General features: G+C 49.1%; 9 protein-coding genes and 1 long non-coding RNA gene across 30 annotated transcripts; 6 read left to right on the top strand and 4 right to left on the bottom strand.

Annotated features, from left to right (window-relative positions):
• The first annotated feature begins 21,624 nt into the window (after window positions 1-21,624).
• TM4SF5 (transmembrane 4 L six family member 5) lies at window positions 21,625-26,406 on the top strand. Its single transcript, XM_064270350.1, has 5 exons — window positions 21,625-21,795; window positions 25,311-25,391; window positions 25,773-25,909; window positions 26,132-26,315; window positions 26,392-26,406. The coding sequence occupies exons 1-5, from the start codon at window positions 21,625-21,627 to the stop codon at window positions 26,404-26,406; spliced, it is 588 nt and encodes a 195-aa protein (XP_064126420.1).
• Window positions 26,407-27,002: 596 nt separating this feature from the next.
• VMO1 (vitelline membrane outer layer 1 homolog) lies at window positions 27,003-30,019 on the bottom strand. 2 transcript variants are annotated; one of them, XM_003416874.4, is made up of 3 exons: window positions 28,198-30,019; window positions 27,983-28,098; window positions 27,003-27,693 (listed from the first exon to the last, which is right to left on the bottom strand). In XM_003416874.4, exons 1-3 carry the CDS (start codon window positions 28,414-28,416, stop codon window positions 27,396-27,398), a joined length of 633 nt encoding a protein of 210 aa, XP_003416922.2. In that variant the 5' UTR covers window positions 28,417-30,019; the 3' UTR covers window positions 27,003-27,395. The 2 variants fall into 2 exon arrangements, with proteins under 2 accessions (XP_003416922.2, XP_010594847.1); XM_010596545.3 differs by having other exon boundaries at window positions 27,004-27,693; window positions 27,983-30,019.
• A 16-nt stretch (window positions 30,020-30,035) lies between these two features.
• On the top strand, window positions 30,036-31,383 carry GLTPD2 (glycolipid transfer protein domain containing 2). Its single transcript, XM_064271668.1, has 3 exons — window positions 30,036-30,311; window positions 30,580-30,746; window positions 30,846-31,383. Exons 1-3 carry the CDS (start codon window positions 30,036-30,038, stop codon window positions 31,381-31,383), a joined length of 981 nt encoding a protein of 326 aa, XP_064127738.1.
• A 5,692-nt stretch (window positions 31,384-37,075) lies between these two features.
• Window positions 37,076-39,097, top strand: PSMB6 (proteasome 20S subunit beta 6). 2 transcript variants are annotated; one of them, XM_064271665.1, is made up of 6 exons: window positions 37,076-37,210; window positions 37,629-37,696; window positions 38,030-38,161; window positions 38,281-38,410; window positions 38,612-38,756; window positions 38,864-39,097. In XM_064271665.1, exons 1-6 carry the CDS (start codon window positions 37,109-37,111, stop codon window positions 38,926-38,928), a joined length of 642 nt encoding a protein of 213 aa, XP_064127735.1. In that variant the 5' UTR covers window positions 37,076-37,108; the 3' UTR covers window positions 38,929-39,097. The 2 variants fall into 2 exon arrangements, with proteins under 2 accessions (XP_064127735.1, XP_064127734.1); XM_064271664.1 differs by having other exon boundaries at window positions 37,077-37,210; window positions 38,884-39,097.
• On the bottom strand, window positions 39,089-45,426 carry C18H17orf114 (chromosome 18 C17orf114 homolog). Its single transcript, XM_064271669.1, has 2 exons — window positions 42,181-45,426; window positions 39,089-41,719 (listed from the first exon to the last, which is right to left on the bottom strand). The coding sequence occupies exons 1-2, from the start codon at window positions 42,611-42,613 to the stop codon at window positions 41,550-41,552; spliced, it is 603 nt and encodes a 200-aa protein (XP_064127739.1). The 5' UTR covers window positions 42,614-45,426; the 3' UTR covers window positions 39,089-41,549.
• Window positions 45,427-45,815: 389 nt separating this feature from the next.
• Window positions 45,816-57,378, top strand: PLD2 (phospholipase D2). 7 transcript variants are annotated; one of them, XM_064271659.1, is made up of 26 exons: window positions 45,816-45,872; window positions 46,220-46,278; window positions 46,389-46,498; window positions 46,585-46,715; window positions 46,797-46,939; window positions 47,345-47,450; window positions 47,546-47,611; window positions 47,755-47,813; window positions 47,954-48,046; window positions 48,138-48,290; window positions 48,695-48,844; window positions 51,455-51,538; window positions 51,685-51,763; window positions 52,579-52,689; window positions 52,872-53,042; window positions 53,430-53,556; window positions 53,755-53,873; window positions 53,964-54,077; window positions 54,222-54,326; window positions 54,545-54,633; window positions 54,740-54,853; window positions 55,013-55,062; window positions 55,338-55,472; window positions 55,711-55,864; window positions 56,205-56,319; window positions 56,582-57,378. In XM_064271659.1, the coding sequence occupies exons 3-26, from the start codon at window positions 46,390-46,392 to the stop codon at window positions 56,804-56,806; spliced, it is 2,802 nt and encodes a 933-aa protein (XP_064127729.1). In that variant the 5' UTR covers window positions 45,816-45,872; window positions 46,220-46,278; window position 46,389; the 3' UTR covers window positions 56,807-57,378. The 7 variants fall into 7 exon arrangements, with proteins under 7 accessions (XP_064127729.1, XP_064127730.1, XP_064127728.1 ...); XM_064271660.1 differs by having other exon boundaries at window positions 45,844-45,872; window positions 46,231-46,278; XM_064271658.1 differs by lacking the exon at window positions 45,816-45,872 and having other exon boundaries at window positions 45,883-46,278.
• On the bottom strand, window positions 53,793-63,353 carry LOC135228119 (uncharacterized). Its single transcript, XR_010318442.1, has 3 exons — window positions 62,998-63,353; window positions 54,285-54,371; window positions 53,793-53,903 (listed from the first exon to the last, which is right to left on the bottom strand). It is a non-coding gene; the product is annotated as an uncharacterized LOC135228119 (long non-coding RNA).
• On the top strand, window positions 62,134-121,314 carry MINK1 (misshapen like kinase 1). 12 transcript variants are annotated; one of them, XM_064271654.1, is made up of 34 exons: window positions 62,134-62,419; window positions 103,001-103,066; window positions 104,753-104,809; window positions 104,901-105,026; window positions 106,906-107,016; window positions 107,464-107,554; window positions 108,028-108,158; window positions 108,487-108,541; window positions 108,668-108,746; window positions 108,931-109,106; window positions 109,572-109,641; window positions 109,999-110,221; window positions 113,078-113,194; window positions 113,639-113,725; window positions 113,931-114,137; window positions 114,348-114,521; window positions 114,888-115,088; window positions 115,536-115,621; window positions 115,772-115,882; window positions 116,023-116,135; window positions 116,358-116,446; window positions 116,649-116,672; window positions 116,781-116,944; window positions 117,344-117,449; window positions 117,531-117,668; window positions 117,858-117,966; window positions 118,366-118,533; window positions 118,642-118,785; window positions 118,993-119,127; window positions 119,271-119,371; window positions 119,447-119,596; window positions 119,677-119,836; window positions 119,948-120,087; window positions 120,482-121,314. In XM_064271654.1, exons 1-34 carry the CDS (start codon window positions 62,363-62,365, stop codon window positions 120,563-120,565), a joined length of 4,050 nt encoding a protein of 1,349 aa, XP_064127724.1. In that variant the 5' UTR covers window positions 62,134-62,362; the 3' UTR covers window positions 120,566-121,314. The 12 variants fall into 12 exon arrangements, with proteins under 12 accessions (XP_064127724.1, XP_064127722.1, XP_064127721.1 ...); XM_064271652.1 differs by having other exon boundaries at window positions 114,828-115,088; window positions 117,347-117,449; XM_064271651.1 differs by having other exon boundaries at window positions 114,828-115,088.
• A 496-nt stretch (window positions 121,315-121,810) lies between these two features.
• Window positions 121,811-126,463, bottom strand: CHRNE (cholinergic receptor nicotinic epsilon subunit). Its single transcript, XM_023556355.2, has 12 exons — window positions 126,221-126,463; window positions 125,816-125,951; window positions 125,638-125,682; window positions 125,410-125,519; window positions 125,116-125,271; window positions 124,794-124,894; window positions 124,218-124,418; window positions 124,026-124,140; window positions 122,597-122,711; window positions 122,338-122,524; window positions 122,149-122,255; window positions 121,811-122,063 (listed from the first exon to the last, which is right to left on the bottom strand). The coding sequence occupies exons 1-12, from the start codon at window positions 126,277-126,279 to the stop codon at window positions 121,908-121,910; spliced, it is 1,488 nt and encodes a 495-aa protein (XP_023412123.1). The 5' UTR covers window positions 126,280-126,463; the 3' UTR covers window positions 121,811-121,907.
• Window positions 122,638-124,036, top strand: C18H17orf107 (chromosome 18 C17orf107 homolog). 2 transcript variants are annotated; one of them, XM_064271667.1, is made up of 3 exons: window positions 122,638-122,991; window positions 123,113-123,700; window positions 123,779-124,036. In XM_064271667.1, the coding sequence occupies exons 1-3, from the start codon at window positions 122,926-122,928 to the stop codon at window positions 123,854-123,856; spliced, it is 732 nt and encodes a 243-aa protein (XP_064127737.1). In that variant the 5' UTR covers window positions 122,638-122,925; the 3' UTR covers window positions 123,857-124,036. The 2 variants fall into 2 exon arrangements, with proteins under 2 accessions (XP_064127737.1, XP_064127736.1); XM_064271666.1 differs by having other exon boundaries at window positions 122,698-122,991; window positions 123,113-124,036.
• Window positions 126,464-137,974: the final 11,511 nt, after the last annotated feature.

The raw sequence follows: 137,974 nt of genomic DNA, 5'->3' as shown, positions 1-137,974 counted from the left end.
TTAAACATAAATTCTGACTTGCCACTGGAAAAAAAATGGGCAAAGAATATGAACAGACACTTCACCAAAGAAGACATTCAGGTGGCTCACAGACACATGAGTAAATGCTCACAATCACTAGCCATTAGAGAAATGCAAATAAAAACTACAATGAGATGCCATCTCACCTCAACATCACTGATATGAATCAAAATGACAGAAGACAAATGCTGGAGAAGCTGCAGAGAGATTGGAACTGTGATGCACTGCTGGTGGGAATGCAAAATGGTGAAACCATTTTGGAAAATGATATAGTGCATCCTTAAAAAGCTAGAAATAGAAATACCATATGATCCAGCAATCCCACTCCTAGGAATATATCCTAGAGAAATAAGAGCCATGACATGAATAGACACATGCACACCCATGTTCATTACAGCTTTATTCACAATAGCAAAAAGATGGAAATAACCTAAATGCCCATCAACAGATGAATAGATAAACTATAGTACCTATACACAATGGAATAATACACAACAATAAAGAACAATGATGAATCTGCAAAACATCTCACAACATGGATGAATCTGGAGGGCATTATGCTGAGTGAAATAAGTCAATCACAAAAGGACAAATACTGTATGAGACCACTATTATAAAAAATCATGAAAAAGTTTACACACAGAAAGAAACAATCTTTGATGGTTACAAGGGAGGAGGGAGTAGGGAGGAAAAAAACGCTAACTAGAAAATAAATACGTAATAACTTTGGTAAGACAGTACACAATACTGGGGATGTCAGCACAACTTGACGAAGGCAAAGTCACAGAAGCTTCATAGACACATCTAAACTCTCTGACGGACAGAGTTCCTGGGCTAGGACCATGGTCTCGAGGGACATCTAACTCAACTGGCATAACATAGTTCTTAAAGAGAATGTTCTACATCCTACTTTGGTGAGTAGTGTCTGGGGTCCTAAAAACTGTCTAAGATACATCTACTGGTCCCACCCCATAAAGGAGAATGAAGAAAATCAAAGACACGAGGGAAAGATTAGTCCAAAGGACTAAAGGACTACAACTACAAGACTGAGTCCAGAACAACTAGATGGTGCCTGGCTGCCACCACTGGCTGCTCTGACAGGGATCACAACAAAGGGTCCCAGATAAAGCAGGAGAAAAATGTAGAACAAAGTTCAAACTCACGCACACACACAAAAAAGACCAGGCTTATTGGTCTGACAGAGACTAGAGAAGCCCCAAGAGTATGGCCCCCAGACACCCTTTTAGCTCAGTATTGAAGTAACCCCTGAAGTTCACCCTTCAGCCAAAGATTAGACAGGGCTATAAAACAAACAATAACAGATGTAGTTCAATCATTTATACGAAACTAAATGGGCCCACCAGTCCAAAAACAAAGATGAGAAGTCACGAAGAGACAGGAAAACTGGATGAATGGAAATGTGGAACTCGATACCGAGAAGGGGAGAGTGCTGACACATCGCAGGGCTGGCAACCAGCATTACAGAACAATTTGTATATTAATTTTTTAATGAGAAACTAATTTGCTCTGTAAACTTTCACCTAAAGCACAATTTTAAAAAAAAAAAAGAAGCCCCACCCAAGATGGCTTCATTGGGGAATTTTACCAAACATCCAGAGAAGAACTGACGCCAGTTCTATGCAAACTCTTTGAAAACATAGAAAAGAAGGGAATACTCCCCAACTCATTCCGTTAAGCTAGCATCACCCTAATCCCAAAGGCAGGTAAAGACACAGCAAAAAAAAAGAAAATTACAGACCAATATCCTTCATAAATATAGATGCAAAAATTCTTAACAAAATTCTAGCCAACATGATTCAACAGCATATCAAAAAAAAAAAATCATACATCATGATTAGGTGGGATTCATACCAGGAATGCCAGGGTGCTTCAACATTACGAAATCAATTAATGTAATCCGCCACATAAATATAACACAGGAAAAGAATCACATGATCGTCTCAATTGATGCTGCAATTGACGCAGAAAGGCATTTGATAAAATCCAACACTCCTTCCTGATAAAAACTGTCAGGAAAATAAGAACAGAAGGGAAATTCCTCAACATAATTAACGGCATATTTGCAAAACCAACAGCCAACATTATTCTCAATGGAGAAAGACTGAAGACTTCCCCTTGAGAATGGGAATGAGACAAGAATGCCCACTATCACCACTCTTACTCAATTTTGTACTGGAAGTCCTAGCCAGAGCAGTAAGGCAAGAAAGAAAATAAAGCGTATCCAAATTGGAAAGCCAGAAGCAAGACTATCTCTATTCACAGATGACATGATCCTATACGTAGAAAATTCCAGAGATCTCACAAGAAAACTCTGGATCTAATAGAAGAATTCAGCAAAACAGCAGGATACAAGATCAACACAAAAAAATCAGTTGGGTTCCTTTATACTAACAAGGAGAACTCCAAAAATGAAATCAAGAAAATAACACCATTTACAAATCCAAACCAAACCCTTGCCATCAAGTCAATTCCAACTCATAGCAACCCCATAGGACAGAGTAAAACTGCCCAGTAGGGCTTCCAAGGCTGTAAGCTTTATAGAAGCAGATTGCCACATATTTCTCCTGCAGAGCATCTGGTGGGTTCGATCCACTGACTTTTCAGTTAGCACCTAAGCGCATAACCACTGCACCACCAAGGCTCCTTTAAAAGCCTCCAAAAGGATAAAATACCTAGGAATAAACCTAATCAGGGATGTAAAAGACCTTTACAATAAAAACCAAAACACCACTGCAAGAAACTAAAAGAGGCTTTCATAAATGGAAAACTATTCCTTGTACATGGATTGGAAGACTTAACATTGTGAAAATGTCAAAACTACTCAAAGTGATCTATCGATATAAAGCAATCCCAATTCAAGTTCTAACAACATTCTTTACTGAAATGGAAAAACCTATCACTAACTTTATACGGAAAGGAAAGAGATCACGAATAGCCAAAGCAATACTGAAGAAGAAGAACAAAGTAGGAAGCCTCACACTGCCCAATCTCACAACATACTATACAGCTACAGTAATCAAAATCGCCTGAGTTTAATGACAGACACATAGACCAAAGGAACAGAATTGAGAACACAGAAGTAGATCCATCCATCTATGGGCAGCCGATTTTCGAAAAGGGGACAAAGTCCATTCAATGGGGAAGGAAACAGTCTCTTTAACAAATGGTGCTGGCAAAACTGGATATGCATTTACAGAAAAATGAAACAGGATACATACCTAACAACATATACAAACCTGACTCAAATGGAATCAAAGACCTAAAAGTTAAAGCTAAAATTATAAAGTTCCTGGAAGATAATATGGGGGCAAAACTATGGGACCTAATTTTTTTTCAGTAATAGAATACCAAACACAACTATACATGCATGAGCAAAAGAAGACAAATTAGATAACTTGGAACTCCTAAAAATTAAACACTTAGGCTCATCAGAAGACTTTATCAGAAGAGTAAAAGGAGAACCTACCAATTGAGAAAAAATCTTTGGGAACGATATATCGGATAAGGGTCTAATATCTAAAACACACAGAGAAAACTCCAACAACAACAACAATTAAAAAATGGGCAAAGGACGTGAACAGACACGTCACCAAAGAGGACATTTAAGCAACCAACAAAGACATGAAAAGATGACCACAATTATTAGCCATTGGAGAGATACAAATCAATACTACAATGAGATACCATCTCACTCCTGTAAAATGGCACTGATAAAATTAAAAAAAAAAAAAAAAGAGAACAAATTTTGACGAGGATGTGGGGAAACCGGAACCCTTATCCACTGCTGGGAGGATTGTAAAATGATACAACAACTAAGGAAAACGGTACGGTGCTTCCTCGAAAAGCTAGAAATACAAATACCTTACGGTCCAGCAAGCCCACTCCTAGAACATACACTAGAGATCTAATAGCAGTGTCACAAATAGACATATACATCCCTATGTTCATTCAGTCTGTTTGCTGGCAAATAATCCAAGAAGCTGAACTATATGAAGAAGAACACAGCATCAGGATTGGCAGAAGACTCATTAACCTGCAATAAGCAAAGAAGACTTGAAGCACTTACTGATGAAGATGAAAGACTACAGCCTTCAGTATGGATTACACCCCAACACAAAACAAAAACCCTCACAACTGCACCAATAAGCAACATTATGATAAATGGAGAAAATATTAAAGTTGTCAATGACTTCTTTTTACTTGGATCCACAATCAATGCCCATGGAAGCTGCAGTCAAGAAATCAAACAACATATTGGATGGGGTTAATCTGCTGCAAAAGACCTCTTTAAAGTGTTCAAAAGTGAAGACGGCACTTTAAGGACTAAGGTGCCGTATTATCAACGACCTCATATGCATGTTAAAGCTGGACAGTGAATAAGGAAGACCAAAAAGGAATTGATGCCTTTGAATTATGGTGTTGGCTAAAAATTCTGAATATACCAGAGATTGCCAGAAGAACAGACAAGTCTGTTTTGGAAAAGTGCAGTCAGAATGTTCCGTAGAAACAAGGATTGTGAGACTTCATCTCATGTACTTTGGACATGTTATCAGGAGAGATCAATCGCTGGAGAAGGAAATCATGCTTGGTAAGGGAGGGGGTCAGCAAAAAAGAGAAAGACTCTAGACCATATGGTTCGACACAGTGGCTGCAACAATGGGCTCAAGCATAGCAATGATTGTGAGGATGGCGCAGGAACGGCCAGTGTTTCCTTCTGCTGTACATAGGGTCACTGTGAGTAGGAATCAATTCGACAGCACCTAACCACAACGACAACATGTTCACTGCAGCATTATTCACAATAGTAAAGAGATGGAAACAACCTAAGTGCCAACCAACAGATGAATAGATAAACTAAATGTAGTATATACATACAACGGAATACTACACAGCTATTGTCGTTAGGTGCCATTGAGACAGTTCTGACTCATAGCTACCCTATGTCAACAGAATAAAACACTGCCTGGTCCTGCACCATCTTCACAATCATTGTTACGCTTCAGCCCATTGTTGCAGCCACTGTGTCAATCCATCTCTTTGAAGGTTTTCCTCTTTTTTGCTTACCCTCCGCTTTGTCAAGCATGATGTTCTTCTCCAGGGACTGGTCCCTCCTGCTAACATGTCCAGAGTATGTGAGATGAAGTTTTGTATCCTCACTTTTAAGGAGCATTCTGGCTGTACTTCTTCCAAGACAGATTTGTTCATTCTTTTGGCAGTCCATGGTATATTCAATATTCTTCACCAACACAACTCAAAGGCATCAATTCTTCGTAAGTCTCCTTTATTCATCGTCCAGCTCTAGCAGGCATAGGATGTGACTGAAAACACCATGGCTTTGGTCAGGTGCACCTTAGTCCTTAAAGTGACATCTTTGCTTTTTAACACCTTAAAGAGATCTTTTGTAGTAGATTTGCCCAATGCAATGTGTCATTTGATTTCTTGACTGCTGCTTCCACGGGTGTTGATTGTGGATCCAAGTAAGATGAAACCCTTGATGACTTCAATCTTCTCTCCGTTTATCATGATATTGCTTATTTTATATATACTCTTAACCCCTACATTGCCAGGGTTTTATATTACATAAACACATATAAAACAAACCTGTTGCCGTCAAGTCAATTCCGACTCATAGCGACCCTACAGGACAGAGTAGGACTGCCCCATAGAGTTTTCAGGGAGCACCTGGTGGTTTTGAACTGCCGACCTTTTGGTTAGCAGCTGTAGCACTTAACCACTATACCACCAGGGTTTCCATATATATACACACACATACATACACACACACACACACACACACATATATATAAAAAGAGAGAGGGAAGCAGGGAGTGAGAGATTTGTCTCAAGAAAATACCCCACACAGTTGTAGAGACTGGCAAGTCCCAAGTCTGTGTGTGGACAGCTGTCAGGTGTCAGGCTGGAGGCTTCTCCTAACTCACATAGCTGCAGGGGCTGATGAGCCCTAGATCCACAGGTCAGATGGAAGGCTGTTGGCTCACAGCTGTGAAGGCTGAAGAATTCAAGATCAGCAGGTAAGAAGGCTGCTGGCCCAAGTCCCAAGAACTGGAAGTCAGCTGCTGATGAGCCAAATGCAGGACCCAGAGCATAGCAAAAGCCTGCAACCCTTGCCAGAAAGTCAACCAATATTGGATGCAGGCCACGCTCCCAAGGAAAATTCCTTTCAATTGACTGGCTACTCACATCAGGTCCCATCGTGGAGGTGATCACATTATATAAGATCTCATCTTGGAAGGGATTACATTATTATACAACTGCCAAACTACACCATAACTGCCAAACCACTGAGAATCACGGTGCAGCCAAGTTGACATGCAACATTAATAATCACACTGCCCAAGGATCTCAGTATTATAAGCTGAAATCTCTGTGGGCTATAGCCAAATCAAGGCACAGCCCAAACTCTGCAACAAACACCAAACTTTGACTCTGGAAAACTGAAAGCTTTGATCTCTGTTTTGTTATACTGTTCCCTTTTTTTCTTTTGGTGAAAAATTGGGAATGTCAAATCTAAGAGCAGTTTGGAATAACCTTCTAGAATCCTCACTCATTACATGAACAATTGGTCCTTATATGTGTTTGTTTCAGTTCGTTTGGCATGACCTAACTAAAGGTAGTTCAGAAAACTCGTGGCTACTTTGAGGAACTTTTGATATTTCTAAGTTAGTTTTTCTGCACAGCAAATTAGAAGATAAAGGCTCCTGAATTAAACAGCATCAAGGGGATGCCATTGTAACTGGTGCATAGAAGCACCTAAAAGGCATCAAGATAGCAAATTTGCTTCCCTAAAAGATACTAATTCTAAATTGACCAAACTAAGGAAGTATGATGTCTCCTTTTTAGTTGTGGAAGGGGCAGATGCAATAATTTATCCTTCATGCCCCACACCAATGAACCCCTAGAAATTTCAGAGAGGTGAAAGGGGACTGAATTTTTGTGGGATTAATTTCCCACCCACCATCACAAAAATGTTTTACCAATATGTCCAGAGTTATTGACACTTCTTCCTTACTAGGTCCAATCAGCATAATGTGATCAATGTAATAGGCCAATGTGATGTCTTGTGGAAGAGAAAGGCAAACAAGGTACCTGAGGACTAAATTATGACATAAGGATGGAGAGCTGATATAGCCCTGAAGTAGGACATTGAAGGTGTATTGCTGGCCTTGCCAGCTAAAGGCAAACTGCTTCTGGTGGCCCTTCAAAACAGATATGGAGAAAAAGTCAGATCAATAGCTATATACCAGGTACCAGGAGATGTATTAATTTGCTTAAGCAATGAATCCACATCCGGAACAGCAGCCTCAATTGAAGTCACCACCTGGTTAAGTTTTCTATAATCCACTATCATTCTCCAAGATTCATCTGTTTTTTGCATAGGCCATATAGGTGAGTTGAACAGGGATGTGGTAGGAATCACCACCCCACATCCTTCAAGTCCTTGATGGTGGCAGTAATCTCTACGATCCCTCCAGGAATGTGGTATTGTTTTTAGTTTGCTGTTTTTGTAGGTAGTTCTAGTTCTAATGGTTTCTGCTTGGCCTTTCCTACTGTAATAACCCTTATTCCACATGTCAGGCATCCAATGTGGTGGTTCTGCCAGTTCCTATTCCAATTATGCATTCTGGAACTGGGGAAATCACTACAGGATGAGTTCAGAGACCCAGTGGACCTACTGTGAGATGGACATGAGCTAAGACTCCATTAATAACCTGACCTCCATATGCCCCTACTTTGACTGGAGGGCCAATGTGACATTTGGGTCTCCTGGATACTGTCAGTTCAGGCCTAGTGTCATGGATTGAATTGTGTCCCCCCTCCCCACAAAATGTGTGTCAGCTTGGCTAGTCCATGATTCCCAGTATTGTGTAATTGTCTACCATTTTGTCATCTGATGGTATTTTCTTATGTGTTGTGAATCCTGCATCTATGATGCTAATAAGGTGGGATTAGTGACAGTTATATTAATGAAGCTGGACTCAATCTACAATATCAGGTTGTGTCTTAAGCCAATCTCTTTTAAGATATAAAAAACAGAAGCGAGCAGAGAGACATGGGGACGTTATACCACCAAGAAACAAGACCCGGTAGTGAGCATGTCTTTTGTACCTCAGGTTCCTGCGCTGAGGAGCTCAAGACTGAAGACAAGGACCTTCCTCCAGAGCCGAGAGAGAGAGAAAGCCTTCCCCTGGAGCTGGTGCCCTGAATTCGGACTTCTAGCCTAAGAGACTGTGAGAGAATAAACTACTGTTTGTTGAAGCCATCCATATGTGGTATTTCTGTTATAGAAAGCACTAGGTGACTAAGACAGCCAGTATCCAGTAATCCCTGAAAAGTCTGATTATTTCCTTTTCCCCAGCTAACAGTCACCCTTATAAAAGACCACAGATCCCTTTGGGAAAGGCTGGGAGAAAGATTAACAGTATAAGTTTTTGACAGTGTATTGGAGTCTTTCTTCAAGAGGACCCGGACTTCCCTTCATTCAAGGGATTGTGGGTCTATAGATTTGCTCAAGTCTGGGAGTTGATCAAGGGGCCATGACTGTCTATTCTGGCAATTCAAGTTTGACTGCTGGTCACTCACCCGAGAATTCTTCTGCTTGTACAAATCAAGTAAATAGTAGGTTTCCCATCTGTTTCACTTCTAGGGACACCACGACTAAATACCCAATGTCATAAGTCACCCCATATGAGTCAGACTATTCTGATTACTGCTTTGACTCCATTGGCCATTACAGTAACCATGCCCACCCTGTCTTTGTTGATTTAGTGCCAACACTTGGCCCTTACCACCATGGGATCCAATCAGCCCCTTGTAGTTTAAAAAATAAAGAAAACCAGTGCTGTCAATTCGATCCCAATTCATAGTGACCCTATAGGACACAGCAGAACTGCCCTGTAGGCCTTCCAAGGACTGGCTGGTGGATTCAAACTGCCAACTTTTTGGTTAGCAGCTGAGCTCTTAACCACTGTGCCACCGGGGCTCCCCATTGTAGTTAGGTGTCTTAATTCCATTAGGGCAGGTCCCACAGTCAAATCTTACACAAAATAGTAATCACAGCAGTTTTCAAGGATGCTGGGCTCCCTTCACAAATTTCTTCCTCACTGTTGCAGTAAAAGGTATGTCCTCTGGGCATTCCACGTCTGGTCTGTGGGTCTAACTTGATAAATCCACTCTAACATTCCAATTTCCCTAAGCTTTTGGATGCCCTTTTCTACATTACACCAAGGCAGGCCTGGTACTTCAACTGGATTTAGTGTATGCCGCCAAGTAATCCATGCTTCAGCAACCCAAATAAACTATTTGGGTAAATAAACTATTAGATCCTTTCCTAACCTCTTGAGTTAAAATACTGAATGAAAAATCTGTACTTAGTGGTCCCATATGAATAAACTCAGATTGATACATCCTTATGTTCCTTTAACAATTATCCCACACCCCTGATAGCCATTCCCACAGATAGTTCCCAGGTTTTCATTTGTACATATTAGAAAAGCCAAGCAGTTCTTTTGGAGTGAAGTGTACCTCCGCCTGGGTCACACGTCATACTTTGCCTTTTGAGGCTCACAGGGGCTTAAGTCTAGTTATAGGTCCAGAAGCCAAAAATCAGTGCTGGGGAGTGTTTTGAGAACATTCAGCATTGTTCTGTAAGGCATTTGCCTCAGGCAATGCCCCAGGCAATGCCCCAGACAAAAGTTCTTTAGACACAGCTGGGTTAATCTCATTAGATGGAAGTGGAGCAGCTAATGGTTTTACTGGGGAGGGTGGTTTAGCAGACAAACATGGAGTAATTTCTTCAGATGGGAGCGAGAGGGCTGGTTCTGCTGGCAGGAGTGATTGAACAAAATTTAATGGCTCAGCGTCCCCAGCTTCCTGATTATCTGCCCATGTGTCCCCAACCCAAGTTTCAGGATTCTACTTCTTCCCAATCAATGCCTTCACTTTAACTTTAGACACCAGTCAAGGTTGGAAATTGAGTTGGCATTGCAATTCAGCCACTCATACAATAATACTCTGGGTTTGGTTTTCAGCAACATTAGCCTACAAGAAGTAAGGCTTTCTTTCAAGGCACAAGTGGAAATTTTGAGGTCATTTATGCAACACTTCAGCTTTGACCCTGAAGCCCTGAGCTCATCTCTTTCTCTCACCACTTTGTTTAGTGAAAGTAGGACCAACAAACTTCCTTATACTTCTCATTATGACATAACTGTAGAAAGGTATAAAACATAAAAATCATCCAGAGCCTCGTCTTTCACCAATACTTGATCATTGGTGTTGATATTTTGTGTATTTTTTTTTTTTTGCCACCTCACACCATGGATTAGCAGTGCTCTCTTGACTATTAGAAGAAGAGTTATCAGCATCTTTAAGACTAACCAGACCTGAGAACCAATTTAGAGAACTCATCCTTACAATTTTCTTCCTCTAGAACCACTCTCAGTACCAAATGTCTTCGGCTGAGTTCTCTAGAGAAGCAAAACCAGTGAAGTGTATTAATAAATATATGTAATTATATAGAAAGAGATTTATATCAAGGAAACGGCTCAAAAGGTTGTAGAGGCTGGAATGTCCCCAGTCCATGGGTCACGCTGGAGGCTTCTCCTGATTCACATAGCTACAGGGGCTAGCGAACCCAAAATCGTCAGGTCAGACAGCAGAGCTCTTGCTCACAGGCTGCGGAGACCAACAAATTCTAAGACTGGCAGGCAGGACAGCAAGGCAGCAGGCTAAACTGCTAGCTCAAGTCCCAAGAACTAGAAGTCAGACAAACAAGAGCCAGCTGCAGGATCCAGAGTGAGAAAAAGCCAACAAGCCTTGCCAGAAAGTCCACTTATATGTGTTGTGGATAGGACTGGATGTGGCTGATCTTTCCTTCAGGCATTTATTCCTGCTTATGGTATATTCCAGTTAGAAAAATCTATTTGCAATCTGTCTGTTATCATGGCTCAAACTGCTGATAATGTTGCTGGCAGAATGGCAGCTCAGCAGAAATCTTTAGAATCCCTTGTTAAAGTTGTCTTAGATTATAGAATAGTTCTTGATTTTTTTCTCCTAGATCAGCAAGGAGAAATTTGTCCTACTGCCAATACCTCTTGCTGTTCATGGATTAACACTGCTGGAGAAGATCAAGACATCACTAAAGTACATCAAAACTCCTGGTTACATACCATTCCTCCCATGACCATACCTTCCTTAATATTTTTAGCTGGTTACCCCAAAGTGTTGGATTTAGTTTATGTTCCTTTTTATTGGCTTGCTTATTCCTTCTAATAATTATAATTGTTACTATACGGCTTGTTAAATGTATTATGCACTGCATCTCTCATTGCCACAACCAACCCTCAAAACATTTGGCAATGCAATGAGTTATGTATTTAAAAATAAACTAATTTTACCAAGGAGAATGAATTTTAGTTCTGTGTTGAGACTCTTTTTAGGACTACCAAGTTGTTCTACTAATATGCCCTTGTTTGCAACACTTTCCCAGACCAAAAATCATCCCACCCTGAAGACAAGACCTAAAGCTGTAGCAAGATGAAGAAAAAAAATTAATCCAACCATCCTAAGTCTAACACTTTCAGCATTTTGGGCTTACGATATACCTAAGAAGTCCTTGCAGAATAAAGGTAACCCCATTGGGGGTGATATCCTGAGTGATCTGTGTTCCCTAGTGGTGACTTGATCAAAAGTGGGAAATGTGTTAGCATACCCTAAACCTGAGGCACGTGGCACAACTGAAATGGCTAACCCAGACTTAAATCATATTCCATTTGATTCACTCACTAAGACCTTAGCTCTACTTCAGCTTTTTGCATGACTCTTTGTAAATCTATAACATAGGATAGAAGCACAGCTTGTTATTTTAAGAGGAAGGGACCAGATACATGGTTATCATGAAAAGTCTGACACACATGTTCTCAGAAGAATGCTTTGTTCAGAATGTTCCAGGATGTTAACAAAAGATTGTTGATGTGAAGAAAGATTGTTAAGACAGGTTGTGGTGTAATGACCCCTTTGTGACTTTCTGCCTTGCGCCCCCCCACCCCACTCCCATGCCTTTAAGCACAGACCCCTCGTTTACTCTACCCTCTAAAAACCTCACTCCCAGACTTCCGGCCAACATGGCGCCATAGACAGAAGCACCACGTTGTCCCTCCACAGCAAAGACCTGAAAAACTAAGTAAAACAGAGACACACATCATTCCTGGGACCTGAAGTGTCAATGAAGAGATAAAGAACTCAGCCAAGTACCGAATGGAATAAGAAACTGACAGAGGACAGAGAGCGAGGAGAGATACGTGCTGAAGGCTCCATCACCTAATGCAGCACAGATCCACCATCTTGGAATTCTGTTGTGGATCGGCAGACAGGGAGCATGGGAGAGCAGCTTCACAGAACTCCCAGCAGGACACAGAGCACCCGGTAACCAGCGATACATGCTTTCCCGCCCCCCATTCTCTCCCTGCTGCTCTACCTCCAAGTTTCCTGGCTGGCTGCAGTGGCTCAGCTGGCCAGGAAGTGCAGTGTCCATGCCTCTTGGGTTCACCCCACCCACGCTGGAGATCAGCGGACAGGGAGTACAAGAAAGCAGCTTCACGAAGTTCCCACGAAAGACAGAGCACCTGCACCACACATCACAACCTCCTCCCTCTTTCTTGCCTGCCTGCACCATCCACTGAGCATCACACCTCTGAGTAGCACAGGCACAGCCTACTGGAACCTGCCCAACACTGATTCCTGGCCCGACCTGTTGGCCCTAGTAAGTACCACAAATGACATGTCCCAGCCCCTCCCCTTCAGCTGGGTCTGCCCTACTGCACCATAGCTGAATGACTGGCCTTGCCCATTGGAAAGGAGGTGAGAAGTACTGTGACTACAGACGAGCAAACAAAGAATGCACAACCTGTCTGCTCAGACATAACCAAATAAAACAAAAAAGCAGGATGAAACAAATCTACAATCAACAAATGAAGAAAAAAACTACTGAATGTCCCAAAGACAGAAGATAATATCAAAACATATTAAAAAAACAGGACAGGATGGCTCCAGTAGGCATCCAAAATAAAACACCAGATGACTTTCCAGTAGAAGAAAAGGCACTAGAATTACCTGATAGAGAATTCAAATCTCTAATATTCAGAGCAATCCAAGAGTTGAAGCAAAAAGCAGACAAAAATGAGGGAAAAAAAAGACAAATTTATTGAAAAGGCAGACAAATTCATGGAAAATAAAGACCAAAAAATGGAAAAATTCAGGAAAATAGTACAGAAGCAAAACGCCAAAAGAAATTCACAACTAGAAGTCATTCAAAAACAACAGTTAGAAGTCCAAAAGATAAACAAGATTTCAGAAATGGACAGTATCACAGAAGGGCTGAGGAGTAGGTTTGAAACAACAGAAGACAAAAATCAGTGAAACTGAAGACAATTTGGATACAACTCCAAAGAAAAATCAGAAAAAAGAATGAAAAAAAATGAAGAAACCCTGAGCATTATGTGGGATACAACCAAAAGCAAAAATTTGCAAGGGACTGGAGTTCCAGTACAAGGAGAGAAAACAGAAAACACAGAGGTTGTTGAAGAATTGCTGACAGAAAACTTCCCTAATATTATGAATGATGAAAAGCTGACCATCCAAGAAGTTCAATGAACTCCATATAGGATAGACTTCAAAAGAAAAACACCAAGGCATATCATAATCACACTCGCAAAAAACAAAGACAAAAAAAAAAAAAAAAAATCCTGCAAGCAGCTCAAGGAAAACAAAAAGTCACATACAGAGGAGAAACAATAAGACTAAGCTGTGATTATTCGGCTGAAACCATGCAGGGAAGAAGGCAATGGGAAGATATATGTAAAACCTTGAAAGGAAAAAACAGCCAACCAAGAATCATATATCCTGCAAAATTTTTGTTCAAATATGATGGTGAAATTAGGTACATTTCCAGATGAACAGAAATTAAGGGAATATGTAAAAAACAAAACCAGACTTACAAGAATTATTAAAGGGAGTCCTTCGGTCTGAGAACAAACAACATCAGACCACAGCCTGAATCTACAATGCAAGACTGTACCAGCCAGATACCAACCTTGGAAATGAACTCTCAAGGACTACCCAAAACCAAAACAGCTGCAACAGTGAGCCAGAGAGGTTAATCTCTAAATGAAAACATTTTCAGAACAATAAAAGAGGGAATAAACAGTGTAGGTATAGGAAGGCAAGGCAATGCCAAGACTGGTTCAAGCCTAAGAAGGTAAGGGTAAATTTCACGGTAACCACAAAGAAAGTTAACAAACCTACTCATCAAAATGTAGAAGAAAAACATAGTCTCAATAAAAACAAAATCTACAAAAACAAAAGAAATGAAAAAGAAATCCACAAACAAAAGGGGCTGAGCACAGGAGAGTAAGAGGAACAAAGAAAATGTTAGCGCCACAAAAAAAAGCACTATAAAATGACAGCAATAAACTCATACCTATCAATAATTACACTGAATGTAAATGGCTTAAATGCACCCATAAAGAGACATGGAGTGACAGAATGGATAAAAACAGGATCCATCAATATGCTGTCTACAAGAGACATACCTTAGAAACAAAGATGTAACTTTATTAAAAATCAAAGGATGGAAAAAATGTATCAAGCTAATAACTACCAAAAAAGAGCAGGAGTGGCAATACTGATCTCAGATAAGACAGACTTTAAAACAAAATCCACCATAAAAGACAAAGAAGGGCACTATATAATGATTAAAGGGATGATCCATCAGGAAGACTTAACCATAATAAACATCTAGGCACCCAATAACAGGGCCCCAAAATACATAAAACAAACTCTAACACCGCTGAAAACTGAAATTGACAGTTCCACAATAATAGTAGGAGACTTCAATACACCACTCTCAGTAAAGGACAGAACATCTAGAAAGAAACTCAACAAAGATACAGAAGAGCTAAAGAGCACAATCAGCCAACTTGATCTCATAGACATATATAGAACACTCCACCCAACAGCTGCGAAGTACACATTCTTTTCCAACACACATGGGATGTTCTCCAGAATAGACCACATCGTAGGCCACAGGGCAAACCTCAACAAAATCTAAAACAGTGAGATAATACAAAATATCTTCTCTGACCACAGTGCCATCAAAGTAGAAATTAACAACAGAAAGAGTAAGGAAAAAAATCAATTACATGGAAACTGAAAAACACCCTGCTTAAAAACCAGTGGGTAATAAAAGAAATCAAAGATGGAATCAACAATTTCCTAGAATCGAAGGAGAATGAAAACACATCATACCAAAAACTTTGGGACACAGCAAAGGCTGTCCTCAGAGGTCAATTTATAACACTAGATGCACACAGTTGGATTCCTATACACCAATAAAGAGAACAATGAAAAGGAAATCAGGAAAACAATACCATTTATAATAGCCCCTGAAAAAATAAAATACTTGGGAATAAATCTAACCAGGGATATAAAAGACCTACACAAAGAAAAGTACAAAACACTACTGCAAGAAACCAAAAAAGACCTACATAAATGGAAAAACATACCATGCTCCTGGATAGGTAGACTCAACCTTGTGAAAATGACAATTCTACCCAAAGCGATTTATAAATACAATGCAATACCAATCCAAATACCAACAACATTCTTTAAAGAGATGCAAAAACTTATCATTAACTTTGTTTGGAAAGGGAAGAAGCCCCAGGTAAGTGAAGCACTATCGAAGAAGACGAAGAAAGTAGGAGGACTAAGCTACCTGACCTCAGAACCTACCATACAGCTACGGTAGTCAAAACAGCCTGGTACTGGTACAACAACAAATACATTGACCAATAGACCAGAATTGAGGACCCAGATGTAAATCCATCCACCTATGGTCACCTGATCTTTGACAAATGCCCAAAGTCCATCAAATGGGGAAAAGACAGTCTTTGTAACAAATGGTGCTGGCAAAACTGGATGTCCATCTGCAAAAAAATGAAGCAGGACCCACACCTCACACCATACACAAAAACCAACTCAAAGTGGATCAAAGACTTAAATATAAAGCCAAAAACCATGAAGTTCATGGAAGAAAAAATAGGATCAACACTAGAAGCCCTGATACACAGCATTAACAGGACAAAAATCACAACCAACAACACACAAGCTCCAGAGGATAAGCTAAATACTTACACTCATCAAAAGACTTCACCAAAAGAGTAAAAAGAGAATTTAGAGACTGGGAAAAAAAAATTGGCTATTACAAATCAGACAAAGGCCTAATCTCTAAAGTCTACAAGAAAATCCAACACCTCTACAACAAAATGACAAATAATCCAATTTAAAAAATGGGCAAAGGAAATGAACAGATACTTCACCAAGGAAGACATTCGAGCAGCCAACAGACACATGAAAAAATGTTCACAATCTCTAGCCATCAGAGAAATGCAAATCAAAACCACAATGAGATACCATCTCACCCCAGCATTACTAGCATAAATCAATAAAAAGGAAAATAACAAGTATTGGAAAGGATACGGGGAGATCGGAACTCTTATGCACTGCTGGTGGAAATGCAAAACGATACAACCTTTTTGGAAAACGATTTGGTGCTTCCTTAGAAAGCTAGAAATAGAAATACCGTTTGATCCAGCAATCCCACTCCTAGGAATATATCCTAGAGAAATAAGAGTCGCCACACAAATAGATATATGTACACCCATGTTCATTGCAGCATTGCTCACAATAGCAAAAGGATGGAAACAACCTAGATGCCCATCAACAGATGAATGGATAAACAAACTGTGGTACACACACACAACGGAGTATTACGCAAAACTAAAAAACAAGGATGAATGTGTGAAGCATCTCATAACATGGATGCACCTGGAGGACATTATGCTGAGTGAAATAAGTCAGTCACAAAAGGACAAATATTGTATGAGACCACTAATGTAAAAACCCATGAAAAGGTTTACATACAAAAAGAAACAATATTTGATGGTTATGAGGGAGGGTAGGGGTGGGGATGGAAAAACACTTAATAGACAATAGATAAGTGATAACTTTGGTGAAGGGTAAGACAGTACACGATACTTGGGAAGCCAGCACAATCTGTACAAGGCCAGCCCATGGTAGCTCCATAGAAACATGGACCTGAGGGACCGAACTGCTGGGCTGAGGGCTGTGGGGACCTTGGTCTCAGGGAACCTCTAGCTCAACTGGCATACAGAGTTTATAAAGAATACGCTCTACATTATACTTTGGTGAGTAGTGTCCGGGGTCTTAAAAGCCTGTGAGTGGCCATCTAGGATACTCCACTGGTCTCACCCTTTCAGGAGCAAGGAAGACTGAAGAAAAGTAAAGACATAAGGGAAAGATTAGTCCAAGGACTAATGGACCACATCCACCACGGCCTCCACCAGACTGTGCCCAGTACAACGAGATGGTGCCTGGCTACCACCACCGACTGCTCTGACAGGGATCACAACAGAGGGTCCCAGACAAAGCTGGAGAAAAATGCAGAACAAAATTCCAACTCAAAAAGAAAGACCAGACTTGCTGGCCTGACAGAGACTGGAGAAACTCTGATAGTATGGCCCCTGGACACCCTTTCAGCTCAGTAATGAGGCTGCTCCTGAGGTTCACCCTTCACCCAAAGATTGAACAGTCCCATAGAACAAAACAAGACTAAAGGAGCACACCAGCCCCAGGGCAGGGACTGGAAGGTAGGAGGGAACAGGACAGCTGGTAATAGGGACCCCAGGGTTGAGAAGGCAGAGTGTTGATATGTTGTGGGGTTGTTAACCAATGTCATACAACAATGTGTGTACTGTTTGATGAGGAACTAGTTCTGTAAACCTTCATCTCAAGTTCAACAAAAAAGAAAAAATAATAAAATAAAATAAAAACTTCACTCCCCTCCTACACTTCAGAACTCTATGTACTCTGCCTGAGAACTATGGTGTCTTCTGATTTGCAAATCTATTCCTCAATAAAACTCTTTGCTTTCAACAGAGTGTAAGATTGGTGCTTCTCCACTATGACAATATATATAATAAAGCACATAGGGGCACAGTCATGGATACCTCCCAGATATAACCAAACATCTCTCAGGACTGGTTTACTGGGTTTGACGGCTTAGGACAACTTGATCAATTGGCACAACATAGTCTATAAAATTTATGTTCTATATCCTAGTACGGTAAGTAGCATCTGGGGTTTTAAGAGCTTATGAGAGTGGCCATCTAAGATACAACTATTGGTCTCTACCTGTCTCGAGCAAAAGAGAAAGAAGGAAATAAAAGACTAAAAGAAGAAACTAGTCTACAGGATTAACTGCCCACATGAACCATGGCCTCATCTATCTAGAGACCAGAAGAACTAGATGGTGCCCAGCTACCACTACTGACTGTTCAGACCATGGACACAATATATGGTCCTAGGTAGAATGGGAGAAAACTGTAGAACAAAACTCTAATTCCTAAAAAAAAAAAGCCCAGGCTTACTGGACTGGTAGAAACTAGAACCCCCCAAGACTATAGTCCTGAGATATCCTTTAAACTCTGAACTAAAACTACTCCCAGCAGTCACTTTTCAGCTAAATAACAGATTGGCTCATAAAATAAACTATCAACTGTGAGTACTGTGCTCCTTTGAAAAAAAAAAGTCATCTATATGATCAACATTTTAAACCAAAGATGAGAAGGTCAGGAGAGGGCAGAAAAGCTGAATTAATGGAAGTGGAGCAACTAGAATGGAAATAATGAGAATGTTGACACAATGTGGAAAATGTGACCAATATCACTGAGTGATATGTATAGATATTGTTAAACGAGAACCTAATTTGCTGTGTAGACTTTCACCAAAAACTCAATAAAATATTGTTTTTGAAAATCACACAGAAAAGGGCACAGATAGAGAGAAGACTGAAGAATGGAGCAAACAGTTCAATTTTTACCATAAGGTCACATGGTCATAGGACTCTAAGTATGCATGGTGAATCATCCATACCAGCTGTCATCAAGTCAATCCCGAGTCATAATGACCCCATGTGTGTCAAAGCAGAACTGTGATCCATAGAGTTTTCGATGGCTAATTTTTCAGAAACAAATCACCAAGCCTTTCTTCTGAGGTGCCTCTGGATGGGCTCTAACCTCCAACCTTTTGGTTAGCAGCTGGTCATGTCAACCATTTACACCACCCAAACACTCCTAGCCATTCATGCAGAATCCCTCATAGGTGGCTACAGATATTACAGGCATTCTGAGACTTCTCAGAAAGGCATGGTAACAAGTTAAGGGATGTTTTTGCAACACTTAAAAGTAACCACTACTAAGATTTAAAACATGTCTTCTAAAACACAAGAGAACATGAAAACCTTTCATGAAAAGAAACGGAAAACATCAGAAACAACATGGAAATATAAGAAACAAAAAGCATTAAACAAGACAACAGAAGCAAGGCCAAAGAGCGGTTATCACAATAACTATGAGTGAGAGGCAGAGAACGAGAGGGGGCCAAAGTATTTTCCTTAGTTCACGTGTCCTCTGATTGAAGAAGTAAACCCTCCATAGATCCTTCTCATCCAACTCCTTCTATCGTATAAATAGCAGGGATTCCTCCCAGGCTCTGGCTTTCATTTTGAGTGGTAAGTTTTCTCCATTTTCCATGTCTCCACAGTGGTTTGAGTGGGACACTGGGAGAAGCTACATCAGAGACCACGGCCGGATGGCACTTTCCGCCTGCATGACATCCTCACCACAGCCCCTCTGAGCTCCTGCAGCACTTCCTGCTACTCCCACCTCTCCCATGGCCCTACCACATCCTACCTAGGCCGGGGGTAATTCTGCAGAGGCCTTCACTCTCTTGTTGGTTCCCACAGTCCATATCCAGGTCTCATGCAACTCGGAATCCCCGTAGTCTCCAGCATAAAGCCCAGTTCATACCACCAGTTGCCACTGAATCAATTCCGACTCACAGTGATCCTATGGGTGTTAGAGAAAAACTGTGTTCCACAGGTTTTTCAATGGCTGATTTTTTGGAAGAGTATCACCAGGCCTTTCTTCCAAGGCACCTCTGGGTGGACTCGAACTTCCAACCTTTTGGTTAGCAGCAGAGTGTATTAACCATTTGTACCACCCAGGCATTGGTGGTTCAATGATAGAATTATTGCCTTCCATGTGGGAGACCCAGGTCCGATTCCCACCCAATGCACCTCGTGCATTACTACCACCCATCTTTTGGTGGAGGCTTATGTGTGCTATGATGCTGAACAGGTTTTAGCAGAGCTTCCAGGCTAAGACAGACTAGAAAGAAAGGACTGACAATCTGCTTCCAAAAATCAGCCAATGAAAACCCCATGGATCACAATGGTCCAATCCCCAACCAATCATGGGGATGGAGCAGGACTGGGAAGTATTTTGTTCCATTGCGCACGAAGTCACCATGAGTTGGGGGCCACCTTGATGGTAGCTAACAACAACAACAAAGGCTGCGGGCAGCTCAGAGAGCCCTGTCCATAGCGTGGGCTTTAATAAAAAGACTGTTTATGTTGCAACAAACAGAAACACAACTCAAACAAGCTCACATAAGCAAAACTGTCTAAGGAACGATTAGACTTCAGGCATGGCTGGATCTTCAAGTTCACGTGATGTCACCAGGACTAGTCTTTATCCATCTCTCAGTGGTCCTTTCCTCTGTATTGACTTCACTCTGGAAAACAGCGTCGCCCTAATGGTGACAATACACCACCAGCAACATCAGCACCCCAACAAAAACAGAGCTTTTTTTTTTTTTAACCTCAGAATGCCAACAAAAAAACAAAAATTGATTCTCACAGGACTGGCTTGGGCCATATGACCATTGCTGAATCAAACACTGAGGCCAGGGGGTAGAATGCTCCCATCCATTAGGCCTCAGTCATGAGCCTGCCCTGAGAAACCGGTGGTGGGTTTGATATAGAAATATTGAGATGCTTCCTACGAGAAGAAAAAGTGAACGTTGTAAAGGACAATGGTTGCCCACTACCATCTTCTTAGTTTCTTCCCAGGATGAACCCTCTCTGAGCAACTACTACATACACAACATACATCTACTTAGTGCTTCCTAGCTCACAAAATACTTTTCACATCCTCCCAGCTTAATCTGCACCACCACCCATGAGGCAAGTGGCACCACTATACCCATTTTACAGATGAGGCAGCTGAGACCTGGAAACATTAAGGGACTTGACTAAGCCACAAAGCAGGTAAGGAACCACCAGAGGGGCTGTGGAGAGTTATATTCAGAAAAAGAGGAAGAAAGCAGTGATTCCAGGCAGCTTCCTTTGTGTGACAAGCTTCCCAACCTTCTCCACCGCATCCTCCCCTCCCCTCTCGGGTTGCAGCTCCTCCACCTCTATCTCTCTAACATGTGTGCCTTCTGCCACTCGCCCTATCATTCTGATCCTGCCAGCTTTTGCCACACCTCTTCCCCGACCTTTGCTCCTTGCTCCAGCCTTGTTTTCCCCTGGCCGGGGAACCTCAGGCTCACTTTCACTCGCTGCCTGCCCTTCCTGACTGCCTGGCCATGTGCACCGGAAAGTGTTCCCGCTTCGTGGGGCTCTCCCTCATCCCACTCTCCCTGGTCTGCATCGTGGCCAACACCCTCCTGCTGGTGCCTAATGCGGAGACTGGCTGGACCGACCACCTCAGCTTGCATGTCTGGCTCATGGCAGGCTTCATCGGTGGGGGACTGATGGTGAGAAGGCTGGCGAGGGAGATGGGCCTGGGGGTTGCTGCCATTCTAAGGGGTTTTGAACTGGGAAGAGGGAGACAGAGGAAAAGTCAGATACCTGGGAAAAGATGGGTTGGCTTGGTGGGGACTCCCTTCCCACCTCCCTCTACACACACACACACACCTTCCACCCACTATTGAACACTGTAGAATGTCCTGGAGCAGAGTCTCAGGGTCTTGAGCTGAGCCTAAGGAGAAGGAAGGGAGGGAGTCTCACTGCTCTAAACAGCTTCCCTTCTCCACAGGGGAGCGTGTCTTTACCTGTTCCCCCCCCACCTCCACTACAGCTAGACAGATGCTGGGTACACCTCACTACAACAGCTGAGGCAGAAAGAGCAGCTGGCTGTGTGGGAGGTTATCAGGGTAAGACAATTATGGGCATAAGGGTGGGGTACAGAAAAAATGTCTGGTGCCAGGGAGCGACATCACTGACCAGTCAACTTTACCTATCAGCTCAGTATCACACTTCCCCTCTTCCGTGTCTATTCACTCTCAGCCCACATTTCTGGTTGTGTGGTGGCACAGTGGTTAAGAGCTATGGCTGCTAACCAAGAGGTCAGCAGTTTGAATCTACCAGCTGCTCCTTAGAAACCCTACGGGACAGTTCTACTTTGTCCTCTAGGGTTGCTATGAGTCGGAACTGACTCGGTGGTAATGGGTTTGGTTTGGGTTTCACTCTGTGCTCTGGAGCCCTGGGGTGGTACAAAGGTTAACGCGTTCAGCTACTAACTGGAAGGTTGGTGGTTTGAATCCACCCACAGAAGCCTCAGAAAAAAGACCTGGCAATCTATTTCTAAAAAACCAGCCACCGAAAGCCCCGTGGAACACAGTTCTACTCTGACACACATGGGGTCGCCATGACTGGAATCGACTCTACGTCAACTGTTAACTCTGTGCTAAGAATAAACTCAGAACCTAAGTATGTATGACCAAGACAGTGCCCTCAAGTCTTCCCTGAGGCTAGAACCTGTCAGGAGAAGTGTTGGAAGGGGAAATACAGATTTCTTGGACTTCCTAATCCCCATCCTCAATCCCCTCCCTATTTGTTGTTGTCAGGTGCCATCAAGTTGGTTCAGACTCCTAGTGACCCTACATACAATAGAACAAAACACTGCCCAGTCCTGCACCATTCTCACAATCGTCACCATTTAGGGGAACTTTTTGAAGATAAAGCTAGTCTAACATCTTCATGGGGCAAAGATAAAAGTTCTACCTAGCCCAGTTCCCCATTTCTCGGAACAGCTGAATGAGGAAAGTTCTCCAAGAGGAGCCTCACCTTCCTCCCTTTTGCTGGTCACACCTCTACTAGATAAAGTGGAATACCTCTCCTTAACCAACAATACTTTCTTATTCTGGGAGATTGTTTTTCGTCCTCCCCTCTCCTGTGTGGAGTCATGGCTTTCTGACTCTACTCCATCCCTCTGACCTCAATTCTATCTGAGGGGGCACACTCCTTCCGAGTCTACACACTTACCCACTTTCACATCACGCCCCTTCGCCAACCTCAACTGTCCCTATCCTCTCACACACTGCACTGGACAGCCTACCCAGTCTGCTTCAGGGGAGGATGCCCTTCCAACATCATACCTGCCTCCCCCACCACCACGCCTAGAGTCACTCTTGAGAAGATGTTCTCAAAATTCACTCCCATAGCACTATGCTATGCCACAGGGACACAGACAAGGTCCTTGCTCTCCCTAAAGCTTGTGTCCCCATTGGTGAGACAAACAGTATGAAGGAAGCTGTGTGCCCAGTGCCTGGGCCAGCGCCTTGCACTTAACAGGCACTCGATTAACAGTCATTGAGTTAATAAAGTCACTAAAGAGATAGCAGATTTCAGACAAACAGTAGATACCATCAAGAAAATAAAGCTGAGTGCTGTCATGAAGAGCTATGGCTGGTAACCAAAAGGTTGGCAGTTCAGATTCACCAGGCACTCCTTGGAAACCCTATGGGGCAGTTCTACTCTGTTCTATAGGGTTGCTATGAGTTGGAATTGACTCAACGGCAGTGGGTGGGTAGTGCAAGGTGGGAAGCCACCTTTTACAGCATTTTCAAGAATGGCCTCTATGAGGTAATGTCTGAAATGATACTAGGTCAAGGAAGGGCAAAGAGATTTAAGACATTTAAAAAATGTTTAGAAGATTTGGGTGCTGGCTGGTTGTAGGAGTACTAAAGTTTTCTAGCCTGGGTGCCCTGGAGGATATTTCCCACAGTGGAGACAAGAAAGTACAAGGAAAATGAATTTGGGGAATATCATGAGGTCAGTATGAGCCTGGCTGAATTTGAGGTAAAACCAGGACATTCAAGTGAATATATTCTTCAGGTAGTTAGATTTGGATCAGGAGGCAGAGCCAATGGGAGGGAACGGACTTTGTGACGGAGGCCATAAAAATAAAAAGAGGAAGAAAGACCAGAGGACCAGGGGCTGAACCTCAGGGAATCCTACACTCTACATCAGAGGCTTCACTAGCATACTCCTTCACCCTCTACCATAATCCCACCTCACCAGACACTCCAATGCCATTATTCCTTCCTTGCTTCTTGCTGCTGAGGAGACAGAAGGGAATTTACAGTTATGGAGCATTTACTCTGAGCCAGTCTTGACATCAAATCAACCTGTTATCTCATTAAATCCTGACAACAGCCCTGTGAGGTCGAACTTGCAGACCCATTTTACATACGGCAAAACTGAGACCCAGAGAGATGAATGAATTCATAGAGTATGAAGTGAGCACAGAGTTCACATTAGATCACAGGCGTCCTGACTCCCATTCAGTTGGGCACCTACTAGGTGCCAAGGTTTATGAGGATAATGGTATTGGACCCTACAATTGGAGGTCACAATATGGACAGAGATAAGGTAGGTACATAAATAACTATAAATTAGAGCCAAACAGCACTCCAGGAGAAATAGAACTAAGGTATTCCTAAAGTCCAAAGAAGGAGCCCTGGTGGCACAATGGTTAAGCACTTGGCTGCTAGCCAGAAGGTTGACATTTCAAACCCACCAGCCACTCCTCAGGAGAAAAATGTAGCAGTCTGCTTCCCTAAGATTACAGCCTTGGAAGCCCCATAGGGCAGTTCTACCCTGTTCTATAGGGTGCTATGAGTCAGAATCGACTCAACGGCAACAGATAGGGAGGTATAGTTCAAAGACCAATCCTTAGATTTACTTTGGTAAAGTAAAGGGTCAGCGAAAATGAGGGCAACCCTCCATAAAATGGATTGATCTGGTAGCTGCAACAGGCTCAAACATACCAAAGGCTGTGAGGATGGCACAGGACTGGGCAACGTTTCATTCTGCTACACCAAAGGTTGCCATGAGTTGGAGCCAACTGGACGGCGACTAACAGTCACAGCATAGTTCAAAGAGCTGAGGCAATCACAAGCGGCTTCCCAGAGAAGGGAAGTACTGATGCAAATAAGACCTTGAGGATTTGGATGACCAGGCTATCACACTGACTCTCCTCCCACAGGTACTGTGCCCAGGAATTACAGCTGTTCGGGCAGGGGGAAAGGGCTGCTGTGGCACAGGCTGCTGTGGAAACCGCTGCAGGGTAAGATCCAAACGGAGGCAGGATTCAGGACTAAGTATTTGAACCGGCCTCACAGAGCCACACCTAAAGCCACTGCCCCGGCTCCGCAGAGGAGCTAGGCGACACAAGCTCCTCTGCAGAACCCCAGACTCCACCTCAGCGTTACCGCGAACTTGCAAATCCTAGGCCTCGGGTGGGCCTGACTGGAGGGGGGCTACAACCTCCACAAACCTCCACAGCTGCTGACTCTTAGGGTTAGCCTAACTCCAAGGCCCAGCGTTTGACGGGAAATTATTTTTAACATGACTCAGAGAGACTGTCATGGGGGGCAGGGGTAGGGCTAGGTTTAATCGGCCTACCAGCGGGGAGGCGACACAATTTATGCCACCATTCTGCATCCAGATGCTTCACTCGGTCTTCTGCTCGGCGTTTGGGGCGCTTGGTGCCATCTACTGCCTTGCAGTATCAGGAGCCGCGCTCCGAATTGGACCCAAATGCCTCAGTAACGACGAGTGGAAATACCCGTTCGAAAACTCCAAGTAAGGCTTAGCCTGTGTTCGCGCCCCGCATCCTCTGCCTCTCCCCACCTGTCCTTTTTCACGTGGACCAGGCGACCTGGGCGGGACGCAGCTTCGAGGGCGCTCCCTCCACGTGGTGCAAGCGAGGCCTTCAGAAATCCCTGTGCCCATGCGCAGGGTGCGGGCGGGGAGAAGTCACTCCACGTGACCGCCTTCCTTCACCTGACCTTGTCCCGCCCACAGAGGAGAGTACTTGCGTGACAATAGTCTGTGGAGCCTGTGCAAGAGTCCGCCTCGTGTGGTCCCCTGGAACCTGACGCTCTTCTCGCTGCTGGTGGCTGCCTCCTGCCTGGAGGTGGTGCTGTGCGGGGTGCAGCTGGTGAACGCGACCATTGGCGTTTTCTGTGGCGATTGCAGGAAGAAGGAGGTGGGGCGGTGTGGGGGAGGGTAATAGAGGGAACCTGCCTGCTACTGGTTGTGTCCTCACTTTCTCTCTTCTTCAGGGCACTCCTAGCTGAGGCTCCACTGACCGACCACCCCATGACACCTGCTCGCTCCTGGACGCTCGCCTGGTCCGCCCCCTCCCTGGCTGGCTGGAATAAACTGCTACGAGCTCGCTTGCTAGTCTCCGAGTGTATCTTATGCGTCGAGTGTCCAAGATACACCCGGGCTTGGGACTATTGTGTTTGGGGCTCTTGCACCCCGCTTTTTATTTTCAAAAAAAAAAAAAAAAGTTATTGAGCCATTAGTGTGTGCTGGAAGTACAGTGGTAAACAAGACAGACAAGTCCTATGCTCTCAAAGCATTTAGCATTCCAGGGGTGGGAGACTGGCAATTTTTGAAAGAGGCAATGGTTTGTTTCAGTTGGTGATAAGCTCTTTTAAAAAAAAATGCATTGCTAACAGGATAATCATTGACTGATAGACGGACTTTTTATAAGATAAGGAGAATCTCACTGAAGAAGTGAAATTTGAGATGCAGTCTGAGTACTTGGGGGATTCCAAGCAGAGAGAACAGCAAGGGCAAAAGTCCTAAAGGGAGAATCGCTATTAAGAGACTTGGACTTTGTAGGAAAAAAAAAAAAAAAACTTGAAACTATGGAAAAAGACGCTTTAACTTCTTAAACTCTAGAAAATGAAGGCTTAAGGCCATTATAGCTTTGTTTCCTCCTAATTTGGGGTCACTGGTGGTTCAGATAAGGGGACAACCTGGGCTCTCGAGGTGAGGGGCGGGTGTGTGCAGAGGCCCTCCTTAACCTGTATGCAAAATGGTGTGTTTAAGTGCGTTATTCTGGGTTATCTGGATCTTTAACTTTCAGCAGCCTGCCACAGAAGCCCGAGACCAAACCCGAATGAGGGCCTGGCCCAATGCTAGGTCAGGAGGGAGATAAGGGGGCGGAGTATCCCACCTCTAAAACAAGCGAGACCAAAGCCAAGATGGACAAGCTTTAATAAAGTGAGGTGAGACAAGCCTCGGAGCCGGAGCCGGGAAGAGGGCGGCGACAGTGTCAGCTGCTGCAGCAGAATAAGCGCAGGTCGTTCAGCGCCGTGTCATCGCCAAGGCCTCTAGGCAGTTGGATCTTGGTCTGCAAGCCGCACACGCCTTTGGGGCACGGGTCGCTCCAGTCTCCAAACTCTCCCCAGGTCAGGCCAGGCCCCTGCAACTCCGCGCCGTCGGAGCAGCGGAAGAACACGTTGTTCGCAGCCGTGTTGTCGGCGGGGGTCACAGATGCCTCCACGCGAAGCGAGAAAGCCACGAGGAAGCCGCCGCCGGGGCACCACTGCGGCTCACTCCAAGTGCCCCACCTGAGGGGGAAGCAGAGATGCGCTGGCTCTGCGGGCGCCCTCTACCGACCTCCAGGCTGCCCCAGCCCTTGGGACTTCCCAGCCAGGAACGCCACGACTTCGGTGGGTTAGGTCTAACTACCTGACCTCCGCAGAGGTGCGGAGGGGAGCCCTTCCAGTCATCCCCCCAACTGCCCCGCAGGTCAGGGGGTGCCTGCCAGCCGGGAGAGGGAGTGTAGCAGGTGGTAAAGGCATACCCCCACCCTAGCGGATGCTTGGCTCCTGCCCTCCCGCCCCTCCCCCCGTTCACCTTCCAGACTGGGACTCCACCACGTGCGTGTTGCACTCCGTGTTCCCCCCAGCGCAGTGTAGTCGGATCCCATTCAGAGCCGTGTCGTCGCCAGCAATGCCTTGGGGAGGCTCCACCTGGGAGAAGACGGGCATGGACGAATCAGAGAACTGCCATCCTAGGTTCTGGGGTCCCGCACGTCTCCGCCCCTCCGGGACCCAGGCCTGAGTCCCCACCTTGAGCGAGAATCCGTTGGCGAAGAATCCGTCAGGACACATCTCCGGCCAGGCCCAGTCGCCCCAGGGCCCCCCGTTAGTTACCTCGATGACCGACTTGAAGCCACTCGGCCCACCTGCTCCTGTTGGTCCGCAGCGCGTTGCCCACAACAGCAGCAGCAGCAGCTTGGCCCCCCCGCCCCGCTTCATCCTGCAGCCTCTGTGAGCCTGGCTCCTCATGCGAGTTTCTACCACCCCCTGCCCCCACAACGGCTCCGATTCCGGAAGGGCCGCCTGGATTAAGTGACATCCAAAACTAATCCGCTCCCGGAATCCTGCAGACTTGATTCTCTGCTCCAAGAAGTCGAGGCTTCCGGCGCCAAAGGAGGAGGGACAGGGCAAGCTGGCGGGTTAAAAGTACCACCACCTACTAAACGTTTACCGTAGGCCACCAATCGTGTTCAGCACTTTGCAGGCTTATTTTGTTTAATCTCCACAGCAATTTTAGGAGGTGGGAATTACCCTTCTTATTTTGCAGAAGAGAGAACTGGAGCTCCAAAATGACAAGCAACTTGCCTAAGGTCACAGCCAGCAAGCGGGGCAACATTCCAACACTGGGAGAGTGGAGACCAGGGCTAGGCATGGTAGTGACGGTACAGGAATCTGGCCAGGGACAGGATGGGTGAGGGACATCAAAGTGAGAGGCAAGAATCCACCAATTGTCCAACTGGAAGGGTGTTCTTAGATACTGGAATCCTGGCTCTTTCAGAATCTGGGACAGCCCCTCCTCCCGACAGAGAGACAGGAATAATCCTAAAAAATTATGGACACGGGACGGGTCCTGCTCCTGTTCTGTTATCCTCTCCAGGAATGCCTTTCCCGCCTTGACCACCAGGTGGACTCCTAATTTGCCTTTAAAAAAAAAAAAAATCTGGCTCAAATTTGTAAGGGGGCACCACCGCCTACTTGTCTGCCTCTCATATACCTTCGATCATTTATTCAATAAATATTTATTCAGTAATAATGTACTTTGGTCCAGGCAATATTCTAAGAGCTAAAAATAAAGCAGCAATCAAGAAAAACAAGGCTCTTGTCTTTGTCAGGGCTCACATTCCAGAGGGGAAGACAAATAAGTAAATTCTCCCCCAACGGACCTTGAGCTCTGTGAAGGCGCTTTTGTGCTCCTGAAGCCTAGGACAGAACTTGACATGTGGAAGTAGTTAATAAATTTTGGTTCAATGAACGAATCTGGAGTTAAAAAAAAAAAATAAGCACAAAGGTGTAAAAGGATAAAACCTAAAGTAAATATTTGAAAGGTCATGTATTCAGACGAAGACAAGGTCCTCCAGGCATAGGACAGGGCATTTACAAGTGGGTGTTTCTGGATCCCAGGTGCCCAGCGCTTGAACTTAATAGAAAAGATTTGTGGTAAGCTTTTTCCATTTACAGTGTTTTCACATACATTATCATTTAATCCTCACATGAGGCCTTTGAGGTACCAACTATTATCCTCAATTTACAGTGGAGGGAACTGGGCTCAGAGTTAATTTAGAGCCTATGCACTGCTTAGTGGAGGAGCTGGCTCTGACCCCAGCCTTTCTTCCCAAGACCCAGCTGGTCCTAGAGGGAAGAGAAATGCAGAGACTTGTCACTGTCACCCAATCCCCCAAATCCCCTTTATCCAGTCCCTCACCCATGGATAGCTGCCCCTTGGGGCAAAGGACACAGGTGAGGGGGCTTTAGGGTTAATTATTAACCCTTTGAGCCTCACGGCACCGCGGTCTTCTCTCCCCTCCTGAATGCAGAGGGTCAAGGACTGGCTAGGGGCTGGTGAGGGGGCGGTGGTCCCAGCAGCGGCCATGGGGTTCACGCTGCGGCCACTGGCCCGGCAGCGCCGGCTCCACCACGCAATTCCTCTCGCTATCTTCGCTTTGCTGCTGCTTTATTTCAGTGCTCAGAGCCTTCGTGAGTGGCCCCTTCCCTCATCTGGTCAGAGAGGAACCCTCCCTAGGCCCTCAGAACCCATGGCCCCTCCTTCAATTCTCACTGCTCCACCTCATCTCTCCCCAGGAGCGCTCTCAGGCTGCGGATCCGGGGCACAATCCTGCACGCCCGAGGGACTGCTGCCCTTCCAGGTACGACCCCGGGCAGGGCTGTGCTGGGAGCTCCAGATGGGACTCTGATTAGGAGGAAGTGGAGCTACTGAGGACCTGGTGAAGAGTGGGTCTTCCGCCTCATTTCCCCCTCCCTCTCCGGTTAGAAATTAAGGGTACAGTAGGAGGGACGACGCCAGCTAGACCTTAGGAACAATTTCTTCACAGTCCGACTGGGCTGCTTGGCTATGAGGGTCCAGCAGGATGGGGGTTCTGCTCCCATCCCCCCCCCCCCGCTTTTACCCCTCAGGTCCAGCAAAAGTCGGGACCCCTGGAGGTCCTGGAGAGGGAAGAGCCTCCGTGTCTGGGCCCCCAGGGGATGCTAGGCCGAATGATGAGGGCGTTCCGCGCCAGTCTGAACCCCGAAGGGGATGTGGAGTTGTCGCAGTACCTGGCCGGATGGAGGGAGCTGGTCAGGTGAGTGGTCCCCCTACCCCACTCCAGTCCCCGCTTCTTGTGGTTCCATTGCCCTCTCTCAAACCATCTCTCTCATTCCCACCACCACCAAACACACAGGTTCCTAACTCCCCTCGGCTCCGTCTTTGCTTTCGCCACAAGCGAGGCTTCCACCAAGGTCACAGCCCTGGAGACCAGGGTGCGCGGCCTAGATGCTGCACACTACAAGTCGCTGGCGGCCATGACGGCGTGGGAGCGGCAGACAGGGCTGCTGGAGAGGCCCGGGACTGCCCCCCGGGACTCGGCCCGCTCCTCCGGCTCACGAACGATGCTCTTGCTGCACCGCGCGCTGCGCTGGTCCCAGCTCTGTCTGCACCGGGTGGCGACCGGGAAGCTTGGAGGCCCTGACGCCGGTGTGCAGTGCAGCGACGCCTACGGAACGGCCCTGGCCCCGCACCACCCCTGGCTCATCCGTCAGGCCGCCCGCCTCGCATTCCTCGCCTTCCCTGGTCGTGACCGCTTGCTCGAGCTGGCGTGTCCCAGAACCAGGGAGACCGAGGCGCGAGCCGCGCTGCTCCGGACCGCCAGCACCCTGGAGGAGGTCTATAACCGCACCCAGGGCCTGCTGGCCGAGCGCGGCCTGCTCCACCTGGCCTGAAGGCGCCACAGTCGGGGACCCGCAATGAAACCAGGGCCCTTTGCGTTGGGGCGGGGTTAGTGCAGCCTGGGGTTCTGTCGCCGCTACCAAGGGGGCGAGACAGACCGCTTAGGCCCCGCCTCTTTCGGACGTCACCGCCACGAAGGCCAGCCTCTGGTTTGGGGTTCCTCTCTCTATCCGCAGCTCTCAGGAAGTTGGGAAGAGCTGTGGGAAATAAAAAGGAGTTTTTGGCAGCTGTCGATGTGGGCGTTCTGTGTGATGATGGCAGGCCCTGAAGGGAAATAGAAAAAAATGAATGTGGAAAGATGTGTCATCCGTGTTCCCGGCAGCCGAGGGATTCACGCTCCCCTCCGGCCTATCTCAGCCACTCCCATGGCTTCAATTGCCAACTACATGCCCTGTCTCCAGCTGAGACAGGCAACCTCAGTTCAGCCCCACATAAGCAGCTCTTTCTTGGGTACCTCCACAGGCACCGCAAACACAACACGTCCAACACGGATCCCACCACCTTCCCCCCAGAACCTGTGCCTTCTCCTGTGTTCCCTGCCTCTGTGAATAAATGGCACCATCGTCCCCTCCATACCCCATCCCTAAAACCTGGGCGTCTACTCCTTTTATCCACACGCGCTGAGGTTTCTGTCATACGGTCTGCTTGTGTGGGGCAGAAAACACTTTAATCAGAACTCAATTTATGGTAGAGAATAATAAATGCTTTAAAAAAACACAGACAAAGATAGGTTTACAAATAAGCTAGGCTTTTCATAAATTGCTACCTGCAGAAAGCACACAATGAGGGCCCTGTCACGAAATCATAAGGAGGTAATAACAGTTTCATTTAATAAAATTTGGTAGCCAATTGAACACATGTAGTAAAAATTACACAATAAGATAGCCTTTTTGTGTATTTCCTGCCAGCCACCATGTCAGAAATCGAGATGGTACTCCCAGCGAGCCAGACTGGAGAACTCACAGTCAACAGCAGGCCCTCTTGATGTCTGTATTAAGAAGTTCAATTTGGCTGTTGGGTCATTCTCAGTGTGTGGCTCACGCAGGGAAAACACCTGAAGATTTCACAGTTGGATTTATGATTAACATTACTGTCACAAAAGCAAAGAAAAAAGTGCTTTTTATGAATTATTTTAAAATTGGAAGCCTTATGTGAGATCTAATATAAGAAACAACCCCTGAAACTATTGTCCTGAGATCTTTAAACATTAAACCAAAAACAAACCCTCAAGTCTTCTTAAAACCCAGCAATAGTTTGGCTTAACTAGTAAAGAATGCCTGCATTGAGCTGTATGCTCTTTCAGGATCCATTTATATTGGATCAGACTGACAACAGCAACCTGAAAGATTAGATAAGAACCTTAGGAGGCAGTGAGTTTACCTTAAGGAAGGAGGAACAACTCCGAAAAGGTGAGAATGCTTGCACAACTTGAACAATGTAATCAGTGTCACTGAATTGTACATTTAGAAACTGTTAAATTAGCGTATGTTTTTAAGGAAAAAAATGTTTTACTGTGTATAAACTCAACAACAACAAAATAAATAAAATTTTCAAAAACCTGGGCTTCTTGCTTCACACCAAGCAGGCACTCAGCTCGATAAACCCATGTTTACTAAAGGGCTCCTTGGCCATTCCCACAAGAACAGTGAATAGGAAAGAGCTTCACCATTTTATACACTAACTCCCAAATTATAACTCTAACCCACTTTTTCCTGGACTTCAGAATCCTATACATACAACTGCCTATTTGACATCTCCACTTGATATCAACTAGGCATAGCAAACTTAAATGTCCAAAATCAAGCTTTTAATGCTCTCTTCGCACCCCCCCCAACACACATTGTGATGCAATGACTTATTTAATATGGCCATTCTAGCCGTGGTCTTTGTGAGTTACATAAAATGATTGGGTAGGACTATAGAAATGAGGTAATTGTGGCCCACCAAGGGGGTGATTGGAGGAAACCCTGGTGGTGTAGTGGTTAAGAGCTGTGACTGCTAACCACAAAAGGTTGGCAGTTCAAATCCACGAGGTGCTCCTTGGAAACTCTCTGGGGCAGTTCTATCCTGTCCTATAGGGTCACTATGACTTGGAATTGACTCTATGGCAATGGGTTTGGGTTTTTTTTTTTTTAAGGGGGATTGGATAGCTTGCTAATAAGGCAATGTTCATGGCACCATGTGGGGGTGGAACCATGCAGATACAGTCTACGGAACCCTAATGGAGGGATTGGTCAGTTTTGCCATCTCACTAGGCTTAAAATGAGCCATTCCAGAGGTGGGAAGGAGAGGATCTCACCACCAAGGAAAAAGAGCCAGGAGCAGAGCGTGCCATGTGATTCCTGCACTAAGACTCTCCTAGACCCAGGAGACAGAAAGAGAGATCTAACACCAAAGATGGCAAGATACAGAGAAGCAGTGGCAGAGAAGTAGCAGCAGCAGAAGAAGCAGAACCAGGAGACTGACAGGAGACCAGCAGGAGAGGGCATTTTGGGCTTCCTGGCCCACTGAGCAAGAAAGCTGAGTGCCTTCTGGCAGGGGGCTTGCTGGCTGGCGCAGTTGGCAGCTTTGGGGCACTTGGTGGAGCTAGAGCTGAGCATTTGCAGCAGAGGTCTACTGGCAGAGTGGGTACTTCAGGGCACTTATCAGCAGAGCTAAAATCGTTTTGTTAACGCTTGCCCAAGCAGGGCAGAGACGCTCTCCTGATGAAAGAACTGTATCCTGTGTGTTCCTAAACCTGAATTGTAACCTGTAACTTCCCTAATAAACCCCATACTCTTAAGTATTGTCTGTGAGTTCTGTGTGGCCATTGCGTTGAATTATGGTACTCAGCCAAGAAGTAGAGTACCATGGGAGGGACAGTTGGTGTCAGAATTGGGAAAGATGGTGGAGAGAGGAGGCATGTCTAATTGCCACCTTGTAGGAATCAGCCTTAGACTGTTGATCTTGATTCTCCTTCCAGCTTGCGAAGTTAGAGGAAGTCAGACGCTGCCCCCATGCCATTTTTACACACATATTCCCCTCACATCTTTGCTAGTTCAGTAAATAACAGCTCCATTTTTCTGGGTTCTTAAGGCCAAAAACCTTGCAGTCATCCTTGACTCTTCTCTCTTTCATCCCACCCACATCCAATCTGTTAAAATTTTTCAATAGAACAGTCAAAGTGATCCTTTCAAATGTAAATCAAATCATGTCACTTCCCTGCTCAAAACCTTCCAATGGCTTCTCATCTCGGACAAAATTTTTTTTTAATTTGAACTGGGGAGTTTCTGGACCATATTTTCAGTTGAGAATGATAAAAGGCTCCCTAAAGGTCCTACACGATCTGAATCTGCACTAGGCAAATTGATCTCCTCGATGTTCACTGAAAACATCAGTCATGCTCCTGCCTTAGGACTTTTGTTTGCCCTTGCTGTTTCCTCTTTCCAGAATTCCTTTTCCCCAGATAGATGGCATCCCCTCTTACTTATTCTGGTATTTGTTTAAATGTTGTGTCTTCAGTGAGGCCTCTCCTGATTATTCTTTTTCAAATCGCAACACCCCCCCCCCCACACACACACTTCCTATCTCCCCCACTTGCTTTATTTTTCTTCTTAGCATGACTCACTATCTAACATACCGCACTTATTTATTTAGGTTTTTTCCTTCCCTAATAGAATGTAAGCTCTCTGGGGGTAGAAATTTCTGCCTATCCTGCCTACACGTTCCTTGATGTATCTTCAGTGTCTAGAACAGTGCCTGATGCCAAGTAGGCATTCAATAATTTTTATTGAATGTATGAATGGGCACTACAAATAATTCAGATGACTGGAGCCAAAAGCATCAAAAAGAAAAGGAGAGATGTGATCTGGACAGCTGTGCAGAAGCAAGATCATGAAGGGCCTGACAAACCATGTTATGGTGTTTGAACTTTATTTCAAGAGCTAATTCCAAGGGGATTGCCTGAATCAGATTTTCAACTAAAAAAAAAAAAAAACTGGCTCTGACTGCAGTATGTAGAATGGTTTGATGGAGGAGAAAGACTATGACAAGTTCCTCATTTAATAATATTGAACACTCCACCAGCAACCACACAATACATATATCCTCCACTGCACATGAAACATTCTCCAGTATAGACCATATGTTAGACTACAAAACAAATATCAATAAATTTAAAAGGACTAAAATCACATAGTATATTCTCCAATCAAAACGGAACAAAAATAAAAATCGATAATAGAAGAAAAATTGGGAAACTCACAAATACATGGAAATTAAACAACACATTACTAAATAATTAATGGGTGAAAGAAGAAATCATAAGGGAAATTGGAAAACACGTTGAAATAAAGGAAAACAAACACAGCATGCCAAAGTTTATGGGATGCAGCATAAGCAATGCTCAGAGGGAAATTTATAGCTATACATACTTACATTAAAAATGAAGAAAGATCTCAAAATATAACCTAATCTTCCACCTTAAGAAACTAGAAATGCAAATGAAACCCAAATCAAGAAGGAAGAAAATAATAAAGATTAGAGTGGACGTGAACAAAAAAGAGAATAGAAAAACAATAGGGAATCAACAAAACCATGCCACTGTGGAACAGAGTTTGGCAGTTCTTCAAAATGTTAACCATAAAATTACCACATGACCCAGCAATTCCACACCGGGTATGTAAAACCAAAAACCAAACCTGTTGCCATCTAGTCCATTCTGGCTCATGGCGACCTCATGTGTTGCAGAGTAGAACTGCTCCATAGGGTTCCCTTGTCTGTAATCTTTACAACTCTATAGGTTAGCAGCCCAGCCGAAAGGTTGGCAATTCAAACCCACCAGCCACTCGGCCTGAGAAGGATGTGGCAGTCTGTTTCCATAAAGATTACAGTCTTGGAAACCCTGCAGGGCAGTTCTACTCTGTCCTATAGGGTCTCTATGAGTTGGAATCAACTGGATGCCAATGGGTTCCTAGTACCTAAACCCAAACCCAGTGTAGCATAGGATTTCCAAGGCTGTAATCTTTATGAAGCCGACTGCCACATCGTTCTCCTGCGCAGCTGGTGGGTTCAATCACTGACCTTCCAGTTAGCAGCCAAGCGCTTTTAACCACTGCGCCACCAGGACTTCTTTATAAAACCAAAAACCCGTTGCTGTCCAGTCGATTGCAACTTATCGCGACCCTATAGACAGAGTAGAACTGTCCCATAGGGTTTCTAGGCTGAAATCTTTACATGAGCAGATCGCCAGGTGTTTCACGGAGCGACTTCTGGGTTCCAACCGCAGACCCCTTGGTTAGCAGCCCAAATGTTTAACCATGGTACACCAAGGCTCCTCCTAGGACGTTGTTGTTGTTAGGTGCCGTGCAGTCGGTTGCGAGTCATAGCGACGCCACCTACAGCAGAACGAAACATTGCCCACGAGAAATGGTAACATAACTTGGTTATTCCGACTCAGAGACTCTCAAGTCCCTCTCGAGGGCCCTTTGAACTACAACTCTGGTCAGATAGATCGGAACCGCAAAGGCACACAGGAAACGTAATCTCTTGACGATGTTTTTTTTTTCTGCCACACTGCCATCAAGTGCTCACTGTCGCAAATCAACCGCCAGTACATTTATTTTCCCTTCTGCCGTCAACCAAGGCGTAGCTTCGCCCCTAGAAAGCCTCAGAGCGCGACCCGAGGGAGTGACAGAGCGCTTTACGACAGTTGCTTTATGGCAGCAGCGGAGGAGAAAGATGGCGGCAACCTTAGTAGCTGCTCGGGGGGCAGGGTCGGCTCCGGCCTGGGGGTCGGAGGCGCTCACCCCCGACTGGGAAAACCGGGAAGTCTCCACAGGGGTGAGGAAGGAGCCGCAGTTCAGGAGATGTGCTCAAGCCTCAATGCGACAAAAGAATAAGGCCTGAGTGGATTGGGAGAGCTTGGGAGGTGGGGTAGGGTGGGCTGTGGTGTGCTCGAGGCAGGGGGAGAGTATGCTGGGGTTGTTTCCGACGTTCATGGTGGGAGGTGGAGGGTGGGTTGAAGTGTGAGGTTCTGGAATTTTCCGGCGAGTGAAGCCCTTGAATTTAAGGCCTGAATGAGCGTTTGGGGATTTGAGGGATGGAATTCTGGTATTGTGTTTCTCCTTGATACTTCAGAATGGGTCGGCAGCGTACGAGTTTCGTTCTTTGGGAGCTGGTTAGAGGGATCATTAAGCCTTGTGTATGCTGGAAAATGCGAAAAAAGGCCCCGTCTCACCCCCCTTCTCCCTCTTCCCAGACCACTATCATGGCTGTGCAATTTGACGGGGGCGTGGTTCTGGGGGCCGACTCCAGAACGACCACTGGGTGAGCTCTGGACAGATAATGTGAAAGGTCCCATTTTTCCCTTCCTGCCCTGTCTGCCATTCCATCCTTGCCCAGCACAGACCGCTGTGGGAAGGGAGGTACCTCCCCTCCCTGGAGATAAGGATTTGTCCCAGCATCTGCTACTTCCCAGTTCCCCTTGCCCTTTGGTGAAATCCTTGCAAAAGTCTGTTTTCGATCCACCTCTCAACAGTTTGGATGCGAGCTAACAGACAATGCTAGAATGCTCATCCCCAAGCCCTGAGGGCGTGGAGAGCCTTGGGATGGAGGTGGGAAACAGGTGAGTCCTTGCCCAACTATTTTACCATCCTGCAGGTCCTACATCGCCAATCGAGTGACTGACAAGCTGACCCCTATTCACGACCGAATATTCTGCTGCCGCTCGGGCTCAGCAGCTGATACCCAGGCAGTAGCTGATGCTGTCACTTATCAGCTTGGCTTCCACAGGTGCTTGTGGGCAAGGGAGGAGCAAAATATCTGGAAAGACTTGGGGCCTGAGAATCTTTTAAATGGCCTGACTCCCAGGTCCTGACACTGCCTTCCTTGTGGCCCCTCTCACCCTTTAGCATTGAACTGAATGAGCCTCCGCTGGTGCACACGGCAGCCAGCCTGTTTAAGGAGATGTGTTACCGATACCGGGAAGACTTGATGGCAGGAATCATCATTGCGGGCTGGGACCCCCAAGAAGGAGGGCAGGTCGGAATCCCCCAGGAGGACAGAGCACTGGAGCCATGCTTTTGACCCTGTCCCCAGCCCAGCCACATTCCCTTTCTCCTTCCAGTCTCTGTCTCACTCCTACTATTAACTCTCCCCAGATCAATCCCACGATGGACTGGTGAGGGTATGTGTGTTGGGGACGATACAACTGGTGACTCTTGTCCTCCCTTCACCTGGCAGGTGTACTCAGTACCCATGGGGGGTATGATGGTAAGGCAGTCCTTTGCCATTGGAGGCTCAGGGAGCTCCTATATCTATGGCTATGTCGATGCTACCTACCGGGAGGGCATGACCAAGGAAGAGTGTCTGCATTTCACTGCCAATGGTGAGAACTTGGGCTTCTGGGCCTGTGAGCTTCAATCCTCTACCCAAGCCAAGCCAACATGCCTCATTCCTTGCAGTGATCCCAGCATCAGAGTCAGACCCTAACCCCAACTTTCTCTTATCCACAGCTCTCGCTTTGGCCATGGAACGGGATGGCTCCAGTGGAGGGGTGATCCGCCTAGCAGCCATTGCAGAATCAGGGGTAGAGCGGCAGGTACTTTTGGGAGACCAGATCCCCAAATTCGCCATTGCCACTTTACCGCCCCCCTGAATCCTGGGATTCTAGGGTATAATAAAAGATATCCCATACTGACCAAAAATTCAATAAACAGTTTGTCAGAATCTGTGTGACTTGGGATTCTTTTCTTGACCTTAAGCCTGAACTTGGTCTGGCCCACTCCTGTTTGTGCAGACTACTACATTGAGCTTGGAGAGAGTCAGAAAGAATACAAAAGTTTATGAAGGCCCATTCTCCACTAAGCCTCTGGACGGGTAGTTTTCAAGCCTTTCTCCAGACCACCTTTTCCCATACTTCCTTTGCCCTGCCATATCCACGTCCTTGTGCCACCAGAGTATGGTTGCTACCAATGAATGATCCACCCCCTTCTGTTCAAGCCTGAGGTGGATCTCAGAATCCTGAGACGGGGGTCACCTGCCCTCAGCCTGCTTCCTGCCAGTCATCATGGGTGGCTACTGGCCTTAAGGCCAGAAAGACTCCAGGTCGCCTCTGACCTAGCCTCATGGTCCACTCTCTCCACACTCACCTCTGTCACCTCATCTTACAGTCAAGAGCAGCAGAACAGCTTCCTTGACTTGGGAGAAAGGGGGACCCTTTCTGCCGATGGAGTTGAAGATGAACTTTGGGTAGAAGAGGGCAGCCACCATTCCTGTGGCGGGTGTGATGGTAAGGTAATCTTCAGCCCCTTGAAAGGGAGGCTGAGGGTGGACTCTGGCCCCTCCAAACCTGTCCCCATTCAAGCCAGGGACCTAAAGGAGCTCAGTAGTGCTCCATGACAGTGACTAACATTCTCAATTTCCCTCAGTCGCTTCTCCAGCCTATGAATCAGGGAACTGTGGGAAGCTTGTTCTAGAGTGAAATCACCGTGGAGGCTTTTGGAAGGTAGACAGGAGGCTTCTAAGGTCCTAAGGAGGTGGAGAGGGCCTGGATTAAGTAAAAAACAGAGACATGTATCTTAAACTTAAAATAACCAATGCAATACTTTTGATTTTCCTTCCAAAACCTGTTCTCCCGGTTCTCCCTCTCCCAAGGCATCATCTTGGATTCCTCTTTTACACTCCATATTCAATCTCACAGTAAGTCCTGGAAACTCTAATAAAAGTATATCTAAAACCTAGCTGCTGTGGAGTTGACTCTAATTCATAGTAATCCCATGTGTGTCTGTAGAATTGTGCTCTACAGGATTTTCAGTGGCTAATTTTTTGCAAGTATATTGCCAGGACTTTTCTTCCAAGGTGCCTCTGGGTGGACTCAAACCTCCAACCTTTTGAGTAGAAGCCGAGTGCATTAATTGTTGGCACTACCCAGAATCTAACTCTCACTGTCTCCACGCTGCTTCCTGACCATCTTTCACCTGGATGAAGACAACCTCCTAAATGGCCTGCTTCCACATTTGCCCTTCTCCAGTCCTTTCCCCACACAGCAACCAGTGATCTCTCTTAAACCTAAGTGAGATCATGTTGTTTTCCTGTTTAACATTCTTCAGTGGCTTACCAATCCACCTAGAAAATAATGTTTTAGCTTCTTACCATGGCCTGGAAGTTCCCCTCAATCTTGACAGGACTCACTGGCTTTTCTGTTCCTAAAACCTCAGGGTCTTTGCACTTAAACTTGCTCTTTTTTCTTAGTGGGACTGTTGTTCCCCGATTCCCCCAATTTCCACATGGCTGACTCATCGCTCAGGACTCAGCTCAAATGTCACCTCATCAGGAAGGCCCTTCCTGACCACTGGAAATGAAGCTCCACCCTTCGCCCCCACACACTCTCACACTGCTGCGTACCATCCAGTTGTTTCGGACTCATCACAACCTCACAGAACAGAGCAGAACCGCCCCATAGGGTTTCCTAGGTTGTTAATCTTTACCGGAGCAGATCACCAGGCCTTTTCTCCATCGGACCTGCTGATGGGTTGAAGCAGCCGAGCACTTTAAGCATTGCACCACCAGGGCTCCTACCCTCATCTTACCCTATTTAATTTTCTTTACCGCAGCACACATCGCTGTCTAGTATTATGCTTATTTATTTACTTGTTTATTGTCTACCTCTCCCTGCCGGGAAGTAAGCTCAGCAAGGAGAGAACTCTTTCTCCCTAGTTCACTAGTATATCCTCATTGCCTAGCAAGGAGTAGACACTGATATTTATGGAATGAATATATATGCTCCCTAGTACCATCTGCTGAAATGCCCAGCCCCCAACCTCCCCAAACCGCTGCACCACACCCAACTCTGAAGCTTGATTTTAGTAAACTCTTACCTCCTGCTAACCACATCTGGGCTCTGCATTAGATCTGCTGCCTCATATTCACCAGCTCCTCTGTGCCCACCCCACCCTATGGTGCACTTGCCACTTCAGCCCCATAACCCAGCCCCTGTCTTGTGCCTTGGCCCCCGTGGACTCCCTGCTTCCCCACACAGGCACATACACACACACTTGGCAACTCCAAATGTATTTCATGAGACAGTCATGAAGGGGGGGAGCTAGACACTGGGATGGCTGAGGAGTAGGGGAAGGAGGGTTGCCAAGGTCTCCTGGAGGTTCAGCCCTGGTTGTCCCCTTCAAATGGTGGAGTCATTGGCTGATGCTATGTCGTGCAGCTGGTGGCGGAAGGAGAGTCTGGCTTTCCTGCTGAAGTAGGCACCAGGAGCCTCTGGGGAGGGTATCCCGCCCTCAGCCACCATGGGGGCCGTGGGTGGGCTGGGATCTGCAGGGGCAGCTGGATCGAGGCCTAAAAGGGAGATTGGAGGAGTAAGAAGAGAGTTGTGGTCAGGGTTCATCTGCAACCTCTTCCCCACTACACCCCCAGAACTGAGGAGAGAGGCTAGGGAAGATGCCTGGGGGCCTAGGGGTGAGGGGGTCTGCTGCAGAAGCAGGGATTGGGAGAGGGGATGTCGAGGGAGCAGGGCCTTCTTTGTGGGCACACAAGGGCCCCATGCTTGGTGCAATGCTTTCTGTTGGTGTCTTGAAATTCTTAATAATTTTTATAAAAAGGGCTCTGCCTTTTCCTTTTGTACTGGGCTCTGCAAATTAGCCAGTCCTGTGGGGGAGTGACGGACCCACCCCACTCAAAGACACAGATTATCCTCTTTCCCTTTACTGGTTTGGACATTTATCTTTCTACCCCATGTCTGTCTGGCTGTTGTTGCATGCCTATCTGCCCGGCAGTCCCCTGTTAGTCTCCCCCCATACCTGCTCCTCTTTCAGTCCTCCGCTGTCTCCGGCACCCACACCATGGGAAGCACCATGCCCCCTTCAGACCCATCTCAGCAATGGAGGAGACCGCGATGGTGGGAATGGCCAGGAGGGCTCCTGGGTGAGGGGTGTGGTTTCCAGGCCCCCCCATCAAGGGCAAACTACCACTTAGCCTCAGACCGGCCTGGTGATTATAGGCGCCAGGGGACAGAAGGGAGAGAGGAGGGAGGAGGAATGGGGTGGAAGATACCCCCATTCTACTGCTATCTTTTTGCACTCTTCTAATTGTGGGGTTCTCTCTGATCCCCTTGGAGAAGCAGGAGGATGTTGGCAGGGGTAGCACTGTAGAGACAGACACAAAAGTGCTGTGACAGATGCAATGAAAATTCAGTACAGCAATTCCAGACACTTCTGGTGCCAGACTGGACATTGCTGGGGGCTCATTTGTATTTTAGAATGAGAACTTGGGCTGCCCAAGATGTAAAACTTTAGTCTCTCTCTCTCTCTTTTTTTTGTTAGGATAACTCAAACAAGAAACTTTACCAGCCAGAGAAATGTTATGTTCTCATTAAATGGTCTGACAGCTCTTGTCCCCTTTTATGAAGATAGTTGTCATTGATTAATTACGCTCTGCCAGGTAGAAGCTAGGGACTTTTACATGCTATCTCATTTAATCATGTGCACGATCTTTTGAGGTAAGTGTTATTGCCGTCCTGATTTTACAGATGAGGAAAGGAAGGCACTGAGAGATTAGCTGGCTTATGCAAGGTCATACAGGCATTTATGAACAGAGGCCAGTCTGACCCGAGAGTACCCTGTGTTGACCACCTCACAGGGCTTCCCAAGCAGCATGTCCCTGGCAGGCACTGATCCCCTCAGCCAGGTCTGGGGCGACCAGAGACTTGGCTGGGATCCTTGGGTCCGGAGCACCCCACCCAGGAACTCTAAATGCTTTCAAGTAAAGCTGGCACCCTAAGGGTGCCATGATATGGGGAAGGTCGGGAGCCACTGCTGACTATACCGTACTGCCTAATTTACACAGAAATCTGTTTGCTTTCTGTTTTTTAAGTTAACTTTACGGAAGGAAGAATTTACATACAATTTAATGCATACATATTAAGTGTATGGTTCCATGAGTATTAACAAGTTACTTAAAAAGAAAAAAAAAAAAAAAACAGCTGCTGTATAGTTGATTCTGACTCATAGTGATCCTGTGTGTGTCAGACTAGAACTGTGCCGCATCGGTTTTCAACAGTTTTTCTCTTGAGGAGCCTCTGGGTATTCTTGAACCTTCAACCTTTCAGTTAGCAGCCGAGTGGGTTAAAAGTTTGCACCACCCATGGACTCCATGTGCCCCTTTACAGTCACTCCTTTCCCCATTCCCTGTACCAAGAAGGAGCCCTGGTGGCACAGCGGTTAAGAGCTCAACTGCTAACCAAAAGGTTGGCAGTTTTGAATCTACCAGCCGCTCCTTGGAAACCCAATGGAGCAGTTCTATCCTGTCTTCTAGGGTCACTGTGAGTCGGAATTGACCCCACAGCAAGCGAGTTTAGTTTTTGGGGTTTTGTACCAAGTAACTACTGATCAGATTTGTATCACCACTGATTGTTTTTGCCTGTTTTAGAACTTCAGGTAAATTGAATCATATCGTATTACTCTTTTGTGAACAGCTTCTTTCAGCATATTTTTAAAATTCATTCATGTTGTTGTGTGTATTAAACATTAACAAAAGTATACATTAGTATATTCACAGAGTTGTACAATTATCATCATTAATTTTATCCTATTTTCATCACCCCCAAAAGAAGCCGCATATACCTTAGCAATCACTCCCCACTCCCCCTCCCGCCAGCCCTTGGTAACCACTAATCTTCTTTCTGCCTATGTAGGACATTTCATATTAATGGATCATATAATATGCGGCCTTCACTTAGCATAATGTTTACAATTTTCTTGGGTATTTACCCAGGAATGGACTTGCTGGGTCATATGGTAACTATGTGTAATACTTGGAGGAATTGCCAAACTGTTTTTCAACTTGGCTGTATCATTTGATGATTTGTTCATTTTTATTGCTGGGTAATATTCTACTGGAGTCCCTGGGTGGCGCAAACAGTTAAGCGTTTGACTACTAGTCAAAAGGGTGGCAGTTAGAATTGACCCAGAGGTGCCTCGGGCCTGGCAGCCTGCTTCTGGAAGGTCACAGCCTTGAAAACCCTGTGGAGCAGTTCGACTCTGCATACATGAGGTCACCACGATTAGGATTCAACAGGAAGGCAATTAACAACAATATTCTGCTGTTAGAATATGATGCAAATTCACCAAAATTAAAATTTTCTGCTCTTCAAAAGGCACCATTATTAAGAAAATGAAAAGACAAGACACATTCTGAGAGAAAATATTTGCAATAGAGAAGTCTGATAAAGAACTTGTATCCAAAATATATAAAGAACTCTTACAATTCAATAAGACAAATAATGGGATTTAAAAAAAAATTGCCAAAAGACTTGGACACTTAACACAAGAAGATATACAAACGGCCAATAAGCACATGAAAAGATTGTCAAGGTTACTAACCATCAGAGAAATGCAAATTAAACCACAACATACCACTTTGCACCTATTAGAATGGCTAACTCATGTTAAGAAGACGGACATGATCAAGTCTGGGAGATCCCCAGAAACTCCAACTATCCCACGTTGATTTTGGAAATGTAAAATAGAACAACCATTTTGGAAAACAGTTTGGCAGCTCCTCATAAAGTTAAACATAAATTTATTACATGAGCTGGCAACTCCACTCCCAAGGGAAATGAAAACATATATCCACACAAAGACATGTACAGGAATGGTCATAGGACCTTTACTCATAACAGAAACTAGAAACAACCTAAATGTCCATCAAAAGGATAAAGAAATCTGACTTCTTATGGATACTGAAATATCTTGTCTTTTAGGACATGAGGATTTTCCTGTTTGGTCCTAGGTTGTAAGTTCCGGGAGAGCAGGTTCGGCGGCTGTCTTGCTCACTACTGTCCGTCCGCTCAGTGCCTGGCAGGAAGCAGGTGCGCAATAATATTTGGTGACTGGGTGAAAGCATGGATCAGTGAATGCAAGCATGCATACCTGAATTAATTTGTAGCCACCATCGCTCGGGTCTTTTACTCCTTCTATCTACAAACACTGGCTGGGCCAGGCCCGAGGTAGTTCGTTGCCGGCCCGGGACGGGAGGCAGCGGACGCCCGTGGCGGACGCGCGTCCTGCCAGGGTTCCAGCCAGTGCAGGCGGGATGGTAAGGGCCGGAGGGCCGGCGCCCGAGCGGAGGAATGCGCACCGCCCCGAGCGCCCACAGGGCGGCGGCCGGCCCGGCTCGGACCGACGGCGCGGGACAGACGAACAGACCGGCGGACAGTAGCCAGCTGGACGCACCCACCTGGCCGCGCGGCCCCCAGGGCAGAATGAGCCCCCGGGCAAAGGCTGCTCGCGGGCCGGCGGGCGGGCCGAGGGCGGCGGGGGCGGGACGGGACCGACGAGAATCCCGCGGAGGTGAGGCCGGGGGCCGTCCCGCCCCCGAGGGCAGGCCCTGAGTCCCGGCCCCGCCCCGGGCCGCTGGGGTGTGGGCTTCGCCGCCCGCTGCGCTCGGCTCCCTCCGCTCGGAACCCGCGCCGGCGCCGGCCGGGGCTGCCAGGGTGAGGCTGGAGAGGGGCGCCGCGGGGGCCTGGGGCCCGGAAATCGGACGGGGACGGGATGGGCTTGGACTGCCGGGCCTCCTGACGCAGCCGCACTCGGATTTCGGGGTTTCTCTCCCGAATCGGGAGCGCGTAACTTCCTCCTTCCCGCCTGGATCTATCTGGTCTCCCACCCTACTTGACACCCAGGGTCCTTCCTGCCCCGGCTTCTGCTCTGTCCCAGTTCGGGGCCACCCGGGCCTGGCCCAGTGCCCATTGGCTCTCTAGTTACGGGGCGGGGGGCGGGGCTGAGAGATTCAGGATGCAGAACTGAGGTAGGGGGATGGATGGTCAAGGGGGTTCGTCAGGTTCGTTGCAGACCGATCCGGCCGTAATCAGAGAGAGGCTGGGGCTCAGCGGGAGCCAGGTGAGTGGGGAAGAGGAAGACCTGTGGGAGATGGTGGTCCGTGGGGGCTGGCATAGGGGGCAGGGTTCTTCCAGGCAGGCCACCTGCCTGAGGCCTCCCCATGTTCCTAGGATGATGGCCACCCCAGAGAGCCTGTTCTCCACTGGGGGCGACCTGGACCCAAGCCAGCTACAGATGGAGCCCGATGAAGTGGACACCCTGAGGGAGGGAGAGGACCCAGGTACACAGAGAGGACAGCCCTCAAGGAGTGGGGGACAAGGGGACTGGGGCCTCCTGGATGGACACTCTCATTTTGTTTCCACCCAGCTGACCGGATGCACCCCTTTCTGGCCATCTATGACCTTCGGCCTCTGAAAATGCACCCTTTGGTGTTCGCCCCTGGAGTCCCTGTCACAGCCCAGGTGGTGGGCACTGAAAGATACACCAGTGGATCCAAGGTGGCCAGGCTGGCACCAGGAAGCGGGTGAAGGGAGGACTGGCAGAGTGGAAGACTGGGATCCAACTTCAGTTCTTTGCAGGTGGGAACCTGCACCCTGTATTCTGTCCGCTTGACTCATGGCGACTTTACCTGGACAACAAAGAAGAAGTTCCGCCATTTCCAGGAGCTGCACCGGGACCTCCTGAGACACAAAGTTCTGATGAGTCTGCTCCCTCTGGCGCGGTGAGAAGGAGCAAAGTGCTTACTGTGCAAGGCAGGCGCCTTTCACCCCATAGAAGCACGAACTCCCCATCCTCATGATTTCTTCAAGCCTCTCTCACCCCAGCCACAACCTTTCCTCCTCCCAACTCTGGCCGCCAGGCACCCCTCCTCACCCTGGTTGCCAGAAAACCTTCCATGCTCCGCTCTCCCTGCCCATGGTTTTGTGCCAATACCTCGGCCGGGCTCAATGCCCAAAATGCCCTTGGCAGTCTCCTGCATTCTCTTGTCTCCATTCCCAGGGTAGGGGGGCTCCCTCCTGCCAGTCTCTAGGCTTCCTGCCCTCCCCCAACACTCCACCCAGTGCTCCAGAGGCCCAGGCACCCAGGCCTTAGCTCTTACCTGACCCTCACCCCATCCCTTCCACAGCTTTGCTGTTGCCTATGCTCCAGCCGGAGAGGCCGCCAACAGAGAGATTCCCTCTCTGCCCCGAGCGGTTCCTGAGGGCTCCGCCAGACACGCAGCCAGCAAACAGGTGAGATCAGACACTAGGTCTTCTAGGAAGGGGTTTGGTGTGCAAATGCCTCTGGTCCCATCTGTTTCTCTCTCTTCCCTCCATCCCCGCTTCAGAAGTACCTAGAGAATTATCTCAACCGCCTCTTGGCCATGTCTTTCTACCGCAACTATCACGCCATGGTAAGGCCCTGGGACTGGATGCCTGGGTCCATTTGAGCTAGGAAGGATCATCAGACTACCAAGGGAGCTAAGGACCAGGGTTGGTAGGGTCTGAGGGACTGAGAGCCAGGGTCTCTCCTCTGAGCCTTTGCCTTCTTTTGCAGACAGAGTTCCTGGAAGTCAGTCAGCTGTCCTTTATCACAGACCTTGGCTCCAAAGGACTGTGAGTGTCTAACACCCCTCACCCAGCCATCTGCAAACATTTCAGGATCTCTCCCTGCCCTGAGAATAGGGAACGCAGTGCAGAATGGGTTGGGAGGTTTGAGTTCCTCATCTAGTATCTCTTCTTGATTTTCCCTACAGGGAGGGGGTGATCCGCAAGCGCTCAGGGGGCCACCGGGTTCCTGGCCTCACCTGCTGTGTCCGAGACCAAGTTTGTTATCGCTGGTCCAAGAGGTGAGGGCTGGGCTGCACGGCTGGGCACTGGGTGGGGGTGAGGAAGGAGATCCGAGGGCAGGGAGGAACGGATGGAGCCCTTCCGCTCCAGGTGGCTGGTGGTGAAGGACTCCTTCCTGCTGTACATGTGCCTCGAGACCGGCGTCATCTCATTTGTCCAGCTCTTCGACCCTGGCTTCGAGGTGCAAGTGGGGAAAAGGAGCACAGAGACACGGTATGGGGTCCGCATTGACACCTCCCACAGGTAAGGCCGCTTGGGGAGTGGAGAGCCAGGCCTAGAGCCCTGAGGGTTGTTGAGTGGGAGAGACCATGGAAGAGAAGAAAGTTTCTACCAGGGAGCTCGGCCAGCCAGATGCTTGGGACTGCTCTTAAAGTCCAGGCTCAGAGAAAAGGGTTTGAATGTAAGCCTGGGAGAGGGGCTGATAAAGACAAAAAGGAACTCCATTCATTCACTGAACCTAAGTGTCTGGCATCATACTAGGTGCTGGATACGCAACGGCAGATATGTGCCCTGTCCCTATGGAGTTGTGAGTCAGGGACTAAGACAGGAAGTGGGAAAGAAGTGCTAGTCAAAGGGGGGAGGTCTCAGGGCAAGGCCAGAGGCATGGAGGTGGAGGGTTAGTGCTCCATTTCATTGCTCCTGTCCAGGTCCCTGATTCTCAAGTGCAGCAGCTACCGGCAGGCACGGTGGTGGGGCCAGGAGATCACCGAGCTGGCTCAGGGCCCAGGCAGAGACTTCCTACAGCTGCACCAGCATGACAGCTATGCTCCACCCCGGCCTGGGTCCCTGGCCCGGTGGTGAGACACTGACATCCCTTCTGAGCATGTCTTGACCCCCGCGGTGTTTTTTGACTCCTTTACCCTCTCTTTTATCTCCTATGACCCTTCCGATCTCATTGACCCCCTTTGACTTCTGTCATCTCCCTGACCTTTTTAAGCTTGCTGATCGCTCTGATCTGATCTTTCGGATCTTAACCCCTTTGACCTCCAAACTCCTCTGACCCCTGACCTCTCTGATCTCCTGTGACCTTAATCCCCTTCCCGTACATCAGCTCCCTTTGTTCTCTCTGCACTCCTCAAGTCTCTCTGATGTATTCATTCATTTAGTAAACATTTTCTAAGCACCTACTGTGTGCCAGGTCTAATGCTGGGAATGACACAGGATTCTCTGGTTTCCCCTCCAGTTAGTTGAGTGGGTGATTCCGTCATGAAACAGCGTGAACTTGCCACACTAGCGATAGATGCAGAGTGAAGAGCCCAGAGGAGGAGCGTCTGGCCCAGCGTGGGGATGTCAGGACAGGCTTCCAGAAGGCAGGAACACCAAGGTTAGCCTTAGCAAGACAAAGAAAATGGAGACAGCTGTCCGAGCAGAGAAGACAGGAATAGCCTGACGTGTCTGGGAACCAGCAGGATTGCTTGTTGTTGGAGCGTGAGGAGGCGTGGTCAGAGAAGAGTCCAGGGGAATCCGCAGCGTGTGATCATGCAGGGCCCCGTGTGCTAGGCGCTAGGCTAAGGAGGTTGAACGTTATCACAGGCCAGAGGGGAGTCATGGAAGGAATTTTGTGTTGGAGGTAGTTTTGAGAATTTTTTTTTACAAAAGAACTAGTAATAGCTAATGCTTACGTAGCACTTAACTATGTGCCAGCGACTGTTCTAAGTGTTTTACGTGTGTTAACTCGTTAAGTGCTCACGATAACCCTATGAGGCAGGTACAGTTGTTTTCTCCATTTTACAGATGAGGAAAATTGAGGCAAACAGGTTTAGAATCTTGCCTAAGGTCACACACCTTGTCAACAGTGGAACCAGGTGGAGGTCTGGGTTTAGTACCTGTGCTTAACCACCAAAGTAGACTGTTGGTTATTAAAAAGTCTAACAATATGGAAACACATTAAGTAAAAGATAAATACATTTCCCGCTCATCGACCACTCCTTTACCCCAACTCCCTTCCGGCAGTCCCTCCCGACAACCCTATTTCTCTCCCCAGAAGCAACCCTGGCGACAGTTTGATCTGTATCCTCCCAGGTCTTTTTCTGTTGTTTTCATATGTGCACGCACAGCTGTCTATTTTAACATGAACAAGTTCACTCTTCTGTGACTTACTTTTTCACTTAACACATGTGTTAGAGATTAGACGTTTAGGTTACTTCCAATTTTTCAGTCTTATACAACTGCTGAGATGTACACAATCTTTGCCTAAGCATTTTATAGGACGTAAGAAACCCTGGTGATACAACACTTAAGCGCTCGGCTGCTCACCAAAAGGTTGGTGGTTCGAACCCCCCCACCAACCGGCTCTGTTGGAGAAAGGCCTGGTGATCTGTTTCCATAAAGATTACAGCCTAGAAAACCTAATGGGGCAGTTCTGCTGCATCACATGGGGTTGCTATGAGTTGAAAATCGATTTCACAGCACCTAATAACAACAACTTTCCTAGAAATATAATTACTGGGTCAAAAGGTGTGTTCATTTAATATTTTAATAAACCAAAAACCCAATGCCATTGAGTCGATTCCAACTCATAGTGACCCTATAGGACAGGGTAAAACTGCCCCATAGTTTCCAAGGAGCGCCTGGCGGATTCAAACTGCTGGACCTTTGGTTAGCAACCGTAGTACTTAACCACTACGCCACCAGGGTTTCCAATATTTTAATAGGTACTGCCAAATTGTCCTCTAAAAAGGCTGTCCAAAACCAAACCCATTGCCGTAGAGTCGATTCTTATTCATAATGACCCTATGGGACAGCAGAGAGCTGCTCCACAGGGTTTCCAAGGTTGTAATCTTTATGGAAGCAAATTGCCACAACTTTGTCCTGAGGAGTAACTGGTGGGTTGGAACTGCCAGCCGTTTGGTTAGCAGCGGAGCACTTCACCACGGTGCCACTGGGGCTCCTCTCAGTGTATATTCTCATAGTCTATGAGAATACCCACTTTCCCATGTGCTGATACTGTATGCTCCCAGTGATTTTAATTTTTGCCAACCTATAGAAAAATGGGTTATTTCATTTTAATTTCAATTTTCTTGTTTACTAGTGAAACTGAACATCTTTTTCTATGATTGACCATTTTACTTTCCTCTGTGAACTGTCAGTTCTTATTTGTTCACTTTTCAGTTGACTTATATGTCTTTTTTCTATTAATTTGTTAGAGCTCTTTATGTATGCTCTATTACTCCTGCCAATCAATCATTTTCTTTCGTTTATTGTGTCTTCTGTAACTTGTATTTTTATTCAGTCTGTACTGGCAAATTCATCCCACTTTGATATATCTGATACCATCTGGCCTCTCTGATCACTCTTGATCTCTCGTCCCTGCTCTCGCCTCTGACTCATGACTGTCCTCGGTCTTCACTCTCCAGAGCTCTCTGACTTCTGACTCCTCTGACCTCCTTGGCTTGGCCTCCCCCCAGGTTTGTGAATGGGGCGGGTTACTTCGCGGCTGTGGCAGATGCCATCCTGCGAGCACGGGAGGAGATTTTCATCACAGACTGGTGGTGAGTGGGGGAAAGGTCCAAGCAAGAAGAGGTGGGAGAGGGCCTGTGGCAGTTCAGCTTGCTGGCCAGAGCAGGAGGTGGAGGAGGAGGAGTGGCTAGTTGTCTGGGCCTTTAGCTTGCCCCTCACCCCTTGTCTTGAATTCCAGGTTGAGTCCTGAGGTTTACCTGAAGCGTCCAGCCCATTCAGATGACTGGAGACTGGACGTTATGCTCAAGAGGAAGGCGGTAAGGAGGGTGGCCCGGCTAGACGGTATGTGGCTTATGGATGGAGGTTGCCTAGAAGGGACTGTAGCATGGGAGAAGGTAGGGAATCTGAGGCTTCAGGGGGAGGAAATGTTCCTATCCTGGCACAGTGTTGGCAAACATCGCTTCTCCTGGCCCCTTCTTCCCTGGTGAGAACTGACAGATCCCTCTTCATGTTCCCCTCTACCTGGTATAGACTTCTCTCCCAATACCTGTAACACTTTATTGTGTTACCTACGGGGTGCTCACACCTATCTCTCTCACTAGACCGATAACTCCTTGAGTGGAAACACTGACTGATTGATATCGCTAGATCCAGTACAAGGCACAGTGTCTACCATGTAGGGGGCATCTGTGGATGTGGGAGGATGGATGGAAGGAAGGATACATGATAGAGGGTGGGTGGGTGAGTGGATGGATAGATGATGGAAAGGGAGAAGGGTAGGAGGTGATGAGGTTGGAAAGGTGGATAGACAGGAGAGTGGGTGGGTAGATGGGAAGATGGATGGATAGATAAGGGTAGGTGGGTAGATAAGTGGATGAAGAGAGGATGGATACTAGGGTAGTTAGGAAAATAGCTGGGTGGATGAGTGGATGGATGAATGGGTAATCAGATAGATGCTCAATCTAAGTTTGCTGCAAGCCTCACCGCAGAGTGTAAGTGGCAGAGCATCCAAGATCTCCAGGCAGGGTGGAGGGACAGACAGGAATCCTGAGCCTGGGGAAGGGCTTTGGGAAGGTGGAAAGGGGCCATTCTGGGAGAGACATTAGGGTCTGATTCCCCCCACTCACCACAGGAGGAGGGTGTCCGTGTGTCTGTACTGCTGTTTAAGGAAGTGGAGTTGGCCTTGGGCATCAACAGTGGCTACAGCAAGAGGGCTCTGATGCTGCTGCACCCCAACATAAAGGTGACTCTCGGGCCTCAGAGACCTCTCCCACACTACAGCCCTCCTCATCACACTTCCCCATCCCCTCAACCTTCCTTTCCCTGAACATCTCATCCTTTCATTTTCCCATTCTCCCTCCCAACACCTCATCTGTCTTCCCTTACCTAAACCCACCCTCATGAGGTGCCCCACACCTGTTCCAGGTGATGCGCCACCCAGACCAGGTGACTTTGTGGGCCCATCATGAAAAGCTCCTGGTGGTGGACCAAGTAGTGGCCTTCTTGGGGGGGCTGGACCTTGCCTATGGCCGCTGGGATGACTCACACTACCGACTGACTGACCTTGGGGACTCCTCCGAATCAGCCGCCCCTCAGGTAATCCCCCAAGGCCTTCCTGAGTGCCTCCAAACTCAACTAACCTAAAATCTACATTCTTTCCCAGCTTCCGCCTCTCCCTACCCCCACCCCCACCCCCCCGGGCCCCAGTGATTCCAAGCACTGCTCAGCCTCTCTGGGACCCCCAAGAACCCACTCTGAAGATACTCAGTCTCTTCCCCATTTCTACTACCTGCGCCACCCCTGATTCCTCCAGGGATATCAAATGCAGCTGAAAGGAAGGGCTGGGAGTCCATCTCTCTCAGTTTCATTCTTCCTCCCTGTATCTCCTGTCTGTCTGTCTATACTCTTGCAGTCCTTCTGCCTTTTCTTTGGCCCTGGCTCTGTATGGCCCATGACCCTGGCTTGGGCGTGTTCCTCCTACAGCCTCCCACCCCGTGCCCAGGCTCTCCAGCTACCCCAGACCTCTCCCACAACCAACACTTCTGGCTGGGCAAGGACTACAGCAATCTTATCACCAAGGACTGGGTGCAGCTGGACCGGCCTTTTGAGGGTGAGGGCCCCCCTCCTCCAAAGCCCCCAAGAGCTGGGAGCAGGGGTATAAACTGGGACAGAGACTGAGGATGAGGGTGAGATGAGATGGATCGAGGCTGAGGCAACCTTCCATCTGGTAGGCTCTTCTCCCTCCCTGCCCCAAGTGGCCCCAAGAGACCAGCCCTGCCCTCTCCCCTGACTCTCCCGGGACCCCCAGATTTCATTGACAGGGAGACCACACCCCGGATGCCATGGCGGGATGTTGGGGTGGTTGTCCACGGCCCCCCAGCCCGGGACCTCGCCCGGCACTTCATCCAGCGCTGGAACTTCACCAAGGTGCTCACTCCCTCCTGCGGGCACTAGAGGCTGGGAGAGAGACAGGGGCAGCTGACCACCTCCCTCTGACACTGCCACCCTCTACCTCAGACTACCAAGGCAAAGTACAAGATACCCATGTACTCCTACCTGCTGCCCAAGTCCTCCAACACTGCAAACCAGCTCCCCTTCATATTCCCTGGGGCACAGTGTGCTACTGTGCAGGTGAGGGCTTCCACCTCCTGGCCCTCTCAATGCCCCAGCCTACTCCCCTTGCCTGGGAAAGCCCCACCCCCACCCCCCGCCATGACTACTCCTCTCTCTGGTGAGGACTGTCTTTTGCCACATCATGTTCACCACTTCCCTCAGGTCTTAAGGTCAGTGGACCGCTGGTCAGCAGGGACTTCGGAGAACTCCATCCTCAATGCCTACCTGCACACCATCAGGGAGAGCCAGCACTTCCTCTACATTGAGGTCTGACCGGGGTGGGGTCTGTGACAAGAGGATGGAGGGGATGGCCTAGGAGGGAGACATACGATGTTAGTGAGTGTCACTGAGGACTAGGATAGCTGGGGCTGGGCCCTGAGCCAAAGCAGAATCCTGAGCCTGGTCCTGGCCTGGAGCCTGGGGTGGGAGCTGGGGGCAGGGGCAGGGGCCAGGCTGCTGATCTCTATCTTTGGTCCCTGTACCAGAATCAGTTCTTCATTAGCTGCTCAGATGGGCGGACGGTTCTGAACAAGGTGGGCGATGAGATTGTGGACAGAATCCTGAAGGCCCACAAGTAAGGTGGACTGGCAGGAAGGTGGGGACTATGAGCCTGGCTTAAGCCCAACTGGAGTGGGTGCTCTGGGGATAGCTCACACCTCTGACTTTACCCCCCTCCCTAGACAGGGGCAGTGCTTCCGAGTATATGTGCTTTTGCCCCTGCTCCCTGGCTTTGAGGGTGACATCTCCACAGGTGGTGGTAACTCCATCCAGGCCATTCTGCACTTCACTTACAGGTGAGCCCCCAGGCAGACTCTGCTTCTCCACGGCCCCATCCCACCCATACCCCTCGTTACTCTGTCCCAGGCCCTTCCTGCCTTTGAGGCCTGCCTCTCTCCTGGTGTCCCCACCCCCTCTCCTAGGCTCTGCCTCCCTCACACTTTCTTTTCCCTCAGGACTCTGTGTCGTGGGGAGTATTCAATCCTACATCGCCTCAAAGCAGCCAGTGAGTGCTGGGGGCTGGGGGTTGAAGCTCTGGGCTCTGGGGGAGGGGAGGTTGGGAACCTGGAGCCCAGAGGGTGCAGTGGGGAGAAGGAGCCTCTTTCTTGTGTGCCTCTGGGCCTGCTGACCTGAGACCACAGGGGACCTTTCACTGCAGAGAGATGTACACAGACCAGACTCTAGGAAGGTCTTCTGAAGAGGAGGTGGGAAGGATAGGGCAGCAGCTGCATGAAGGGGGCACTTCTCACCTTACACACACACCACCCCTCTCATCCACAGTGGGGACAGCGTGGCGGGACTACATGTCCATCTGTGGGCTCCGCACACATGGGGAGCTGGGTGGGCACCCAGTCTCAGAACTCATCTATATCCACAGCAAAATGCTCATTGCCGACGACCGAACAGTCATCATTGGTCAGTGCTGGAGCTGGGCCCCTGGCCGTGAGAAGAGGGGTGGAGGGATGCAGGGGTGGAGGAGGGTCCAGCCAGGGGCAAAGAGCTGAGGGGGTGGGGTGATGGAGACAGGACTGAGGCCCAACTATGGATGGAGGCCAAAGAAGGCGTGTTGCCCACAGGCCGGTGGCCTGGTGAAGGTGCAGGGGTGGGGACACTCCGGGCCAGGCAGACACAGTCTGTCTTGTACCCACCCCAGGCTCTGCAAACATCAATGACCGGAGCTTACTGGGGAAGCGGGACAGTGAGCTGGCTGTGCTGGTTGAGGACACAGAGATGGAGCCATCCCTCATGAACGGGGTGGAGTATCAGGCAGGCAGGTTTGCCTTGAGTTTGAGGAAGCACTGCTTCAGGTATGGCCTGGGGTGGGGGGCTGCAGGGTGGAGGTGGCCAGGGCTCTCTGCCTTTCAAGCCGGGTATGAGGGGTGCATAGAGGTAGTCTGGCTTTCCCAATAGGCAAATTAATCCAGTTTGGGGTACCAGCAAAGTAGGGACACCAAAAAGAAATATTTTTACAAGAATTTGATATTAAAAAAAAAAAATAGAGACAAAACTGTTGGACTCGTTTACACGTATTTTACTGTTTAATATTACATCTATTTTGGATGACCTGAGAGGAACTAGAGAATTTTTCTGGTACTCAGTCTCTCTTAGGGTTTTCATCTGGCCCTGCTGGATCCCTTTCTCCCATAGCATGATTCTCGGGGCCAGTGCCCAGCCAGACCTGGATCTCCGAGACCCTGTCTGTGATGACTTCTTCCAGTTGTGGCAAGAGACAGCTGAGAACAATGCCAATATCTATGAGCAGGTGGGGGTGTGGGGCGTGGCCTAGGGAGAATGTATGGCTCATGCTCTCGGGTGGAATGAAGAGAAGTCCCACCACACAGCTATTCTCAGGAGGGGGTGAGGGTCTGGGGGTGCTGACTACCAAGGGATTCAATGGCCCAGGGTCAATGTGGGTGGTATTGAGAGATGGTATGAGGGGAGTGGAGGACTCCAGGCGAGTAGGACTGGACCCTTGGGAGAGTCTCACCAAACCTTATTGGCTCCCACTTCCCTCCTCCCCACAGATCTTCCGCTGCCTGCCATCCAATGCCACACGCTCCATGCGGGCACTCCGGGCATATGTGGCTGTGGAGCCTCTGGCCACGGTCAGCCCTCCCTTGGCACAGTCTGAGCTCACCAAGGTCCAGGGCCACTTGGTCCACTTCCCCCTCAGGTTCCTGGAGGACGAGTCTTTGCTGCCCTCCCTTGGCAGCAAGGAGGGCATGATACCCCTGGAGGTATGGACATAGCCGAGGCTCCAGGCAGGGGAGAGATCACCAGCTGCTAGGCTTCACTTTGTCTGGCTCCTGCCCCTTAACCGTGTGGACTGAGGGCAGTGCCCTTTGAGACCCGGGGGAGGCAGGCACCCCCAAGGGGGACAGAGAAGTCACAGAGGCCCTCCCTTGGGAAGCAGCCAAGGAGCCACTCCCAACTCTAGACTGGCGAGTCAGGAGACGGGCCCAGAGAACGGCGTCCTCCCTGCCGCCCAGTTTAAACCAGTGCTACAGAGAAGCAGCACAACTCCTGCTGGGACACCTGGGGTCAAGCTGCTTACTCCAGAAGGTGGGGACTCTGCCCTGGGCCGTCCCCATCGCCCCCCTCCTCCTCCTACCCTTGAACCCTCGCCTGCCCCGGGGCCTCTCCCAGCCTGTTTCTGCCAAGGTGGAGGAAAGGTCGGAGCCACTTCTGACTTCAGCCCTCACTGCGGGGGCTACACTAACCGCCTTCGCCAGCCTGCTGACAGACACTAACTTTGTATCAGTACAATAAGTGTTTCATAAATAAAAGTGTAAAAAAAGTCCCTGCCTTTTCCTTGGCAAATCCCAGTGCTCATCTGAGCCACCTCTCCCTGCCTACACAGAGCACCAGTCTCTGCATCCACGGGAGGGGACATTCTCCACCCCACTCGTTTCCTCTTTCTCCTGTCTCCATCTCTGCTCTACCTGATTGTGGCTTCAGGAGCTCAGTCACCTGGCTGCTGGGAGAAGAAGGTGTTTACTTAGTGATGCCTGGGTAGAAGGATGGGCAGAGCCAGACCAGGGCACCTGGGGAAGTGTGGCACTGACCTTGCAGCTGCATGAGGGAAGGGTGCCGAGCAGGGCCTGGAGAGACTGCCTCTGGCTTCTCGAGGAATGGCACTGAGAGAGGCTTATGGAAGCCCCCAGGGGAGTGGTTAAGGGTTTAGGCTTCATTCACGTCAGGAAGAACTGGGCCCAAATTCTGGATTTGTCACTTATTAGCTAGGTGACCTTGTCAAGTCACATCACCTCTCTGGGCCTCAGTGGTGCCAACTGGGAAAGCCATGACTGGCTTTCTCTAAAGATTCATTCACTGATTTAAATATTTATTGATCACCTCCTTGGGTGGTACAAGGAAGGTCTGGTAATCTGCTTCCTTAAAGATTATAGCCAAGAAAACCTATGGAGAAGTTCTAGTCGGTAACACACAGGGTTGCCATGAGTTGGAATCAACTCCATGGCAACACGTATACTATATTATTTGCCAAGGACAGAGGTAAGTACCACAGACAAAGTCCCCACCCTTTGCCCTAGAGCGTCTCTGCCCAATACGATAGCCACTAGCCACATCTGGCTATTTAAATGAATTAATATTAGAAAAAAATATATAAGTTTTTTCCTTGGTCTTACACTAGCTACATTTCAAGTGCTCAATAGCCATGTGTTGCTAGTGGCTAGCATATTGGACAACACAGGCATAGACCATGTCCATCACTGCAGTGCAAGATTCTATTGGTCAGTGCTGCGCTAGAGAGAGGAGACAGACTAAATTGCACAGTCTGTGAAAGAGTGTGGCACACGTCAGATTGAGGATGGTTATGTCCTGGGTGGAGAGAAAAAGATGGGATAACAGAGGGATATACAGAGAGAGCTTCAACTGTAATTGTTAACTTACTTCTTAAACTCAGTGGTGGGTATATGGATTTTTGTCATACATATATTTTAATATCTTTTTGTATGTCTGAAGTATTTTGCAATTAAAAGAAATAGTTTAGTATAGGTCCTGGCTCGTGCCCTTCATTCCCCCCAGCCTCACTCCCCGAAGTCTTGGGATTGGCACAGAAGCATGAGGAAACTGAGGGAAGTGGAGTGAGGAGTTTAGGAAGCCTTCTTAGAAGAGGGAGTCTGTGTGGGGTGATGGTAAGAAGAGAGAGAACACTGTTGTCTTGCTCCCATCCTCTCCTTTGAGTCTAGCCCTCCTTTCCTCACAAGAAGCCACTTCCACACAAGAAATCCCCTCTCCCACTCATAGAGGTCCCTGGGTGCTAATTGGCATTCTTTTAATTAGCCTCATTATCAGCAGTAAGTGCCTCTTTCCCTAGGGAGATCATTAACTCATTAACTGTGGAGTGGGGTGGAGGTGGCAGCGGCTCCAGGCTTGGCTGGGGGCTAGGTGGGCTTCTCCACACTGTTGGTCTATCTGCCCTTCTCCCATTAGGCCTGGAGTTTCTTTTTTAAAAAATATTTTATTTTATTGATTTAACACGTAACATACACCCAATTCAACAGTTTCTACAAGTACCATTCAGTGACTTTGATTACATTCTTTGCGTTGTGCAACGTTTCTCACCCTCCTTTTCTGAGTTGTTCCTCCCCTATTAACATAAACTCACTGCCCCCTAAGGTTCCTATCTAATCTTTCCAGCCGCTCTTGTCAATTTGATCCCATATAGATAGATCTTAAAAGAGTATAATGCTCAGTGCAGACATTATCAGTGAAGCTAAACTATTTGTTTTCAAGAAGACTTCAGGGGATATTTTTGGTTTAAGGTTTAAAGATTATCTCAGGGCAATAATTTTGGGGGTTCATCAGCTTCCATGGTTTCAGAAAGTCTGGAGTCCATGAGAATTTGAAATTCTGTTCTGCATTTCCCACCCTTTTAATCAAGATTCTTCTCTAGAATCTTTGATCAAAATGTTCAGCAATGGTAGCTGGGCACCATCCAGTTCTTCTGATCTCATGGCAAAAGAGGCAGTTGTTCATGGAGGCAATTAACTGCACGTCTATTTCCTTCTCCTATTCCTGATTCCCCTTCCTCTGTTGCTCCAGGAGAATAGAGACCAGTTGTCACGCCTAGAATGGCTGCCTAAAAGCTTTTGAGACCCCAGGCACTATGCAAAAAACTAGGAGGTAGAACAGAAGCATTAAACACATTATTAGGCCAATTAACTGTGATGTACCATGAAACCATGGCCCTAAACCTCCAAACCAAGGAACCAAATCCCATGAGGTATTTGGTTGTATACAAACAGCCTCAGCAGCTACTCTTTTGTTGTTGTTGTAAATATATTTATCACATAGCTTTTGTCAATTCAACTTTTTACAGGTGTACAATTTATTGATAGGAATTACAATAATCAACTGTGCAACCATACCCTCAATCAATGTGATTTTTCCATGTCTGTAAATGGAAATTCAGTACTCTGTAAGTACTAACCCCTCCCCTTCCTCCCTGCTTCCCGCCCCTGGTAACCACGAATAAACTTTGGTCTCTATGCATTTGCCTTTTCTTGTCTTTTTACATTAGTGAGTCATACAATACTCAACCTTTTGTAACTGATTTATTTGACTCAGCATGTCTTCAAGTTCCATCCATACTGTTAAGTGGAGCCCTAGTGGCACAGTGGTTAAGAGATTAGCAGCTAACCAAAGCGTTGGCAGTTCGAATCCACCAGCTGCTCCTTGGAAACCCTATGGGGCAGTCCTACTCTGTCCTACAGGGTTGCTAAGAGTCAGAATCCACACGGCACATAACAACAACAACCCAGACAGCAGGTGCCTTCATTTAAGTGTTGTTGAACCTCTTGTGGTTTCCTGGCCCTGTGCTGAACAAGACTGACATCATTCCTGCCTTTAAGGAGATTCAACAGACACTTACAATTCAATGTTAAATGTTACTGTGGGCTTAAGCCAGGCAGCTAAAACAGAAGAAGAGCCAAACTCAATCTTAGTGGGTCAAAGAAGCCTTCCTGGAGGAGGTGATTTAGATATGTAGGACAGGGCAATGGATGATGAGAGAGGATGGTCAGGAGGCTGAGGAATATTCCAGGGAGAAAAAACAGCAAGTGCAAAGACTGGAAAAGAGTATGCTGAGTTCTGAGGACTGTGTGTAGTTGAGTACTTCAGGATGGCTGAAACATGTGAAGTTGAGTGGTGTAGTATTGAACAACAAGGCAAGAGAAGCAGGCAGACTCTTCAAACGCCTTTGATGCCACACTTTTGGCTCCACCTAGAAGGTAGTGTGGAGCCAGTGAAGTGTCTTAAACAGTGACATCAGAGCTGAGTTTTAGAAAAATTATTCGCTGGGTATAGAAAATCAACTTGAAGGGGTCAAGCAGGGAAGCTGATAGAGTAATGGAGATGAGAGGTGACTGCGGCCCGGACAAGGACAATGGCAGGGTAAATGGGGTGGGGGAGATAAGACGATGGGAATCCCAACGTTCTAAGGATAAGGGTCCAGAAAGGAGGTAGTTCAGCTTCTTTCCAAGAACCTTTCTTTCAAAGTCTACTAACTAATGTTTATATTAAGGCTGGAGGTGGGGTCTCTCACAGATAGTGTTGGTGCCGGAAGGGATCTCTGAGATCATACAGCCTCCCCGCCTCAGTTTCACAGTGAAAGAAAATCCCAGAGAAGCAGAGCAACTTGTTCAAGGTCACACAGCAGGGCTAGGCAGTACGTGACTCCTTTTTACTTACATAGCATTACCCAGCCTCCAGCAAGGCTAATGGCTGGGGGTGTTGTGCCAACACGTTTAGCTAGATCTAAGGTGAACCAAGCAAGATTTGAAGGCGTTGGACACAGATTTCTCCTTCCCATGCCACCCCTTCTGCCGCGGGGCTCCAGTGATCAATGAATAATCGTTGAAAACAGTTCCTTTGTGCAGAACACTTTAAGAGACGTGCAGAGACATAGGTTTGTGGTAGAATTCCCTATCCTGAGATCCCCTCCTCAACATTCCCAAATCCAGACAGGTAAAGGGCTATGGGGCATTCCCGAGGCAGCCAGCCCTCCACCACCCCTAACTCCCACATGCTTTCTCCAGCCAGGTTCTCACGGAGAGGCCCCTCCCCCAGCGGCTCGGCTGTTGCCATGGCAATTGGGTGGGTGGACAGCCCATCCTATCTGCAGGCCACCCAGCCCTCGCGTGGGGAGTTGCCATAACAACCCCCCTAGTAATAGAGGGGGGTTGGGTCCCGCCCCCCACTCCCCGCAACTAGAGAAGTGGGTGGTTTGATTGGCAGCTGGGCACACAAAGAAGGAGGAAAAGGGAAGAAAAGGAGCCAACAAAAACCTAAGAGGAAAATGCGGGAGAGAAAGGGCAAAAAATAGAAGCGAAAGAAACACGTGTGCGCACGCGCGCCAGCCGGTGGCCGCGCTCTGCGGCCGCCTCGGCCACCGCCCACTTCTTTCACGCCAGGTTCGCGCGGTCGCCCAGTCCTCGCGCGCGCCATTCGCCCTCTCACCTGCGCCTGCGCGCAGGTGTCGGCGCCTAGGGGGAGGGGGAATCCGGCGCGCTCGCGTCACGTTCGCTCCTCCACCCTCCCAGTGCGGGGCCACGCCGCGCCTGCGCAGGAGAGGCGGGCGGCTCGGGTTGCAGGCTCCGGGGCGATAGCGCCTGTCAGTCGGTGGGTCGGTCTTCCTGCCGGCCCTCCCCCTCCCCGTTCTCCGGGGGAGGCGCGGTGGAGCCCGCCCCGGGGTCCCCGATGGGGGAGAAGCGGCGACGGCGGCAGTGGAATAACCAAGCCAGAGCGTGAGCGGCCCTGGGGCCCCGTTCCCGGCGGAGGCCATGGGCGACCCAGCCCCCGCCCGCAGCCTGGACGACATCGACCTGTCCGCCCTGCGGGTGAGCGCGCCGTCCCCCAGCCTCGCCCTGGTCCGCGCCCTCGCCGCCGGGGACCGAGGTGGCCGCACGCCTCACGTGCTCCCCGGGCACCCCTCGGCTACCCCCGCTCCCCGCGGCGCCCCTGCTCCTTTCTGGGCTCCTGCCGTGGTCGACCCCCCGGCTTCTGCTCCCCTTCCCTCCCCACTGGCTGCAGATTCTGGGAGCTAGTTTGGTCTCCACCCTGTGGTGGAGGGTGCCCCGCCCCCACACTTCTCCGCCACCCCTACCTTCACCTCGAAGTACGGGACCCCCTTCCTCCCAGGTGATCGAGGGCCACCCTCTGCTTCCCTTAAACTTATGTCCCCCACCAGCTGCAGGATCCTTCCCGTGGTGCCTCTCTCGGGCCCCTGACGTCCTCTTGGCCCTCTATCCACCCTTGCCCTGACTTCTTCCTCCCCTCCGCCTTCTCCACCAATTTTGACTTTGTAACTCGTCTTGACAGCCTCCCCCTCGCCACCCTCTCTTCCTCGCCCACCGCTGAATTGCATCTCTTCCCCGGCCGGTATTTCAGCCTCCCCACTCCACCCCACACCTCCTACCTTCTCCCTCACCCCCGTGTTCAGTTCGTATCCTTTCTCTTGTGTTTCAAGTGCAGCAGTCCAGAACCAGGCATTTCCGGTCTCGGGGTCTGTGAATATTACATTACCAAGCCTGCAGCAGTGTCGGGCTGGGAGGAGAGACAAGTGCACTGGGGGAGGAGAGAAAGGAAGCGTTTATTCTCTTCACAAACTCTGGCCTGGCCTAGGAAGAGGATGTTTATATGTATACACACACGAACACACGCTGCATGCGGCCGGTCGGGAGGTTTGGAAAAGCAGTGGGGATTTATATGCCGGCTGGGGAGGGCGGTGGAGATCTCTCAGGGGAGAGGCTAATGACAAAAGGGGTCAGAGGAAATAACTGCAGCAGGAATTTCTTCGAAACACCCATTTATTGTCCCCCTTGGGGCTCTTACACGCTCTGGTTTAGGAGCTTTCAGCAGCCTTTATGCGTTTTCTTTTTTTCAGCAGGAAGCTCCTGCTTAAGGGGAGAGTTAGTGATTTCAAGGTGAACACCCCAGACATCCAGGTGGTTTTTTGGCCCTGTGTCCTTGGGGCTTTCTCACTAGGCCAGGGTGTGGGGAGAGCAAGATTTCCCACCTCTAGGTTAGCTTCTCTGGAGGCCCCTGTTCAAACAGCCTTCTGGCTTTTGAGTTAGCGGGGAACATGGCCCGTGTAGGGAAAAGGCGGTCAGCCACACAGGTGCCCCGGATATGACTGGAGGGGAGAGGGGAATTGAAGAGAGCAGAGTCATGTCGTTAATTGGGTTTCTCTAGGTGACACAGTTTTTTTCTTGCCATTCAGGTCATAATTTGTTTGGTGCAATGTTGGGCTATGAGACCTGACTTGCTGGAGATAAGGTGATAAGTTGCTAGGAGGGAGACAGTATTGAATTGGGGGGGGGGGCGTGTTTGGGGGAGGGGCTCTGAAGGCTTTAGGAGGGATAGTCTTAAGGCCAGAGTTTAAACAGGAATTCTCAAGTCAGTTGAGATAGAAGAAAAAAATCCACCTCTGAGTAAAAGTCCCTTAATAGGCTGTGCTCTGGGATGAACCCTCCACCTTCCCATCCCGGCTCCGTTGTTGATTAACTCTGGCTGCAGATTCCTGTGGCTGTAGTGACTGAAATACAATAAGAACTGGGTGGATCCAAACCATGACCTTTGGTTGGAACCTTGTGAGACTCTGGGCTTCTCTTTTCTTTTAGTCTCTTGTGGTGTTGGCCTGGACCCTCAACCTGGAATTTCCAGCAATTCTGGAATCCCTCAGACCTTGGATATGGCATTTCCTTCCTGGACTTCTCTGTTTGAAGCAATGTTAGCCTCCTTCCTCGATTGCTTTCTGCCTTATTCTCCTTTTTCTTTCCTCAAGAGAGCCGGGTGACTTGCTCCCAGTGCTTCCGTCTGTCCTGCCTCACGCTTCTCAGGAAAGTGCTCCTTTCCCCAACTACCACCCCAGTGCCGTGGGCTTGTGCTTTCTCTGACATGGGGCTAGAGAGGGCCTGCTCTCTCCTTGCTGCTGACCTTTTCTCAGTGCCTTTCCCTTCCACCCCACCTCAGAAAGCTGCTGTGGCACTGTGAAGCTGCGCAATCATCTCTTCTTCTGTTCCCGTCTGCTTTTCAGTGAGAAATGGAAACCTAGAGAATTAGTAGCAAAGCATGTTTCCCTTTACTACCTCATCTTGTAATAAGGGGTTGAGGGTTGGAGGGAGAGAAACATATTTATTTATGTTTCCCCAGCATCTATTAGCTGCGCTTAAAGAGCCCAAGTTGTCTTTCTCCTCTTGTTTCAAGATGAGGCTTGGTTTTCGGTTGGTGATGGAAGTAATAGCTGATGTTAGGGAGGATTGAATTGCATTAATCTCTTAGCCATGTGTGAGGAGACTGAATGGACCTGCTACTTTGTGACCCACAGCCACCCTTGACCTCTTCAAGGCCCCATTTCTCCACCAGCACAATAGCTCGGTGTGGTGTGGAGAAGCAAGGGCTTTGGAGTTGTATTACTGAGCTCAAGTCCTTGCTTCCTCACTTTCTGTGTTACCTTGGCCTTGCACCCCCTTATTCCTTTACTTGCTGCAGATTATGCAAAAAGCTTTACCTGTCTAAGGCCCTGTTCTCTCATCTATAGGGTGAGGATGGTAATAGTATTAAACCCTAGAGTCGTTGAGGATTAAACGATACACTGCATGTTAAGTACTTAGTCCGGTTCTTGGCACATAGTGACCATGTGGTAGTCCTTACTGTTATCAGATGGAAACCCTGGTGGCGTAGTGGTTAAGAGCTATGGCTGCTGACCAAAAGGTTGGCAGTTCAAATCCACCAGATGCTCCTTGGAAACTCTATGGGACAGTTCTACTCTGTCCTACAAGGTCGCTGTAAGTCGGAATGGACTCGACGGCGATGGGTTTGGTGGTTTTTTTTTTAATTGTTACCAAATGGCAATCAGAGAAGCCTTCTAGGACAACTGTATCTAAAATAACACTCCCTCTCCCACTTTATTTTTGTATAAAGCTTTATATAAACTTTTATATAGCACTCCTTTAGTCTGCTTTATTTTTCTTCATAGTATTTTTCACTAGTTGATATTCCTATTTATTTCTGTCAGCCCCAATTAGAGTGTAAGCTCAGTGAGAGCTAGGACTTGGCTTTGCTTATTTTTGCATCCTCAGTGCCTATAACAACGTTTTACACATAGTGTGGGGCTCAAATACTTGTTGGGTAAAGGCATGTAATCACAAGTACAAAAAAGTTTATTAAGTAAACATCAAACTTGTTAGGCTTCCTCTTGCCCTTCTCTTATATACGCACAGTTAAGAATACATCTTCTCTGAGTTGTTTTTGGAATCAAACCTTGGCTGGTGGTAAACAGCTCCGGAAGCCTCCATGTGAGAGAGGCCCTTGAAGTAAAGCTAGGATCATCCAAGAGAAAATTTGGGCCTCTTGTTTCAAACCTTCTCTGTGTCCTAGCTTGGTTATATTCCAGGAGAATCTTCTGACTTGAAACTCTTGGCTCTCGCACAAGGGATAAATATCAGCGGAAGTAGATGGGACAAGGAGGAGGAAGACCCCAGGCTGACCTGCTTCCCTTTGCATGCTTCCTTTTGGTTGACCCACTTCATAAATCATACAGCTTCTCTTTACTGTCCAACCAGCTAGAAGTTTTAGGCTGCAGTGCCCTTGAAACTACAGAGCTGTGCTTGTGTTGCTCACTGAAATGAGCTGGAATGCCGTCAAGAGAGACTTGTTGCTAGGTGGTAGTTGCTGACAGAGATGTTCTTTTTCAAATGTTTTTTTTTTTGTTGTGTCTGTTCTCTGGAGAAGTCTCTTTCCCTTCCTTCTCTCTTCATGCGGCTGTGGAGCCAGCACCACTGGGAAAGCTGGCAGCTCTGGGCATGTATTTCTAGGCCGCTAAGCAACAACACGGGACTGCTGTTGTGTCCTGATGTGCTGGCTGTCCAAATGTTGATGGCAGATGCCTTAGGCAGGGGAATGGGAAGACAGACCTCCTGTAGCACAAGTAATAGCATTAAGTGGTGACCTTTTTTTCTAGGCAACTGCAAATAAAGGGTGGTGCAGTTTAGGAAGCAGGTGGCATTCAGAGTGAAGTGAAATGTTGCTTTGGCAAAATGGTGGAAGGAAGATTACAGCCAGTTTTGCTGGAACTAGGTGTTCAGCATGCCCCAAAGGAGGAGCTAGACACCACCACCCTTTATGGTAGTGGCTAGGGCAGATTTTCAACTCGACGGCAGTGGGTTTGGTTTTTTTGGTAGGACAGATTGTTGTAGCCCTTCATGATACGTGAGAGGAAGTTCTTTGAAAAGTGAGATTTTGACACTTAACAGTAAGAGGGTCGGCAAGTGCTTGCCCCAAGAGTTCAGTTAAGGCTGCATAGAATCCAGATCTGAAATCTGCCCTCCATTCCTTTCAACTTTGAACCCTGTGCCTAAGACGGGGTAACTCACACAGTTTGGATATGTAGAGTGTCCTCACTTGTCATCTAAAGGACAAGATGGCAAGAAGTGTACAACTGCTGTTTACAAGTTTGCATTCTACCGTAGGTCCGTAAATAGGGAATAGAGGAGCCTCTCAACCCAGAAACATGAAGCGATTCTAGGACTGGAGAATATCTCCAGAAGCCATCGAGAGAGTCTGTCTGCCTAATCTGCCTACCTCCAGACAGTGTTGTACCAAAGGAAGTTAGTGATAGCATCATTCCTTGCTTCAGCCAGTCAGGCACCAGGCATTGTCAGTCTGCTGCATGGAGGATGGGGTTCTAGATACTATGGGAAGGTTATAATATTGTGCTCAGTACTGAGCTATTTAGTTGGAGCTCTGGGAGCATCATCTCAGTACCTTTGCAAGCTCAGGCTCCTCTTAATTGTTTTGTGAAAGGATGTTGTAAAAATGGCGAGGTGGCATCAGAGGTCCTCCAACTTCAGGGAGGAGGGGAATCAGCATCAGCCCAGGGCTGATTCCCATGAGGCGGAGGTCAAACAGGCCTCCTCCGTCCAACCTTTTCAGCAGTTCTGACACCAGCAGTCCCTCCCATAGCACGCTCCGCTTCTCTGCTGGGTTTGCTAATTTGTTGCAGTGGCCACACAGAACTCACAGACCGTACTCACAGTTTATTGGGGTTTATTAGGGAAGTAACAGATTACAGCTCAGGATCAGGGTCAAGAAGTGTATAGACAAAGTTTCCCTTCTTCAGTGCAGGACAGCTCTCTCAGCTCTTCTCAGCCACCCAGGCCTCCTGTCAGCCCCTGAGGACAGGCTCCTCTGGGCCACGCAGGCCTCCTGTCAGCCCCTGAGGACAGGCTCCTCTCGGCCATGCAGGGCTTCTGTCAGCCCCCTGAGGACAGACTTTTCCCAGCCCCATTTGGTTCTGACCTTTGCCCTGCTTGGGGCAAGTGTTACAAAGCTCTTTAGCTCCCCGATAAAAGCCCAGAGGCCCCACACTCCAGCAGGAAGCCTCCTGCCCAAAGGCGCTCAGTTCTCTCTCAGTGGGTTGGTGCACCCATTGTAACGGCCTTGCTCTGTGTGCTACACCGTCTCCTGGTTCTGCTGCTGCCGTTTCCCTGCCATGCTTGCCACTGTGTCTCGCTGTCTCGTGCCATCTCTGGTGTTACAGCTGTCTCTATCTCCTGGCTCTAGAAGATTTTCAGTGCAGGGACCCTGAGTCTAAAGGATGTGCTCCACTCCTGGCTCTTTCTTGATGGTAGTAGGGTCTTTCCCTGCTATGGAATTGGCTCCCTTTTTAAGCCTAGCGGGATGACAAAACTGACCAATCCCCTTGTTGGGTTCCATACATCTTATTTGCACCCCTACAGGGTTCCATGACCTTATTTGCATTGTTAGCAAGCTGTCCAATCCTCTTGGTGGGCCACAAGCACCCTATTTGCATAGTCTTACCCAGTTATTGTGTGGGAGTCACAAGACCATGCGTAGCTAAAAGAGCCATATGAAGTAATTCACTGCACTACAGATATGTTTTTGCTTTTTGCGATATCTTAGAACCCTCGAGGCTGGGAAAATTTTGCTAAATCTGATTGCCGTGAATTATACTCATTTTCTGTTGTCCCGTGGTCAGTGGTTTAGGAGACATCTTTTGAAATCTGATATTCAGCCTCTTTCCCTCCCTCCGCACCAGCTTACACTTCCATTTCTCTGAGTCTTTTCTTCCCTAGGTTGAAGAAATAGAACAAAAAATAATCAGGTTAGTGAGTCAACTCTCAAAGCATTTCTTGAATGCTCGCAGAATATGGGAAGATACAAAAACACTGCTCCGTAGAAAACTTGAATCTTGTCCACAGCTTACATTTGTTTGCTCCTCGCCTTGCTGTTTCACTGAAATACTGTTCTTCTTACCATTCTTCTCCCAACCAGTGAGTCCTTGACTTGCGTCTAGGACTCTTCCAACTAAAGGAAGCTCCTCCAGAGGGTAATTGAATAGGTACTTAGGGCTCTAGGGCTCTTTGTTTTTAATATATTGTTGTCAGGTGTTGTCAAATTGATTTTTTGCTCCTAGTGACCCCATGTGACAGAGTAGAACTGCCCCATAGAATTTTTTTTTCAGTATTTTATTATTTTAGGTGAGAGCTTACAGAGCAAATTAGTTTCCCATTCAACAAATTGTACACAAAGTATTCCATGACATTGGCTGCAATCCCCACACCGTGTCAACGCTCTCCCCATTTCCACCCTGGGTTCCCCATTTCCTTTCATCTGGTTTTCCTATCCCTTCCTGCCTTTTCATCTTTACGTTTTGGCAAATGTTGCCCTTTTGGTCTCGTATAATTGTTTGTTCTACAGAGCATATTCTTTTCGGTGTTATTGTTTGTTTCGTAGGCCTGTCTGTTGCTTGGCTGTAAGGTGGTTTCTGGGAATGGCAGCAGTTCCAAGTCAGAGGGGTGTCTTAGGGCCATAGCCTGGGGAGTTCCTCCAATCTCTATCAGGCCAGCAAGTCTGGTCTTTTTTTATGGATTTGATTTTTTGTTCTATATTTTTCTCCTGCTGTGTCTGGGACCCTCTATTATGATCTTGGTCAGAGCATTTGGGCACCATAGAGTCTTCTAGCCTATAATCTTTATGGAAGCAGATTGCCAGGTCTTTTTCCCCCAGAACTGCTGAGTGGGTTCGAACTGCCAACCTTTTGGTTAGCAGCCAAGTGCTTAACTGTTGCGCCACCAGGGCTCCTTTCTTCCTTTATTTTATTTTTTATGTCAATTTTTTGTGTTTTCAATGAAAGTTTACACAGCAAGTTAGGTTCCCGTTTGACCATTTCTACACTAATTGTTCAGTGACATTGGTGACATTTTTCACAATGTGTCAACATTCTCTTTAATTCCATCTCTGGTTGTTCCATTTCCAGCACTCTAGTTTTCCCTGCTCCCTTATCTTCTTATCTTTGCTTTGGAGTAATTGTTGACCTTTTGACTCATACAGATGGTTTCTTAAATGGAGCACTGTACTCACAGGTGATATCCTTTATTTTGTGTGCCAATCCATTATTTTGCTAAAAGGTGATCTCGGGATAGTTTTGGTTCAAGGTTTAAAGAGTATCTTAGGGAGATAGTCTCAATTAGTCCTCTGGTTTCAACTGGTCCAGGAAGTCTGGACTTTTCAAGAATTTGAATTCTGTTCCACATTTTTCTCCCATTCTGTCAGGGTCCATCTGTTGTGGCCCTGATTAGAAACAGTTGGTAGTGGTAGCTGGGCACCATCTACTTCTTCTGGTCTCAGGATGGATGAGGCTTAGGCTTGTGTAGGCTGTTAGTACTGTAGACTAATTTTTTCCCTGAGACTTTGGTTTCTTTCTTTCTGTTTTGCTCCTGAGGAGTAGAGACCAATAGTTGTATCTTAGATGGCTGCTCGCAAGCTTTTAAGACCCCAGATGCTACTCACCTCACTAGGATGAAGAACTTTTGTGTTCTTAATATAAGGTTAGGGAATGGTGCGGGGAGGAGAGAAGAAAGGGATTGAATTGTAGTGACCCAGGGGAACCCCTGGAGATTTTGTCCAGTGGTCAAATAATCAGAGGATATACTTGCTGACTTCAGGTAGATTTCTTCTTCTGTTTGAGGAAAGATCTAGAACTAGGCACAAAGTCCACAGTGGTAAATAAGACAGTCATGGTTCTCCTAGAGTCTAGTAGTGGGAGAGACATTAAGCAAATAATCATGTACATATATAATTGGAAATTATACATATAAAATTTCACTGTGGAGGAAAACTTTAGGATGTCATGAAAGCGTGTAATAAAATTATTTTTACTTTTTACAAGGCAGAAATATTTGGTTTGTTGATTGAGGGAGAATTAAGTCATATGTCAGAGAATCAAGCTGGCATTGCCACAGAAAGGGTAGGTAGAGTTGAGCCAGCAGGTGGAGTGTGGTGATGGCCAGGACTGGGAGACCTGGAATGGAGCCATCCTTAGGCTAGAGCATTTGGGCAACTACCAAGGGCTAGGAACCTGAGGATGGGGTAGAAACTCCAGGCATAAGTTTCAGGAGGATTTCTTCTAGAACCTTCCCATGGGGAAAAAAAAAAAAACATTTGTTTCAAAGGTAAGGGCATGTGTGTGGAAAGGGCATATGACCCTCATTTTTATTTGTTGGGAGGAGGGTCTCAGACTCACATGTGGCTCTGTAGAGGGTGGGTAAGTATGTTGGTTGTCTAGAACTGGTGTGTGAGGGAGAAGGGTGTATGTCATGAGGTGTTACCAGCCTAAGTGGTGACTAGGGTTTGGAAGGTAAGTAAGTCTCCCCGAAATAAGATAAACAGGCCCAGCCTTGGGCTTAGCTTTTGTGGTCTGTGGGAAGTGGTATTCTTCCCAACATTAAATAGATACTGGATATAAATAGATGAGATTCTCAATTTACATTGTGTACAAGTAGAAGATGAGTGGAGTGTATAGGGGGAGTATTACTGATTTTGCATGTTTGAAGTGAAACGGTTGGGGAAGCCACAAGTCTTGGGCTTCTTGGAGGAGCCAGACTCCAGGAGTAGCTTGAATGTCAAGAGGATAGTAGTGTAGAAGATGGTGGGATGGGCTGTGAGAAGTCTTTGGTGGCACAGCCTGTGGGAGGAGCCTTAGTGCCAGGAGGGGGATGAATGGAGGAAAGGGAAACTGTGGGCCTAAGAAAAGCAGTAATGGTTGGGAAGGGAGGAGGCAAGACCATTGACAGAAGAGATAGTTAGGACCTGGGAACTCATTTGGGAAGTCTACAGCAGGAGCATCTCACAGGGCCAGAGGGAACAGGAGAAGTAGGGAGTTTCTGTAGTCACAACTGGGAAGCCCTGCCACTCGGTGTGACTAAGTGTGTGTAGCAGTGAACGGTTTCTCGTTCAGACCGGGGCCTCTCTGCCTTGCCTTTAGAATGGAAAGGCCTCCCTAAAGCAGACTTAACATAAGCTGGTCTAGTAGTTTCGACCATTGCCGTGCTTCCCCCTCCTGGAGAAAAGGGTCCTCAGGTTATTCTCTCTGCCTCCCACTGTCCAAGCCCCTGGGGGGTTTCAGTCCTCGACAGAGCTTATTCTCACTCATCCCTCTTCTGTTTGTGAGGGAGAATGGTAGGTTTCGTACACCCTCTCCTCCAGAAACCATTTAAGGATGAGATTTGAAGGGCGTAAGTTGCAAACTTGCTCCTGGAACCACAGCTTGGAGGAGTTTTCCATGAACAGTAGCTCTTGCAGGGACAGACTGAGGATGAGTAGGGCTGAGTGAAGACAATTCCACTTCTGTCAAGAGCCATCTCAGCTTTTTTTTTTTTTTTCTCCCACAAAGCCTCCATGTGTTACAAAGTAGAACTGTTATAGACAGAGTAGAACTGTCCCATAGGGTTTCCAAGGAGCGGCTAGTGGATTCGAACTGCTGACCTCTTGGTTGGCAGCCAAACTCTGCATCATCAGGGCTCCTTCTTGGCTGTAGGGTGCAGTAATTACTCATCTGGTAAGAGATATGTATCTTAGTACTCCTGTGACTTGTCCGTTCCCACTAGATTCAATCCACAAGCAATAAAGGGTCCTCAGTATATGCGGGAGTCCCTGAGTCATGCAGACTGTTGACGTGCTTGGCTGCTAACTGAAAGGCTGGAAGTATGAGTCCACACAGAGCACCTTGGAAGAAAGGCTTGGCAATCTACTTCTGAAAAATCAGCCGTTGAAAACCCTGTGGAGCACAGTTCTACTCTGACACACACGGGGTCGCCATGAGTTGGAATCAACTTACCAGCAACTGATAGTATATACTGGACATTGCAGGGACACAAAGCAATACAGATATTTACTCAGTGGTTCTCAACCAGGGTGGCAGTGTCCTCCAAGGGTGTTTGAATGTGTGAGGGGGAAGAGTTTTTTTTTCTTTTTAATTGTCCTTTAGGTGAAAGTTTACAGCTCAAGTTACTTTCTCATAAAAAAATTTATGTACATATTGTTATATGAGCCTAGTTGCAATCCCTATAATGTGACAGCACAGTCTCCCTTTCCACCCCGGGTTTCCTGTGTCCATCCAGCCATCTCCTGTCCCCTTCTGGCTTCTCATCCTGCCTCCGGACAGGAGCAGCCCATTTACTCTCGTGTGTCTGCTTGAACTAAAGGGCACACTCTTCATGAGTGTTATTTTATGTTTTATAGTCCAGTCTAGTCTTTGTCTGAAGAGTTGGCTTTGGGAATGGTTTTAGTTCTGGGTTACCAGAGCATCCGGGGGCCATAGTTTTGGGGGTTCCTCCAGTCTCTGTCAGACCATTAAAGTCTGGTCTTTTACTAGAATTTGAGTTCTGCTCTGAACTTTTCTCCCACTCTGTCCAGGGCTGTCTGTTGTCTTCCCTGTCAGGGCGGTCGTTGGTGGTAGCTGGGTACCGTCTAGTTCTTCTGGTCTCAGGCTAATGGAGGTCTGGTTTATGTGTCCCTTTTGTCTCTTGGGGTAATATTTTCCCTGTGTCTTTGGTGTTCTTCATTCTCCTTTGTTCCAGGTGGATTGGGACCAATTGATGCATCTTAGATCTAACTGTTCCCTAGCTTTTAAGGCCCTAGACAGCACTTGCCAAAGTGGGATGCAGAACATTTTCTTAATAAGCTTTGTTATGCTAATTGACCTAGATGTCAGGGGGAGGGGTTTAATTGTCACCGTGGCTTGGGAGCACTAATGGCCTGGGGATGTTAACCACCCTGCAATGTCTGGGACTGTGCATTGAAGAATTGTTATTTCTCCCAAAATGCAACGGTGCCTCTTGTGAATTTGTTATGGACTCGAAAAAGTCCAGGGAAAGGACTGGATAGATGTCTTCCATGAAGTAGAAAGTAGTTCCTAAGTCCCCTCATTTACCTCTCTCTGGGTGGAGAGAGGAAAGTAGGCTCTAAATTACTTTTCTGCATGGCACCTATCTCTTCTAACAGCTTTTAATTGTCTGCCAGCATACCTCTGAAGGTAAAATGGGCAGGCTCCCAGGCAGACTGCAAGGAAGATTTTCATGTTCTCTTCTCACTACCCACCCACTCTTTCTTTCAAGGCACATTTGTAAGAAAGTGGCTGAAGCATTTAGCACTTCTAGGTGGCTCAGGAAAGAGTCTTCAGGAAAACTATTGTACAGGGGCTCTGGGAAGACGAAGCAGCATGAGGCAGAGATGGCGCATGCGGTGTTTGAGAGAGGAGACCTTCTTGTAGGTCTTTTCATCCTAGGGGGTGTCCCCTGGAAGACAGGTGTGGCAAATGAGTGTCATTGCTCAAATTTCAGGCTGGTAACCAGAGTGTCCTCTGGAGGTGGGTGAGTGACTGGGAGTAGGGCAGCTGACCGGGACAAATTGATGAAGGTGTGCAGTCTAGTTGCCCTCCCGCTATCACTGTCTCCAGATCTCAATTAGGAGAGCAGAACTTGATAGGCTCTTGGGCCTTGTCTAGCTAAGGTTTGGAGAAGCTGAAAAAACTCCCTGTAACCTTAACAAGGTCATTGCTCACCATGGAAACTATCTTAGACCCACATGTCAAAGCATGGTTGGGGTAACAGGCAGCATGAGTGAAACGTTGTTGGTTCCTTTATCCCTTTAGACCTCTAGTAAGCCTTTCTTTTTTTCCTTTTTCAGTTCAGAGCAAAGATTGCTCTGATACAAGTCGTTTATGTTTTAACGTGGATTCATTTCAGAAGGAGTTTTGGGGTTGGAATAAGAATAACAATGAGCACTTACTATGCACTAGGTTCTCCCCTTACATAGTAGAATTATCCTTCACAATAACCCTTCGAGGTGGGTGATATTATCCTCATTTTCTAGATGAAGAAACCGAGGCTTAGAGAAGTTAACTTGGAGGCCAGATAACTTGCCTGAGATTGGACAGGCCAGATTCAGACTCAGGTCTGATGCCACAGCCTGAGCTTGTTCACCCCTGTGCTGTTGGAGGCCTCCTCCTGGGTGGCCGAGTATATGTGTGGGTGGGCGTTGAAGGGACAGCAGGAGGGTAGTGTGTAGCTGACATTCTAGACTGTATGCTTTGAGCAGTGTTGTTTTCTACTCTCTTTAATTATAAAAAAAAAAACTAGTGCCATAAGTGTGTAATATTTCAGTGACCTGTGGTAAACTGGCTTTGTGGGCTGGCTTAGGGATATAACATCATCCATACTGTTTCTATTCTGTATTTGGAGACTTTTGGGACATGGCCTGTTTCATAGTTTGGAGATGAGGCAGCGGTAGTTGAGTGGTAGAATTCTCACCTTCCGTGAGGGAGACCCAGGTTTGATTCCCAGACAGTGCACCTCATGGGCGGCCACCACTGTCCGTCACTGGAGGCTTGTGTGATGCTCTGGTGCTGAACAGGTTTCAGTGGAGTTACCAGACTAAGACGGACTAGAAGGAGAGGCCTGGTGATCTTCCAGAAATCAGCCACCGAAAACCCTGTGGATGACAATGGTCTGATCTGTAACCGATCACTGGGATGGTGCAGGACCGGGTAGTGTTTGATGCAGTCACCATGAGTCAGGGGTCATATCAAAAGCAGCTAACAACGATACGGATTGGAGATAGCCAGTGTGAGATATGGTTACTGCTCTCCAGGAGTACGTAGTCTGGATCTATGTCTTGGTAGAGGACAGGTTTCATTCATACAACTGGGACTTTTTTTTGAGGGGAGAATAGAGTAATTACCCTGAACCTTTGGGACCTGCTGGTAGGTTGACATTGGTGAGTAATGCCCAGCACAGGCTGGTAAGTCAAAGCTCTGTGTGGGCTGTGCTAAAGCCGATAAAGATTTCTGGATATTGGGCTGCCATATGACAGGAAGAGAAAGACATGAAAAAGAGTTCAGAAGATTAGTTTGGATGAAAGAGAGTTGAATGATTCAGAAGAAGGCCTGTTCTTAGAGGGAGGGGAGGAAGGCTGTATATCTTGTTCCTTTTGTGTGTGCCGAGTTGAGCAGAGGGACGGATATAATAGATGCTTCATATTTGTTGAGGTGAAGTATTTCAGAAGCCCATGTGTCATCAACCAACTCTGAACATTCTCCTCTCTCCAGGCTCTAATGCAAGGTGATAGGCCTCTGAATGGGATTCTGTATGAAATGGCTGCATAGTCAGTCACAAGAGAGTTGGGGAGAGTGGACAGAGAAGTTAAGAGTTTCTTCCATATTCAGCTTCTTTTGCCATCTCTCAGCTACACCTTGCTTGTGGTTCTGTTGTTGTGCTATGTTCATCATCCTGCTTCTTTAGCTGCTGCTTATTCTCGCCTTCGGGAGTCTAGTGGGTAGGTACTAAAGGAAATTGGAAAGAGGGTCACTTAGGGGATGAAGATAATAAAATGCAGCCGAATTTCTGCACGTCTGTTTGAGAGGGTACGTGTGTAAAATGGGTTTTTCCCTTGAAAATGGGAGAAGATCCTCCAGAGATGAGTACCTTTACCTGAGTGGCATTCTTTCTGTCTTTCCACCTTTCCCTAGGGGTGGTCAGCAGTGCATCTCAGCAGACATTTATGGTTTTATTGTTAGGTATCGTTCTTGGTGAGGAAGGTCCATGCATGGACAACATCTACTAAAAGGAGAGTAGGTTTACGTCAGGTAATGTGAGCATTGATGCTTCTCTCGTATGGGATGTTGTTGTTGTTAGGTGCCGTGAAGTTGGTTTTGACTCACAGTGACCCCGTGCACAACAGAACGAAACACTGCTCAGTCCTGCTCCATCCTTACAGTCGTTGTGATGCTTGAGCTCATTGTTGCAGCCACTGTGTCAGTCCACCTCGTTGAGGGTCTTCCTCATATGGGATAATGGGCCTAAATTCTTATGTGGGGGAGGAGGTGGTTGGTTGCTGAAGATGTGGGGAAACTGTGGGCAGCCTTTGAGGGCCCTTTGATATCGCCTTCCTGGGCCCTCAGGCCTGAACAATTTGGAGCCAGGTCAGGCTCTGCATCTTGCACCTCTGTCGTGTACACATCCCTGGACAGACCCAAAGCGTGACCTAGAATTGAGATGAATAGAGGTGACCCCTTCCATGGCCTGCCCTGCCTGTTCACTTTCCCTTGTCTACACCATTTATAGTTTCTTCATTGGCCTTCATGGAGGGAGAGGGAAAGAGGTGGGAGAGACAGGCTTGGCACCCAAGTCTCCTAGGAAGAGAAAAGGGCAGGAGCCCCATATTGCAGAGAGACCTGATGCAATGTGTGCAGATTAGGCATGTTTCTCACAAGTCAACGATGAACCTGGCAGCTACGTCCCCAGCCCCTGCCCCAGTCTCATAGCCTCCTGAGTCTGGGTAGAACTGGCCCATCTTTAGAGAGCCCCCAGCTGGAGGCCTGCCGGCCCTAGGGGCTCTTTGGGGAGCTAAGTCTTTGAGGCACCATAATGCAGAGAATGACCATGGTGTTGGGAGCTGGCCCGCCTGGTTCCAGCTTCAGTTCCAGCCCTGATTTATAGAACGAGCATCTTCTCTCCGGGACTTGGTTTCCTTACCTGCAGACAAGGGAATAAGAACGGTGGCTCTTAGTCAGGGGCTTAATCATAATCACCTGGATAGCTTTTTGAAGCAACTTCCACCCAGGCCCTGCCCCCAGAGGTGATTCAGGCCATCCAGGTGGGACCCTAGCACGTGTGTTTTCCCAGGTGAGTCTGATGCAGATTCCATGCTGAGAACTACTGACCACATAAGCCCTGAGGTCCCTCCCAAACCCTGGAGTCCTCCCATCCTCCCTCCCTCCCTAAAAACCCAAGTGCCTGCTGTGGGGTGCGCTCAGCTCTTGGCACTGACTTGACTGTGTGCGTAGATCAGGTGTGTGATTGGGCCCTTCCTGGCAGCGATTGTGTGTGTGAGGCTGGGCAAAGGAGGAGTTGAGAAAAGCGATATCGTCAGGGTGGCCCCTGTGGGTGAGTGGGGGTGATGTCTCAGAGTTGGTCTGGGAAACATCGGTACCTGCTGTAGAGACATCAGGGTGGGGGCAGTGGTGAGCGTGGGCATGGGGCCGGGCATCTGTGGGCAGGACACAAAATAAAGGGAAGGTTCAGAAAAAGGTCTGAAGGGTTGGAAGTGAAGTATGAACTTCAGCGTATGTGCACTGTGGAGACCGTTTCCCGAGTCTGTTAGCGCTGAGGGGAAGAGCAGTCAGCGCCAGGTGAGGGCTGGGAAAACAGGGAATTTTTACCTCGGTTTTGAGGATAAGGAATAGATGGGGCCTTCCCTATCAACGCTCACCTGCCAACAGTACGCGTAGCGGTTAGCTTCGGGAAGTTGGAGACACACTTCGATTCAAATCCCAGTTCTGTCACTTACTGGCTGTATGAGCTTTGTCAGTAAGTGGTACCCCATGCCTCATTTTCATCATTTGCAAAATGAGGGTGACGGACGAGACCCACCTAACAGGGTTTCCAGAGGATTAAGTAACAATATGCGTAAAGTACTTAGCATGGAAAATGCTCATTGGATAGTCAGTAGCTGCCTGATTTCTCTTATTGAAGGAAGTGCCCAGAATGGTATCTCCTGGGATTTTACTAACATTCCTCTGTCCTGGCTTAGCATCCTGTTTGAAAAGAGAGAACCACCCAGTCTATTGATTTCAGTCTTAATGGCTGCGGGTGAGTCACCGAGCCTCCAGGTGTGGGCATGGACTTCTGTGAGCCAGGCTTCCCATTCCTTGTCCCAGAGCTTTCTACCATCTCTTCATCCTCCTGAAAATTTTCCAGCATCATTGGAAGAAAGAGTAACTTCAAAATCTTGTATCTGAACTTGAAATTCCTGTTTGTCCTGCCTGCTGAGTCAGGAATTCCTGCAGCCACTGTAGCCCTGCTGGGCCCACCCACAGGAAGTACTCAGCCGGAGGGCAAAACCTGTGCTTTACCCCGGGGACATTCTTGAGGGGATAACTGGCTGTGTTCTGATGTGTGAGAGACAGGACATTTGTACAGAAAATGTGTAAAGTGCTTTATGGAAGGGCATAGAACCAGGACTTGGCATCTCAGAATGCTTGGCCCCTCCTACAGCCTTGCCTGGAGATTTAAGATTCTTTCCTACCCTGGAGGCTCTGAGCTCTCACTACCCCCCATCTTTGCTTGGTTAACTCTTACTTGTCCTTTAGGCTTACATATCACGCCTCTAGCAGGCTTTCCTGACCCCTGCATCCCGCTGCCCCCATCATGACCTCCCCTTAAGCTTTGAAAGTATTCTGCATCTTTTCTTCATAGTCCTTATCACAGTTGTATCGGTGTAGTTATGTCTTTAATGTCTGCTTCCTCGACTAGACTATAAGCTCCATGAAGGCAGAGCAGGGACCATTTCTGTTTTGCTCATTGCCACATTCTAGTATCTTGCAGGACATGATACATAGTAGACACCCAGTATTTGCTGAACAAATTTACTGCCTGGTTCACCTAGCCTTGGAGTTGGGACGAATGGAGTCGGGTAGGTTTCTTAGGAAAAAGAGAAGGAAGGACAGGCCTGGTGAAAAGTTGAATGAACATGTTTGCTCCATCCTGCTGGTCAGGAAGTTCCCCTTGTGTCTCACCTACATCCCTTCTGTTGTAATTTGTTCTGGGTTGGTCCTTGGTGGGGCCAGAGAATATCTGGTCTCCACCCTCTGGAGAGTAACCCTGGTCTTCCTTTCTAAGTCTGTGATTCAGACATCCTTCCTTCCCCTCCCTGCTGCCCCACCTCCGCCTACTCTTCTCCCAACTGACTCAGCTTTGTGCCATCTACCCTTCCTTTCAGGTTCTCTTTCCATAGACCCTTTGCCTTTTCTAAGTTCTCTCTCATGGCATCTGACTGGTCCCACTTTGGAACTGGAAGTAATATGGGGTAAGACAAGTTACAGATTTTCTTGGTCATGAAGCTTCCCCAGTCTCTTCCCTTGGATTTGTGGACACCTGACTCCCACAGGAGGAGGTTGGCAATGAGGTATAATGATTTGTTTGTGCTACAATTAAAAACCAGCAGTGAGAAGCCTTATTATTATCCAGCCTCTGATTACTAGTGTCGTCCTCCTCCGTTAGCTTGGTATGTGCCAGCCCATAGGCCTCATGTCTCCCTCCCTCACCTCTCGCCTCCTCCTGCTTCCATTCTATGCCCTTTCTTGCTCTCCCAGGAACTACCCCTTCTCCCTGCCCCTTCCAGCCCTACCTCTAAGGCCCCAATGTCTTTTCCCCCCTTCTCTCTCACCTGCCTTCCTCTCAGTTCTACTTTTTAAAAATCTTGTTTCTTTTCTCCTGAGCTGCCAGTCTTCACCCCTAAATCCCAGTGACACCAACCAAAAGTCAAAAAAACCAAACTCACTGCTGTGGAGTCAATTGCAACTTGTAGCAACCCTACAAGACAGAGTAGAACTGCCCCCTAGGGTTTCCAAGGCTATAAATCTTTACAGAAGCAGACTGCTGCCACATCTTCCTTCTGTGGAGTGGCTGGTGGTTTAAGCCACCGGCCTTTCGGTTAGCAGCCAAGCACTTTAACCACAGCGCCACCAGAGGCCTGTGACACCAACAGTTTTAGGAAATCACCTTTTGACCTAATCTTTCCTTGCTGTGTGGGAGCCAATCTTCTTAAAATGCCTGTGCAAATTTGTAGGAGTTTATGGTTTTCAAAATCTTTTAAAATCCTTGGATTCTTGTGAGATGGGATTGGATAGATAAAGGAACAGAGGATCTGAGAGGTTAAGTGATTTGCTCACTCGCCCAGATCACAGAATGAATTAGCACCAGTGCCCAGGCCTTCTGATGCTTAGCAGAGTATAACCACTAACTGTTCCCTGTCATCCCGTCCCACTGCACTCCTGGCTTGTCTCTCTTCCTTTCTGCTTCAGCCAAGAAAATCTGTCCCTGACTTATCCACTTCAACTTTTGAATATTTCCCCAAGCTGTGCTCTTATTAAGGTGGGGCCCTCATCTGCCCTGCTCTCCCAACTCAACCTCTGTCCATTTCTTTTTCCTTTCCAAAATGCACAACTCTCTTCTCCTTCTGGAAATCTTTATCTCCTCTTGTCCTGTTGCTTCCTACAGTCCTTGGGCCCTTGCTAGTGTTCCCATTTGGTTTTTGCCAACTATATAGGAGTTCTCTGCTTTAAGAAAGTCCACTTTCTGTAGTATATATGTACCAGACATAGAAATTACGGGGTGCTGATTCAGAGGACAAGAAAGGAACTTGCCTTTAATAGCTGCCCTAGTGCCTTGCACTCAAGTCAGTATTTACGAGTCACGCTGGAAGGATTGACATAAGCCAAGAGCTAGTGTTAGAAACTACTGCATTAAGGGAAGGGGAAGGTTTTTCTAAATAATACCAACTTTCTGTTACTTCTGTATTCGTTCAACAGAGCACAGTCCTGACTTCCGAGAACGTAGTCTAGCAGAGGAGACAGACAATTAAAGAAGCAGTCACAAAAACGTAATTGCTGCCATGAAAGAGGCAGTACGGGACACTGTGGGAGCAGAGGGATGGTAGTCAGGGAAACTTCCTGGAGGAGGTGCTAGGTTGAGGTCTGGAAGGATAGGCATAAGATGTCCAGGGAAAGAGGAGGGGAGCAGCATGTGCAAAGACCCCAGAGGGCGAAAGGTCATGGTGCATTAGAAGAACTGAAGAAATCCATAGAGTGCAGTGCTCCTGCCCCCTGCCTTGTCCCCACGCCAGCAAGAAGCAAAATGACACCAAGATGGGAAATGTCAAGGGTCCAGATAAACCACAGCTGGGATAGTCAGCTGTAAGGCAGTCAAACGTGAGCTTGAGGAAGGACTACTCTGGCCCGCAGAGGGCAAGCGGAATCTAACAAAGTTGTGGAAAGGCAGTGTGGGGCAGCCATGGGAAGACCCCTTGGATTCGCCATCAGAGGACTAGCCAGGCCTGTGTTCTAGCTACACCTTGACAAACACTTAACTTCCCTGAACCTTGGTTTTCTCAGCTGTGAAACGGTGTAATAATTCTTGGCCCACTTCTCTACAGGACTGACATTCGGTTGAGGTAATGGCTGTGAGAGTACCTTGTAGAATGTAAAGTGCTGGGTCACTGGGTGATGGCAGCGGTGTCAGCAGCCATGTGGGGATGAACTTGATTCTCAAAACTTCGTAGACAGTTGCTGTAGAGTGCACATTAGTCCTGTACTACTTCTTGTGGAGAAGGCAAAATCAAGCTGCCTTGAGAGCTTATAACATTGTAAAAGCCAAGGTGAGACTTGGGACATGAGTGCCAGAGAGCTTAGCGTCTCTGCTGCCTGGAAGACCCTGAGACCTCCTGACTGCAGACAGCAGTCTTCCATCCTAAGCCCGGGTTGGCTGCCTGGGTCCACAGTTCTTTTTCCTCAGTAGGCTCTGGGGGCTGGCGGAACCACAGAAGCAAGCTGTTTATCTTTTAGGTTTTTTGGTTTATTTTTAAATATCTGACTGTGATGGTATTTATTTTTTCCTTTTCCCTTTCTCTACTTCCCCAGCTCAGCATCAGAAAAGGACCATCTGTCCCTTGCCTTGCCTGCGGCCATTTTAGAACCAGCACAAGGCTGCGTGCATTCTGGTCCCCTCTTTTCCCTCCCCCCACAGCCTGACTTTCTGTACTCTGCACTTCCCCCAAAGCCTCACTCATCCAGTTCCCTCCATGTCAGCCACCCACCTCCCGTGGGCCTCTCCATCCCAACACCTCCAGCCTGGATTGAGCCACCACCCCAGAGCCCCTGTCAGAGGCAGCCAGGTCTGTGGAGAACCTAGGCATTGAGGCAGCCAAATCAACTTGTTGAAAGAGAAAGGGAACTATCCCCAGCCTCCTTGCTGCAGGCAGGGGCCCCTCAGTTCTGTCTGGCCTCTGATTAGAGTGGTATTTGTTTTCATGTATGTGTCATGTCTGAACTCGTTTCTGCCTCTGCATGTATCTGCAGGAGTGTGTGTGTGTGTACATGTCCTTCTGGCACAGGGACCCAAGAGGAGTGACTTAAAAACTGCCCCCTCTCCCCCCCGCCTCCCTCCCTGCCTCTACACCAATATCTTTCTTGATTTCTTTCCCTCCCCTCTGTTCTAGAACCTACTTGATATATCCTCCCCTCCTGCCTGCCCCCCGCCCCCCAAAATCGACTGCCCTTGAGTTGATTCAGACTCATAGCAACCCTATAGGGCAGAGTTGATCTGCCCCACAGGGTTTCCAAGGAGCTGCTGGTGGGTTGGAACTGCCCACCTTTTGGTTAGCAGCCGAACACTTAAGCACTGTGCCACCAGGGCTCCCCCCTCCTGCCCACCATTCCCATAAAAACACTGCAGAACATCTGCAGCGGTCCGTAAACAGAGGACTAGTACTTCACAGGGCAGAATCAGAGTGAAAGGGATTTGACCCCGTTCCACAGTGTGAGCGGTAGGGCAAGCCCAGAGCAGGGTGGCGAGCCAATTTTAGGCAGCAGTGTAAGCTGGGAAAAGGAGTTTTTTGAAGGTTTTATTAAAGAGCCCAGATTATTTTATTATTTTATTTTTATTGTTGTGTGGAGCCAGTTTATTGCTGGCTGTGAAGGACAGTAGGGAATTGATGAGGATTTTAACTTTCCCTCCATTCTCTCTTCCAGTTCATTGGCTCAGTTAAGAGCAGCTCTGATAACTCCCTTTTTTCCATCAACTTTCTTTCAGCCTATACCCAGAAACATTTAACCTGTCTTTCAGGCTTTGTCTAAGGGCCTGCTTCCCACCCTGAGCCCTTTGCGTAGGATTGGGGGTAATGCCACAGGAGGGCCCCCTCCTGTTGAGAAAGGCCTGCATCTGGCTCTCTAGTTTCCCTGTGGGCCCCTGGGGACTGTGTCTCGGTTTCTCTGCTGGGTAGGAAGGAAGAGGTAACCTGATGAGACTTCGTCTGCCAGTTCCCTGCCCCCAGCCCACACACCCCCTCCCATTCTCTCTCTCTCTTACACAAACACACACTCACACACTTTGTCTTTCTCCCATAGGCATACACCCTTCTATTTTTTTTATTTACACACACACCCTTTAGCTACCCATAGCTGATTGAAAGATGTTTAATTCTCCACTCCCCTCTACTTAGAGTATTTCCCCTTTTCCAACCCTTCCATATTCTCATCTAGTATTGGATACAAAAAATAATTAAAAACAGACATCTTGTTTTGATGTCAGTTGACTGGACGGCAACAGGCTTTTTTTTTCTCTCTTACCCATAGCCTAAATTAAGAGTAAAACTCTGACCCAAACTGAAAAATCATTGACTTGTGTTTGTTTGTTTTTTTTTAAACCAGGAAATGCTAACTACTTGGCAATATTGCCAATTTACCTTTTCCAGCTCAAAAAGAGTAGTCATTAACAAACCCATTCTCTCCTGATTTGGTGAAAGAGCCTATGTGCTCCCTTCATTTTGATTTCAAGAGGTCTCGCAGCATAAATAGGTAAAAGGCCAGATTTTCAGGATTTACTTTTTAATGCTCACTCAATAGCTATTAAATACTTGGTTACCACAGAAATTTAAATATTTAAGCTTCTGTGAAATCCCCAGTCTTTGGGAGTGTTTTTTTCTTTATACGGGAGATTCGGAGATTCGAGCTCCCTCCAGTTTGCAAATTGTTTATTAAATCTTAGAGCAATCATATATTGTGTTGTTGTCTTGAGCTAATTCAAAAGGGTTTTTTTTTTTTTGCTTTTCAGATGTTTTATTTTCGGTCAACAAAAAAGGTATTTCTAACACTGATATTTATTTTTGTGATAATGTCATTTCTTTACATTTTAAAAGCACACTTTAATATTGTTATCACTGTTGAAATAACTTCTTTTTTTAATTGTACTTTAGATGAAGGTTTACAGATCAAACTAGCTTCTCATTAAACAGTACACATACTGTTTCATCACATTGGTCACCAACCCCATGACATGTCAACACTCTCCCTTCTCGACTTCGGGTTCCCAATCACCAGCTGTCCTGTCCCCTCCTGCCTCCTAGCCCCTGCGCCTGGGCTGGTGTGCCCCTTTTGTCTTCTTTTGTTTTATGGGCCTGTCTAATCTTTGGCTGAAGGGTGAACAAAAAGGTTTATTTTTTTAACAATTGTAACTAGCCTACTTTGAGCCACTTGTTTTTAGAAACAAAGTAATCTCCCTGCACACTTACAGATTAACTGCTCAAAATAAACCGTATGTTTAAATTTCTTTGTGTTTTGATTATTTTTAACATGGGTAAGGCCTGTGTCCCTGTGGGACTTGAACTGCTGGGGAAGATGCCGTGTGCCCCTAGTCTCTCAGGTCTTAGGCCCTCACCTTGTGGTGGCTTCAGAGTATCTCCTGTTGAAGGAGTTTAGAGGCAGTAGTCAGGTTGGTAGTGGACTAAACCAAACCAAATCAAACTCCTGCTGTCCAGTCAATTCTGACTCACAGAGACCCTGTAGGACAGAGTAGAGCTGCCCCAGACGGTTTCCAAGGCTATAATCTTTACTGAAGCCCAATGCCACATCCTTCTCCTGCATTAAGGGATGGGTTTTAAAGCTATGTTTGCATAGCAGTCACTGTTTAGTACTTAGATTGTTGGTTTTTTGCACAGTGGCTTTGGGCGAGTTGGTAGAGTTTATGGGAGGCTAAAAACCCCTCCCCCAACCCGTCCCTTGGTACAAAGCTGCCTTTGCCCCCCTCTTCCTTTCTGTGTGGGCCTTCTGGATTACAGGAAGAGCTCAGGAAAACAGGCCTATTGTTTTCTTCCGGGAGGGAAGGAGGGTTTCTCAGCCCTGCCCAGTCTCACTCTCCTTTGAAATGTCCCAGATAAATAGAGGCTCCAGAGGCCCTGGCAGCCCTGCTCTTCCAGGGCAAGAGGCTTGTTTGGACTCTCTTATGCCATCTCCTGTCGGTTCTGTCTTTAGATGGCAAGTTCCCATTCTCTTTCCCTGCTGGCTTCCATAGTTCTTTCTTCCCTTTCCCCCTCCCCTGTCTCTTTTTTTTATCACAGGTTTCTCTGAGTCTCTCTAGTCCTCCTAGTAGTCCTGGTGTGGTTGGTAATAAGCAGATAGACATAAACCTGTCTCCTACAAGCGAGAAGGTGGGGCTGTGACCCAGGAAAGGAAAGGTCTCCCTCTTTGCCCATCCTCATGGTTGGTTTACCCTGACTTGTCCTTCTATCCTCCACAGCCCTGTGGCAGCCCCACCTCCTGGCACCATTTCCCTGTGGGGGTTTGGGAACGGCACTGGTTACAGCAGCAGGACCTGCCAGGGCATATCCGAGTGAATAATCACTTCTGGGCTCGAATCACAGGAGAGACCTGTCCTTCCCTTGTCTGCACTGGACCTTTTTATGTCTCTTTCTCAAGAACTTCCAGCCCTTCACCAGGCTTTATGGTTCCAGTTCTTCCTACCATTCTAATAGCCTCCTAGAATCTTCTGGAATTCTTAGTAGTCCCTTCCAGCTCTGAAATTCTGTAAGACTCATGGATCAACAGGAAGGTGGGGGCTACATTTTCCTATCCTCTTTGCTTTACCTACAGTTGCTTCACAAGGAATCCCACCCTTCATATTTTAGCATATGTAACTCTTCTCAACGTGGTAATTCTCTTCTCTGTGTTGGTGTTTGATTTATAAGTTCCCAGAGGGTAGAGCCAGAGTTTAAGAAGGCATTCTTAGATAAGCACTTAATAAAGATACTGGCTAATAGTGATAATAACAGCTTGCATTTGTTAAAGTACTTCAGAAAATCTTTATCCCTCCAGGGGTTTCATCCTCTTTCAAAGCAGACACAACATGAATTACTTCGCGTGTTTGGAGATGGGCTATCCAAAGGGGAGAGGCAGTTGGTAGTGGAATGAGGACTGAAGGCCAGGGTTCTGATCTTCTAGCTCTGGGCCACTGCCGAGAAACTTGGCCCCAAACCTAAGGTGCTTGCCTGCTTTTGCCCAATCTGTCACCCACCTCCCTTGTCCTGGATTCCACTAGGACTGCAGACCTCTCCCATATACCTCTAGGTGTCCACTTGCTAATCATGAGGGGTACCTGGGATTTCCTCCTCCTTCCCTTGTCCTACAGCCTTGGCTCACTGCTCCATAGTCACTGAGCTGCATTTACTGTTTGCACGGCCACGCCATCCTTGCCCTTTGAACAGGACTGTGTTTTGGTAGTCCTCAGATAATACGTGCGTGAACACTTTTGCACGTTCTCTTGGGAAATAGCCAGTCTACTTTCTAACCTAATCTTAACCTGTCCTTCTACTGCACTAAAGGAAAAGGAAAATATCAGTTGATGTTGGCTCCCAAGCATCAGACTAACTGCCTTGCTTTTTGCCAGAGTTGTGCTTGCCATTCCACCTTGTTCTTTCTCTAGATGTGAGCTGGAGATGTGTCCCTGGAGGGTCACAGAGCAAGAAAGAAAGAGCTCAAGGCCAGTTTGTGCCTGGTCCCTAGTCAGCTTAGTGAGCAGTTTATGATGAAGGTCTAAGTCAGGGTCCTGGAAAGGATTGAGGTGTTGTGTCTAATTGTTGTTAAGCTTACGTTTACAGAGTACCTGCCATGTGCCCGATGCTGGGGAGACTGTTAAGTATAAGGTGGCTCCTTCAGGAAGCTTTTGGGCTAGTTGGGGAGATTAACACACTTGAAATAATGAAAGAGGAATTCAAGACAGAGGGGAAGAGCTAAGGAGGCAGCTCGCTCACTTTTCGCCCCTTGTACACTCCTCTTTACCTATCCACAGATGCCTGCCAGGAGCTTGGGGGGACCCACGATATCCTCACTTCTGATGTGCTGGCTACAAATTTGGGGTTCCTTCTACTCCCTCAGGATACCAGCTGTAAGCTCAGGGGTCCCCAGGGTCCCCCTTACTTCTGACCTGCTTGTTCTTACTACTCCCTCTGGTTTGATATTCGCTAGAACAACTCACAGAACTCATGGAACATGCTATACTTAAATGATACAGTTTTATTGTAGCAAAAAGGAAGAGACACATAGGGCAAAGCCTGGGAGGATTCCCAGTGCCAGGCTTCTGTGTCCTGAAAAGGGACGTGCATCAGTGTCTTTCACCAATCAGGAAGCCCATGGAGCTTCCATGTTCAGAGCCTTTACTGGGGCTTCATTATGTAGGCGTGATTGATTATATCATACACCCCTTACCTTAGGTTGGCTCATCTGACAAGGTGGATCTTTCTGGCCTGGCTCAGCCTCCGCCTGAGTCATGAACTCATTAGCATAAATGAGTTTATTTGTGCTCAGGTGTGGTCTAGAGACCTCATCAAAGATACTTCAATCACTGAGGAAATTCCAAGGTTTTAGAGGTTATCTCTTAGGAGCCCAGGACAAAGAGCAAATTCTTGGGTAAAGTAAATTGTAAACCTCACAGTCAGAGGCATACCTGGTGCTGTGAGGAAGACAGAGGACTAGGCCACAGGCAGCTCCTGCTTTAGGCAGAGTAACAGCCTGAGTGAACTGCATATCATTAATTCCTATCATTAATACGTCAGGGCTAGATATGTGTTATGCAACATGTCCCCTTGTGTTACACATGGAGTTATATCTGCCAAGAGAGCTTTTGTAGTTAACCTCACTGTTGTCCCTTTGTATCTGAACAAAGCAGTCTGTATAATTATATCGTAAAGGACATCATACTGTGTGAAGTGCCGTGCAGGTGACATGTCTGTGACTGTTGACGTACAGGAGGGGTCTGCTACTGGTCTCAAGAGCCCTGTTGCAGCGATTGATCCTGACACTTTTATAATACTTTTCACAGCCTCTTCATCAACTGAAGACTGTGTGAAATTTTAGTATGTGTAAAATTCGAGAGGACAAGAAATGCTTAGTAACGTACTATCTAGGGAGGGAGAAGAAAGCAGCCACAGACCTACTCCACTGCTCACTATGCAACAAGAGCAGTCTTCTGTATGACACAGGTTCAGAGCTGCACAGATAAAACACCTCTGCTGTTCTTCCCTCTGGCGCTCATCACAGTACAAGTCTACATAACTGTCGTGCTGTGCGACACCCAGGTGCCACTGAACATGGTTCCTGCCCCTAGAGAGCTTCTCTTCTACTTGGGGAAGTGAGACATAATTGTGTGAGAAGTTGGTGATGTTGTGGTGCAGCTCGTTGGTGGCAAGGAACCTGCTCAAGCTGGGTCACGTAAAGGGAGAGTGTAGCGTAGACTAGAGCCAGGCTACATGTGTTCGAATCCCAGCTCTCCAGTTAATTAGCTTTTTGGGCAAGTTACTTAACTGCACTTAGCTTCTTCGGTTTCCTCATCTGTAAAATGGGGAATAGCATAGTATCCTCCTCTTGGAGTTACGTGAGGATTGTTGATGTTAGTTGCTGTCGAGCGGCTCTGACTCATGAAGATTCCATGTACAACAGCACAAAACGTTGCCCAGTCCTGCACCAAGTTCACGATCACTGGTAAGCCCGAGTCCATCGTTGCAGCACTATGTCGTTAGGTGTCATCGAGTCGTCTCCGACTGATAATGACCCTACGCATGACAGCATGAAAAGCTGCTTGGTCTGCACCGTATCAGACAGTGCTCCGCTGCTGTTCATAAGGTTTTCACTGGACGATTTTTCAGAAGTAGACTGCCAGTACCTTCTTCCTAGTCCGTCTTAGCCTGGAATCTCCACTGAAACTTGTCCACTATGGGTGACCCTGCTGGTATTTGAAATACCGGTGACATAGTTCCCAGCATCATAGGAACACACAAGCCACCACAGTATGACAAACTGAGAGACGAACGGTGGGTGTGAGGATTAAATCAGTTGATATGTATAAAGTGTTTGGAAAAGTGACTGCCATAGTGCAGCACTATATCGGACAATATTCTGTTGTGATCTGTAAGGTTTTGATTGAGTTCTGACATAGATCGCCAGGCCTTTCTTCCTAGTCTCTTTTATTCTGGAAGCTGTGCTAAAACCTGTCCACCATGGGTGTCCCCACAGGCCTTTGAAATACTGGTGGCATAGCATCATAGCAACGTGTAAGCCACCACAGTACAACATACTGACAGACAGGTGCTAGATGTGAGGATTAAATTACTTGATATGTGTAAAGTGTTTAGAACAGTACTTGACTATCAATACAATTTTTTATTTACCTAAGATCTACAGTCTCATTGGAATTTGAGCACAAGAACTGCAGCAGAGCCAGCTCTCAATTCATGGTAACGCCAGGGGACGAATAGAATCAGTCAGTCAACCTCTCTCCCACTTCCATCTCCCTCTCTGTCACACTCATTCCCTTTCCCCGCACATCTGCTTAGTTCTCCATGTACCAGCTGGTCCTCTCTGCTCCCTAACAGCTTCTGCTTTCTCTTACCTGAGAAAATGAATGGCCTCTCCAGCCCTGGCTTTCCATGTACTATCTAGCATCTTCCTTCTGGGTTTCTTAATTGGAGTGACTGAGAGGGAAATTTGCCCTAGCTCATCTTTTCTCTTCAGTCTTGGCCTGGCTGCTCTTGGGTCAGGGTCTTAGTCATCTAGTGCTGCTTTAACAGAAATACCACAAGTGGATGGCTTTAACAAACAGAAATTTACTCTCTTGCAGTCTAGGAGGCTTTAAGTCTGAATTCAGGGTGCCAGCTCCAGGAGAAGGCTTTGTCTTTGTTGGCTCTGGGAAGGTCCTTGTCATCAATCTTCCCCTGGTCTAGGAGCTTCTCAGCACAGGGACTCCAGGTCCAAAGAACATGCTCTGCCCCCAGTGCTACTTTCTTGGCGGCATGAGGTCCCCCGTGTCTCTGTGCTTCTCTCTTTTATATCTCAAAAGAGATTGACTCAAGTTACAACCTAACCCTGTAGATTGAGTCCTGTCTCATTAACATAATTGCCTCTGATCCTGCCTCATTAACATCATAAAGCTAGGATTTACGACACATAGGAAAATCATGTCAGATGACAAAGTGGTGGACAGTCACACAGTTCTGGGAATCATGGCCTAGCCAAGTTGACACACATTTTGAGGGGACACAATTCAATCCGTAACAGTCAAGAACCCATCTCTTGGATTTATAAGCTATGGGTGGGGCAAGAAAGGGGCCCAGGTGTTCAGAGCATGGTCTATTAGGTAAGTAGGAGCTGTGAGCAGGACAAAACACACTGCGAGCCTTGAAACCAAAATTTTGGGATCATATCTTGGCTCCACCACGTCCTAGCTGTGTATAACCCTGGACAAGAGCTTCAGTTACGCTAAACTTCCTCCACCTGTGAAATGGATGTAGCAGTACCTACTTCAAAGTTTGCAGTGAAATTATACTCCTGGGGTGCTCAGCAGTACCAGGAACAAGGAAAGTGTTCAAACATTGCTAGCTATAATAATTATTAAGGGACTATGCGGAGGCTAGGTAATATGGGAAATATTGTAAGGTAGTAAAGCTAAGAGCCAGAAAATAGCATTCATTTTTTGGAAGGAAAGTACTGGGAAGGCTTTTAGACCAGAGCTTACATATATCTTCTTTATCAGTCAGTTCTGACTCCTAGTGACCCTATGTGTGTCATACTAGAACTGTGATCCATAGGGTTTTCAGTGGCTGATTTTTTGGGACATAGATCACCAGGTCCTTCTTCCGAGGTGCCTCTGGGTGAACTCAAACCTCCAACCTTTTGGCTAGCAGCCAAGTGCACTAACCATTGGCACCACTTAGGGACTCCACCTCTTCCTCAGAAGAGCCTTTCCCTGGTTCCCCAGACTCTGTTAAGTTTGTTCTGTATGTATGTAGCACATAGGACTTAGCACAGTTATAACTGCAGCACCGTTTAATTTCTCTCTCCCCCATCAGAGTGTAAACACCATTATGGCAGGGACTGCCTCGTTTTATTCACTACTTTATTCCCCAGCCTAGCACAGTTCCTGGCACACGGTAAGGAAGCAATAAATATTATTAGGTTGGCAGCTTCATGGAGTGTGGATTTGAACATTTGGAATCATAGAATTAGAACTGGAAAGGAGTAGTTTTCCTATTTTCTTGAGGAGGAACCCAGAGGGATGAAGTGGCTGGCCCCCAAATGCATAGCCAGTTAGCAGTAGAACTAAGAATAGAAACCAAGTTGCCTAACTCTTAAATCATGTGAGTGATTTCATATTGTCATTTTCAGTGTTTTTCTCAGGACCTTTTCATATGTGTTATTAGCCCAGAAGCCCTTTAAGGTTTCCCTTCCATGTTAGTAGGATAACTTTGTTTGAGAGGAAACTGTCATTTAAGCAACAATTTTTTAAGCACTATGAAAAGTGCTCTTAGGTTAATAACAGCTTTATTGAGGTATAATTAACATACCATAAAATTCACTCTTTTAAAGTATTTTAAAGTGGCTTTTAGTATATTCATAGACTTGCGCTATTACCTAATTTCAGAACATTTTCATCACTCCAGAAAGAAACCCCATACCCATTAGCAGTCACTCCCCATTCCCCTACTCCCCAACCCTGGGGAACCACTAATTTACTTTCTGTCTTTATGAATTTGCCTGTTCTGGACATTTCACATAAATAGAACCTTTTGTGACTGACGTGTATCACTCGGCAGAATGTGTTTAAGGTTCCTCTGTGTTGCGGCATATATCAGGACTTCATTCCTTTTTATGACTGAATAACATTTCCTTGTTTGGACATACACCACACCTTACTTACATATTCATCACTTGATGGGCACTGTGCTGTTTCTACTTTTGGGCTGTTGTGAATAATGCTTCTATAAACATTCCTGTATAGTTTTTTTTGTGTGTGTGGACACGTGCTTTTAATTCTCTTAGGTATATATGTAGGAGTGGAAGTGCTGGGTCACATTGTAACTGTTTCACGTTTTGAGGAACTACCTGTTTTCCAAGCAGGGGCGTCATTTTATATTCACACCAGCAATGGCTGAGGGCTCCAGTTTCTCCACATCCTCACCAACACTTGTTATTGTCTTTTTGATTACAGGCATTCTAGAGGGTCACCACGAGAGTTGGAATCCACTCAGCTGCAACGGGTGTTGGTTTTTTTAGTGGATGTTACGTGGTATCTCATTGTGATTTTGATTTGCATTTCCCTGGAGATGGGCACCCTTCTTGGTAAAGTAGAAGGTCAGCAGAAAAGAGGGAGGCCCTCAATGAGATGTACTGATACGGTGGCGTCAACAATGGGCTCAAGCATAGCAATGATTTCGAGGAACATTTTGTTCTATTATATATAAGGTTGCTGTGAGTTGGACTGACTCGATAGCTTGTAACAACAATGACTAATGATGTTGGGCATCTTTTCTTGTGCTTATTGACCATTGTATATATTTTTTGGAGAAACGTTTATTCAGACCCTTTACTCTTTTTTTTTTTTTCTTATAAATTGGGTTATTTGTCTTTTATTATTAAGTTGTAGGAATCCATTTTATATTTCAAATACAAGTCTCTTATCAGAATATAATTTGCAAATAATTTCTCCCGTTCTTTGGGTTGTCTTTTCGCTTTCTTGATGGTATCTTTTGAAGCACAAAAGTTTTTCATTTGATGAAGTCCAATTTATCTACTTTTTTCCTTTGTCACTTGTGCTTTTGGTGTCTAACAAATGCCTGATCCCAAGTGTCTTACTCATCTAGTGCTGCTCTAACAGAAATACCACAAGTGGATGGCTTTAACAAAGAGAAGTTTATTTTCTCACAGTTCGGTAGGCTACAAGTCAGCATTCAGGGCCCCAGCTCCAAGGGAAGGCTTTTTCTCTCTGTCGGTTCTAGAGAAAGGTCCTTGTCATCAGTCTTTCCTTGGTCTGGAGCATCTCTGCGCAGGAACCTCAGGTCTAAAGGACTCGCACTGCTTCCAGCACTGCCTCCTTGGTGGTATGAGGTACCCATGTCTCTCTGCTCTTTTATATCTCAAAAGAGATTGGCTTAAGACATTATGTAATCTTGTCGATCTCATCAATATAACTGCCGCTAACCCATTTTATTATGTCATAGTGATAGGATTTACAAAGCATTGGGAGGTCACATCCAATGATAAAGTGGTAGATAATCATACAATACTGGGAATCATGACCTAGCCAAGTTGACAGATATTTTGGGGGGACACAATTCAATGCATGACACAAGGTCATGAAGATTTACTCCTGTGTTTTCTTTGAAGAACTTGGTAGTAAGTTTTGAAAATCAGCACGTGTGAGGCTTTCAACTTTGTCTATTCTGAGTTCCTTGCATTCCATATGAATTTTAGGAATGGCTTGTCAGTTCCTGCAGAGAAGCCAGCTGGGATTTTGATAGGATTGTATTGAATTCGTAGATCTTACAAACTTAATATGTAGGTCTTACAGTATTAAGTCTTCTGATTAGTGAACATGGGATAGCTTTCCATTTACCTTCCATTACTTCTTTAATTTTTTTCAGCAATGCTTTATAGTATTCAGTGTACAAATCTGACACTTCTTTGGTTAAATTTATTCCTTTTGATGTTTTTCTTTTGATGGTATTGTAAATGAAATTGTTTCTCTAATTTCATTTTTAGATTATTCATTAAAGTGTATAGAAATACCACTGACTTTTGTATATTGGTCGTATATCCTGTAACCTTGCTGAACTCTTCTATTAGCTCTAGTAGATTTTTAATGTCTTCCTTAGGATTTTCTATATACAATATCATGTCATCTGCAAATAGAGGTAGCTTTACTTCTTTCTTTCCAATCTGGATGCCTTTTATTCTTGTCTAATCTTTTTTTTGCCTAATTGGCCTGGCTAGAACCTCCAGTACAATGTTGAATAGACATGGCAAGAGCAGATATCTTTGTTTCGTTCATAAGGTTTATTTAAAAAAAAAAAAGTCTGTTTAGTCCTGTTCTTGAGAAACTTAAACTCATGGTGGACATGAGGTAAATACGTAAAAATGAGATTGAAGTTCATGGGAAATTGAGATTGAAATTTGTGTGTGGGGAAGAAAGGCCTGACAACCTACTTTTGAAAAATCAGTCATTGAAAACCCGGTGGAGCACAGGAGCACAGTTCTACTTTTACACACATGGGGGCACCATGAGTCAGAACTAACTCAATGACAGCTGGTTTTCTCTTTTCACAAGGGCTTCATGTTAACTGTGGCAGTGGGAAAAAAATATAAAGCAGTTTTACCAAAAAAGAGGCTTTGTGTTAGTGAATTTCTTCTAAAATGTATTTTTCTTCTCTAAAACATTTCCACTCTGGAAAATAGAAATGATAATAAAACAAAGAATTAAAAAAAAAAAAAAAAGAACTTCACATGTGGGCTATCTTGTGGTAGGCTCAAGTAGCTAGGGAAGACTTCCTGGAAAGAACTTGGAATTTGGCTAGGCCGGTAAGCGAGAAGTCACTTTTAGAGAAGGCTGGCCACATAAACGTACAACATGATGGGCAGGAGTTGTGTACCTGGGAAGGAAGTCAGTGAGGATAGAGGTGCTGTGGAGCTGTTACAGGAGGTTCAGTAGTCCATTGGAGTGCCTGATTTCCCTGGAATCCCTGCTGCTCCCAGATGGCCTACACCTTCCCCTCACCTATTAGTAACTCCGTAAAACAGTGCTTCTCAAAATAAGTCCACTGACCCTCTGAATTAGAACCATCCAGGGTGTGTATTAAATATGCAGATTCCTGTCCCACCCCCAGACCTGTGGTGCTAAATCAGAATCCTTGACGGTGCGGCCTAGAAATCTGATTCCCAGGTGATTCTTGGGTACCCTGATTTTTGAGAACCACTGACCTGAAGCACCCCGCACGGCATCTATTCCCAAGCTTCCCCCCATACAGGCCTCCCCTTGTCCTTAGCAGATGATGTGCCCTCCAACTTAACCAGGAAATCAAGATCACTGGGTGTTAACTGAGCTCCCTCGTTTTACTTTCCCTTTACCCCAGCAGACCACCGCCTCTTCACTTCTCTCTCCTTCCTCCTCTTTAATTACCCCTGCCCTTGTTCCCATCTCTTCCCACCTTCCAGCAGCTGACTGGACAAGAGTCAGACTACTGAGAACAAAGAATGTGAGCACCAAGAGAAAGTGCTGAAGAAGGCGTGCAGCAGTGTCCTTACAGAGCTGGGCCAGCGTGCAGGGTCAAGCCCAGACTGCTGGTGGCTTCCCAGGATAGAGCACCTCCCTCTGGAGGCGTGTCTCCTGGTCACCATCAAAGGGCGTGCCCAGGTACCCCGACAGGCCCAGTATTTGAAGGGTCTGAACCAATGTATAAATCATATTTGAGCTACAGTATGCATTTTGGAATGTTCGAATCCTTGGGTATGAGTGTGAGAGAGAAGTAGGCACCATTGTATTTTATCAGTACTGTAAACCGGTAAAAGCCACAATTGACACAATTTATATACTAAGAAATAAATAAATATTACATATCATAAAAAAAATAAAAATTCCTCTAGACTTATCAGACTCCTCCCTTTAGGCTTCTTCCCTCCCACAAGCCTGAGAAATCTTCCCTATTTTGAAAATTCTTTTGTCTGACCCAGTTGCCTCCTCCTCTTGCCATCATCTGATTTCCCCCTTCCTTTCAAAGTTGGACTTCTCCAGGGAGGTGCTGCACCCGTAGCCTCCACTTCCTCATCACGCCATGTCCTCTCCAGCCCTCACTGTCTGCCTCCTCTTCTCACAGCTGCAGTTCCCACAGAGGTTTCCAGTGTTTTTCCAGGCGCAAAGGCCAGCGGTGCTTTCCTCACTGCTCTCTGACCACTTTGCGGCATCTGAGACCATTGGTCACATTGTCCTTCCTGATGGACAGCCTCCATGAGCATCTCCTCTCTGGTATCTCTTCTCCTTTTGCTCTAATATGTAGCTTGTGGCATTCCTGGACTTATTCCTCTTTCCCTGTGCACTCTCCCTCACTATGGTGTCTGATCTGTCTCCAATGCTAACACAAATGAGTGACCTCCAGTCCCTTGTTTCTTACTGCCTGACAGACATCTACTCCTGTGCGTCCCCTGACACTTCAGACTCAACATCTAAACCCAAACCTCCGTCCCTCAGCATGGCGTGACCTTTCCCATTCTTCAGTTCCTCTCACCAGTTGAAAACTTTTACCCCCCTCCATAGCCCAGCTCAAATACCATCTCCTCTGGGAAGCCTGCCTCACATTCCCAACCAGAGTTTCTTTCTGTGCTCTGAAATCCTAAAGCGGACTTTTTACCCAGCCTGGCTCCCTTAATTTGTGGGAAGAAAATGAGGCCTCAAGCAGTTAAATACTTACCCAGGGACCACAGCTAATACAGAGTTCTCATTAGAAAGTCACTCTTCCCACTCCTTATCCAATGATGCTTCCACTCTACCAGGTGATTTCTTTTTTTTTTTTTTTTTTAACTTTTATCGTGCCTTAAGTGAAAGTTTACAAATCAAGCCGGATTCTCATACAAAAATTTATAAACACCTTGCTGTATACTCCTAATGAGACAGCAACACTCCTTCCCTCCACTCTCTATTTTCATGTCCATTCGGCTAGCTTCTGTCCCCCTCTGCCTCCTCTTCTCCCCTCCACACAGCAGCTGCCCACATAGTCTCCTGTGTCTACTTGATCCAAGAAGCTCACTCCTCACCAGTATCATTTTCTATGCTATGGTCCAGTCCAATCCCTGTCTGAAGAGTTGGCCTTAGGAATGGTTCCTGTCTTGGGCTCACAGAAGGTCTGGGGACCATGACCTCTGGGGTCCTTCTAGGCTCAGTCTGGTCTTTTTACAAGAATTTGAGGTCTGCATTCCACTGCTCTCCTGCTCCCTCAGGGGTTTTCTGTTGTGTTCCCTGTCAGGGCAGTCATTGGCTGTAGCCAGGCACCATCTAGTTCTTCTGGTCTCAGGCTGATGTAGTTTCTGGTTTATGTGGTCCTTTCTGTCTCTTGGGCTTATAATTACCTTGTGTCTTTGGCGTTCTTCCCTCTCCTTTGCTCCAGGTGGATTGAGACCAATTGGTGCATCTTAGATGGCTGCTTGCTAGTGTTTAAGACCCTAGACACCACTCTCCGAAGGGGGATGCAGAATGTTTTCTTAATAGATTTTATTATGCCAATTGACTTAGATGTCCCCTGAAACCATGGTTGCCAAACCCCGCCCCTGCTACGCTGGCCTTTGAAGCGTTCAGTTTATTCAGGAAACTTCTTTGCTTTTGGTTTAGTCCAGTTGTGCTGACCTCTCCTGTATTGTGTGTTGTCTTTCCTTTCACCTAAAGTAGTTCTCATCTACTATCTAATTAGTGAATACCCCCCTCCCTCCCCCCTCTTGTAACCATCAAAGAATATTTTTTTCTCTGTTTAAACTATTTCTCTTGTTCTTATAATAGTGGTCTTATACAATATTTGTTCTTTTGCAGCTGACTAATTTCACTCAGCATAATGCCTTCAGATTCCTCCATGTTATGAAATGTTTCACAGATTCATCACTGTTCTTTATCGATGTGTAGTATTCCATTGTGTGAATATACCATAATTTATTTATCCATTCATCTGTTGGTGGGCACCTTGATCGCTTCCATCTTTTTGCTATTGTAAACAGTGCTGCAGTGAGCATGGGTGTGCCTGTATCTGTTCGTGTAAAGGCTCTTATTTCTCTAGGACATATTCCAAGGAGTGGGATTGCTGGATTGTATGGTAGTTCTATTTCTAGCTTTTTAAGGAAGCGCCAAATCAGTTTCCAAAGTGGTTGTACCATTTGACATTCCCACCAGCAGTGTAGAAGTGTCCAGGTGGTTTCTTAATGCCGCGAGTACCTTCTTCTGGCCTTAGGGCGTACAGTCATACACTGCCACGTATCCATGTTTGGGGACGTGGCCTGTCTGTAAAAGTATAAGGTCCTTGAGGGAAAATAAGTGTTTCTTACATATCTTTGAGCTCCCTATTGTGCTGAATTCAGGAGTTATATCACAAGTGCTCAATAAATATTTAATAGATGAATAAAATAAGATTGGGTTGCCTTATAGATTTTCCCTGATTAGAGCCTAGCTCCATCTGATGTAGACATTGTTCAGAAAATACTTAGGGGTTGATTAATGATGGAGCAACTTTAAGTGTCAGGCTGCGGTGTTTGGACACTTTTCTCTAAGCAGCGGGAGCCATGCTGGTTCTGGGGCAGAAGAGGAAAATTAGGAAAGCCCCGTTTTAGGAAGGTTAAATATGGCAGCGGCAGCAGAAGGGAGATGCAGCGAGGCGGGAGGGATGGGCCTGGGGCGGCAGCTTCAGGAACGGAGAGGAAGAGACACATCAGGGACATTTTGGAGAGAGATGACAGGACGGGGTGACTGTGATGTGGAGAAGGAAGGAGGCGTAGGGAAACAGTGCTGTGACTGACAAGAGCTGGAACTGTTCGCCACCCTGAATGGCCCGCTGTCACATGCACTGCCTCCATTTTCCTCTCAGAGTAAGCTTTTTAAGTAGGTGTGGCTATCTTATCTTACAGAGAAGGTTATAGATAAGGAAACAGGCTTGAAACCACGAAATCAGTGTTCGAGCCCACGGTATCAGACCTCGAAGATTGCTCTTCTATCCTGCCATTATCAGTGTGGGAAGAAGTCAGAATTACAAAATTAATTTGATTTGAGCTGACTTGATGGTGGTGTATCATTATAACTCTGACAGGCCCATGATATTTTCTTTCTTAGATTAGGAGCTTCCAAAAAATTATAACCATATCTCATTTTTCTTGTCTTCCTCCATCTCAGGAAAAACTAAAGTTAGATGCAAGAAAGGACTTCCCAGGAGTCAGAGCTAAAAGGCCCCAGAATCGATGAGCTCTTCTTTTGGGGGAAATCTTGAGGGAAGTGTGTTGAGCGTCTAATAACTTCCTCCAGGTTCCTTGCAGCTCACAGCGTCAGACGAAGCACTGTTAGCCTCCCCCACTGCCTGCAGGGACAACTCCTTCCTTTCTTGTGAGGCCTGCTGCTTTTTAGACCTGTTAAAATTTTTTAGTAGCTGGAGCTAAAGCTAAACAATTGGACATAGATTCAGGCAGTTCTTGGTCTGGTCTCCTTCAGAGCACATGGAGGGAACACCTTTTCACTTGCCATCACACCTTCCTCCAGAGCAGGAAGAAGAGGCACGGTAGGCCCTCCTTGGGGTGTCCACCTGGGACCTGGGGTGTTCTTTTAGGCTGCTGTGTGCTGGCCCCTCAGTGATGTGCTGGGCATATCTGATGAGCAAGGAGGACCCTCAGGGAATTTACAGTCAAGTAAATAACACGTTTACATGCATTGTGACACAGGCTGTGATGGGAAGTACAGGGGCCAGGGGTCCATTTCTTGTCCTCCAGTTCCCTTCCCAGAGAAAATGTGTAAAGACAGCAGATGACAAGAATGCTCTTAAGAAGCCTGGAGCTGGTGTCCCTGTCCCCAGCATGCCCAAGTCATCTCCCTTGTACCTACCTCAGTGGGTGAAGGCTTGTTTTTTGTTTCCACAAGTCCTATATTGGTTTTTAAAATCAGGGATAAAAGAGTTTTAGAGGATATACTTCTAGGGTTATCAGACAGAGACCCAAGTGTTCCTTGGAGAGTTTCTCTCCTAAGCAACAGCCTCGCCTTCTGCCTCCCCTCTCAGTCCTGCAAGTGGTAGGGAGGGGCCTGCCCTGGGAAGTTCCAGAGCTGGTGTGCAGGAGGCGCAGGAGCTTGGGCAGTGCCCAGCAGCATCTCTCCCTCAGCTGGCAGCTCTGCCTCCCAGCTTCTCTCTCTCTCTCTAAAAAAAAAGGTCCTGCCAGGAGGGGTGGGTGGCCTCCAGGCAGCAGCTGTGTTGCTTCGAGGCCAGGCTTGCCCGCTCTTGGCCCAGCAGGAGGATGAGCCTCTTTGGAGGCTTTGTTCCAGCCCTCCAGGCCTTCTCCTCCTGGCACTGCCTGGCTCAGGGAAGTGGGACAGAAAGTTCTCCCTTCCCAGCCTGCCCCTCCTGCAGCCCTGTCTCACTATCATCTGCTTGCTCCCTCCTTGGAAGTCCCTTCTACTGCCCTCAGATGCAGACCTGGAGGCCCTCAGACTCAGAAGGACGGGGCGGGGGGACAGGGATTAAAGAGTGGTGGCTCTCTAAGCCCTGCTCCCTGCTAGCTCTCCCCACCCCTGCTTTTAAAAAATAAAACAAAATTAAGGAAGGAATAAAGAAATTCCTAGAATCAAATGAGAATGAAAACACTTCCTACCAGAACTTTTGGGACAAGGCAAAAGCAGTGCTCAGAGGTCAATTTATAGCAATAAAAGCACACCCAAAAAAGGAGAAAGGGGCAAAATCAAAGAATTATCCCTACAACTCAAACAAATAGAGCAGCAAAAGAAGCCCTCGGGCACCAGAAGAAAGCAAATAGTAAAAATTAGAGCAGAATTAAATGAAGTAGAAAACAGAAAAACAATTGAAAGAGTTAATAAGACCAAAAGCTGATTCTTTGGAAAGATCAACAAAATCAATAAACCATTGGCCAAACTGACAAAAGAAAAACAGGAGAGGAAGCAAATAACCCAGATAAGAAATGAGATGGGTGATATTACAACAGACACAACTGAGATTAAAAGAATCATAACAGATTACTATGAAAAATTGTACTCTAACAAATTTGAAAACCTAGAGGAAATGGACACGTTTCTAGAAACACACTACCTACCTACATTAACACAGAGTTAGAACAATTGAATAAGCCTATAACAAAAGGAGAGATTGGAAAGGTAATTTTAAAACTCCCATCAAAAAAAACCCTGATCCTGACAGCATCACTGGAGACTTCTACCAAACTTTCAGAGAAGAGTTAACACCACTACTACTAAAGGTATTTCAGAGCATAGAAAAGGATGGAATACTCCCAAACTCGTTCTGTGAAGCCAGCATAACTCTGATACCAAAACCAGGTAAAGCCACTACACAAAAAGGAAATTACAGACCAGTATCCCTCACGAACATAGACGCAGAAATCCTCAACAAAATTCTAGCCCATAGAAATCAACAACATATCAAAAAATAATTCACCATGACCAAGTGGGATTCATACCAGGTATGCAGGGATGCTTTAAATATTAGAAAACAAGAACCACAGGATCTTATCAATTGATGCAGAAAAGGCATTTGACACAGTCAAACACCCGTTTATGATAAAAACTCTGAGCAAAATAGGAACAGAAGGGAAGTTCCTCAACATAAGAAAGGGCATTTATACAGAGCCAACAGCCAACATCATCCTAAATGGAGAGAGTCTGAAAGCACTCCCCTTGAGAATGTGGAACCAGACAACGATGCCCTTTATCACCACTCTTACTCAACATTGTGCTGGAGGTCCTAGTCAGAGCACTTAGGCTAGAAAAAAGAAATGAAGGGCATCCAGACTGGTAAGGAAGAAGTAAAGGTATCTCTATTTGCAGATAGTATGATCTTATACAAAGAAAACTACTGAAACTAATAGATTTCATCAAAGTATCAGGATACAAGATAAACATACAAAAATCAGTTGCATTCCTCTATACCAATAAAGAGAACATCGAAGAAGAAATCACCAAATCAATACCATTTACAGTAGCCCCCAAGAAGATAAAATACTTAGGAATAAACCTAAGCAGAGACATAAAAGACCTATACAAAGAGAACTACAAGACACTACTGCAGGAAACCAAAAGAGACCTACGTAAGTGGAGAAACATACCTCGCTCATGGTTAGGAAGACTCAACATTGTACAAAAAAGTCACTTCTACCCAAAGTGATCTATAGATACAATGCAGTACTGATCCAAATTCCAACGGCATTTTTTAATGAGATGGAGAAACAAATCATCAGCTTCATATGGAAAGGGAAGAGGCCCCAGATAAGTAAAGCATTACTAAAAAATAAAACAATAGTAATGATAATTAACTTTTATTGAGCACACACTCTGTGCCAGGCATTGTTTTAAGCATTTTATGGGCATTACCTCATTTATAACTTACACCAACCCTAGAGGTACGTATACTGTGGTGTCCTATTTTACAAAGATGAGGGCACAGATTGACAGAGTTCATCACCGGTTTGATATAGGAAGCATGTCTCTGAAAAGCTGCCAAGGCTCTGTCTCAGTTTTCTTTCACCTCTTTCTTGTCGCACACTAACTCTGTAACAGGAAAGGGCAGCTGGTTGGCAGGTTTCCTCCTGCAGGCCCCCTAGTAATACGTGAGTGTTCACTCACTGTCCTGATTGAATACTTCTTTGCCACCCTCCCTTGAGCTACATGATCCTTTCTTGAAGTTCCGACACCTTATTCTATCTCCCTTCCCCTCAGGACCCTGCTGGAATCTTTGAGCTGGTGGAGGTGGTCGGCAATGGAACCTATGGACAGGTGTACAAGGTGAGACTTGAATGGTACAGAAGTGTCACCTCCACCTCCTTTGGGCCCTTTCACAAGGGGTGAAAGGTCTAGAGATTTGGGGCTGGGGGTTATGGCAATTACAGGAGCCAAGGGAAAGGACCTGGGAAAGAGAAGAGGAGAGAACAGAAGTCAGGAGGAAAGGGAGCGGCAGGAAGTGGAGGGTTTAGAACTGGTCCTGGGCGTAGCAGGAACAGGTCTAGAGCTGGGTGGGGTGTGGGATGGGGAGGCAGTGTGCAGCCTAGAGCTGGGAGAGGAAGTGGGACGGATATATGATGTATGTGTCAGCTCAGGGGTCAGAGTTGCAAGTTTGGCTCCTCCCAAGATCACAAAGAGACCCAGGACTTGGATTTGGGGGTACCCTGTGTAGAGGGCAGTGACTTTGATGAGTCCCCACAGCTGGCCTGCAGCAGAGCTGGAGGTGGAGCTCAGCCTTCTGCTTGGAAGGCCGCCTCCCCTCACTGACTCAGCAAAACTACTGAATGTAGCCCTCAGCCTGGCCAGCCCCTCACATGGGCTGTCCACTGGTCACACTTGGACAGGGAGGTGCCCGCAGCGGTGGGGGGGCGTTCAAGGTGATGCTGCCCTGGAGCTGGATTAACCCCCTCGAGCACACACCTGCTGCTTTGTCTTCAGATGAGACACCTGTTATTTTTCCAAGTCTCCTCTGCAACTCTGGGGCCTGAATCCCTGGGTCACTAGGACCACCTGCCTTTCTCTTAACCCTTCTTCCCTTGTAAGCTTTGGAAAAACAGGCATACTCCTCCCCCCATCTCTGCCTAGTTGTTGCCATGGAAATAACAGCTCTGGGTTCTACTGCCTCTCTGGACTTGGGGTCTTGAGTGGCTGCTGAGGATAAAAATAACCCAGTGCCCACGTCTGTCCCCACGAGGGGCTGCCTCCCGACACTGCTCCTCCCCAGGATGCCTTGGACTGTCCTCTCCAAGCCTTAGATGACCCCTGGGAAGGGGGAGGAGGGAGTGCAGGGACACACCCTAGAAGGGGAAGTTTGTCTCCATTAGGACTGATGGGGCATCGGCCATGCCAGTCGGTCCCTCTGTGTTTCCCTGAGTTCTCTGAAATCTCGGTTCTGTCTTTATTCTTTCCCCGTCAACAACAACCAAAAGCCTGGGGACGGTGCCGGTTACGGGAAAGGCCTCCTGTCTAGAAGGGAGTGGGTCAGGAAAGCACCAAGGCGTCTTGTCGTGTGTAGAAGATGAGAGAGGAAAAGCCCTCCCTTCCTAGCCTCCTTCCCCAGCCAACTCCCACCAGCCTGCATTATAGGATGGAGAAGGTATCTCTCCCTCCTTGGTCTAACTTTAAATTTGTTCAAAGTCCAAGCCAGAAAGGCTGGAGCAGAGCATACATGTTTCTTGTTTTCTCTCTCATTTTTTTTTTTTTTTTTTTAACGAGAGGAGACCCTTCATCTTCATGGCACATGTTAGATGTCCAGTTTAGTTGGTTTTTCCATTAGTCATATGGCTCAGGAGCTCTCTCCCTTCTGTCTACCCCTCTGACCCACACATAAGTAGAGGTGTCTGGCCACGATGAGAGGTACTTGCTAAGACAGAAGACAGTCAAAAGAGGTGGCCTCTCCGAATCAGCCTGCTCAGCTGTTGTCCCTGAGCATAGACTGGGTCTCTCCATGCCCGACTTTCTGTCCGACAGGGTCGGCACGTCAAGACTGGGCAGCTGGCTGCCATCAAGGTCATGGATGTCACGGAGGTAGGGAGCGGAGCCTGGGTGGAGGGAGGGTTGGAACCCTGAAGAGGGGAGTGGGGGGGATCTCAGGGCTCACCTCCTCCCATTCACCTAGGACGAGGAGGAGGAGATCAAACAGGAGATCAACATGCTGAAAAAATACTCTCACCACCGCAACATCGCCACCTACTATGGGGCCTTCATCAAGAAGAGCCCTCCAGGCAACGATGACCAGCTCTGGGTGAGAATGGCCTCTCCCTCCTGCCCGCCCCTCCCACATTTTCTGTCTCTAGGCTGCTCCTTTGGAGCCTGGTGTCAGCACCCCGGAGTCTCTTGTTATCTAGACACCCTCTCCTGTCTCTGAATCTGGAGGGACCTTGTGACCCACCCAGGCCCCACACTCCAGCCCTACACATAGTACAGCACCTCGTCCTCTGAGCGTTTGGGTGACAGGGGCTCTGGGGCTGCCCCAACCTTTGCCATACCCAGTACCTCATACTGTCTGGCAGGCACCCAATAGTGAGCAGTATAAGCCTGGTTACGGCTAGAGGAGACCATAAGGACGTTAGTCCGTCGGTTCTCCTGCTTTTGAGCATAGCTCCTGGGAAAGAAGCAACAGACCAAAATATTTCTGAGAGGTGACAGGACTTGGACACTTCCTGGCAGTGCACAAGCCTCTGTGTATGACTGTTCTAACCAGAGCCTGCGGTAGCTCTTTTGCGCTACATCCAAATTCTCTCCTGGCCTAAAACTTTCCCCAAGAACCATTCTCCTCTCTTGCTTGGGCACTGATGGCAGCTGATTCTGTCAGCTGCACCTGGAGGAGAGAGTAGCAGGGAACACAGCGATGGCTATGGGAGCCTCTCCCTACAGTAGTCAGCCAGACAGCAACCACTTATCGAGCACCTTCTGTGTACCTGGCACAGATGAGCCCTGGTTCCCGCCTCTAAGGCTCTTAGCATTATGGGACACATACACGTGCATAAACACACATGTGCACACCCATGCGTAGTAACCTCAGGCAGGTGTGCCTGTCAGATGTGCGTAGGGGGCGATCATTGAGGACCAGAGGCCAGGCGCTAGTGGCCAGGCGCCCCCTTCTGGACCCGGACGGCACAGTCCGCACCTCCCACTGTGCTCTGCTGTTGAAGTGCTGACCCCGACTTGGCATATGCAAATTACTGTTATTGCATGTGGAGATATATGTGTCCCATCCGGGCTTTTCCTGGACGGATGTGGCTTCTAGAAAACGTCCAGTGATTCCTCAGGGAATGGTTCAAGCCGGCTTCCCATTTGAGCTCTGTTTCTGAGTCTTAGTGGTCCTTCCCTGAACGTACAGACAGGGATCTCTCCTCCTCTCCCTGCTGGTCCCTGGCTCTGGGGGTTTCTCTCCTGCAGCTCTCGGGTAGACCTCATGCACTGTTTTTGTCTCTGGCAGCACTGGAGGATGGCTGATTCGTAGGCCCTTTCTTGCCTCAGGGCCAAGGATTGGCAAACTTTCTGTGAAGGGCCAGACAGTAACTATCTTAGGCTCTGCTGGCCACATGGTCTCTGTCGCAGCTACTCCCTTCTGCCCTTGTACCAGGAAGCAGCCACAGCCAGCATGTAAAGGAGCAAACGTAACTGTGTCCCTGAAAACTTTACTTAGAAGACTAAAGTTTGAATTTAATTTTCATGTGTCACAAAATATTCTTTGGATTTTTTCCCAACCATTCAACATGTAAAAACCATTCTTAGCCCACTGGCTGTACAAGAATAGGCTGCAGGCCACAGTTTGCTGACGTCTGCTTCAGACCAATAGTCCTTGGCCATTTTGGGATGAGAATCTGATGAAAGCATTGGGTCCTTCCCCAAGGCACATACACATACCACGTAATCTTGCTTACAGTGTCGGGTTCTGGCCCCACCTACCATGTCCTCCCTTCCACATTCCCTTCCCCTTCTCTCCTAATTCCAGGATGGTCTGTGGCCTTTGGGAGGGGGTCAGGTGGCCCCACCCCTCCAGCCTGGAACACCAGTTCTAGCCCCAAGCCTCTGGCCCCCTTGCAGGGTTCTAGCAGGGGAAGGGAGAGGCCATGCCTGACTGCTGTTTTTCCTTCTGGTGCCTTCCTGGGCCACAGCTGGTGATGGAGTTCTGTGGTGCTGGCTCAGTGACCGACCTGGTAAAGAACACAAAAGGGAATGCCCTGAAGGAGGACTGCATCGCCTACATCTGCAGGGAGATCCTCAGGGTGAGCCCCGGGCTGGGCTGTGCACGCCAAGCCGCAGCTTCTCCGAGGACGTAGACCTTCCCCAGCACCGGGGAGCAGATGTGACTGAGGCCTCCTTAGGGAGCAGCTAGTCTGATGGGAGAGGCCGGGGAGGGGGGTGGAAATGGGTCCCAAGCCTTAGGAAACTCTCAGGCTGTTGGGGGAGACAAGCCCCTCTGCTTTGAAGCTGTGCCACACCTCCACCTGTAACCCTGCAACTCCTGGGTACCCACAGGGAGTCAGCACTGAGGCAGCATCCCCAGAAAAGCTCAGCCTGTGCGTGGGCTCCTGGGGGAGAAGGTCTGCTCCTTGAGCCCAGCCGTGTCTGGACTGGCTTAGCCCCCGCCTGCTCCCCCAGCTCACTTAGACCTCCTCCCTCTGTCCCATCCCGTCCAACACCAAGCTAATTCTCCTGGTCTCCTGTCCCAGGGTCTGGCCCATCTCCACGCCCACAAAGTGATCCATCGAGACATCAAGGGGCAGAATGTGCTGCTGACAGAGAATGCTGAGGTCAAGCTAGGTGAGCTGATTTCTTCTGAGGCAGACGGGCCCACTCACATCCAGGACAGAGCAGAAGAGCCCCCGCTTTCCCTCTGGTGGTTCAAGTCCAACTCCCTGTATACCGGGGAGACTTGTCCCCTCCGCCTTCCCCTCTCCTCCCCTGGGATGCCCTGCCTCCTGCTGAAAACCACTCGAGAAGCTTTTTGCCTGCTACTTACTATGTACCAGGTTCTATGTGGGTCCATTTGGGGGAATGGGATGTTATGGCCCTTCCTGCCTGGACCCTGTCCCTTGGTCCTTTCACCTTATTTTCCCCCAAGATGCAGGAGGACTAGGCCAGGCTCCTCAGGAAGCTGGTGGGGTGGAAGAGGGGCCTGGGAGGCATTTGGGCAGGACAAGGACCTCAGCTCCATGGGGCACCTGCATATAGGACTGAGAGGCCAGGGCAGCAGGCCTGGCTCTGTCCTGACTCCTCCCCGATGTCTTTCACAGTGGATTTTGGGGTGAGTGCCCAGCTTGACCGCACTGTGGGCAGGCGGAACACTTTCATTGGGACCCCTTATTGGATGGCCCCAGAGGTCATCGCCTGTGACGAGAACCCCGACGCCACCTATGATTACAGGGTATGAAGTGGAAAGTAAAGGGGCAGCCAAGGATAGGAAGTGAGATGGGAATGACTGAATACAATGGGGGCCTGAGCAGACTGGGGAACAGAGTGAAGGCCTGATGACATGTTAGTGGGGGGAGGGCTTGGGGAGCATCTTATGCAAGGAAAGGTATGGACAGGGAGAGGGCATGAGTTGGAGGATGGTGCAGGCTTGGAGGAGGGGGGCTTCGGGGGGGCGTGGCCCAGGAAATGGCCCTGAGGAGGCCAGCATTGGCATGTGAAGAGAGGTGACTTGGCAGGTGTCAGGAATATTTCACCTGTCCTTGCATCTCTCCCCTCTGCAGAGTGACATTTGGTCTCTAGGAATCACAGCCATTGAAATGGCAGAGGGAGCCCCCCGTAAGTGCTGAGTGTGCCAGGGCTGTGGCGGAAGGGGGAGGTGGGTCATGGGAGGTCATGTTGAGAAGGGGCCTTTAGGCTCTTGACGTGGCCAGAAGGACTGACGGGGCCTCTCCTGTGCCTTAGCTCTGTGTGACATGCACCCCATGCGAGCCCTCTTCCTTATCCCTCGGAACCCTCCGCCCAGGCTCAAGTCCAAGAAGTGGTAGGTCTCTGGGTCCCCCTGTTCAGGCCTGGGTTTGCACCCTAGGAGAGGCAGTGGCCCTGCAGCCAGCAGACCCAGGGCTAGGTGTTGGTATACAGGAAAAGGCAGGAGGGTGGTCAGGGGTTTCCTCCTGCGGCCCCACTTCTGAGGGGGCCCTCCCAGTGTGAGCCACCACCGTTTCCAGGTCTAAGAAGTTCATTGACTTCATTGACACGTGTCTCATCAAGACCTACCTGAGCCGCCCACCAACGGAGCAGCTGCTGAAGTTTCCCTTCATCCGTGACCAGCCCACGGAGCGGCAGGTCCGCATCCAGCTGAAGGACCACATTGACCGGTCCCGGAAGAAGCGGGGCGAGAAGGGTCAGTGGGCACGGGGGCAGGTGGTGGGCCTCCAGCCCCTGCTCTTCCCCGCAGCCCTGACTCCTGCTGCCGGGCCTCCTTCTCCTCTCCCAGGCCCCAGCTCTCCTTGTCCAGGGAGGTCTCCTTTCCCAAACCGCTAGCCCTGGGCCGTTCTCTTTCATCACCCACTCAAGTCAGCTTTCCAGATGAGGGTCTCCCTTTTTATTCCTACAAAAGCTTCCTAGGAGCACATGCGTGTGGGTGTCAGCGCACACCTGTTCTGCCACGTCCCAGCTGCTGTAGGTTCTAATCCCCATCCCGTGCAGGCCCAGCGCTGAGACCCACTGTCACCCCACTGCTGTAAGGAGGTGGGTGGTGCTTGGTCATCCAGACAGACCTTATTGGTTATCCCCATCCAAGGTCTCCCTAGCCCAGGGTGGGGTCTAGGGCACTGGGTGAAGAAACAGCAGTGATCTCCCCCTGCAGAGGAGACGGAATACGAGTACAGCGGCAGCGAAGAGGAAGATGACAGCCACGGAGAGGAGGGAGAGCCAAGGTGGGCGTGCTGGGGGAGGTTAGGGTCATCCCTAACTGTATGAGGGGACAACACTCCTGTCTCCGGGGACTCTCCATCTGGGGTGGTGGTACAAAGGGTAGAGACCCATTTACACTGAACCCCTGAGCGCTCCGGAGAAATGGAATAACTGAATGAAGAAGGAGGTGAGAGAGGGTGGTTCAGGGTAGAGACAGCGGGGTGGGATGACAGGAGGACAGGCCAAAGGCTGGGCAGAGGAGAGGGCAGATCAGGGCCCGGGCTGTAAGCGGGACGGCTGTCTGGTCCAGCAGGCTCCCCAGCAGTGCGCCTGGGCGACAGCAGGTTCTGACCCCAAGCCCCTTGGCCACTCTGACCCAGCTCCATCATGAACGTGCCTGGGGAGTCGACGCTACGCCGGGAGTTTCTCCGGCTCCAGCAGGAGAATAAGAGCAACTCGGAGGCTCTAAAGCAGCAGCAGGTGCAGCAGCAGCAGCAGCAGCAGCAGCAGCAGCGGGACCCCGAGGCGCACATCAAGCACCTCCTACACCAGCGGCAGCGGCGCATAGAGGAGCAGAAGGAGGAGCGCAGGCGCGTCGAGGAGGTGGGGCTGCCCCCAGGGCCCGGCTGACATGGAGGAGTGGGGCTGCCCCCAGGGCCCGGCTGACATGGAGGAGTGGGGCTGCCCCCAGGGCCCGGCTGACATGGAGGAGTGGGGCTGACCCCCAGGGCCCGGCTGACATGGAGGAGTAGGGCTGCCCCCAGGGCCCGGCTGACATGGAGGAGTGGGGCTGCCCCCAGGTCCCGGCTGTCATGGAGGAGTGGGGCTGCCCCCAGGTCCCGGCTGTCATGGAGGAGTGGGGCTGCCCCCAGGTCCCGGCTGACATGGAGGAGTAGGGCTGCCCCCAGGGCCCGGCTGACATGGAGGAGTGGGGCTGCCCCCCAGGGCCCGGCTGACATGGAGGAGTAGGGCTGCCCCCAGGGCCCGGCTGACATGGAGGAGTGGGGCTGCCCCCAGGGCCCGGCTGACATAGAGGAGGTGGGGCTGCCCCCAGGTCCCGGCTGACATGGAGGAGTAGGGCTGCCCCCAGGGCCCGGCTGACATAGAGGAGGTGGGGCTGCCCCCAGGGCCCGGCTGACATGGAGGAGTGGGGCTGCCCCCCAGGTCCCGGCTGACATGGAGGAGTGGGGCTGCCCCCCAGGGCCCGGCTGACATGGAGGAGTGGGGCTGCCCCCAGGTCCCGGCTGACATGGAGGAGGTGGGGCTGCCCCCAGGGCCCAGCTGACATGGAGGAGTGGGGCTGCCCCCCAGGGCCCGGCTGACATGGAGGAGTGGGGCTGCCCCCAGGGCCCGGCTGACATGGAGGAGTGGGGCTGCCCCCAGGTCCCGGCTGTCATGGAGGAGTGGGGCTGCCCCCAGGTCCCGGCTGTCATGGAGGAGTGGGGCTGCCCCCAGGTCCCGGCTGTCATGGAGGAGTGGGGCTGCCCCCAGGGCCCGGCTGACATGGAGGAGTGGGGCTGCCCCCCAGGGCCCGGCTGACATGGAGGAGTGGGGCTGCCCCCCAGGCCCGGCTGACATGGAGGAGTGGGGCTGCCCCCCAGGCCCGGCTGACATGGAGGAGTGGGGCTGCCCCCCAGGCCCGGCTGGCATGGAGGAGTGGGGCTGCCCCCCAGGGCCCGGCTGACATGGAGGAGTGGGGCTGCCCCCCAGGTCCTGGCTGACATGGAGGAGTGGGGCTGCCCCCCAGGTCCCGGCTGACATGGGGCTGCCCCCCAGGGCCTGGCTGACATAGAGGAGGTGGGGCTGCCCCCAGGGCCTAGCTGACATGGAGGAGGTGGGGCTGCCCCCCAGAGCCCGGCTGACATGGAGAAGTGGGGCTGCCCCCCAGGTCCCGGCTGACATGGAGGAGTGGGGCTGCCCCCAGGTCCCGGCTGACAGCTGACAGGCTCGGTGCCGAGCCGGTGTGTCAGGGCGGCTGGGGAGATGGGTGACGTGGGGCTTCACCTTTTCTCTCAGGCTTTAGGGAAAGGGTATTAGAAGTCACAGCACACTGGTCACATGTCGCTCCCGGCCGGGTGCTTCTGCCATCAGCATCCCTTCACACCAGAGCCACCTCTGAGAACCGTCCCCACTGACAAGGGCTTCCCTGGCCCCACTGAGCTCACAGCTCACAGCACAGACCCTTCAGGGCACCCAGCAGCTCTCTGCTCTGAAAGGCCCTCCTTTGTGGTTACTCTGGCTGAGGTTTGCTCTGAAGTACAGTGTTGTCAGTTTGGACTAAGCTGAGGTGGGTGGGAGAAAATCCTTTTTAATTAATAGAGAGTGTTATTTTTAAATAACTGCGTTAAAAGTTAAAAAAAAAATACAGTGTTTAACTTTCAGATGGCAGGGTCACAGAGTCATATCCTGGAGAAGACCTGTGGGACCCTGCATCATAGAAATAGGTAGTTACGTTCTCGCAGGTCTTATGACCCTGGGCGCTTGTGCTTAGCTTTTTTGTTTGTTTGTTTGCCCACTCTTTGGTCAGAAGGAGCCCTGGTGGTGCAGTGGTTAAGAGCTTGGCTGCTAACCAAAAGGTCGGCAGTTCGAATCCTTCATCTGCTCCTTGGAAACCCTATGGGGTAGTTCTACTCTGGCCTATAGGGTCACTATGAGTCGGAATGGACTCGATGGCAGCGGTTTGGTTTTGGGGGGTTTTTTTTTTGGTCAGAAAGATTGTGAAAGTTAAGTGCAACCTAGACTACTCATGTTTGCCAAGGAGTGGGCAAGTCCCTCTTTTAGGTTTCCTTAAAGCTAAAGGTTGCTTTTCTGGGCACAGTCATCTGGTGCCCTCTTGTGGCCAAGGATTATCATTACAGCTCACTCCATGTAGTCTCCAGGCAAAGGTTGATTTGAGCGGCCAGAAAGGTGTGTAGGTTTGTTATTGTTGACTCTTGTTTGTTTGATAGGGGAATGGGGGGGAGGTATTATCCAGTACAGCCCATTCCAAAGACTTTCCTTGATTCCATACCCAAACTACCTTAAAAAACCAAAAACAGGTGTGGCGAAGGGGATCCTGACTCACGGTGACCCCATGTACGTCAGAGCAGATACTGCATTTCAAAGGCTGATTTTTTAAGTCAGTCACCAGGCCTTTCTTCCAAGGGGCCTCTGGGTGGACTCAGTCAGCCAACCTTTTGGTTAACAGCGAGCACTTAACTGTTTGTGCCATCCAGGGACTCCATAGCTACGTTAGATAACCAGAGTTTCACAAGCCAGTCCCCTGTGAGCCATTGTGTAGGGTTGGTAGGTGTATAAAAAGCTGAAGCCATTCTCTCCCCCTACCACCCTTAGTGAGAAGGGAGGCCTGCCCTCACTGTCCATGCAGGGATCCTCTTTCCAGGAGGCTCCAGGAAGCAGACTGGGGGTGCCCCTTCTAGGCTGTGCCATCTTTACAACCGCATTTCTCTCCACCCACAGCAACAGCGGCGGGAGCGGGAGCAGCGGAAGCTGCAGGAGAAGGAGCAGCAGCGGCGGCTGGAGGACATGCAGGCCCTGCGGCGGGAGGAGGAGAGGCGGCAGGCTGAGCGCGAGCAGGTACACCCCGCCCAGCACACGCCCAGCACACACGGCACACGCCCTCCCCTGCTCCTGCGGCCTGCCTCCCCTGCTCCCCGACCCCCTTCCACTTCTCTCCCCACCCCTAGATTCCTACCTTTTCCAGCTTCACTCTCTCTCTGTTTTCTCCCCCCCTTCAACCCCCAACCCCGGCTCCCTGCCCTCCTCCTGTCTCCGTGCTGTCATTCCCCATCTCTGCACCCCATCCCCGCCACCCCCCCTTCCTCCTCATTTCCCGACATGTGCTGTGCTGCACTGCCCTCTCCGGGGCTCATCCCACCCTTGTCCTCTCTGTTACTCTCCCTCCTCTCCTCCTCATCCTCACTCTGCTGTCCCCTTTCTCTTCCAACTTCTTCGCCGCCGCCTCCTCTCCTCTGCCTCTTCCTCTTTCCCTGCCCTTTGCCCCCCACCCCCACCCCCCAGGAGTATATCCGTCACAGGCTAGAGGAGGAGCAGCGACAGCTCGAGATCCTTCAGCAACAGCTGCTCCAGGAACAGGCCCTGCTGCTGGTAACGGGGTCCCTCAGCTTCCTCGGGAAGATGCTGTCCAGAGTGCCTCTGCTGGAAGGGATGGGCACACTTCAGGGGAAGGAATTCACCCAGACTCAGGGGCAAGCGAGACTCTCCTCTCTAGGCAGCTGGAGGAGAGGAAGGGCATGCCTGCTCTGACTTCCAGGCCGCACTTTGCTGAGCCGCTCCCTACCCTTGGCCCCAGGAATACAAGCGCAAGCAGCTGGAGGAGCAGCGGCAGTCGGAGCGGCTCCAGCGGCAGCTGCAGCAGGAGCACGCGTACCTCAAGTCCCTGCAGCAGCAGCAGCAGCAGCAGCAGCAGCAGCAGCAGATCCCGCCTGGGGACAGGAAGCCCCTGTACCATTATGGTCGGGGAGTTAATCCCGCCGACAAACCCGCTTGGGCCCGAGAGGTACTCCCTGCCTTTTAAGACTCCATCCTCCCGGTCTCACCGCCTGAGGCCTGGGCCCTTGGGAGAAGCAGTTGCCCCACAGCAGCAGGCCCCACAGGGGAGCAGGGCCCCCAGCACAGACTGTCAGCTGAGCAGTCAGAGCAGGTGCTGACCTGAAGTGTGAGAGCAGGGAGGCCAGAGCCGGCTCCCTGACACCCGTTTGCATCACAGGTGGAAGAGAGAACAAGGATGAACAAGCAGCAGAATTCTCCCTTGGCCAAGACCAAGCCAAGCAGCACAGGGCCTGAGCCACCCATCCCCCAGGCCTCCCCGGGGCCCCCAGGACCCCTTTCCCAAACTCCTCCTATGCAGAGGCCGGTGGAGCCCCAGGAGGGACCTCACAAGGTGAGTGTCTCCCCATTGCTGTGTGAATGCACAGACAAAGGAAGCCCCACCCAGGGCACAGGTACACGCACACACACTCAGCTCTTAGCCACAGTGCACGGGCGGAGATGGTTACGTGCTTGCTGGTGCATGCGTTTGTTCCCGTGCCTTACCTGCTCTCGGGCTCTAGGAGCCCCTGGTCGTTCGATGGCTAATTGGAAGCCAGACGGCATCACTTGCTTATTCTTTCCTCCCAGCCCAGGCCCCGACTCTGGGTGGGGTGTGCTGCAGAGTGGGCTGCCCGACCTCCCTGGTCTCTCCCTGCAGAGCCTGGTGGCACACCGGGTCCCACTGAAGCCATACGCAGCACCTGTACCCCGATCCCAGTCCCTGCAGGACCAGCCCACCCGAAACCTGGCTGCCTTCCCCGCCTCCCACGACCCCGACCCTGCTACCCCTACACCCACTGCCACGCCCAGTGCCCGAGCAGCTGTCACCCGCCAGAACTCAGACCCCACATCTGAAGGGCCTGGCCCCAGCCCCAACCCCCCCGCCTGGGTCCGGCCAGATAACGAGGCCCCACCCAAGGTAAGGACAGCCTGTGGAACTAGGGAAAGGCAGGAAAATAGGACCAGGAGGGGAGGAGGGGAAGAGGCGGACAGGCAAAATGAAGGTGGGGCTCAGGTCGGAAGGGAAGAGAAAGATAAAGCATCTGCCAGGACCCCATACTGGAAGTCTAGGGGGTGGGGAGGCACTGACCATGTCATGCTGATTTCTGTGGTGGGGGGTAGGCATGGGAAAATCCCCAGGGTGTTGGGGAGCCCCAGGGGGCAAATTTTCTGGGCTAGAACCCCAGCTCTGCCATTGCCTAGCTTCATAGCTTTGGGCGAGTTAGCTAACTTTTCTGAACCTCAGTGTGCTTATTCCTGAGAACTGGGGAGAGCATCTCTGAGAGCTGCCGTGAGAATTAAATGTCTGTGAAGTCCCAACACAGCACCAGCACCAGGCTGGCTGACCTTTTTCTTCTCTCCTCAGGTACCTCAGAGGACCTCTTCTATTGCCACTGCCCTTAACAGCAGCGGGGCCGGAGGGTCCCGGCCAGCACAGGCTATCCGTGCCAGGTAACCCCCGGGTGCAGTTGGGTGGCACCCTAAGGAGTGGGAGGGTGTAAGGGAGCTTACCAGGTTATCCGCTTAGGGGTGGGAAGCCCCAACTGGTCACCTCAGCCCCCTCCCTGCCCCGTCCCCGGCCCCCCTCTGCTCCCTCCACAGACCTCGCAGCAACTCCGCCTGGCAAATCTACCTGCAAAGGCGGGCCGAGCGGGGGGCCCCCAAGCCTCCAGGGCCCCCTGCTCAGCCCCCTGGCCCGCCCAACGCCTGTAGGTAATGGAGTTGTTCCCACTCACACCCACCCTCACTTCTGCCACCTGCTTTTCCCTGGTGATGGTTCCCTCTGCAGTGCAGCTCAGCACTCTGGGGCGGGGAGCACCCGGTCCTCCTGACCCTGACTCTGCCCCCTACAGTAATCCCGACCTCAGGAGGAGCGACCCTGGCTGGGAGCGCTCGGACAGCGTCCTCCCAGCCTCACACGGGCACCTCCCCCAGGCCGGCTCACTGGAGCGGAACCGTGTCGCGGGTGAGTCAGCCCAGCAGGGCAGTTGTGTTGGGGACTGGACATGGTCATCATGGGTCCTGCCTGTGGCAGGCTTCAGACCGAGACTCTCGGGGGTGGAGGTAGGGACCAGGGTGGGCATGTAATATGACATTGCGTTTGGGCTCCGGACCACGGGGTCAGCCCAGGGGCGACTTGAGGCCCATCCGCCCCTAGGTGACAGCGACTCTCCTTCCCCCTCCCCAGTCTCCTCCAAGCTAGACAGCTCCCCAGCGCTGTCCCCTGGGAGCAAAGCCAAGCCTGATGACCACCGCTCCAGGCCCGGCCGGCCTGCAGTGAGTCCTCTGGGCAGGCACACCCTGCCTCATCCTGGCGTGGGCTTAGGGGCAGAAGGTGGAGCTGGGGGTCAGGGCCGGGACCCGTTAACCTGGGTGAGGGAAGGACTGGAACATTAGAGCTGCGCTCGTGTTACTAACCTCTCTTAACCTCTCTCCTGCCTCTTTCTGGCTGCCTTTCTCCCCCTGCGGCCCCTCCCAGAGCTATAAACGAGCCATTGGTGAGGTTAGTGCCAGGGGCCCTGCTTGGGCAGCCCTCTCCTGTCCCCTACCCTGGTTGCTCCTCGGTCCTGTGTCACCCCTGCTATGAGCCTCCCTCTCCACCTCGCCGCAGGACTTTGTGCTGCTAAAGGAACGGGCCCTGGATGAGTTCCCCAGGCCTCCCAAGAAGGCTATGGACTACTCATCATCCAGTGAGGAGGTGGAGAGCAGCGAGGAGGAGGAGGAGGAAGGCGACGGCGAGCCCTCTGAGGGGAGCAGGGATACCCCCGGGGCCCGGTACTTGTGCAACAACCTGGGCACAGGGGAGAGAGGGGGTGCTGTGAGCAGAGGGGATAGGCTCTGGGGCAGGTCTGAGGGAGGTGGTCCCCTTTCCCAGAGTGGTGAACCCTGGCCTTGCTGCTGGCTGCATCACCCCTTCTAGAGAGGGGGTGAGGGTCTGTGCCCTCCCAGCATCATGCCAGCACAGGGCGGGCCTTCTCGGGTGCCTGTGTGCAGCCGCCTTCCCTGCATGCCCAGCACAGGGTGCTGACAGTGGGCTGGAGCTGTTCAGTGGGGGCTGAGCGTGTCATGTTTTACAGAGCGAAAACTCTAGTCCCTGGCCTTTACCTGGGTCCTGTGGCCCTTGTGTGGCCGGCAGACCCTCGGGGGGCCTCATGACTTTCCCCTTTCCCGCAGCAGCGATGGGGACACAGACAGCGTCAGCACCATGGTGGTCCACGATGTTGAGGAGATAGCCGGGACCCAGACACCATTCGGGGGAGGGACCATGGTGGTCCAGCGTGTGAGTGGGCGCTCCCCCCCGCCCCAGTGCCCACTGTGTCCTCTCAGCCCCGACACCAACTCCTCTCCTCTATTTCTGTAGACCCCTGAAGAGGAGCGAGGCCTGCTGCACGCTGACAGCAACGGTTACACAAACCTGCCGGACGTGGTCCAGCCCAGCCACTCACCCACTGAGAACAGCAAAGGCCAGAGCCCCCCCACCAAGGATGGTGGCAGCGACGTAAGTGGGGGTAGAGGCCAGTCTCTGGGGGAGACCAGAGCACCAGCAGCGGGCAGGGACCTGGGGGATGTTCCGGGGAGGCACTGTGTGGGTGGGGCAGAATCCTGTGACCTGCCTGGACCAGGGTTTCCCTGTGTGGGGCCCTAGGCCAGAGTCTGCCTGCGTGCCTGACTGCTGCCCTTCTCATAGTACCAGTCTCGTGGGCTGGTAAAGGCCCCCGGCAAGAGCTCGTTCACGATGTTTGTGGATCTTGGGATCTATCAGCCTGGAGGCAGTGGGGACACCATCCCCATCACAGGTGAGGGCAGGGGACAGGTTTGCGGGACAGTGGCCTGGAGGGGGAGCACAGATGTCCTGATGACACTGCTTTACGAAGCACGCTCACTGGCCTCTTGTTTGGGCCTTAGCCGCTGCCCTGGCGCAGAGGCAAGGAAGGCTTTGGAGACCCCTTCAGCAGAAGACAAAATGTACTCAGAATGGCCAAGGGATCTGGTCAAAAGTGCAAAACTAATGAATGGCGGAGCTCAGACTTGAGTCCAGTGTTCTCTCCAGTCCTTTGCGCACACCCCTAGTCTTCAGTCTTTCCCTGTCCTTCTGCATTCTGAGGCACCCAGACCGAATGTGAGGGGGTGGGGCAGCAGGTGACAGGGCCAACAGGGCCACAGCCCAGCCTCCTCTGCTCTCTTTTCCTCCGCAGCCCTCGTGGGTGGAGAGGGAGGTCGGCTCGATCAGCTACAGTATGACGTGAGGAAGGGGTCTGTGGTCAACGTGAATCCCACCAACACCCGGGCCCACAGTGAGACCCCCGAGATTCGGAAGTACAAGAAGCGATTCAATTCTGAGATCCTCTGTGCCGCCCTTTGGGGTAAGCTGGGGCTGAGAGGTGAATGAGGGGCTCTGGTGTTGCCCGTATGCACCCGGGCAGGGTGAGAGCCTGGCTTGCCTTTGATCTGCCCATGGGCTGCTGTTGCAGGGGTCAACCTGCTGGTGGGCACGGAGAATGGGCTGATGCTGCTGGACCGGAGTGGCCAGGGCAAGGTGTACGGGCTCATTGGGCGGCGGCGCTTCCAGCAGATGGACGTGCTGGAAGGACTCAACTTGCTTATCACCATCTCAGGTCTGTGGGCAGAGTCCGGTGGGTCGCTGGCGGGGAGGGGGCTGAGCTCCTTGCTCTTTGCCACCTTCTCCAGCCCGGGAGGAGGGCCGGGAGCCCAGGAAGAGGGGCCGCACTCTCTCACCCTTGTGGGGTCAGCAGGAAAAGGATGGTGGGGAGCAGAGGCTGGACCTCAGTGAGGAAGGGAGTGTGTGTGCGTCCATCCCACAGGGAAAAGGAACAAACTGCGGGTGTATTACCTGTCGTGGCTCCGGAACAAGATTCTGCACAATGACCCAGAAGTGGAGAAGAAGCAGGGCTGGACCACTGTGGGGGACATGGAGGGCTGCGGGCACTACCGAGTCGGTGAGGCTCCACCCAGAGTGGACGGGGCATAGGGACGGACCTAGCTAAGAAAGCCTTGAGGCCAGAGACTTGGGGACCTGGGGCCAGAGGAGCAGTAACAGACTGAGGGGGTGGCCTGCACCCCTGCTCTTTCCTGCCCTCAGTGAAATACGAGCGTATCAAGTTCCTGGTCATTGCCCTGAAGAGCTCCGTGGAGGTGTACGCCTGGGCCCCCAAACCCTACCACAAATTCATGGCCTTCAAGGTAATCCCAGTCTCAACCCCCGAACACTGCTCCTGTGTGTCCTCTCTGTCCTCTGAGCCCCTTTCTCCTCCACAGTCCTTTGCTGACCTCCCGCACCGCCCTCTGCTGGTCGACCTGACAGTGGAGGAAGGACAGCGACTCAAGGTCATCTATGGCTCCAGTGCGGGCTTCCACGCAGTGGATGTCGACTCGGGGAACAGCTACGACATCTACACCCCTGTGCATGTAAGCATGACAACGGGGCAGGTGGCACCACCAGACCTGGCACCAGGCCTGGGGGCTCCAGCGCACCTTCTCCTTCCTAGATTCAGAGCCAGATCACGCCCCACGCCATCATCTTCCTCCCCAACACTGACGGCATGGAGATGCTGCTGTGCTACGAGGACGAGGGCGTGTACGTCAACACGTACGGGCGCATCATCAAGGACGTGGTGCTGCAGTGGGGAGAGATGCCCACCTCCGTGGGTGAGTGAGGGCCGCCTCTGAGCCGCGTTCCCCTGGTGGCCTGGGAGTGTGGCCTGGGAGTGGACTGGACTGCAGCCCCCTCACTCTCCCTCGACCACCTTCTCCCCCTAGCCTACATCTGCTCCAACCAGATAATGGGCTGGGGCGAGAAAGCCATTGAAATCCGCTCTGTGGAGACCGGCCACCTGGACGGGGTCTTCATGCACAAACGAGCACAGAGGCTCAAGTTCCTGTGTGAGCGGAATGACAAGGTGGGAGGCTCCCCTTCGCCAGGCCCGACCCCTGCTTTGGGCCAGCTGGACCAACTCCCATGCCCCACGCCTCTGGGCTGAGTTTGCCGGGGAGGGTGGCTGTGGTATCTTCCTGAGAAGGGGCCTCGGGGAGCAGAGCACAGCGTTTGGCTGGTCGCAGCCTGCCCTTCTCACCCCTCCAGTGTCAGATCTCTCCAGATTCCTACCCGGGCCCCATAGCTCCCCTCCTCTCCAGTTTCTGGCTTTCAGTGAGGGAGGGTGGGAGCACTCCGATAATCTCATTCTGCAGGGCCTCCCTCTCTCAAACACATTCACTCTCTTCCTCTTTTCCTCTCCCAGTTACTTGAGATACCCACCCCCCGCCCCGGTGACCTCTTTTTCTACCCCACTCCAGGTATTTTTTGCCTCAGTTCGCTCCGGGGGCAGCAGCCAAGTTTACTTCATGACTCTGAACCGTAACTGCATCATGAACTGGTGACAGGCCCTGGGCTGGGGCCGCCCCGTACTGGACCCAGCTCCCCCCCGACAGCCAGACTTCCCAGGCCGCCCCTCTTCCCCTCCCTGGGCTTTTGCTTTTACTGGTTTGATTCACTGGAGCCTGCTGGGAACGTGACCTCTGACCCCTGATGCTTTTGTGATCACGTGACCATTTCCCCCAATGTATTCTCTCTCCAAAACTGTGCCTGTCCCCACCTTCTGGTGAGGGGCACAGCTTCCCTTTACCAGGCTTCGAGTGGGCCCAGCCCTCCCCCACTTTCCTCCCCTTGAGAGGAGAGTGCTTGGCCTCGGACCCCTTCCCACTGCTGCTGACTGGGCAGGGCCCCAGGCCCCTTCATTTGCACGTCAGGGGAGCCGGCTCCCCCCTTGAATGTACCAGACCCTGGGGGGGGTCACTGGGCCCTAGGTTTTAGGGAGGGTCACCAGCCACTCCAGGCAGGGGCAGGGACCATTTCCTCATTTTCTGAAAGCACTTTAATGATTCCCCTTCCCCCAAGCCCCAGGGAATGGAGGGGGGACCCCCTTCAGCCAAACATTCCCCCCTTTCTACCCCCATCTCCTCTTCTAGCCTCTCCCCTTCCCTGGTGGTGGAGGGAGCAGGAGCTCTCAGCCCCACACCCCCTTGCTTGCATCTGTATATAGTGAGCAGCAAGTAGCCCCCCCTACTCACCCCTCCTCAATGTAGTGGCCTTGGACATCCCGTTTGTTAATAAAGACAATTCAACCAGCTCCCACCATTTCGAGCCCCATTTTATTCTGCTTGTTTTCCTGAGCTGCGTAGAGCTGGCAGAGCCGGAATGTAGGGGGCAGGATGGGTAGGATCTGCAGTTTTGTGTGAGTGGGGGTGGGGTGAATGGTGCTGGGCCAAGAAAACCTTGAAGGAATGACTGATTGGGGGGGGCATCTTCAGCCTTACCCCTGAGGACTGAGGACTGGCATTCAGGGTACTGGGTACGGCCCCTCCAGCTGCTCCAGGCCAGTGAGGGATAGGGCTTCAGGCTCCAGCTGCCCTGTGTGCAAGCCCTGCAAAGGGGTCTCTACTGCTGCACTGTCAGATGGCTAAAGACAGCTTAAGAGGCCAGAGGGTTGAGGGGCCGGGGTCTGAGGAAAGCTGGGAAGTCGCCAAGGCTGAATTGAGAGTGAACCTTGCTGTCTGGGCTGCCCTCCTGCTGACCCTTCTCAGAGCTCTGACCTACAGGCAAGAGCACACACAATTCCGCTCGAGAATTCAAAATGCAGGTTTATTATCGGCAGTGGGGAAGGATCATAATACAATCCTCCTGGAGATGAGTAGGAAGGTTGAAGGCCGCGGGAGCAAGGGCTCAGGTCTGTATGCACGGGGGGAAAGGCAGATGGGGCACCTGGTTGAGGAAACCCCCGAGGAAGATGAGGCCAGAGCCCACGCTGAAGAGCACCAAGGCGGCCCAGAAGCAGATGTTGTCCAGGGCCTTCCCCATGCGCACCCAGTCGGACACCTCCTGAGGAAGAGTGGGCACAAGCGGAGTCATAAGGGGGGCCCTGCGCCATCCAGCAGCACAGGAAGGGGCCTCGGCAGTGCCCCACCTCGCCAGTGGCCTCCTGGTCTCGCGTGCTCTCGGCCACGAAGTTCACGACGTCCACACAGCAGCGGACCTCCGGGGCGGCGGCACCCAGGCTTTGACAGAGCGTAGCTTGTGGAGGACACCGGAGTGGGTTTTAGGAGCCTCCCCGCTGCAGGCACCCTGCCTTAGCTGCCCAGGCCACTCCGCTCACCGGCCCAGGTCCCGCGCCGGTACCGCTGCCCCTCAAACACCAGCTCGCTCCGCGGCTTCTTTAGAATCAGCTCCTCGGCGCGGAGCAGGATGCCCACGGAAGACGCCCGCCTCGGAGGCGAGGCTGCCCGGGGGGCTGCAGGGGGTGGCCCGGAGCCCAGGAGGCGCGGCAGCAGCTCCAGTAAAACCTAGGGCAGCGCGGGGACGACGATGGGCTCGCAGCCTCGCCTCCCACCCGGGGGCCGCCCGCCGGCGCTTACGTGGCGCAGCCGCGGGGACATGGCGTGAGTGGTGGGCGTCCGCAGTGATACGTTGAGCACGATGACGCAGTTCATGACAATGAGCGTGGCAACCACCATGACGAAAATTAGGTACCTGCGGAGCCGGGGATGCATGACGTCACCGCATTCCTGATGCATCTGACGTCACAGGCTGGCCACTTCCTCCCTGGTTACAGAGGCCGTGGCTTGTCCTCCGACCTCACAAACACCCTTCCCAACGCAGAGGCTGGGGCTGCGCCCCTAGTCTGTCCCGTCCGCGGAGCCAGACGCCTCCCCCTGCCCTCTCCCCTCTCCCGACAGGGGCAGCCATGAAGGGGACCCCCGGCTCCCTGGACACCCTCCTGTGGGTCTACCACTTCCACAGCTCCACTGAGGTGAGGCTCCGCCAACGACCTCGCCCAAGGATGACACTTCAAGACCCTCTGGGTAGGTCTCCAGCGCCCCCCGCCCCTGGCCTATCACCCGATAACTCCACGGTCCTCGCTCCTTCTCCAGGTGGCCCTCCAGCCCCCGCTTCTGTCTTCCCTGGAACTTGCTCTGACCGCGGCCCAAGAATATCTGGAGCAGAGATTCGGGGAGCTGAAGTCCCTGGAGCCGCGCGAGCCGGAAAAGCAGCCCGCCCCCGAGCCCACCCTGGGCCTGGTGCTGAGAGAAGCCGCGGCCAGTGTCCTGAGTTTCGGCGCCACCTTGTTGGAGGTGGGGCGCTGGGGGGCTGAGGAGGACTGGGAGCGGACAGGCCGAGGGAGGGGGATCGGGCAGCGGAGAGCAGGCACCCCTGCACCCCCCCACCCCCACCCCCCGCAGATCTCAGCCCTGTGGCTGCAGCGGGAGGCACGGCGACTACATGGCGGCGACAGCAGCCCGGGCCCATTCTCAGACGCCGGGGATCCGGGTCGAGCGCTGGCCCGGGTCGCCCAGGCCGCGGAGCAGGGGGCTCGACAAGCGGCGGCTGCGGCTGGCGCGAGCACCCGCCTCCTCCTCCAAGGGGCACGGCTATGCCTGTCTGGACGGAGTCTGCAGGGGTCCGCCTCATTCCTGCAACAATGGCGGCGCCAGCTGGGCCTGGGACCCCCAAAGGAACCGGTGAGTGCGCGACGGTGGTGGGTTGGGGGCCCGAGGCGGCGGGGATGGAGGCGCACTGAGCCGGACCGTCCCCAACAGAGATACTCAGGAGACCTCAAAGTGGCGTCCAGCAGCAGCGCAGAGGATGCGGGACCGGAGACTCCACCACTGTCCTAGCCCCAGCCCGCGTGCAAATAAAGCCCTGGAGGGGACAGGACTGCCAAAGCCCCCAGAGCCCCTTGGTTTTTGCCCCGCCCCTATCCTGACTGCGCCCCTCTTGACTCCGCCCCGTGCTCGTCTGGCCCCGCCCCTCATATTGGCCACGCACTCAGGTGTCTGCGCTCACCTGCCCAGCAGCGGCACGCTCAGAGACGTCTCTGGGATTTTTTGGGCAATTAGAAACAGGAAGACGGTCTGGGCAAGCAGGACGTTGATGGAGACGGTGCATTTCTGGCCGCCGGCTGGAGGGGGCGCCCGGTGAGAGCGGGCCCTGGTCTCCAGGAGCAGCCCTGGGCTTGCGCTTGGGGTGACTCCTTACCCTGCGCAGGCAGGAAGTAGGCGAGCAGCACTAGGCTGGAGATGAGCACGCAGGGCACGATGATGTTAATGATGTAGAACAGCGGCTTCCGGCGAATGATGAGCGTGTAGATGACGTCGGTGTCCCCCGGGCCGTCAGCTGAGCCTCCGTCGTGGCGGCGGATCACCCCTGGGCAGAAGTCGATGGCCCACTCGCCGTTCTCTGCAGAGGGGAGGCGGTCAGCTCGCTCTAGGGTCGTCTCGCTCCAGCCCCACGCCTGACTGGGGAGCCAAGGAGGAGGGTGCAGCTGTCTCCACTAGGGTGAATGGGGCAGGCGGCCTGGACTGCTTAAACCGTGGGCCGGCAGGATGGAGGCAAATCGGGCAGGGAAGGGTGCTCAGGGCGACAGTCCGGAAAGACCGCAAGAGAGGAGGCAGAACCAGTCAGCCCATAGGGAATGATTTCGGGAAAGAGGCAAGCTAAAGCTCGGTTGCCAGAGTCGACCCCCAGTATCGATGGTCTGGGGCGGCCCCGCTCTGAAAGCCCCCTCCGGACCCCGTCGGGGAGCGGGTTTTTTGGAGCAAGAGGGGGCTTCACCAGTATAGGCCTCAGTGTCGATGTCGATCTTGTTGACGGTCTCACCAGCATCGTCCACGGCAAAGACGAACTCCACCTCTCGGGAATTGTAGGTCTGAGAGCTGCACAGCCAGGGTCCAGCCCTCACCCGGCAAGCTCGGGCCTGGACCTGTGCCCCCGATAAGGCTCCACCCGTTTACCCAGGCCCCGCCTCCATGGCTTGTCTTCGCTCCCGCTTAGAACCTAGCCCGGATGTCCCCACCCTAGTGACTTTTCCATCCTGGCTCCGCCCCTGCCCCCAGGTGCTTCCCACAACTTCCGGGCCCTTAGTAACTCTTCCCACCGGAAAACGAGGGAGCAGTTCTGCCAGTCAAAGGGGAAGTAGGTGACCTCCACGGCACAGGTGCTGCGGTAGATGGCCGGGGGCAACCAGCTCACAGAGCCGCCCTCGAGGACCAGCACGTTCGCGTCGTAGGCCACGCCAAACTGGCCGTCGATGCTGTGGGTTCGGGAATCGAGCTTTTGCACATTTCTATGCCACCTTCCTCCCCCTCCACGTTCCTTCTGTCCCAGTTAAATCCAGCCCAGCCCCCAGGTCCCGTTCCTCTCCAGGCCCAGCATCAAGCCCGGTCCTCACTTGTTTTCCAGCACAATTTCTGGTAACCACACGAGTTCTGAAGGGACCCGCAGGGTTTCTATGCCCCCGAAGTCGTCCTTGCTGTAGTTGAGTCGGTAATCCTGCCAATCCTAAGGAATGGGGGACCTAAGGATGTCTGCCCTGCAGGTCCCGCCCGATGTCGGAAAGGAGTTTGGAAGAAAGAGGTCCCTGGGTGAGACCCAGCACTGTCCCCCAGCTTTGACTCACGATTCCAATCCAGACGCTGGAAGTGAGGGTCTCCTCTTTCTCATTCTGCAGATGGGAGACTGGGGTCACTCAAGTGCGATTTCAGGGCCAGAGGTGAGCTTTGGGACAGAGCAGCACTGGGACCAGAAATGGGATTTGGGGCTCAGAGATGGGACTTGTTGGGGGGGGTGGATCTTACCAGTGAGATGAGATTGGTCAGGGTAACCTTGATGGTGATGGTGACAGTGTCCTCAGGCCCCCTCACTGGGCGGCTTCCTGGGTCATAGTTGTCGAAGAGATGGTGATAAAGACGCAATTCCTCATTGTTCCCCTCACTGCTGCCTGGGGACGGGGTGGAAAAGAAGAGGCATGGGGATGAAGAGGCCAGCCGACCTCTCCTCTCTGTCCCCTGGGTGTGCACAAGTCTCTGCTCCCTGGGTCTCTGTCTTGGAGGCTGTATTTTTCAGTGTCTGTCACCTGTATCAATGACATTATGCCTGTGGACCAAACGTTGTGCCTCATTTTCTGTCCTGGTCTCCGTCCTTGTCCTTGTTTCTTTTGTCGTATCTCCCTGTGTGTCCAAATGCCTCCCGCCTCCCCTGACCCCCTTCCATTACCTAGAAGGCCCAAGAAGAGCAGGACACAGAGCAGAGCCTCTGCCATCCTGCTGTCTGGTACTCGGGATTATTCTGAATTTTGCAAGCTGCATGTGTGAGGGGAGGAGGGTGTTAGTTCCGCCCTGGGTTAGGGGACTGTCACCTAATACCCTTTCCACCCCTGCTGCAGCTGGTGACATCTTTCTTGGCTGCTTCAAGAGGCAGCTGCCCCATCCTGTGTTCTGCTCCCCCCCCCCCCCCATCCCAGCATCCTCTGCCTGGTCTTCAGCCAGCTCCCCAGCCTCAGACCTGAAGCTCTCACAACTGGAGCAGCTGATGCAGGTGGCAGTTGGGGTGGGGCGGAGGGACCCTGCTTTCAACATGCAGTGGTATCCTTTGAGTAGGCGGCCCCAGGCAACTCTGCCTGGTGAACACATCTGGGGACATGCTGCACCCCTGGCCTCACACACTTACCCATGAGGAACGCACGTTATCACCACCCACAACCCAGCCAAGGTTGCACTAACACAGCTCCTGCCCGCAGAGTTTGGCAAAAAGCAAACCCTCCCATCAAAACCAAAACTGTTGCTGCAGAGTCAATTCTAACACATAGCGATCCTATAGGACAGGGTAGAACTGCCCCATAGGGTTTCCAGGCTGTAAATCTTTAGGGAAGCAGACTGCCACATCCACCAGGGCTCATTACAAGTCTCCCATGAAGACATGGTAATGAGACAGGCAAGGAGCCCTGGTGGCACAGTGGTCAAGCGCTCCACTGCTAAATCAAAAGGTCGGTGGTTGGAACCCACCAGCTGCTCTGCGGGAGAAAGATGTGGCAATCTGCTCTTGTAAAGATTACCGCCTAGGAAGCCCTATGGGGCAGTTCTACTCTGTCCTATAGGGTTGCTATGAATCAGAATTGAATTGATAGCAACGAGTTTGTTTTGTTTTGGGGTTTAATGAGACAGACTGTCACAGAGTATTCGTCTGCAGTAACAGAGAAGGCGACCTGCAAAGGCAACCATGTCACAACACAGGGCCTACGGCTTTCCACAACCTCAGCCCCAGGTATGCAGGCCCCCAGCCTATTTGGTATCGGCGCCAGCCAGAGACGCCTTTTTCTCCTTGACTCTCCCTGCTGCCACCTTGTGGCCACAGATGATAGTGCTGCTTCCCCTTTTACCCCACACACTTTAATTGATCCTTTCAGGGTTAAAGTCAGCTTTTTGAACCACCCTAATCAATCACCTGGTGCTTATTTAAAATGCAGATTCGCAGGCTCCATCCCCAAAGAATCCTGATTGAGGAAGATGGGGGAGGTGGCAATGCCAGGAATATGTATTTTTAAGAAGCCATCTGGGTGTTCCTCATAGGGGTAGGAAGTGCCAGGCTATGCACCTTTTTCACCTTACACATGGCTTCTTCGGCCCAATCCAGAAAAGCAATTACCATTATCCTGAATGTATGGAGAAGGGCTCTAAGGCTGAGGTCCAAGGTCACATAAGTAGACTGGCAGTCATGCCTGAGGCTTATCAATCAACTGTATTGAGCATGTACGCCTGTGTACCATTTTACACTTCATAAAACACTTCCGAGTCCACGATTTAATTGGGCCTCATTGCCCTGCTGGGAGGTTCTCATAGTCACCCCCACGTTCCAAGTAAGGACACCAAAGCCAGAGTGTCCACGTAGCTTGTCTATTTCTCACACATCCTGGACGCCTCTGCTCCCACTGCTAACCGCCTCATCATTCCACATTTTCAGTTCAGACCCTGAGGAGGAGCCCAGGTGACCAGCTCAGATCTTTGCAGGGTTACTACATGAATTAAATACGCTTATTCACCACCTCTGGGTTAGGAACTGGGCCTAGAGTTGTGACAAATGCAGATATTTATTCAAACATTAACGGGTACCTACAAGGTTCCCCACACAGGGCCAGATGCTGTCAATGAGACTGAGATGAATAAGACACGGCCATGTGGGGAGACCTGTAGACAATGAAACCAGAACTGTCCAAAGGGTGAAAAACTCCCCTCAGCTGTGGAAGCTATAGACTGGCTGACAAGAAGAAGAGCCTCTCAGAGTTACCTTAAGAAAATCAAGGTTTAGTGTGAGTTTCCCAGAAGTTTACGTGTGGACTGGGACCGGCCATTCCCGGCTCCGCTGTCTGTCGCACTGTCCTGTGCGTGTCTGACTACCGACCAGCCCGCCTTTCTCTCTGCTCTGTATGTGCCCCTCTCTCTAACTTCTGCTTTCTCATAAAACCAGTTGCTGTTGAGTTGATTCCGACTCATGGTGACCCCATGTGTGTCAGAGTAGAACTGTGCTCCATAGGTCGATCCATGGCTGTCTTTCTATCAGCAGTAGATCACCAGGCCTTTCTTTCTAGTCCATCTTAGTCTGGAAGTTCCGCTGAAGCCTGTTCAACATCGTAGCCACATGAAAGCCTCCACCGACGGACAGGTGATGGCTGCGCTTGAAGTACATTGGCCGGGAATCGAACCCAGGTCTCCCGCATGGAAGGCGAGAATTCTACTACTAAACAATAAACCAAAAACCAAACCCATTGCCATCAAGTTGGTTCCGACTCATAGCAACCCTATAGGACAGAGTGGAACTGCCCCATAGGGTTTCCAAGGAGTGGTTAGTGGATTCAAACTGCCAACCTTATGGTTAGCAGCCAAGTTCTTAACCCACCAGGGTTCCTTGGGGCAAAACCACATTTGGACCAATAGTCTGTATCTATGTGGTGTAGTGGTTAAGAGCTACAGCTGCTAACCAAAAGGTCAGCGGTTCAAATCCACCAGGCGCTCCTTGGAAACTCTATGGGGCAGTTCTAACCTGTCCTATAGGGTCACTATGAGTCTGACTCTAGAAGAGTGGTGGGGGTGGGGGGAGGGAGTAGAAATCCCTATCTTTTGGTCCCCAAACCCACATATTGCATCCTGGGTCGTCGGTCCCTGGCAAACATACCCTGCAGGACAGCACCTTGCTGTGGAGTCCCCAGCTGGGGTTCTAACTTGTGGGCGAAGGTCTCACTCAGATTGGTGAAGCCCGCAGGCACCAGCTCTAGTCCCCACCCCACAGTGGTCCAGTCCCCGGGTGGGTGCTGGGCTCAGAGCTGAGGGCAGTCTTCTCTCGGTTTGCAGAGGTGCAGTCGCCTGTGGGGCTGAGACTGCCTGCTGGGTTGGTGAAGTCAGGCACAGGCCTGTGAGTTGGGCCTGGGTTTTGTATTTTTATAATTCACATTCCACAGAACCTTAATGGACCTGCCTAAGACTTTTCTTCCTGGGGACTCCTTGACTTACAAGCCAGAACCAAAGATCTCGGCCCAACAGGAAACCACACCCTTCACCTACTGGCTCTTGGCTCATAGCTCGGAACAGCTGCAGCTGCCACCAGGGCTGTGCCCGCCAGACGTTTTGTTTCTCAGCCCTCAGCGCCTTCACAGTGAAAATAACCCCAAGGTGGTCTGTTGAGAACCCCCTCTGCGTATGACAAAAAGACCCCCGTTTCTTTCTTTTGTGAACAGGGGAAGCGGTTTGGCTGGGCCAGAACAGAGTGGTAGACACTAGTTTCTAGACTGTCTTCCTCACTAGAACCCAAGCTCCCTGATGGCTGAGACCTTAATGCCTGGCTGTATTTAAGGCGCCAAGCACGGAGCCTGGTACGTGATGAAAAAACTACCAGCTGCTGTCAAGTTGACTTGGACTCGTGGCGACCCTACGTGTGTCAGAGCAGAACTGCGCTCCGGAGCGTTTTCAGTGGCTGACCTTTAGGGAGTAGGACCATCAAACCTTTCTTCCAGCTCCCCTCTGGGTGGATAATAACCAACAGCCTTTACGGTTAGCAGCCGAGCACTTAACCATTTGCTACACCCAGAGACTCCACATAATAGGTGCTCAAAGAAATGAAAGAATAAATGAAGGAACGAGTGCCTTATCTTCCCAGCACCGTTCATTCTGAGAACTGGTCTCTCCTCCAACCATGTGACCACACAAGATCTGCCAAGCACTTAGAGATGCCGCCCTCGGGCCAGGGTTGATTGGTTCAGGGGAAGATACCTGACCCAGGCCTGGCCAAAAAAAGTCCCTCCCTGAGAATTTTGTTGAATAGGAACTCGGGAAATCAGCCTCTCTTTGCTGTAGGAGCAAGAAGACAAAATTTAGATGCATGAGGCAGCCATGTTCATGCCTTGTTGCTTAACATGGTCTGAGAGAAAATGCAGTTGAGATACAAACACAAGTAAACACAAAAAGGGCCGTCAGCATCCCAGCCCTGAGGCCCGGCTGCGCTCTCCTCAGGCTGTAGACATTCCCTTTGCTTGAATGAGGTACCTTAGCATCTCCCCAATTGTTGTTGGTGTTAGGTGCCATCAAGTTGGTTCTGACACATAGCAACCCTATGCACCACAGAACAAAACACTGCCGGGTCCTGCGCCATCTTCACAACTGGTGTTATGCTGAAGCTCACTCACTGTTGCAGCCACTGTGTCAATCCGTCTTGTTGAGGGTCTTCCTCTTTTTCACTGACCTTCTACCTTACCAAGCATGATGCCCTTCTCCAGGGACTGATCCCTCCTGTCAACATGGCCAAAGTATATGAGACGTAGTCTCATCATCCTTGCTTCTAAAGAGCATTCTAGTTGTACTTCTTCCAAGACAGATTTGTTCCTTCTTTTGGCAGCCATGGTATATTCAATATTCTTCTCCAGCACTACAATTCAAAGGCGTCAATTCTTCTTCGGTCTTCCTTATTCATTGTCCAGCTTTCACATGCATATGAGGTGATTGAAAACACCATGACTTGGGTCAGGCGCACCTTAGTCTTCAGGGTGACATCTTTGCTTCTGAACACTTTAAAAAGGTCTCTTGAAGCCAATTTGGCCAATACAATGAATCTTTTGATTTCTTGACTGCTACTTCCATGGGTGTTGATTGTGGATCCAAGTAAAATGAAATCCTTGACAACTTCAGTCTTTTCTCCGTTTATCATGATGTTGCTCATTGGTCCGGTTGTGAGGATTTTTGTTTTCTTTATGTTGAGGTGCAATCCATACTGAATGCTGTGGCCTTTGATCTTCATTAGTAAATGCTTCAAGTCCTCTTCACTTTCAGCAAGCAAGGTTGTGTCATCTGCATAACGCAGGCTGTTAATGAGTCTCCCTCCAATCCTGATGCCCCGTTCTTCTTCATACAGTCCAGCTTCTTGGATTATTTGCTCAACATACAGATTGAATAGGTATGGTGAAAGGATACAACCCTGACACACACCTTTCCTGACTTTAAACCACACAGTACCCCTGTGTTCTGTTCGAAGGACTGACTCTTCTTGATCTATGTACAGGTTCCTCATGAGCACAATTAAGAGTTCTGGAATTTTCTGATTCTTCTTAGTATTATCCATAATTTGTTGTGATCCACACAGTCAAATGCCTTTGTATAGTCAGTAAAACACAAAGTAAACATCATTCTCTGCTTTCAGCCAGGATCCATCTGGTTCCGCATCCTCTTCTGAATCTGGCTTGAATTTCTGGCAGTTCCCTGTCGATACACTGCTGCAGCTGCTTTTGAATGATCTTTGGCAAAATTTTAGTTCTGCATGATATTAACGATATTGCCCGGTAATTTCCACATTCGGTTGGATCACCTTTCTTGGGAATAGGCATAAGTATAGATCTCTTCTGGTCGATTGGCCGGGTACCTGCTTTCCAAGTTTCTTGGCATAGAAGAGTGACTATTTGTTGAAACATTCCAATTGATATTCCCTCAATTCCTGGAGCTTTGTTTTTCACCAATGCCTTCAGTGCAGCTTGGACTTCTTCCTTCAGTACCGTTGGTTCCTGCTCATATGGTACCTCCTGAAATGGTTGAACGTCAACAAATTCATTTTGGTATAGTGACTCTGTGTATTCCTTCCATCTTCTTTTGATACTTCTGGAGTTGTTTAATGTTTTTTCCATAGAATCCTTCAATATTGCAACTCGAGGCTTCATGTTTTTTCTTCAGTTCTTTCAGCTTGAGAAATGGCGAGCATGTCCTTCCCTTTTGGTTTTCCATCTCCAGGTCTTTGCACATGTCATTAGAATGCTTTACTTTGTCTTCTTGAGCTGCCCATTGAAATCTGTTCAACTCTTTTACTTCATCATTTCTTCCCTTTGCTTTAGCTCGTTGACATTCAAGAGCAAGTTTCATTGTCTCTTCTGACATCCATTGGGCCTTTTCTTTCTTTCCTGTCTTTTTAATGACCTCTTGCTTTCTTCATGTATGATGTCTTTGATGTCATTCCATAACTTGTCTGGTCTTTGGTCATTAGCATTCAACTTGTCAAATCTATTCTTGAGATGGGCTCTAAATTTAGGTGGGATATACACTTTTTTCTATACTCAAGGTCGTACTTTGGCTCTCATCGACTCGTTCTAATTTTCTTCAGTTTCAACTTGAACTTCTATATAAGTAATTGATGGTCTGTTCTGCAGTCAGCCCCTGGCCTTGTTGTGACCGATGATATTGAGCTTTTCCATCATCTCTTTCCACAGATGTTTGATTCCTGTGTATTCCATCTGGCGAGGTCCATGTGTATGGTCGTCGTTTATGTGGATGAAAAAAGGTATTTGGAATGAAGAAGTCATTGGTCTTGCAAAATGCTATCATGTGATCTCCAGTATCGTTTCTATCACCAAGGCCATGTTTTCCAACTACCAATCCTTCTTCATTTCCAACTTTCACGTTTCAATCTCCAGTAATTATCAATGCAGCCTAATTGCATGTTTGATCAATTTCGGACCGCAGAAGTTGGTAAAAATCTTCAGTTTCTTCACCTTTGGCCTTAGTGGCTGGTGTGTAAATTTGAATAATAGTCGGATTAACTGGTCTTCCTTGTAGGTGTATGGATATTATCCTATCACTGACAGTGTTGTACTTAAGGATAGATCTTAAAATGTTCTTTTTGATGAATGCAACACCATTCCTCTTCAAGTTGTCATTCCCAGCATAGTAGACCATATGATTGTCTGATTCAAAATGGCCAATACCAATTCATTTCAGTTCATTAATCCCTACGATATCAATGTTTATACATTCTGTTTCATTTTTGACAACTTCCACTTTTCCTAGATTCATACTTCATACATTCCATGTTCTGATTATTAATGGATGTTTGCAGCTGTTTCTCCTCGTTTTGAGTCGTGCCACAGCAGCAAATGAAGGTCCCAAAAGCTTGACTTCATCCACGTCATTAAGATTGACTCTACTTTGAGGGGGCAGCTCTTCCCCAGTCGTCTTTTGAGTGCCTTCCAGCCGAAAGGGCTCATCTTCTGGCACTATATCAGACTATGTTCCAATGCTATTTATAAGGTTTTCACTGGCTTACTCTTTTCAGAAGTAGATCACCAGGTCCTTCTTCCTAGTCTCTCTTAGTCTGGAAGCTCAGCTGAAACCTGTCCACCATGGGTGACTCTGCTGGTATTTGAATACCAGCGTTGTAGCTGTCAGCATCACTGCAACATGCAAGCCCCCACAGTATGATAAACTGACAGACTATTATGATTTAAAAAGATAAAATATTATAAAGAAGTAAAAATGTCCTGTACTCAATAACCAGAAAAACCCTTTTGACAATAAAAAGGTAACACATACCATCACCAGAAAAATTGAAGAGTGTGGAAAGACATAATGAAAATTGAAAGCTTCCCTCCTTCCACCCAGTCCTTTTTCCCAAAGGTTAACAACTTCTGGTAAATCCTTCTAGACCACAATCCGGCATATATATGTATATATTCAGCAAATATACATATACCAAAAAAGTATACGTGTTAAATGTATATAAATGTTATGGATTGAATTGTGTCCCCCCAAAATATGTGTTGAAATCCCAACCCCTATACCTGTAAATATTACCCTATTTGGAAATAGAGGCTTTTCCTTTATTATGTGAATGAGGTCATTAACATAAGACGGATCCTAAACCTGATCACTTCTGAATTACAAAAAGACTAGAAAAGACACAGATGTACACACAGCGGAAGACATTCCAAGGAACCCCAAGGACTACCAACAGACACCAGAAACAAGGAGAGAGACCCACAAAGAATCAATATGATAGATACCCTGATTTGGACTTTTGGCCTCTGGAGCTGAGAGACAATAAATTCCTGTTCTTTAAAGCCACCCACTTGTGGTATTTCTGTTAGGGCTGTACTAGGTAGCTAAGACAACAAACATGTACATGTTAAAATGTATACAAAAAGCATCAGACTATGTTTACTATTCTGCCACTTTTCCCACTTAATATAGTGTGAAGGTTGGCCCAAATACACATCTTCGCCATTCTTTCTAAAGGCTGCACGGTGTTGCATATGGCCCTTCTAGCCATGGTCTGGTAACTCTCATAAAATGATTGGGAACCCTGTGGGGGTGAGACCATACAAATAAGGTACATGGAACTCTTGCAGGAGATTGGTCAGTTTTGTCATCCCACTAGGCCTAAAGGGAGCCAATCTCAGTGGTTTGGGGGAACCTCACTACCATCACGAAGGACGGGGAGTGGAGTGTGTCCTTTGGACCTGGGGTCCCTGCGCTGAGAATCTCCTAGACTCAGGAGACAGAGAGGTATATAACACTGAAGACAACAGCAGCATGGGACTAGCAGCTAGGTTTGCCAACCCACAGAGACAGAGAGATGAGCACCTTCGGGCAGGAAGCTTCCTGGCAGAGTAGGGTGCCTCCAGGCACTTACTGGCAGAACTAAAGAGCTGTAACACCTGCCTGAGCTGGGCAGAGGCCAGACCGTGGGCTGAGGGCTGAGGGCCGAGGCTGAGAACAAGGGCACAGTGGCAGAGGCCAGGCCCAACCAGTACCAGGGGCAGCAAAGCCCAACTGGTATCCCCCGGAAACAGGCTGAGAAGATACTGTCCTGACTGAAGAACTGTATCCTGAGTTGTTCCTGTTACTTCCAAGTTGATCCTAATTCTGAATTATAGCCTGTTATTTCCCTTATAAACCCAGTAATCATAAGTATGGTTTGTGAACTCTGTGTGAACACTGCAACAAATTATCAAACCCAGCAGAGTAGAGAGTGGTGTAGGAAGGACGGCTGGTGTCAGAATTGGTAAAAAAGCTAGTGAGTGGCGGTATGTCTGACCTCTATCTTGTAGGAATCAGTTTGGGGCTGATGTTGATCTTGATTCGCTCTCTTCCCCCTGAAGTTATAGGAGGTCTGAGGTCACACCACCACCATTTTCAGACATCCCATGAATGTAACATTGTTAATCCAACACTTCCAACCAATAGACATTTGAAATGTTAACCGCTTTGTTTTTGTGACTAGGTACATACAACCATACAGCAAACATATGCATTTATATATAGGACACTTTTGCAAATATAACCCTAGAGTAAATTCCTAGTAGTGAAATTGCAGGGCCAAAGAATTCATGCTTTTTTTTTTTTTTAACCGTTGATGCCTTTTGTCAAATTGTCCTCCAAAAAGAACGCGCTCACTTCCATACACACCAACACAGTATAAGAATGACTGTTTCTTCATACCCTTCCCAGGCCAGAATATCTTCAAAGTTTTAAATTTTGCCAAAGTAGTAGATGAAAACTGCTACCTCGTTATTATTTAGATTTACATGTCTTGTTGGGGGGGGGGTTGAACATTTTTATTCAACAGATATATTCCAAAAACCAATCAAAGCCATTGCCATTGAGTCAATTCTGACTCATGATGACCCTAAAGGACAGAGTAGAAGTGCCCCATAGGGTTTCTGGGGAGCGCCTAGTGGATTTGAACTGCTGACCTTTTGGTTAGCAGTCATAGCTGTTAACCACTACGCCACCAGGGTTTCCAACAGATATATTGGCCATAGGTATTTCTGAAAACTGCCTATTCATATCAATGGAACAAAATAGAGTATGAGACTCTACTATAAAGATATGAAATTGTATAATTTAATATCATATATATAATAGTAAACTAAAGATTAAATGTTACATGAATGTAGAAAACAGGGCCTTATCAAATAAACATTGTTGGGACAGCTGGACAACCAATCACAAAAATAGTAATGGTTCTCTCCTCTCTACTTCCACCAGTCAGATCAAATATTAGAATGTAAAATGAAGCCAAAGAAAATCCTAAATACAAGGATTAATTTATTCATTATCTTGGAGGAAAAGAAGACCTTTCTTCCCTTTCCCAGGGCCCAAAATCACAGATCACAAAGAAAAAGTATAAAAAACTTCTGTAGGGCAAAAAAGAAAAAAACTAAAACCAAAAAGCAAGTAAATGACAAACTGGGAGAAAATACCTGCAACCAATGGTTTACCTCCTTTATTTATAAAGCGCTCATAGAAATCCATAGAATGCTGACAAGACGGTGAAATAGCTTGGGCGGATGAGGCCCTCTTCAAAAACCAGATCTGGAGATGTTCCAGGGGCGGTGTAAAAGCTCTGCTATAGACCTGGGAGAGACCCCCGGGAGGAGCGAAGGGCCAGAGAAGAAGGGGGGCTGACTCCATGGGAAAGGATTTTAGTTGTGTTCCAGATAAACAAAAAACGTTAAAGACTCCTAATAAATAATTTCAGAAGCGAGAGAAGGGTGATGAAAGAGCTTTGGAAACGAATAGTGGCGGTGGGTGCATAGCATTGTGAATGGAATTAACGGCACTGAATTGTGCGCTTAAAAATAAAGGGCTGAACTGGCTAATTATATATGTCTGTGTGCGTGCGTGCGTGCGTGCGTGTGTGCGTGTGTGTGTGTGTGTGTATTTAACAACACTTTAAAAAGAGAGAAAATGAGAGATAGAGGGAATAAGAGCTCGCACCCCCCTTGGCAGGCTGCGGGCTGCCAGCGAGTACGCGGTCCCTGTGGGGCTCTGGCGACCCTGGACGCAGACTGGGAGTCCCCCGTCCCCGCCTGCAGAGTTCACTCTCCCAGTCAGCGGTGTCGGATCTGAGGAAGCCGAACTGTGTAACGAAGAAAGAAAACAGAGGTCCTTGCGACTTGCCAATACAGAGAACAAAGTTCATCTTCTCAAAGGAGATGTCGAGTCAACTCACTTCTGAGCGGAGTAAAGAGGCAGGAACATGAATCGGGCAGGGGAGTGTCAGCGTCAGCGAAGAATGGATGGTACATGATCGGGGAGTCTCTACCAAGTCGGTGACTTGGCTTCAGAGAGAAGCTGGTCAGGAAGAAAGAGATGCCACCGTGGACCTGGAAGTCCAGAAGCAAATGAGGCAAAGTCAGAGAGAGAAAAACTGCTGAAGAACTCCCAGTTTCTAAACAGGCTGATGAGGTGGAAAATCCCCAAACAAAAAGGATTGGAGAAGCAATCCTATTAGGTCCAGTGGTCCACAGTCCCAGACTCTTAATGATTTTTAATACTCTTAGTATCCATGCTTTGTATGTAATACTCTTAGTATTAAAAGTAAATGGGAGTGTAAATTGCACAACCACTTTGGGAAACTGTTTGGCAGTTACATACAAAGTTAAGCATGTAGCTCTGACCCAGGAATTCCATTGCCAGGTATTTATACATGAGAGAGGAAAATGTATGTCCACAAAGATTTGTACACAAATATTCATACAGCTTTATTTACAATAGCCAAAACCCACGGGGGGATTATCCACTAAGCACAGCAAGCACCAGTTTACAGTATATGAAAACCAGGTGAAATTGTACACTATAGATTAGCAAATGAGTGCAATTAAGCTGTGCCTACCTTGCTTATTGGGTAATCCATCCCTGCCAAAAGCTAGG

Source organism: Loxodonta africana, chromosome 18 (genome assembly GCF_030014295.1).
Source record: "Loxodonta africana isolate mLoxAfr1 chromosome 18, mLoxAfr1.hap2, whole genome shotgun sequence".
NCBI classification, from domain to species: Eukaryota; Metazoa; Chordata; class Mammalia; order Proboscidea; family Elephantidae; genus Loxodonta; species Loxodonta africana.
The sequence above is the reverse complement of the archived record's forward strand: the minus strand, read 5'-3'. Positions and strand labels throughout refer to the sequence as shown.

Bases quoted from the DNA above. Each gene is read 5' to 3' on its own strand.
- C18H17orf114 (XM_064271669.1), bottom strand. From the start codon at position 42,613: ATGTCCAGTCTGGCACCAGAAGTGTCTGGAATTGCTGTACTGAATTTT. The intron at 41,720-42,180 runs GTATGGGGGGAG...TCTCCCTTTTAG, and splicing joins GAGGACTGAAAGAGGAGCAG to GCCTCGATCCAGCTGCCCCT.
- PSMB6 (XM_064271664.1), top strand. From the start codon at position 37,109: ATGGCGGCAACCTTAGTAGCTGCTCGGGGGGCAGGGTCGGCTCCGGCC. The intron at 37,697-38,029 runs GTGAGCTCTGGA...ACCATCCTGCAG, and splicing joins GACTCCAGAACGACCACTGG to GTCCTACATCGCCAATCGAG. The intron at 38,757-38,883 runs GTGAGAACTTGG...TCTTATCCACAG, and splicing joins TCTGCATTTCACTGCCAATG to CTCTCGCTTTGGCCATGGAA.
- CHRNE (XM_023556355.2), bottom strand. From the start codon at position 126,279: ATGGCAGAGGCTCTGCTCTGTGTCCTGCTCTTCTTGGGCCTTCTAGGT. The intron at 122,712-124,025 runs GTGAGCGCAGAC...CCGGCTCCGCAG, and splicing joins AGCGTGCCGCTGCTGGGCAG to GTACCTAATTTTCGTCATGG. The intron at 122,064-122,148 runs GTGGGGCACTGC...ACTCTTCCTCAG, and splicing joins ACCAGGAGGCCACTGGCGAG to GAGGTGTCCGACTGGGTGCG.
- GLTPD2 (XM_064271668.1), top strand. From the start codon at position 30,036: ATGGGGTTCACGCTGCGGCCACTGGCCCGGCAGCGCCGGCTCCACCAC. The intron at 30,312-30,579 runs GTACGACCCCGG...TTTACCCCTCAG, and splicing joins AGGGACTGCTGCCCTTCCAG to GTCCAGCAAAAGTCGGGACC. The intron at 30,747-30,845 runs GTGAGTGGTCCC...CCAAACACACAG, and splicing joins GGATGGAGGGAGCTGGTCAG to GTTCCTAACTCCCCTCGGCT.
- MINK1 (XM_064271651.1), top strand. From the start codon at position 62,363: ATGGGCGACCCAGCCCCCGCCCGCAGCCTGGACGACATCGACCTGTCC. The intron at 116,136-116,357 runs GTGAGTCAGCCC...CCCCCTCCCCAG, and splicing joins GGAGCGGAACCGTGTCGCGG to TCTCCTCCAAGCTAGACAGC. The intron at 117,450-117,530 runs GTGAGTGGGCGC...CTATTTCTGTAG, and splicing joins GGACCATGGTGGTCCAGCGT to ACCCCTGAAGAGGAGCGAGG.
- VMO1 (XM_010596545.3), bottom strand. From the start codon at position 28,416: ATGAGGAGCCAGGCTCACAGAGGCTGCAGGATGAAGCGGGGCGGGGGG. The intron at 27,694-27,982 runs GTGAACGGGGGG...CTTCCCCCTCAG, and splicing joins GTGGAGTCCCAGTCTGGAAG to GTGGGGCACTTGGAGTGAGC.
- C18H17orf107 (XM_064271666.1), top strand. From the start codon at position 122,926: ATGAAGGGGACCCCCGGCTCCCTGGACACCCTCCTGTGGGTCTACCAC. The intron at 122,992-123,112 runs GTGAGGCTCCGC...CTCCTTCTCCAG, and splicing joins ACTTCCACAGCTCCACTGAG to GTGGCCCTCCAGCCCCCGCT.
- PLD2 (XM_064271657.1), top strand. From the start codon at position 46,309: ATGGTGGTCCGTGGGGGCTGGCATAGGGGGCAGGGTTCTTCCAGGCAG. The intron at 48,845-51,454 runs GTGAGACACTGA...GCCTCCCCCCAG, and splicing joins CCTGGGTCCCTGGCCCGGTG to GTTTGTGAATGGGGCGGGTT. The intron at 54,327-54,544 runs GTCTGACCGGGG...TCCCTGTACCAG, and splicing joins AGCACTTCCTCTACATTGAG to AATCAGTTCTTCATTAGCTG.
- TM4SF5 (XM_064270350.1), top strand. From the start codon at position 21,625: ATGTGCACCGGAAAGTGTTCCCGCTTCGTGGGGCTCTCCCTCATCCCA. The intron at 25,392-25,772 runs GTAAGATCCAAA...TTCTGCATCCAG, and splicing joins GCTGTGGAAACCGCTGCAGG to ATGCTTCACTCGGTCTTCTG. The intron at 25,910-26,131 runs GTAAGGCTTAGC...TCCCGCCCACAG, and splicing joins TACCCGTTCGAAAACTCCAA to AGGAGAGTACTTGCGTGACA.